This window comes from Pan paniscus, chromosome 11 (assembly GCF_029289425.2).
Source record: "Pan paniscus chromosome 11, NHGRI_mPanPan1-v2.0_pri, whole genome shotgun sequence".
In the NCBI taxonomy this organism is placed as follows: domain Eukaryota; kingdom Metazoa; phylum Chordata; class Mammalia; order Primates; family Hominidae; genus Pan; species Pan paniscus.
In genome coordinates this window covers 3,290,411-3,424,360 of record NC_073260.2, presented here as the reverse complement: position 1 = coordinate 3,424,360, position 133,950 = coordinate 3,290,411, and the positions used below count along the sequence as shown (strand labels likewise).

At 56.5% G+C, this 133,950-nt stretch overlaps 1 protein-coding gene and 1 long non-coding RNA gene across 6 annotated transcripts; one reads left to right on the top strand and one right to left on the bottom strand.

The window, feature by feature from the left end:
- Positions 1-27,188: 27,188 nt before the first annotated feature.
- Positions 27,189-29,603, top strand: LOC117974439 (uncharacterized). The gene is made up of 3 exons (XR_004664470.2): positions 27,189-27,449; positions 27,889-28,006; positions 29,327-29,603. It is a non-coding gene; the product is annotated as an uncharacterized LOC117974439 (long non-coding RNA).
- Positions 29,604-44,354: 14,751 nt separating this feature from the next.
- On the bottom strand, positions 44,355-133,563 carry NACC2 (NACC family member 2). 5 transcript variants are annotated; one of them, XM_034929501.3, is made up of 7 exons: positions 89,620-90,109; positions 88,045-88,469; positions 87,525-87,681; positions 53,942-54,106; positions 51,555-51,660; positions 50,903-51,000; positions 44,355-49,725 (listed from the first exon to the last, which is right to left on the bottom strand). In XM_034929501.3, the coding sequence occupies exons 2-7, from the start codon at positions 88,408-88,410 to the stop codon at positions 49,217-49,219; spliced, it is 1,401 nt and encodes a 466-aa protein (XP_034785392.1). In that variant the 5' UTR covers positions 88,411-88,469; positions 89,620-90,109; the 3' UTR covers positions 44,355-49,216. The 5 variants fall into 5 exon arrangements, with proteins under 5 accessions (XP_034785392.1, XP_034785390.2, XP_003816997.3 ...); XM_034929499.3 differs by lacking the exon at positions 89,620-90,109 and adding an exon at positions 133,409-133,563 and having other exon boundaries at positions 87,525-88,469; XM_003816949.6 differs by having other exon boundaries at positions 87,525-88,469; positions 89,620-90,113.
- Positions 133,564-133,950: the final 387 nt, after the last annotated feature.

The following is a 133,950-nucleotide window of genomic DNA, read 5'->3' as shown; positions in this document are numbered from 1 at the left end:
CTGTGAGAGCCACTAACGGTGTGACCAGGTGGCAGAATGAATGGTGGTGACTGTGGAGGGGACAGGGAAGAGGGCAGGGCATCCTTGCGGGGGAGCAATGCGGAGGGAGAGGAAGAGGAGAAGGGGGCTTCCAGTGGCCTGTGGGAGGGGAGGCCAGCAGGATTGGAGGGTGTGGGCCCAAGAGTGAAATCAAGGATGACTTGAAGACTTCCAGTGTGGGTGGCAGAGTGCAGGGCAGTGCCACCTTTTGAAGTAGGAGGCAGGAGGAGGAGCCATTGGCCAGGAAGGTGTTGGGTAGTTTTGGACACGGGGACCTGGATGTGCTGGGGGCATTCACACGGAGGTGGCCTGGAGGCAGCTGGACCTACAGGACTGAAGTTGAGGAGAGAGGCCTGGGCTGGAGACAAACACTGGGCAGTCAGCCTGGGCCACGTAGCAAGACCCTCTACAAAAAATAAAAAAAATTAATGAGCTGGGCGTGGTGGTGCACACCTGTGGTCCCAGCTACTCAGAAGGCTGAGGTGGGAGGATCACCTGAGCCCAGGAGGTCCAGGCTGCAGTGAGCCGTGATGGCACCACTGCACTCCAGCCTGGGCAACACAGCAAGACCCCGTCCCAAAAAAACAAAACAAAACAAAAAAGTCAAACCAGTCATGAGCACGCCAGCGGCAGCTGGAACTAAGAGGATGCCCACCCCCCTTCCCATGCAGAGGTGCTCATGAAGAAAACAGAGGAGTATGGTACTAGGAAAGTTCCAAGAGTGTGGCTCCATGAAACACAAGGCAGAGAAGATATTGAGGAGAAAATGGGGCCTGTAAGAGAAGAACCAGAAATATCACGTCATCTCAGGGAGCGTCTCCAGGGACCGGAAGGGGACTGGGGCCCAAGCCTGCCTGGCTGCAGATCTGGTATCTGCAGCCACAGTGATGCTGCATAACAAAACCGTCCTAAAACTCAGCGGTTAAAACAACCAACAGCTCTCCATCACTTCTCACAAGTCCACGGCTGGCTGGGTGGTGCTGCTGACCAGGCCAGGCTGGCAGGTGGGCTGGGCGGGATCCCTAGGCCCTCAGCCTCGGTCTCATGTTCCCCAGTGAGTTCCCACGGGAGTGTCTGGGATCCACCGCAGCAGGTTTTTCAGCCTTTGCTTGAGCCATGTTTGTTGATGTCCTCTGGACCAAAGTCAAAGAGGGAGGGGACAAAGTGACAGGGAAAGGATGGGGCCATGGGAAAGCCACCAAGAGGCCACAGATGCACCTGTTCCACCTTCCAAGAAGGCTGGGGGAACAGAGAGAGGAGGGCACCAGCCACGGGGTGCCCAGCAGCATGTTTACATTAGAGAGGCTGGGCGCGTTTCTGGGCTGAGCGTGAGAGCGGGCAGAGGGGAGGCTGGGGCTGGAGGAAGGAGGAGGGATGGGGTGGCTGGGGAGGGGGCTGAAGCTGTGGCCTCAGGGCATCCCGCTTGCTTCTGACAGGAAACATCTGAACCGCCCATCCTGGCATCAAACCTTCCCAGTCTCCCTGCTTCCTCCTGGCCACGGGCTTTACAGTGGGGGGACAGTGCCATCACCAGGACCCTGCAAGGGTCCACAGAGGCCACGCTAGCAAAGACTCAAGCCAAAGCTGACCTGAGTCCTGGAGGAACGCCTGTGCCCTCCCGTGGAAGGATAGGAGGTTCGTGGTACTCTGAGACCACTCCAGCCCCCACCCCCCTTCACCCACGAGGCTGTCAATTGATGGGTTCTCATTGTCTCCCCTCCTCTCATGGGTCTGAGGCTGTTTCCTATAACAAATTGCCACAAACTGGGGCTGGGGGGTGGTGCTTAAAACAATAGAAATGTATTTTCGCCCAGTTCTGAAGGCCGGAAGTCTGAAATCCAGGTGTTCATGGGCCATGCTCCCTCTGGAGCCACAGGGGAGGGTCCTTCCTGCCTCCTCCAGCTCCTGGGGACTCCGGGGTTCCTTGGCCTGTGGCCACATGGCTGTAGCCTCTGCCTCCATCTTCATGCAGCCTCTCCTCTTCCCATGGCTGTCCTCTGTGTGCCTCCCATGAGGACACTTGTCGTTGGATTTGGGGCCACCCTAATCTAGGATGATCTTACCTGGAGATCCTGAACTTAATTACATCTGCAAAAACCCTTCTCCCCAAATAAGTTCCCACTACAGTTCCAGGGTTGGGACACCGATGTGTGTTTATCAGGGCCACCAACCAGCCACCAGAGAGGCTTCGGGCCCAACCCCTGGGTACAGCGGGAGCCCAGCAGGGGCTCCTCAGTGGCAGGCAGTTTCCACCCTGCTGGAGTCATCGGCCTCTGCCGTTCTGATGCTGTCCTTTTTGGACAAGGGCTTATGCTCCTCCTCCCTCATTGTCTGTGTCAGAAGTGTTTTCTTGTGTCTCGTGCAGCCAAAGCACTCAGGCTGGCCTGGCCTGGCCTGGCCTGGCCCCTCACCCTGCATCCTGAGTCTCAGTGAAGCCCCTCCCTCCCTCACCCCTGGGTTGCTCCCGGCCATACCAGCACTCCTGCTTCTCTCCCTACCTCGAAGCCTGTGCCAACCCAGCCCATTCCTCAGGCTCAGGGCCTCCTCCTCCAGGAAGCCCGCCCTGGCTGCACCTCCTCTGGGACACTACTTGGCACACCAAGTGTGTCAGCAAGGAGCCTGGAAGTTGCTGGAAGCCACCTCCCTGTTGGTGGCAGCTCTGCCTCAGGCTGAGGTCAGCTGGCAGTACCTCCCCCCAGCCCCTGAACGTAGGAGAGGAACAGCAATGCCAGAGAGGTCTGGGGGGAGTCCCTCTCCAGTGGCCAGGCTGTCCTGAGGCCTCCCAGGCCCCACTCTCTGGGACTCCCTGGGGTGAGGGGCCAGCATGAAGGGAAGATCCGAGAGTCAAATGGCCCAGTCTGGCATCCACACTGTCTCTTCCCAGTCAAGAGGCCTGGGCAGGTTCTTTTCTTTCTGTCTTTTTTTTTTTTTTTTTTTTTTTTTTGGCAGAGTTTTGCTCTGTCACCAAGGCTGGAGTGCAGTGGCGCGATCTCAGCTCATTACAAACTCTGCCTCCTGGGTTCAAGTGATTCTCACGTCTAGGCCTTCTGAGTAGCTACGATGACAGGCGCCACCCCCACACCCTGCTAGTTTTTGTATTTTTAGCAGAGACGGGTTTTCGCCATGTTGGCCAGGTTGGTCTCGAACTCCTGACCTCAGGTGATCCACCCGCCTTGGCCTCCCAAAGTGCTGGGATTACAGGCATGAGCCACTGTGCCTGGCCGGTTCTTTTCTTTCTGACCCTCCGTTTCCCTTTCTAGGAGGGTTAGGCTTTGGTGTGGACATGGAGACACGACCCAGAGCCCCCTCTGAAAGAGGACCTGCTGCCCCCATCCCTCAGCCTCAGCCTCAGCCTCGGAGGCCACCTTTGAGGTCACACCCCTCCCTGCATGGCAGAGCTGAGTGGGGTGGCAAGACCCAGCCATTTCAGAGGGTCTCCCGGCAGGGAGCCCTCCCCCGAGCCCCCCGCCACCTGCCCCCTGCCCCCCGGCTGGCCAAGGCCTGCATGAAGGTTCAGCTTCTCCCTCTGCCCGACGCTGCCTCCCTGGGCTGATCCAGCAGGTGTGGTCCCCAGTGCACCCCAAACTCCATCTCAGCCTCTGCTTCCAGGGAACCCGCCAGGCAGGACCCCTTGGTGCATTGGTCCATTGTGTGTTTAGTGCCTACTGTGCACTAGGTGCTGCTTTAGGCCCGGGGGTGCAGCAGGAAGAAGATAGACAAGGCTTCCGGTCTGCTGGAGAGTGAGCCCTGTGCTCCTAGGGTGGGGGAGGGGCCGCTTCGGGGGCCTCTTTGTTGCAGCAACAGACCCCAGCTCTGACCAGTTCAGGCAGAAAAGGAATTCACGGAGGGGTTTCTGGGGCGCTCTTAGAACCTCCTGTGGCCAGGAGGACCAGGCTGGGCCCCAAGACCATGCTGCAGAGGGGCCTCTAGGAGAGCCCACCACCACGGCCACGCCGGGCACCCTACCCCAGCCCCAACCACAGCCACGCCGGGCACCCTACCCCAGCCCCAACCACAGCCACGCCGGGCACCCTACCCCAGCCCCAACCACAGCCACGCCGGGCACCCTACCCCAGCCCCAACCACAGCCACGCCGGGCACCCTACCCCAGCCCCAACCACAGCCACGCCGGGCACCCTACCCCAGCCCCAACCACAGCCACGCCGGGCACCCTACCCCAGTCCCAACCACAGCCACGCCGGGCACCCTACCCCAGCCCCAACCACAGCTACAGGAGCAGGCTCCGCGGCAGTGGCATCAGCCCTCGGAACTCCCTGCAGCTCTCAGGAAGGGGCAGGCCAGGTGCGTTGTCCTGGAGCTGCCTGCCAGCTCCCCCTGCCTCGTTTGGTCTGGGCGTAGCTGCCCAAGGCCCTGCAGGGAATCAGCGAGGGCCCAGGTGACAGATTCCCTGCATCTGCAGGGGCAGAGCCAGTCCTGGCCTGAGGCCTGGAGTGAGGCCGCCCCAGCCTGCCCTGGCTCTTGCCATGGCCCTGAGAGTTCCCTGGAGGAGCCCCAGCTGCCCTGGGTGGTGGCAGCTAAGGACAAGGCCATCCTGCCCACGGTCTCCCCGACCCCTGCCTCGACTTAGCTCCCTGGGCAGATGTGGCCAGAGCCCCCAGCCCCCGTATGGTGTCAGCACCTGGCTTGGCAGGCCAAGCAGGGTCTCCTGGCAAAGGGGGCTCCAAGTGTGACTGAGGTGGGGTGTGCCGCTCTCATCCACTGCACCCCCAGGTGGCCTGGACCCAACCCGAAACTCAACAAGCAGCAGCCTGGCCGTGGTGCCTCAAGCCAGCCACTAGAGGGTGCAGTTGAGCTGTCAGCCTGCCTGGAGGGGCAAGGTGGTGGGGGTGAGTGTGCAGGCGTGTGTGTGTGTGTGTGTGTGTGTGTGTGTGGGCGCGCGCGCGCGCGCCTGTGTGTGGGCGTGTTGTGTGCATGTGTGCATATGTGTGCACTGTGTATATGTGCCATGTGTATGCGTGCATGTGTCCGTGTGTGTATGTGTGTGCGTGTGCATGCGTGCCATGTATGCATATGTGTGCATGTTCATGTGTGCGGGGGGTGTGCACCTGTTGGTGGGCGTGTTGTGTGTATGTGTGCACCGTGCATATGTGCTGTGTGTGCATGCATATGTCTGTGCATGCATGTGTGTGTGCCATGTATGCATATGTGTGCATGTTTATGTGGGGGGGTGCATGTTGCTGTGCATGTATATATGGGTGCATGTGTGCCTGTGTGTGTGAATGACTCAGGGCCTCGGGGCCTGGGATTGCTGCTTCTGATCCACAAACCCTGCAGGGGGCCATGGGAGAGCCTGGGCTGGGAGCAGGAGCTGGCCTATAGGGGTGGGGGATGCATGGAGCTCTAAGGACCCAGATAGCTCAGGCCAGCACCTCCAGAGAGGGGCACTGGAAATGGGCCGTAAAGGATGACTAAGAGTTCTCTAGGCAGCAGGAGGAAGGAGGTTGGAGGGTGGCGCTGAGGCATTCTGACTCCCAGGCCCCTATGGGTGTGCTGGGAAACCCAGCTTGAAAAGCACAGCTCTGGTTCAACCCCCTGCAGCAGGAGACGCTCAGGTGCAGAGAGAGGAGTGCATGAGCATCTAGTCACTGGTCCTGCTCACTGAAAAAGCAGCATCAGGCCCCACACAGTCAGTCCCTGGGGACTCCAGGGTTCTCGGAACATGGTCCCCCACCCTGCCCACAAGGCCTCCCTCCGTTACTCTCCAGCAGCCCCGGAAAGGGACAGCCGCTGTAGGAGGGTCCTGGGGCTGCTGGAACAAGGCCCTGCAAACCAGGGTTCTTAAAACGATAGAAACGCATCCTCCCCTGTCTGGAGGCCAGAAACCCTAAGCCAAGGCCCTGGCTGGCTTGGCTGCTTTCAAGGCTCCGAAGGGGGGCTCTGTCCCAGCTCTCATGGCACTCCCTGGCCTGTGGTTGCATCACTCCAATCCCTGCCTCTGTCCTGCGTGGCCTCTTCTCTGTGTCCTCTTCTCTTCTTATACAGATGCCAGTCGTTGAATTCAGGGTCCACTCCAAATCCTGGATGATCTCATCTTGAGATTCTTAACTAATGATATTTGCAAAGAGTCTGCTTCCAAATAAAGCCACATTTGGAGGCTACAGGTAGACATGAGTTTTGGGGTCCCCTACTCTACTCACTGCACCCACGAGGGCAGGGCATGTCCTCGTCACCCTGCCCGGCCTCAACAGCCCCTCCCTGTCCTTGCCCAGGGCAGGCCAAACCCATCTTCACCACACAAGTTTCCCATGAGCTTTGGCCTCAGCCTCTCAGCCAAGGTCTCAGGCCTTGTGACCTCAGAGGGGGGTCAGTTCCGAGCGTCCCGGCATGCAGAATGGGAATGGGATCGGGGGCCAGGGGGCAGGAAGGTGGCTACACCCCCACCCTCTAGGAGCCAAGGCATTGGGAGCTTGTGAAATGTGAGTGATCCCAAGGTTAATTAATTATTACATTAAAAATGCGCCCGTTAAGGGGCCCCGCAAACAGGAAAGTATTAATCACCCATTTCCTCAGACTGACAAGTGCATTTCCCTAAATTCCTTGGCTGCTGACTTAACCAAATGATAATCTCCCTGCTGCTGCCATTTCCCATGAAGTCACAGCTCATGAATATTCTAGCATCGCAATTTGCTCTTTAAAAGGACGGACTTATTATTTCATTTTTAAGTTTGCTGTCATGAATAGTAATTTTCCAGCCCCTAAATAATGAAATGGCGGTGACCACTCTGGCCAGCCGGGACCCAGGAACTCAATGACACAACGGGGCTAGTCCCTGCCATGTGGGGGACGGGGGCTGCCAGGTCACCCTGCACCAGTTCCCAACTGCAGTCAGCCCATGGAAATAGCAGTTAATGGGTGGCCCTCCGCTTGGCACTTAACGGTTTATAAGCTGGTCCCCCTCCAGTTCCTATGTCTTTGCAGCCACTCTGTTCATTGGGCCACAGCAGTTTTGCCATAGGTAACTGAGGTTGGGAAGCATAGCCATGGAGTCAGACAGATGCCAAGTTCAAATCCTGACACTGCTGTTTGCCTGCTGTGTGATCTTGGGCAATCACTTAACTTCTCTGGGCCTTGATGTCCTCATCTGTACAATGGCATTGCAAACCAGGATTGGACCCCACACTCACCCAGTGCCAGGGCTGGTGTTTCTTCACCCTCTCTGCTGCCTCAGATCTAGAGAGACCAAGGACCAGGCCCCACTGGCCTGAAGTTTAGATCTTCTATTTTGATGGAACAGAAATGATGGCACCAAGGGCTGGACTGAGGAACAGCCACTACAGCTTCCCTGGGAGCAGCTTCCCAGGGTGGTTTCTATTACTTAATGCAATTCCAGGCTCTCCCAAGTGCCCAGGAAGCCGTGGCAGCTCACTGCACACATGTTTAAGTGGAAAATCCGATTTCACAACTCCTTTCCATAATTGTTCATGTGAGTAGGAGCTCCTCTTGATGCCCCCTTTCCAGAGATGGGTGGTGGCAAGTGGGAAGGGCCCTCCTCATGCCGTCCCTCTCTGGGACTTGGCACCATCACCATGGCTGGCCTCCTTGTGCCCCGGCTGTTGCCAGAGGGAGCTTCCCTCCTGAAACCCCAAAGGGTCCCACCATGTCAGCCTCTCAGGATGGGAGCACCACCCCAGCTGGCCCCCAAGAAGACCGGCTCCGGGCCGCTCTGGGCTTCCATGCTTTTTGCACCCACAAAGCTTCTCCCCAGGCATCTACAGCCCAGCCCCTTCAGCCTGGCCCTCTCCCCTTCCCCCATCACTTGGCAGGAAGCCCCCACCAGGCTGGAGTTAGGACCCCCATGTTGTGGTCCCCCACATGCAGGTCCTCTGGAATCAGCGCATTGAGCACCCCAGATCCCCTTGTCTACCTCTGCCCTTTCTTGCCCTTGACAGAACAAGTCCAGGTCTTACCATTTCCCACACTGCGCTTGCCTGGGTGCAGGTAACAGCTCTGTCTGCATTTGCGCTGGATTTCTCTGAGTGAGTGAATGAATGAATGAACTCCTATCAGAGGGGCCAGCGATGCAGATTTCCCCTGAAAATGATAACCTGTTTATGGAGGGTGAGCCACTCACAGATGGCTCTGTGAATTATATTTTAATTTGCATGGCCTCCATCACAACTCACTTTTCAGAGCAATGGTAAGAAATGTGACTTTGATGGTAGGGACCCACAGGGCGACTCCCAGCAACCAGGGTATTGTCATGCAGGTCCCGGGGTTGGAGTAAACCTCCAGCATGCAATTAGTTGACGGCACTGTGTGAAAGTAAAGCATCGGCAACCCTTGGGTGAACGCTGTTGACTCAGGACCAGGGTTTTACTGTAACCAGATGTCTTTACCATCCCCGGGAATCATGTCACAGCATCTGAGCGGGCCTACTTTCCGGAAGTCTGCGTGCTCTGGGCTGAAATGGCATTCATGGAACTTGCAGTAATTTGTCACAGGGGCCTGGTGGGTGGAGGATGCTGGGGGGCAGGGCTGTCTCACACGAGTGATGTTTGGCGTCCTAGTTCCCGGGCACTAAACGCCAATAGGGCAACTCCTTGCCTCCCTGTGACAAGAACAACAACAGACTCTCCTAGAGGGGAGGGGATGACATCACCCCAGCTGAGAATTTGGTACCAGGAGGTTGCAGGCCAGAGGCACTCAAGAAAAGAAAAGAAACCGGAGCTTCTGTCCTCCCTGTGCTGGCTTCACCTGGGCCCTTCCTGCTCTGGCTAGGCTGGGAAACCCTGGGCCCCAGAAAGCCCTCGTGGGGTGGGGTTAAGGGGCCCAGAGAGGGCAGGAGCTTTCTCAAGGCCATGGGGGTGGGCAGTGCAGAGAAGGGTGGGACCTGGGCCTCCGAAGCCCCTTCTGGGGCACTGTTGCCTGCTGGGACCTTTCACTGCATCCCTCCCTCTCTTCTGGGCCGGGGCACCCCTCAAGTGCACAGCCTCCACGAGGAACATCCGCCTGGCCAGGGGAGTGCTACGAGCATCAGGCCAGAGGGGCAGGGTTCTGGGAAGTCTCCCCAAGCACCTTCCCTGCTTCAGCCAGAGGAAAAGAGCAGGCAGGGAGCCCACAGAGGCTGCTAGGACCTCCTGCTCCTGCACCCAGGTCCAGAGGCGCCGCCCAGGCAATCCAGGTGTGGTGGTGTCCCTCTCCAAGGTGCTGAAACGCCCCTATGCACCCAGGTCCAGAGGCACCGCCCAGGCAATCCAGGTGTGGCTGTGTCCCTCTCCAAGGTGCTGAAACGCCCCTAGCCTGGCCACGCTCCAGGCTGGAGTCCTTTCAGCCACAGGCCGCTGTGAATTCCTGTCTCACCAACACTCCCCGGACACACCAGGGCCCTTCACCAACACTCCTCACCATCCACATCTTTTTATTTAAAAATTATAGTAAAATACGCATAACATAAAATTTACCATTTTAACCAGTTTTTAAGTGTGTAGTTCATTTATTTATTTACCTACTTTTTTTTTTTTTAGATGGAGTCTCACTCTGTAGCCCAGGCTGGAGTGCAGTGGTGGGATCTCGGCTCACTGCAACCTCTGCCTCCTGGGTTCAAGCGAAATTCTGTCCCCATTAACACTGACTCTCCATTCCTCCCAGCCCCTGGCACCCACCTTTCTACTTTCTGTCTGTATGCAATTGACTACTCTAGGGACCTTATATAAGTGGAAGCATATAGTGTTTGTTCTTTTGCAGCTGGTTCATGTCACTTAGCACAATGTCCTCAAGGTTCATCATCCACATTGTAGCCTGTGTCAGAATTTCCTTCTTTTTTTTTTTTTTTTTTTTTTTTTTTTGTTGGTGGAGTCTCACTTTGTCGCCCAGGCTGGAGTGCAGTGGCACGATCTCGGCTCACTGTAACTTCCGCCTCCCGGGTTCAAGTGATTCTCCTGCCTAGGCCTTCTGAGTAGCTGGGATTACAGGCGTGCGCCACCATGCCTAGCTAATTTTTGTATTTTCAGTAGAGACGGGGTTTCACCATGTTAGCCAGGCTGGTCTCAAACTCCTGACCTCGTGATCCACCTGCCTCAGCCTCCCAAAGTGCTGGGATTACAGGCATGAGCCACGCGCCCAGCCAATATCCTTCCCTTTTAAGGCTGAGTAATATTCCATTGTATGAGTGGACCACACTGGTTTATCCATTTATTTATTGATGGACACCTGGGTTGCTTCCATCTCTTGGCTATTGTGGCTGCTGCTATGAACATAAGTGTGCAAATATTTCTTCATGTCCCTGATTTCAGTTCTTTTGGGTGTAGACCCAGCAGTGGAGCTGCTGGACCGTACGGTAATTCTATCTTGAATTTTGTTGTTGTTGTTGTTGTTGTTACTTTCTGGTTTGGGTCGTGCACCGTCTTAACTGGTGCGTCATCACCTTCTTTTCTGACTGTGTTTTGCTTTGCTTCGCTTTGGGTTTTTGCAGAGGGAGCTGCTACAGGCAGGCAAGATGGTGGTGGAGAGCACAGTTTTGGAGCCAAATAGAGCTGGACCCAAAGCGTTGCCTCACTGCTCAGCCACACGTGACCTGAGACCGTCCTCAGAGGGAAGGAGGAAATGCATGTGGGGTGTGGAGCAGAGTGCAGAAGGAAACACAGGGCAGCTGTTTTCATCATCCTCGTGGCAGGCAGGACTTTGTGTTGAAGGGAGGACTTTAACACGGAGGGCTGTGCACACAGGTGACTGTCCCACCTGGCTCACTCAGGGGAGGCGGTGGCTGCTGCCTGCAGAGGCTCCTCTTTTCCTCACCCACTTGTCAGCTAAGCCGCAGGAGGCCCACCGTCTGCGGTGATGACCTAATGCTTCCAGTTCTGTGATAATGGCCTCTGAAGATGCACAAAATAGCTGATGTTTGGGCACCCCCGATGCAGGAAGCATTCGGCACCATTTCTGGGAACATGAGACATTTAAGTGACTTCCTTGCTGAATATTTCATGATTTACATTAATGGCTTTCTGGTGTTTTTCATAACAAAACTGTCCACATGATGATGGGTTAAAGTGTGGTTATTCCACCCACTCTCGCTGTAAAACACCATCCCCCAGCGCCAGTCCCTGCAGTCCCCCTGCTGGCCTTGTCTCCCTGAGGGCCCACCTCCTCCTCAACGAGGCTCCCTTCCTCTGGGACAGGTGTTACCCATGCATCCAGCAGGCACCTGCATGCAGTAGCGGCTCCGACATGGGGATGGAGGCATTTGTGACAGCTCCGTGCCACAAGGGAGGGCCAAGGCCAGGGACCTGCCACACCAGCCGGCCTGCAAAGTGGCCTGGGGTCTGGGGCTGGAGGGACCCTCCCAAGCCCTGGTCCAGATGTCCCAGTTTTTGAAGCGCATGACTTGCACATATCATGACCTTGATGGGTTTGTTTGTGTTTGTTTGTTTGCTTGTTGGTTTGTTTGCGTTTGTTTGTTTGCTTGTTTGTTTGCTTTTTGAGATGGAGTCTCGCTCTGTCGCCAGGCTGGAGTGCAATGGTGCCATCTAGCTCACTGCAAACTCTGCCTCCCAGGTTAAAGCAATTCTCCTGCCTCGGCCTCCCAAGTAGCTGGGATTACAGGCGCACATCACCATGCCTGGCTAATTTTTGTATTTTTAGTAGAGACAAGGTTTCGTCATGTTGGCCATGATGGTCTCGAACTCCTGACCTCAGGTGATCTGCCCTCCCGTCCTTTGCTTCCCAAAGTGCTGGGATTACAGGCGTGAGCCTGGCCTAATGTTTGTATTTTTAGTAGAGACGCGGTTTCACCATGTTGGCCAGGCTGGTCTCAAACTCCTGACCTCAGGTGATCCGCCCACTTTGGCCTCCCAAAGTGCTGGGATTACAGGTGTGAGCCACCGCACCCGGCCAACCGTGACGATTTTGAGAATTGCCGCTCGGGTGTTTGTCGGGCGTCCATCAGTTGGGCTCTGTCTTTGGTGTTCCTCATGGTTGGACTGGGTGATGGGTTTGGACTGGGTGATGGATGTGTCATGGAGGTGACACACCCTTCCACCACACCGCATCAGGGGACACTGCCAGCACGGCCTTCACTACCAATGTTGACCTCGGTCACCTGGCCAAGGAGGGTTTGCTGGTATTTGCTCTGTCATCAGTGACCCCCTGCCCCGCAATACTGTCGTCTCTGGAAGATGCCACTAAGAACAGGCCACACTTCAGGGGTGGGGACTCAGGTCCATCTCCTTCGGGGGTATCTACATACATTATTTGGAATTCTGCATGAGAGACGCATCCATTATCTCCCACTACTTGCTAATTTAATCTTTAATTTACAGCAGAACGGACGCATGTGTCCTTGTTACACGGTGGGTTGTGACCTGGGGTTATGCTATTTTGTCACTCAAGTTGTCCCAGCATTGGCCACTGGGAGCTCTTTCAGGTTGGCTCCCGGGTCCCGTTGACATATCCCCATCTGTTTTTCCCTCCAAGAAATTTTTAAATACACATTTCTAAAATTTTTAATTGTGGTGAAGAGCACATAACATGAAATTTACCATTTTTTTTTGAGGTGCAGTCTCACTCTGTTGCTCATGCTGGAGTGCAGTGGTGTGATCTCAGCTCACCGCAACCTCCACCTCCCGGGTTCAAGCGATTCTCCTGCCTCAGCCTCCTGAGTAGCTGGGATTACAGGCGCCTGCCACCATGCCCAGCTAATTTTTGTATTCTTAGCAGAGATGGGGTTTCACCAGGTTGGCCAAGCTGGTCTCGAACTCCTGACCTCAGGTGATCTGCCCGCCTCAGCCTCCTGAGTAGCTGGGATTACAGGCCCCTGCCACCATGCCCAGCTAATTTTTGTATTCTTAGTAGAGATGGGGTTTCACCAGGTTGGCCAAGCTGGTCTCGAACTCCTGACCTCAGGTGATCTGCCCGCCTCAGCCTCCTGAGTAGCTGGGATTACAGGCGCCTGCCACCATGCCCAGCTAATTTTTGTATTCTTAGTAGAGATGGGGTTTCACCAGGTTGGCCAAGCTGGTCTCGAACTCCTGACCTCAGGTGATCTGCCCGCCTCGGCCTCCCAAAGCGCTGGGTTTACAGGCATGAGCCACCGCACTCAGCCCATCTTCACCGTTCTCAGGCACACACTTCAGCGGCATTAAGCACACTCACACTGCTGTGCAAGCATCCCCATCATCCATCTCCAGAACTTCCCATCTTGCAAAATGAAAACTCTGTCCCCATTAAACACTAACTCCCTGTTCCCACTTCCTGGCCCCTGGCACCCAGCATTCTGCTTTCTGTCGCTAGGGACTTGATGACCCTAGGGACCTCAAATACAGTATTTGTCCTCTTGAGAGGCTCCTTTCCCTTAGCGTAATGTCTTCCAGGTTCATCCATGGACCTCGGAGTATTGTGTAGGCTGGAGTGTGTGCCAGAATTTCCTACCTTTTTAAAGCTGAATGCCCCCACGAATTCTTAAATAGCGTGATAAGAAGAAATATCTATTCCATCTTTGTCCAGGATTCCTGGCACAGACTCCTAAAACCCTTGGAATCCCTGAGTGACAAGCTTGCCTTTGGGATGCCGATGAGATGGCTGGTGGCTGGGAGCCCCTAGACAGCTTCAGGGTGGGGGTGGTATCCTGAAGGACCAACCACTGGTTAGAGAGTTGGAATCTTCAACCCCACCCCCTGACCCTGGGGAGGGGGAAGGGGCTTGAGGTTGAGTCAGTGCCTAGTGGTTGATGGTTTGATCGGTCATGCCTATTTAATAGAACCCCCATAAAGGCCCCTAAATGATGGGGTCCAGGGAGCTTCCGAACTGATGAGCACATCCGGGTGCTAGGAGCATGTGCCCAGAGAGGACCCGGAGGCCCTGGCCACCCCACACCTCACCCTGGACATCTCTTCCCTCTGGCTGTTCTGGAGCTGATCCTCTGTAATAAACTGGTAGCAGTAAGTAAACTGTTTCCTGAGTTTTGTGAGTCATTCTAGCAAATGAGGAGGAGGTTGTGGGAACCCTCGACTTATAGCCGGTCGGTCAGAAGCAGCGGTGGCCCCAATGGGGGATTGGCAGCTGAGGTGGGGGCAGTCCTGTGGGACTGAGCCTGCCTTTGGGGTCTGCGCAAACTCTGGGTAGTTGGTGTCGGCATTGAACTGAGTTGTTGAACACCCCGTTTGTGTCTACAGAGGCCTGGAGAATTGGTTGGTGTGGAAAATCCACACGTTTGGTGTCAGGGTGTGGTGGTGTACAAACACCCCTGAAGCCCTTTTATGGAGCACCGCAGAGCCTGCTAGTTCCCGGGAAGTCACCACTAGAGAGGCAGAGGGAGGCAGAGGGAGGCAGATGGTGGCAGATGCAGGCACAGGGGCTTCCTACCCAACCCCCGCTCCCCTCTGCAGCCAGCTGGGCCGGGAGGGCGAAGTCCTCCTTGGCTGGAGCATTTCTCTGCACACAGCTGTCGTCAGTTCAGTACGACATCACTGAGAGCTGGGAGAACCTGGGCCCCGGGAGGAGAAGGGGTCACAGAGAGATCTTGCACCTTCTCCCTGGTGCAGGGTGGGGTGGTGGGCAAAGGTGGGACACAGCGGTGGGGAAACCACCCAGCCAGGGCCCAGGTCACAGGCTCTGGGGCCTCCGTCCCAGCCTCGGGCCCCTCTCACTCTGCAGTGGGTTGGCATCCAGCCCCCATGGTGCCTTAGAGCCTCTGAATATTCCATAAGTCAAGTTGTAAAATCATAAAAACTAGAACTATCCGTGCAGTGCAGGCTGGACTCGAAGAACACAAAATTCACCCTTTCATGGAACACATAGCCTTTCTGCAGAGTCCTCACATGTGCCAGCTGCTGGCCCTTCTCAGAAAGCATTTGCTAACTACCTGAGAGGAGCCCTGGGACACCCCCATCCCCCTAGGGACCCCCCCAGACCTCCACCCCCAGCAGCCCTGGGACACCCCCAGACCCCCCCACCAGCAGCCCTGGGACACCCCCAGACCCCCCCACCAGCAGCCCTGGGACACCCCCAGACCCCCCCACCAGCAGCCCTGGGACACCCCCATTCCCCCTCAGCAGCCCTGGGACACCCCCCTAGACCTCCACCTTCAGCAGCTCTGGGACACCCTGCCTGGCACACGCCCCCCAGAACCCCTCAGCAGCCCTGGGACACCCCCCATCCCCCTCTCAGCAGCCCTAGGACACCCCCCACCCACCCTCCTCAGCAGCCCTGGGACACCCTCCATCCCCCTCTCAGCAGCCCTGGACACCCCCATCCCCCATCTCAGCAGCCCTGGACACCCTCCATCCCCTCTTCAGCAGCCCTGCCTGGCAATACCCCCCAGAACCTTCAGCAGCCCTAGGACACTCCCCATCCCCCCCCATCCCCCCTGCAGCAGCCCTGGATACCCCCATCCCCCCCCAGCAGCCCTGGGACAGCCCCCATCCCCCCCACAGCAGCCCTGGACACCCCCCATCCCCTCCTCAGCAGCCCTGGGACACCCTCCATCTCCCCCTCAGCAGCCCTGGGACACCCTCAATCCCCACCAGCAGCCCTGTGACAGCCCCCACCCACCCTCCTCAGCAGCCCTGGGACACCCTCCATCCCCCCCTCAGCAGCCCTGGGACACCCTCCATCTCCCCTTCAGCAGCCCTGGGACAGCCTCTATCCCCTCCTCAGCAGCCCTGAGGCAGCCCCCAATCCCCCGCTCAGTAGCCCTGGGACAGCCCCCATCCCCCCACCTCAGTAGCCCTGGGACATCCTCCATCCCCCTCTCAGCAGCCCTGGACACCCCTCCTCCCCTGCCTCAGCAGCCCTGGACACCCCCATCCCCCATCTCAGCAGCCCTGGACACCCCCCATCCCCTCCTCAGCAGCCCTGGACACCCCCATCCCCCATCTCAGCAGCCCTGGACACCCCCCATCCCCTCCTCAGCAGCCCTGGGACACCCTCCATCCCCCCCAGCAGCCCTGGGACAGCCCCCACCCACCCCCCTCAGCAGCCCTGGGACAGCCTCTATCCCCTCCTCAGCAGCCCTGAGGCAGCCCCCACCTCCCTCAGCAGCCCTGAGGCAGCCCCCAATCCCCTGCTCAGTAGCCCTGGGACAGCCCCCATCCCCCCCCCCCTCAGTAGCCCTGGACACCCTATTAGGGCCCCAGCTTCTCTACCTCCCCAGGGGCTCTCCTCTCAGACCCCAGCGACCCCAGGAGGGCCTGGGGGTAAGTCCAGGTGTTGGGCCTCCCCGGTGTCTACCTCACTCTCTGTGCTTCTCCAGGCATCAGCCCCTCTGCAGGGACAGGGGACAGGAACCAGCGGAGGCGGAACCCCGGGCCGGGAGTCAGTTCCCCATCCCAATGCGCTGGGCTCTGGGGGCAAACTGCTGTCTCCACCTGGACTCCATCTCCTGTCTGTCAACCAGGACTAGCACTTTGCGGGCTTCCAACTCCAGACTGGCACCGGCTTGCAGTTGTCAGGACAGACATCTCCGAGCCTGAGGGCAGAGGCTCCGGGTGGCTCTGGGTGGGGCGTGACCAGCAGCTCTGACAGCAGAGGTGCATGGGGCAGGGTGTGGCAGCTGGGGTACCTGCCACATGTCACTAAACTCTACCAGAGGGAGGCCAGGAAGCCCAGACACCAGAACCACCACAGAGCCCTTTGAAGGCATGACAATCGGGGAGGAAAATGAGTCCCCAGACACAGGGGCAGAGCCGAGCTGCCGGGAACCAGCAACAGCAGCATGGCCAGGGAGGCTGCCAGCCAAGCCCAGGAAACAGGACCGTGTTGGGGCAGCAGCCAGGCAGAGAGCATGGGCCCCTCCCAGGGCCCTCACCCGACTGCCCCGGGGGACGTGGCTGCAGGGAGGAGGAGAGGGGGTGGCCTTCCTTCCTCAGCCAGACCCTGCCAGAGCCTCCCCCACCCCCTTCCCCTGGACCCCGTCCCCTCCTCTCTCCCACCAGAAGGCTGGCCTGGCACAAGGACACCATTTAATTGTTGGAAACGGGAGCGTGGAATATGAACCACGAGGACACTGGATTTCAATCTGGCTTCAGGATCCAGGCACACAGCGTTTTGAGCCCGGTCCCCATCTGTGGCATGGGCCTCCTGCTAGGGCGTCTGGGAGAACCTAGACCCTGGGGGCCAGCAGGGACTCAGCTGCAGGCGGTGGTGGCCTGTCCCAACCTTGGGCTATGTGGAGGGCAGTCCTGGGTCTGCAGACCACCCCAGGCAGGGGTAGACATACCTGCCCTTCCTCCAGGGACACCCAGGGAGGCCTGGCACCCAGGGAACACCCATGGCTGAACCAGCACAGCCGGAGCCTCCCAGCAGGCAATGCAGGACCACGGCCCTCACTGCCTCCTCCTCTGGCCCCAAAGCCCAGCTAGTGATGGGGGTCATCCCCATCTCCATCTCCACGGCCGGCCCCCGTGCTGAGTTCACAGCCAGCCCCCGTGCAAGGGCCATGCAGGTCCCTGTGCTGAGTCCACGGCCGGCCCCTGTCCTGAGGCCGCCCAGGCCTGGCCCAGGAGGGTGGACATTTCCTTTGTGTTTTTTTGAGACGGAGTCTTGTTCTGTTGCCCAGGCTGGAGTGCAGTGGCGCGATCCCTCACTGCAACCTCTGCCTCCCGGGTTCAAGCGATTCTCCTGCCTCAGCCTCCAGAGTAGCTGGGATTACAGTCGCCCGCCACCACACCTGGCTAATATTTTTTGTGTTTTTAGTAGAGATGGGGTTTCGCTGTTGGCCAGGCTGGCCTCCAACTCCTGGCCTCAAGTGATCTGCCTGCCCAGGCTCCCAAAGTGCTGGGATTATAGGGATGAGCCCCCGTGTCAGGCCAGGGTGGGTGTTTCCATCTACGTTTGTGGGTGAGGACTGTCCCGGTCACACAGTCCCTGTGTCATGGAGGCAGGACACGCACCTGGGTCCCGCACCCCTCTTTAGACAGCATATGGGGCAACCGAGCAAGGCTGGGAAGGGGAGTGGGCTGCAGACTCGGGGAGGGTGCTGGGGGGCGTTCCCTAGAGCTGTGGGTGACCTCACTCCCACAGTGGCTGCAGCACCCGCCCACCTGGCTGTGCCGGCCACTGGGACCCCACCTCTGGCTGGCAGCACAAGCTCTAGGTAGTCACCACTCCTGCTAAGAGATGGGGAAACTGAGGCACAGAGAAGGCTGGTGGCTGGCTGCGCTGGGTGGTTCCTGGAAATTAATCGGCTCCCTCCTCCCACCTCTACCCCTATCCCCATCCCTCCAGCAAGACCAGAACTTCCCGGAGGAGCAGGGTCTGAGAGGTGCCCCCTCAGTCAGCTGACTTTGCTGTGCAGGGCCCCCAGCACAGTTTTGGGGCTCAGGTTGGGGGTGGTCCCTGAGCCTAGTGCCTCACTCCCATTCCTCCTCTGGCCTCTCCCCTCCCCCCATGGCCAGGCTGGCATCAGCGGCCTGGGCACCATGGCTAGGCCTGGACACACGAGCTGCATTCAGATCTGGTCCCTGACGAGGAGGCGGCGGGAACACAGCGTTCTCTTGGTGCCTGGCCAGACAGCCTGGCCCCTACCCTCCTCCGCTCAGGCACTTTCAGCGGTGGCAGCGGAGTCTCAGGCCCTGCCCACTCCCAGACACACACTGTCTGCAGCCCAGGGCCCGTGGGTGCCCCCTGCCAGGCTGAGGGACAGTGACACAGGTGAGGGAGGTAATGGGGGAGCCCTGCTGCCCTGGGAGAGGGGACGAGGACCCCACAGGGGCCAGGCCTGGCCACCACTCGCCCCAGGCTGGAAAACCAGGACATGACCCTCCCCCACCCTGCTCGCAGGTTGTCGCAGGACACGTGTTCGTGTCCAGGTGCGCTGGGAAGGGTCCTGGCGGTGCTCCTCTCTGCGCAGGTCCCGAGGAGCTACAGGCACGACGCTGCCTTGAGAACTCCCCCCAGCCTGCTCCTTCCCAGCCTTGGCTCGTGAGGCTCCTCCGAGGACCACGGGCCTTCCACGGCGTAGCCCTGCCACGAAGCCTCCCCATGTCTTGCCTCCAGCATCACCTGGCCGAGACGGACCTAGAGCGTCCTTCTCCAGCATCACCTGGCCGAGACAGACCTAGGGCGTCCTTCTCCAGCATCACCTGGCCGAGACGGACCTAGGGCGTCCTTCTCCAGCATCACCTGGCCGAGACGGACCTAGGGCGTCCTTCTCCAGCATCACCTGGCCGAGACGGACCTAGGGCGTCCTTCTCCAGCATCACCTGGCCGAGACGGACCTAGGGCGTCCTTCTCCAGCATCACCTGGCCGAGACGGACCTAGGGCGTCCTTCTCCAGCATCACCTGGCCGAGGCGGACCTAGGGCGTCCTTCTCCAGCATCACCTGGCCGAGGCGGACCTAGGGCGTCCTTCTCCAGCATCACCTGGCCGAGGCGGACCTAGGGCGTCCTTCTCCAGCATCACCTGGCCGAGGCGGACCTAGGGCGTCCTTCTCCAGCATCACCTGGCTGAGATGGGCCTAGGGCGTCCTTCTAGGGCCAAGGTCATGGCCACATAGCCCCCAGCCAGGAGAGATGACGCCCCCTCCCAGAGGCCAGCAAGGTGGACATGGAGACCCCACTCTTTGGAGGAGAAAACAGCGGTGGCTGAGGGGCAGAGCTCGTCCAGGGTCACCAAACCTAGGACGCCAGAGTCAGGATCTGACCTGACTCTCCAGCGGGTGCCTGACCATGGTTTCAGCTGTCCCACCTCTGTGAGGATTCAGGGAGCAGGAGGAGAGAGCCCCTGAAGTGAGGAAACAGTGGGGCCTTGTCATTGAAAGGGCAGGCGGGTGGTGAGAGCCAGAGATGGGAGCATGGCCTGGACTGGCCAGGAAGCGATAGGCCAGGGGAGTGGAGGTAACAGGGCCCACAGATAACAGGGCATCTTCTCCAGGGCCTCATTCAGTCTCAGACCAAGTTTATATGTCATTTCTCCTATTAACAATTGATCAGCCACCCAGGGATGCCTCAGGGCCACTAACGCGGATGGCCATCAGCCAGGAGGAGTGGTCCCGGGCAGGGCCACCAGCACGGATGGCCATCAGCCGGGAGGAGCTGGGGGTCCTGGGGGTCCACACTATTGTGCTGTCATCTCAGAGCCGGAGCAGCCAGGGAAGGGAAAGGAAAGATATTTGGGGGCACAGCTGGCTGCCACTGCCACCACCTGCTAAGGTGGGTCTACGGCCGGGGCAGGAAAGAGAATGTTCCAGCAAGAAGCAGAACCCCACTGATGGTCGCAGCCTGCCCCCTCACCCACCTGTCCCCCATCTCGGTGAGGATAGCAGGCGTGTTCTGCCACCTTGTTCCTGCCTCCGTCCCGGCTGACCCTCCCCCCTGCTGTAGGCTGGCCCAACGTCACACCTGGTAGCCTCTTGCTGCTCCGTGGCCTCTGAGGCCCCAGGCACACGCTGGGTCCTGTCCAGCCCTCCCCTCTCCTGCACTCCAGGGGACCCCTCCAGGGGACCCCTCCTTGCCCAGCAGCTGAGGGGGCTGCGTTTCCCAGCTTGTGCCCAAGAGTGGCGCCCGCGTAGTAATTCCTAATTAAATAGAGCACAAAACAGGGGATTGTCTAGCGATTAGCCAAACCGATTGGATTTTGAAGAACAAATATCCCGTTAGCACTACTTCTGCCGAGTCCACATGGCCATGAAGCAGAGACATACGGGAGCTTGGTAATGAATATGGAAACCTTCTTTTCTGGTATTGCTCACTCATAAATGAAGCTGCTTTATGGAGCAGGAGCAGAGGGAAAATGACTGCGCCCAGCCTGATTTATCTGCTCAGACGCTTTGTAGTGCTTCAGATTAATAAAAATATTTAATAAAGAATCAAGATGGTTTATCTGTAATGCAAAGAGAATCACATTGCCTATATTTTTATTACAGAAAAATTGGAAGCAGGAAGAAATAATGATATAAGCTACTGTATAAATGACAAAAATACCCATTCTGGTTATGTGCTTTGCGCTACAATCCCGCGCCGCCCTATAAACATAATCTATTCGCGTGCCTCTTTCAGCTGATTCCAGAGCCTGCTCTGCACTGTGGAGTTTAATATCACCCTGTTCTCAACTGCACAGGGAAGTGATTAAATAAGAAATAAATTCGGCTGTCATTGCATTTAAAATCAAATCAAGGATCATTTGTTACTCCAAATGAAGCAGTTCTCCTTCCCTGCCCATAAGTAGGCTGCTGTTCGCTGAACCATTTAGGAATGTATATATAGTAAACTCGCCGCATAATGGCTTGTACTCTGATATGATCTTTATGGGGCCGCTCTGAGCGCCGGGAGCGCCCATAAGCAGCACATGGCTTTTTTAATTTGAAGTTACAGGTACGAGACTTCGCAGTCCATCCAAGTCTTATTGGAGGGGGCCCATGTGAGATGTGGGGGCCACTGCCCAGGACCCCTCCCCTTGCACCCCTGCTCAGCTACAACCAGCCCTCCTGTCCTCGGAGGAGGACAGGGGAGGGGAAGGAGCTAAGTCAGGTCCTCAGTGATGCACCCCTAACCCCAACCCTACCCTAAAGGGCAGGAGGGGCTGGGAAGCCGCTCAGAGGCAGGAACTGGAGGAGAGGGCTCTGCTGGGCTCCGTAGTGGGTGGGGAGTGCCGGGCGATGGGATGGCACAACGGGCCCCATCCTGTGCATCCTCCTCACCTAGAGTTACCGTCTCCAGGCTCAAGCGCCCCCCCATGCCTGGCAGTGGCCGAGAAACACAGAGGGGCTGGAGGGGACAAGGAAGCGGAGCAAGTCGACTTGGGGAAACGCCTGGAGGGCACCGTGGGCAGCTGTATGAGGGGCCAGCCCAGTTGCTGGGCTAGCTCGAGGGCGGCAAGCAGCTGTCCTGTCATGCCCGTGTCCCCATCCTGTGGCTGCGGCATGAAAGCCCACAGCCTGGAGGGCTTAACTCAAAAGACGCTTGTCCTCTCATTCTAGAGGCCGGATGCCCAAAATCAGGAACAGCCAGGCTCCTTCTGAGGCCCCTTCGGCCCTCCTGGTGCCGCCCACCCTCGGGTCCCGGGGCCTGTGGCTGCAGGTCTCTGCCCTGAGTGCCTGCGTCTCTAACTCCCCTTCCTGTAAGGACGGTTTGTGGGGGCACACTGGATGAGGGGCCCCCGGCTCCAAGATGGGCTCATCTAAACCAATCGCTTCTGCAATGACTCCATTCCCAAATAAGGTCCCCTGCGGAGGTTCTGGGGGTTGGGACTTGGACGTGTCTTTTTGGGAGGACACAGTTCAGCCTGTGGCAGTCACCCTCACACGGGTCTTATCTGTTCTTATCCGGCATCCACGGGTTGGAGAGAGGCGGAGTGACGGATTAGTGCATTTCCTGAAACTTTAAACCTTTAAATGCTAAAGCCAGCTGGGCGCGGGGCTCAAGGCTGTAATCCCAGCACTTTGGGAGGCTGAGGCGGGCAGATCACATGATGTAAGGAGTTCGAGACCAGCCTGACCAGCATGTTGAAACCCCCTTTCTACTAAAAATACAAAAATTAGTCGAGCCTAGTGGCATGTGCCTGTAATCCCAGCTACTCAGGAGGCTGAGTCAGGAGAATCGCTTGAACCTGGGAGGCAGAAGTTGTAGTGAGCCAGGATTGTGCCACTGCACTCCAGCCTGGGTGACAGAGTGAGACTCCTTGTCTCAATAATAATAAAAAATAAATAAATAAATAAATAAATAAATAAATAAATAAATGCTAAAGCCTATTAGGCTATTTTTTGTTGGAAAGTCTCCTAAAATTCACCTCCCAGTGTCCTGCCTTATCTGGGAGAGCCTGGGAATCAGGCGGGGAGAGCTTCCTGGAGGTGGTGTCCGCCTCCTCTCCCTGCCTTTTTCCCCCTTCTACCAGAAGGAAGGCCATAAGCCGCCACCCGCCACTGGGCCCTGGCCTGGCCCTTCTGGCCAGGGCTCCCATACCCGCCATTGTGTCCTGGGCGTGCGGCCTTGCTGATGCTGTCTCCTCCCCCAGCTGCTGAACACGGGTGGGTCAGTCTCCAAGCTTCAAGCTTCTTGACCCCTGTGAAGCGCTCTGCTCACGTGTTGGTTGGGACTCGGGTGAACACGAGGCAGCTGAGGCAATCAGAAAGGACGCGCTGAGAGCTGCGCTTACCCCCATCTCTCTTTCCCTGGGGTAGGCCCCTTCCTCCTGCTCCTCCTGAATGCTGGCACCTGCGCAGCCCTCTGCCATGACTCCAGAGCCAACCCATGCTCACAACCTCCACGTGCTGCCCCCAGCTGGCCTGGGCACTCGGCCTCCCCCTCTCCCAGGTCCAGAGAACGGGTCTGAAAGCCTGTGGGGGCCAACAGCAGCGGCCTGTCCCCCAACCTGCACCTCCAGCCCAGGCTGTCCTCCTCATCCTGCGTTCCCAGGCCTGGTGTGGAGCTGGACATGGCCCGAATGTCCCTGTGTCCCTGCGCAGGCATCAGGTCTGAAATGCCATGGGTGCTTCAGGCTCTCGTGTCCGCGTGGCCGGCAGGATGCTTCTTCTGAAGTGGACCAAGAGCCGTTCACTCGTGCCAAGGGGTGTTTGAGAACGGAGCCAAGTGCAGGGCCTGCAGGGGCGGTGCTGGGGCGTGAGGGGCGCCAACAGCTGTGGCCGGGCCCCTGCAGCCTCCCTGTCTGCCCTGGGGCCCCCTCAGCTTAGTCCCCTGCCACAGCCAGTGCCAGCAGCAGGTGAGACTGGAGGGGGCCTAGAGGGCCCTGGCCTGCCCCACTCCCAGGTGGGGAGGTTGAGGCCCAGGGAGGGGAAGGAGATCTGGCTTCAGGGTGAGATGGGCAGGGCAGGAATGCTGGCCCTGCCCGGCGTGAGCTTGAGCAAAACACCCCACCCTGAACCTTTGCTTCCTTCCACAGAAAATGAGGGTGTCCACGGCACCCGCCTCGAGGGGTTCCTGGGAGGAAGCACCCAGGGCCAGCCTGGGGGGCATGCGGTGGGGGGTTGGTGCACACACAGGCCCTTGGCTCTGACAGGCCTGGAGCAGTGCAGGGGTGCCATGCCGGGTCCTCAGCACCGGCTCCCAGGCAGCCAGGGACTTCCCAGAGCCCCCTGGTCACCAACCCAGGCTTGATGGAGGCCCCGGCTTCATCTCTGACCCCTGACCCCTGACCCCAGCCTGCATCAAGCCCCACATCTGACTGGAATTTCACCTGCATATTTGGCCATGTACTCACAGGAGGGTCCGAGCAGCCCACCCTTTCGGACAAGCTGGCCGGGGCCTCTGGTGGTCCAGCCCTCCACTGCCATTCCCGGGGGGCGTGGGCCCCTGCCCCTCCCCTGGCTGGAGACCTGGGGGTGGAGCCCCTCTGTCCAGGCCCAGCAAGCTGGGATCCCATCCGGCCAGCGTCCACACTGCCTCTGCCAAGTACATTACGGTTAATGTCATCGCCGTGTACACAGCCCGCTGTGTTACAGTGTGTAAAATAAACTCAAAAATTAATTTTCTCACCTTCAAAAGCGTCTTTAACTGCTCCTGAAAGGAAATATAGCTAAAACCATAATTTTAACGTCAATTCTTATTAGAAGGTCACGTTTGACCAAATTCTTTCGTTAGCTCATGACTTTGCATTTTCTCCTCCTTACAAAAAAAATCTCCTTTATCTGCTTTAGCCCTGATTTTAAAAATGCCCAAAGGGGCTGGGTGCGGTGGCTCATGCCTGTAATCCCAGCATTTTGAGAGGCCGAGGTAGGTGGATCACCTGAGGTCAGGAGTTCAGGACCAGCCCGGCTAAAATGACAAAACCTCATCTCTACTAAAAATACAAAAATTAGCTGGGTATGGTGGCATGCACCTGTAATCCCAGCTACTCGGGAAGCTGAGGCAGGAGAATCACTTGAACCTGGGAGGTAGAGGTTGCAGTGAGCTGATATTGTGCCACTGCACTCCAGCGTGAGCAACAGAGCGAGACTCCATCTCAAAAAATAATAATAATAAAATAAATAAACAAACAAATAAATAAATAAATAAATATGCCCAAAGGAAAATTAAACAGTCCTATCCCTGCCCAGTCTTATGTCTGCAGGTGGCAAGCGTGGTTGCAGGATGACCTTGGGTCACTCTGGGATGTAAGGGTTTTCCAGACTCCACGCCGGGTTCCGGCACTGGCCCCCGTGAGCTCAGGCCCGTGTGGTCACAGGCCAGTTGTCAGAGGATCCTTGGTCCCAAGGGAAACTGTGTGGCGTTGCAGAAGGGGGTGCCCCTCTTTCTGCTGTTGGGGACCACAAGCCAGAGTGGATCCCCTCCTCCAGTATGGGTCCCCCTGGGAGCCCACAGGATCCTGAGGCATGACCCCTAGGTGATCTCTGCCATGAGCAGCCCCCGTCCTTGGCCCCCGCCCATCCTCTGGCCTCTGGGGCCGGGTGGAGCACGGGGCGTTGGTGCAGGAGGGCTGGGGTTGCACATCCTCCAGGACCTGAGCATCTGCTGGATTTTTCTCAAATGATGAGCACGCCCCTCCCTGGGTGGGGAGTCTCCCTGGGTTGGGAGTGTGTGGCCAGCTTTGGGATTCCCAGAGTCCCTCAGAGCCTCAGGGGCTGCTCCCCGGGGACCCGACTCACAAGCCAGGTGTCACAGGAGGCGACTCCAGGGCACTGCTCGCTGGAAGCAGGTAGGGCCCAGACAGTCAAGAGGTGATGCAGGGACCAGCGAGGTGGCCCCACCCTCATAGTGCCCCGCCTGATGGGGCCCGCTTGGGCTGGGGGCTCCCGGAGACAGACTGGCAGGCCTCTGGCTCTACCACCGTTCAGCAGAACCTCATGCGTAAGAAGTAGGGGAAAGCATGGGATCATCATCCCCTCCTGATAGAGAAGCTGAGCCGCAAGTGGGACTCCTAAGAGGAGACGCCTGGAGATGCCTTTAGTCTTAATATGTTCCCGTGTGTGCATATGTGCACGTGTGTGTGTCTGTGCGTGCAGGCGCGTTGGGGTACAAGAGTGAACACGGCACCCGGGAGCATTCCGCATCTGCTCACAGTCTCAGCCTGAGGCAGCCGGGCCAGGCTTGCTGGAAAACAAGCCCCGGGGTCGGACCAAGCAGCTGCCCCTCCTCGCACTCTGCCTGGCAGCCCCCAAGGCAATGGGAGAGTCCCAGAGCCACCTCCAAGCCCCCAGAGTGTTTGGTAAGTAAGTGGAGGCCGAGGGTCCCCAGCCTGAGGCGTGGAGCTGGGCCCCTTCCTCTGGGCCCCTGGGGGAGGTGGGTGCACCGTGTTCCCCGGGCAGCTCTGTCCCGGAGGCTCGCAGGCCCCTCCCTTCAGCAGGTTGATTTTCAGTGCCCAGAGAACAATAAATCACTCTCTGACAATAATGGGGATGAACAGACACTTAATTATGAGGCCACGAGACAGCGCGATTATTAATTTTAAATTGTGCAACCCAGTCCTGAAGGCTGAGCCTGGAGTCCTATCCCAGGGGCTCACGGGAGCCTGGGAGCCTCAGGGCTGGCCGGGGCTCAGAGACTCGGCTGGGCACTGGACTTGGGGGACACAGGGCCCTGAGGCTAGGGGACTCCTGGGTGGCCCTGACCTCCCCCTCCCCACAGCAGAAGGCCCAGGGAGATGGCTCTGCAGAGCCTGGCGTGGTCTGGGTTGCAGGCTACCTCCACAGGTTGATGGGGGTGTGGGTGGGGCCAGGACTCTGGCCCCCCCCAAGAGGCTGCTCTGCCAGCGTGCTCCAGGGCTGATGAGGGTGTGACTGCGCCAGCTCCTCACATGCACTGGGGGCCAATTCTGGCAGAGTGGGCCCACGCGGGGGTGGCCGAACCCTTCCCAAAGCAGTGGCGGGGGGCTTTACTCTCTGCCTGGCTGAGGCCTAGGCCTACGACCACTCTTCTAGCCAGAGTAGGTGTCGATGCTCAGTGTCTGCTGGGCAAGGAGGGCACCTCAGAGGAGATGCAGGGATCCTTGGAGGGAATCCCAAAGGCAGATAAGATCCCAGGTCCCTGGAGAGCCACGACCAGACACGCAGCATCAGCTCCCGTATAGAAGCTCAAGGTGGAAACCTTGGGTGCCGGTGCAGGGCTGACCTTGAAAGGTGATAGGGTGGCCAGTCCCCAAGGCTTGGTGACACTCATGTTCCTTTCTAGGGCTCCTCAACTCTTCCCAAATTTGCCATCTCCTAAAGTTCTTTAATCTCTAGCCACGGGGGTTCCGGATTTCCTCCGGGTCTACGGGGACTCAGGGGCTGCAGAGGCAGCTGTGGGGGGTGGCACGGAGGACACAGCCCTGGACAGAATGGGGACACAACAGGGCCTGGAGCCCTGGGGGAGGCCGCAAGGCTGAGCGCATCCGGGGACAGACTCCCGGCTGGCTCCTGTGGGAGGCCGGCGAGCAGCCCAGTGCCAGGCCAGGCAGCTTGTGCGACCGACTGCGCAGCAAGCTGTCGGTGCTGGTGGCACTTGGCAGGCGGCGGCGGGAAGGGGATGTTTGCAGACTGCAGGCGACAGCTTCCCGGCTGAAACCTCCCCGGTTAGACTACGCAGAAGTGAGCAGTGCCCGCGGGCGGGTCTTGGAGGAGCGAGAGGCAGCAGAGGGGCTGCTGGGGCTGTTGGGCCCTTCTGGGGCCTCCCACCGGGCCTGCCCCCCCGCCCCCCGCTGTGGGCCTGGCCTGGGGCCTGGATCCAAGCCAGCACCCCCACACCCTGCAGGCTCCTGGATTCCGGTCTCTGGGGCAGTCGTGATGGGCACCGGGGGAGAATTTGAGGGAGGGCTCAGTGGGGAGGGGGCCTCGGACCCCTGTGATGGGAGGCCCCTTCTCTGTCTGTTATCCCAGGTGCGCTGCAGGGCTGAGGTGGGCAGAACCCGCCCTGTCCGTTTTGGGTAAATTCCTTCCCCAGGAGCTGTGGGAGCATCTGCAGGCAGAGACGGGGCAGGCTTGCTGTGGTGGCGTTGCCATTTGTCACTGTTACTGTTTTTTAATTCAGGAAGCACATGCACAAAGCATACATGGAGCTGCTTCGTGGAGCAGACGGCGCCCCCCGGGCACCTCGGAGGGTCGCACAGGGAGCAGAGAGCCAGCCTTGAGGCCTCTGGCCTCTGCAGGTGCAGCAGCTCCCCGACCTGCCCTCCCCACGCCCTCCCCTCTCCACGCCCCCCTTTAACCCCTCCCCTCCCGCCCTTTCCCTCCCCTCTCCACGCCCCTCTTTAACCCTTCCCCTCCCACCCTTTCCCTCCCCTCTCCACGCCCCTCTTTAACCCCTCCCCTCCCACCCTTTCCCTCCCCTCTCCACGCCCCTCTGTAACCCCTCCCCTCCTGCCCTTTCCCTCCCCTCTCCACGCCCCTCCTTAACCCCTCCCCTCCCGCTCTTTCCCTCCCCTCTCCACGCCCCTCTTTAACCCCTCACTTCCCACCCTTTCCTTCCCCTCTCTCCCCATCTCTCCTCTCCTCTCCCCTGTCTTGAAGTCAGACAGTCACATCACAGCCCCATCCTGTTTGATATCCCCAAGAACCCAGAGATGCCGTGTGCAGACCCCTACCCTCCTCCCTCGTCCTGCCATTTTCAGGGTGCCCCTATATGTGGGGCCCTCTCTGCCATGTGCATCTAGCTGGAGGCAGAGGCCCCAGCAGCTTCCCCAGGCTCCCCGTGGCAGGGCACAGACCTCAGTCCTGGGATCTACCTGGGGTAGAGGCAGGGCCACTGGCACCTCCCAGGGCTTGGGCCCAGCCTCCCTGGTGGCCTGCGCCCGTGAGTCTGGTGGGGTCTGGCCATGCAGGTCCCTCTGTTCTGGGCGTTCTGGGCCTCCTTCTCCTGTCTCTCCTGTGATTCCATGGGCTGCCCACCGTTCCCTGAGAAAAGCAGGCAGAGGTGGCCCCTGCCACTGTCACCAGAAGCCAAGTTTTCAGGCCAGCACTGCCCTCCCCCTTTAGGAACCAGGAAATGGAGGCTCTGAGAGCCAGTGGCATCCAGCCCTTGGGCTGTGATGGGCAGGGGAGCAGGGGCAGCCTGATGCCCAACCCAGGGGGACGGCAGGGCAGACACAGTCCTGAGCCCCTGTGTGCAAAGCAAGTGGGGGACACCGATCTAAACATACGAGTTCAGGCCATGGTGGCTCACGCCTGTAATCCCAGCGCTTTGGGAGGCCGAGGTGGGCAGATCGCTTGAGCTCAGGAGTTCGAGACCAGCCCGGGAAACATAGTGAGACCCCCATCTCTACCAAAAATTAAAAAAAAAAATTGGCCAGGTGTGGTGGTGCACACTTGTGGTCCCAGCTACTTAGGAGGCTGAGGTGGGAGAATCGCTTGAGTCCCGGAGATGGAGATTGCAGTGAGCTGCACTGCACAAGCCACTGCACTCCAGCCTGGCGACAGAGTAAGACCGGCCTGGAAAAATAAAATGCAAACGCGGGTTCTTGGAAAACCAGGACGAGGGCTGTGAACAAGGACGTTGCTGGAGTTGTGAGTGCGCCGTCACGTGAACAAGAGGCACCACTCGCCCTGTCCGAAGAGGCTCCCTGCTGGGGCGGCCACGACAAAAGGGAAGGTGTTCTCGGCACAGGGGTCGGGGTGGCCAAGGCCACATGGCAGAGACCCGGCAGAGGACCAGACAGGATGGAGCGGGGTCTGGCGGGGAACAGAGCTGGGGGTCTTGAGCAAGGGGAGACCCCATGGGGTAAGGGAAGCTCACCAGAAAAGAACAGAACACCCACCTAAGTTTCTATTTTAAATAAACAATGAATTTTTAAAATAGAAATATGCCCCCAAATTGGATGGGTCATACACTAGAGATTGATTTGTTGTTAGTATGAAATGAGAATTTCACTGGGTGTTAAGTATTCTTATGTATTCCCTCTGGTCACCCTACCCAGAGGGTGAAGGACAGACCCTTGGAGCTCAACTGGCCACAGGGAAGACCCCTGCCACGGCTCACCCCTGCCCTGGGGGTCCTGATGTTCCCACCTAGGGCAGCCGCCTCCCTCTGGGATCTCCCGGCTCTTTCATCCCAAGGTCCTTTCTTGGAGGTGACAAAGAGGGGCAGAGGAAAGCGCTGAGCCTGGCCCCACGCCAGGGCCCCCTTCCTGGAGGAAGGCAGGGCTTTACCTTGGTTGGCCCGGCTCCCAGGTGGCAGGTGGCAGGTGGCCCCTGGCTAGACGCTCTGAAGGCCCCTGACACTTCCAGCACCCAGTCTCCTGCCCAGGCTAGGGGTGCTCCTGCCTTGCTGGGCACCTGCAGGACCTTGGGCTAGGCACAGAGAGGCCATGCGGCTCCCGGGGCAGCCCAGCCCTCGGCCAGGCCACCCGCCTGCACTGAGGCCTCTCTGCTCCCCGGAGCGGATGATAAATGTCTGCCAAGCAGTGATTACAAACAGCGCAGCTGCCGGTTACAGGAACTGTGGCCGGGCGGGCGTGGCTCTGCCGGCAGTTGCGAGGGCTCAGGCTTCCTCCGGTCTGGAGACTTGACTGCCCCCCTTCTTTTTCTGGAGGGACAAAAAGACCAGATTTATCGTGGCCATAAGAAATCGTCCGAGCACTTAGCAGCTTCCAGCCCCTGGTTTGAGGGGAAGTTGGGGCGGTGGGGGCTGAGATGGGCTGGCCTGCGGCGAGTGGGGGCTGGCCAGCTCCCGGAATCCCCCTTCCCGAGGCTGCTCCACCCACCAGGAGCACAGGGAGGCTGCTGCTGGGGGAGGGGCTGTGGCCGGGAAGTGCCCCCGCCCCCTTTCCCCACTGCCCTCGCTCAGTGAGGCTTTTCTCCTGGGAGAGACGGAAGAAGCCCCGACCAGCCAGGACAGGCTGGGGATTTAGGCCTCAAGGTTGTCCTTGAGGCCCGGGATGTCCAGCGGCAGCAGGCTCCCCTCCCGGGCCAGCCTCTGCCCTGCAGATGGGTGTCCCCTCTCCCAGCCCGGTCCTGTAAGAGTGGCCTGGGCCACATGGCTTCTCCCCTCTGAGCCTTGGTTTCCTTTCCTGCAAAATGGACAAAACGGGTGGATTCCAGGGCATCTGCCAGGCCGCCGAGGACAGCTCCCGGCCGTGGGGGGCTCACCCCGCAGGAGCCACTGTGATGTCCTGTCCCTCACTGGCCTCCTGGGCCCTGAGGAAGGAACGGAGGGGCAGGCTCTGGAGCTTGAGGGTGTGGGCCTCGGGGGCTTTGGGTAGACAAGCTGCCACTTCCCCCACGCCTTCAGTGGAAATCCCAGCCATCGGAGCTGTAGGTGATCAGACTCCAATATTCAAAATAATCGGAGGGCCTGAATTTCCATACAATAACTGTCTTATTAAATCTAAATTTAATGTGTATTTGGAATCCTTCATTTAAAGTGTTACTGCACCCACCATCTGCTCCACTCTCTAAATACAAAAGCAGCCAGCACGTAACTCAGCGCGGCAGCGGAAAAGCGCGGTCCCGGGAGCGGCGCGCGCCACTACTGCTGCTGCGGGTCTGCCTGGCCTGGCCGGCTCTCCGAGGGCAGCAGTGACCCAGGCACTGCAGAGCCAGGCGGGAGAGGTGTCTGCTCCTGACCCAGCCTTCAAGGCTGCAGGAGCTCTGTGGCTGCCTGGCCCTCCTCCCCTCCCGGTGGGGCTCCGGTAGGCCTGGGCTCTGAGCGTCGCGCCTGGGTTCAGGCCATGCCGCTGCCTGCCCGCCCTTCCCTCTTGTGTCCTGGACACCCTGCAGAGCCTGCTCCTGGCCATCTCCAGCACGAAGACTTCCCCTGCTGCCCTGACCACTGCCCTCTGCCTCCTCCCTGATGTGACGGGAGCCGGGCCGCTAGGTGACCCCCTGGGGTTCCTTTCCTGTGAACTCACTGGTACCTATGGCTGTCTCTGCAGAGGCCACCCACCCTGGACCCTGGACTCTGAGCCGCCAGCCCTGGCCAAAACCACCCCTGGCTTGGAAGGGAGGGCAGGCGGCCCTGCCTGGGGCCAGAGTACCCAGGGACAGCCCCTCCTCCACCAGGGAGCCCCTGGCCTTGGGCCAGCCCCTGTCACCCCGGCTCCTCCCTGTGACCAATAACGTCCCGTGGGTGGGACTCCCAGTCCAGGCCAACCCCTCACCATGCCATCCTCTGCAGGATGAAGTCAGAGCCCTTGGAGGGGCCAGTGTTGCCCCCAGAGCCTCTTCACCACAGAGGCAAATGGACTGGGGGCAGAGCCACATCTCCACCTCTCATCCCTGTGCCCCGGCTGCTGGGGACGCAACTGTGCAAGGAGCCACCACCCACCTGCCCACGTGCAAGCCCAGCTGACCCCCCCAGACCCCACTCATGGCCAGCCCTGTGAGGGCACCCGGCCCGGCTGAGCCCCCCAGACCCCACTCACGGCCAGCCCTGTGAGGGCACCCAGCCCGGCCGAGCCCCCCACAACACCAGGTCCTCACACAGGACAGTGGCGGGAGGGCACAGGTGCACGACCTGATTCAGATTCCCATCTCAGCTCCACCACTCACTAGCTGTGAGGTGGTTGTTTTTTTTAGCTTTTTAAAAATTGTGGTAAAATACACAAAACACGTGACCATTTTAACCAGTGCAAAGTGTACAGTTCAGTGGCATTAAGTACATTCATAACACTATTGTGCAACTAACACCGTTATCTAGTTCCAGAACCTTCTCCCACAAAGGAAACCCCGACCCCATTCAGCAGCCACCCCCACACCTCCCTGGCCACCACCCCCAGGTCCTGGCCACCCCCCTCCACCGTCTGTCTCCACAGAGCTGCCTGCTCGGGGCCTTTCATATCGATGGAGTTGGGTAACACGCGCCTTCCCTCACTTAGCAGAGTCTTTTTTTCTTTTTTTTCTTTCCTTTTCTTTTTTATTATTATTATACTTGAAGTTCTAGCGTACATGGGCACAACGTGCAGGTTTGTTACGTATATATACGTGTTCCATGTTGGTGTGCTGCACTCTTAGCAGAGTCTTTCCAAGGGTCATCCGCGCTCGTGGCTGTGAACATTCGTGCACACGTTGTGCCAGGAGAGAGCGGCCGGGTCACGTGGTGATTCTGTGTTTAACTTTTTTTTTTTTTTTTGAGACGGAGTCTCACTCTGTCGCCCACGCTGGAGTTCAGCAGCACCATCTCCGCTCACCGCAAGCTCCGCCTCCCGGGTTCACGCCATTCTCCTGCCTCAGCCTCCCGAGTAGGTGGGACTACAGGCGCCCGCCACCACGCCCAGCTAATTTTTTGTATTTTTAGTAGAGACGGGGTTTCACCCTGTTAGCCAGGATGGTCTCGATCTCCTGACCTCGTGATCCGCCCGCCTCGGCCTCCCAAAGTGCTAGGATTACAGGTGTGAGCCACCGCGTCCTGTGTTTAACTTTTTAAGACCCGTTTCTGCTGGGTGTGACTGGGCCATTTGACCTCCTCTCTGACCATGAGATTGTGAGACTCTGGAAGCCACGATGTTCCCGTCTGCTAATGGGAATCATCATCTCTCGGCAGCACGAGGAAGCCAGAGGGAGAGGATGGGGTCGGCTTTGCCGAGGGTGCGCACCACAGCTCTGTCGCCATGGTGACCCACGAGCCTGGCCTTTGGAGGAAGCCCCAGGCCTGTTCCGCCATCTGTACGTGCTGACGCCAGGTGAGCTGTGGAACTGAACAGAACCAAAGGGACTCCAATGGAACGGCTGAGGGCACTTCCGGCCCTGAGGCTCTGCTGAGCCGTCGCAAGCCCATGCTGGGCTGTCTCATCGTTGCAGCAGCTGGTCTGGCCTGATGCTCCAGGTGGACGCTTCGTTCTTGGCTCGGCCCGTGGAAACCATGAAAAGTGGAGGTCCTGTGTGGCGCGTCTGCAGCACACCAGCCACGGAGCTCGGGGCTCACAGTAGCTTCTCAGTAAATACTGAATGGACGCCTGGTTTCCAGTCTCCATGACACATCGGTAAGATGGCAATCGTTACCCTATTTTACAAAATCTTAGACAAGTTAAGTGACTCTGAAAGTCCCCCGGCCAGGACATGGAGCTGGGACCTGGTCTCAGGCTCACCTGGCTCCCGACTGCTAGGCCGCTGTGCACGTGTGTGCAGGTTGCTACTGCACATGGGCACTCAGCTGAAGGGGAGAAAGGGGCGAATCTCCAGTCCCCATCCTTTCTCCCTCCCCGCTATCACGTGCCAGGCACTGCCTTTGCCCAGGGGCTCCTTGTTGTGATCGTAACAGAAGGCCGAGTGGCCTGGTGGGTCCGGGGCCCATTCTGTGCTGCTGGCTCACCTTCCACACAGCAACACCACGGGCACCGTTTCCACGGGCACCATTTCCACGGGCACCGTTTCCACGGGCACCATTTCCACGGGCACCATTTGCTTCTGTTGCATGACAAGGGTTGGGCCGGAGAGAGGCCTGCATCCCTGACCAGAGCCCATGAGGGAGGAAGCGGCACAGAACAGCACCAGCCTCTGTGTGGGGCTCAGGCCCTCCATGTTCTGGCTTCCAGCGCAGGAGGAACGGAATGGGATCCTGCTGTGGTCGGTCCTCCCTTGCCAACCGGGGAGGTGGTCATCGTCCCATACAGAGAAGGAGACTGAGGCTCCGGGTGGCCAGGACGTAAGCCCAGGCCCCTTGCCCTTCACGGTCCTCTCCACTCGACCCGCCCATCTTGGGTAATTGTGGTGTTTGGATCCAGCTCTTTCTCAGTTTTTGGCACAGAATCCCCCAGCGAAACCCTTCAGGGGGCCTAGCATGTGTGTCGGGCAGCTGAGCTTCCGCCTGTCCTGAGCAAAGCCCGCCTGACCAGGCGTTTCCCGGGGTGTCCTACACACAGGCACTGCCGCGTGCTTTGTAAAAATGGCCACTTTGCGCCCCCATACCTTGCTGGTGGGCACCGGCATTATCCCATTTTACAGAGGTGAACACTGAGGCCGAGAGGAGCTGAGCTACACCCCAAGGCCTAATGGGGAGCACCCCAGGGAACCCCACAACTCCCAGCCCGAGGCCCGGGCCAGCACCTCCCTGGGCACAGCCGTGCAGCCTCCCCGCCCCCTCAGGCTCCTCTCTGCAGCATTTCCCCAGGAAGTTGTACATATTTTTACGGAGCTGGTTCTCCGCCCGGATCACAGCCTCGGTCCTAGCAGTAATTGACTGCTCTCTAATCAAATTGATTTCCATTCCAATGAGTCCCGCCGTCCTCTCCATTCCGGGAACGCTGTTTTAGCAGGCAGAGCTCGGTACAAACGCACCATCAAACTGCACAACGCAGAGCGCACTGCGGTCCTCTCTGCCACCCAGTGACAGCTAAATGGCCTGAGGGCTTAGGCCTGGCCACTCATTGATGCATTCCCACTCAGGAGGGGCACACACCCTGGGCTCATCTGCATCTGATGGGAGGGCTTGGTGCGTATTCGGAGTGGGTCAGAGTGATGGGATTTATTTCCCATCGAGTCCCACCGGAGCCTCACCTGTCCCCACTCTGCTGGGGCTGGCCCGGCCGTTGCCTTCTGTTCCCGTAGTCCCAGCTGCTCCTCTCGGCTGTGGCCCAGCATGGAGCTGGCTGGCTCTTCCTCCTGCACACTCCAGCCTGGGACTGAAGGCCCCTAGAGTTTCCACATGGGCTGACCCCAGAGTCGACTCCATCTAGGCTATTTCTAGTCTGCTTAGACCACTGCCTTGGGAGCACAAGAAGGCGGGGGGTGGTCCTGAGGCTGTGATCGCCCAGGGTCCTGTGGTTCCTGGCGCCTGTGTGGAGGGACAGACCCGAAGCCCATCAGGGCTGGCAGGGACATTCATACTCAGCCTACTTCAGGTGGGTGAGGAGAGGGGTGGCCTGCCCAAGGCCCCAGGCCCCCTGCCGCCCAGCTCCTGGCCCGGCCTCACCACCTGCACCCTCACGTGGTGCTCCCAGAAGCCGGAGCAACTTGGGGGGTGCCTCGTGCAGGTGGGGGACCTCCTGGGACTCTCCAGGCCTTCCTGGGTGACCACACCTGTGGGCGGAGTGATGGGGGTCTCCAGGTGTCTCCTTCTCTGTCCCATCAGAGGGAGCCTGAGTTTTAAAGCCAACGCAGCAGTCCCTCAAAGCTCCCTGACTGACCACAGTGGCTCCCAAGCCAGGGACTCCGACGGGAGGTGACCCCCATTCCTCCTCCCCTGGGTGCAAGGAGCTGGAGCCCGGTGGGGTGGGCACACAGAGAACCAGGAGGAGCCTCTGTGGGTTCCCCTGGCGCTGTCAGGAACCAAGGCTGCCAGCCCTGCCGCTCCAGGGAGGCACAGGCACCTCCAGGCCGGCTCCAGAATCCTGCCAGCCCCTCTGTGCTTGGGCCTGGGGGCTTCTTTCTGCCACAGCCACTGTTACGATGGAGGAGGGACGCTGTCATCAGCTTCCTGCCCCCTGGCCAGCACCTGGGCTAGGTTGGCACTGGAGGTGCACTCACACTCCAGGTGAGATGCCAGCCGGGAGCAGGGCTCCCCAGGCCTTGCTCACAAAAAGCGTGGGATGCCCCTGCCGGCCCTCAGCTGTGGCTGCCAGTTCTCACAGCCTCAAGACTCTGATTCCAGAAACTGAAGTCAGAACAGACAGGTGCTGCCCAGGGACCTGCCCCAGCCCTGGGACCTGTGTCATGGGCCCCGTGTCCCTTCTGATGCAGAATCCAGTCACCAAGCTCCAACTCTGTGGTCATGCCTGGCTGTTCTGGGGTGAGCAGACAGCTGGTGCCCCACAAGGCCTCTGCAGCGGCTGTTGGTGACTTGGCCTTTGGTGACACTGAGATGGGCCTAGAGCAGCCCCTCCCCCAGGCAGTGGGACCCTCTCTCTTCCCACCCCTCCACTGTGGGCAGCTCTGGGTGGATGGAAAATGGTTTTATTTTTATTTTTATATTTTTTTTTGACGGAGTCTTACTCTGTGGCCAAAGGCTAGAGTGCAGTGATGTGATCTTGGCTTACTATAGCCTCCTCCTCCCAGTTGCCTAACCATGCCCGGCTAATTTTGTATTTTTGGTCGAGATGGGGTTTCACCATGGCTGGTCTCAAACTCCTGACCTCAAGTGATCCGCCCGCCTCGGCCTCCCAAAGTGCTGGGATTACAGGCGTGAGCCACCGGCCGGGAAATGGTTTTAGTGCAAATACCATAAGCAAGGCAGAGGCTGGGAGGCAGCGAGGCCCACACTGTCAGCAGCCAGGCAGGGGCGGCCCAGCCATGCCCCAGGGAGGGGTGTTCCCTAGAGGAAGGGCCCCAGGGTGCCTTGTCCTCCCCTGCTCAGCAATCCGAGCAGCCAAGGCTTCCAGAACCCCATTATCAGCAGACCCAGATCTCAGGCGCCAGCATCAAAGAGAAAAACGCAAGCGAGTATATCTGCCATCTCGGAGGAGGGTACAAGATGAGTGGATATAAAAACACCGAACTTTAGGCCGGGCACGGTGGCTCACGCCTGTAATCCCAGCACTTTGGGAGGCCGAGTGGGCAGATCATGAGGTCAGGAGTTCGAGACCATCTTGGACAACACAGTGAAACCCCGTCTCAACTAAAATACAAAAAATTAGCCGGGCGTGGTGGTGTGTGCCTGTAATCCCAGCTACTCGGGAGGCTGAGGTGGGAGAATCACTTGAACCTGGGAGGCGGAGGTTGCAATGAGCTGAAATCATGCCACTGCACTCCAGCCTGGGTGAAAGAGCAGAACTCTGTCTCAAAAAAAAAAAAAAAAAAAGGGCTGGGTGCAGTGTCTCACGCCTGTAATCCCAGCACTTTGGGAGGCCGAGGCAGGCAGATCACGATGTCAGGAGATCGAAACCATCCTGGCTAACATGGTGAAACCCCGTCTCTACTAAAAATACAAAAAGTTAGCCGGGCGTGGTGGCGGGCGCCTGTAGTCCCAGCTACTTGGGAGGCTGAGGCAGGAGAATGGCGTGAACCCAGGAGGCAGAGCTTGCAGTGAGCCAAGATCAAGCCACGGCACTCCAGCCTGGGTGACAGAGTGAGACTCTGTCTCAAAAATAAATAAATAAATAAATAAATAAATAAATAAATAAATAAATAAAAAGAGAAACTCAGAACTTCTCTTGGGCCAATGCCCACCCCACAGCAGTGTGACAACCACGGAGGCCCAGTGAGCTGGGAAGGCCTCCAGGCCCCAGTACAGGGCTCCGTGGTGAGCAAGGAGAAGCGTGCATGTGGCCGGGACAGGTACAGGATGGCTGCGGACGTGGGAGTGTGACCGCTGACTGAGATTTGCTACCATCCAGGTCAGAGGAAGTTTTTTTTAACACTCATCCATCTGGTACAAAGGGAAACCATTCGTAAGCCCCGGTGTTGGTAAGGGGGCAGCATGCAGGCGCATCTCCGGCGAGGACCGCGGATGCCTCTCGGGGGGGCCGTGAGGATACCTCCACCCCGGCGTTCCCATGAGCCCAGCAAAGGGAAGCTGAGCAAAGATGCACAGAGCACCCCAATCTGGACGAGGCCTACAGACCACAAAGCTGGATGCAGTGAGTGTGCAATTGTTGCACGAGGCTGTCCGCACCTGGGTCCGTGTAGTCTCTGCACACGAGTCTGTGCTGTATGAGGAAAAAGCCAGGTCTCTCCACCAGAGAGTGTGGGCCGTCCTCTCTGGGCAGGAGGGATGCCCTTATGGCCTCACTCTGTGTGGCCAGGATGTTGAATGCAGAGTCCAGGCCCATGCCAGACCCCCAGAGCCAGATCTGTGCACTAACAAGATGCCCAGGGCGGGGGGCGGGGGTTGGAGGCACAGTAAATGTGAGGAGCCTGATGGAGTTCATGCCCTTGGCTGAACATGTGGGGAAACTGAGGCACAGAACAAGGCAATCTCATGAAAAGGTGGCATCAGAGGGGTGTTCCAGTGTTGTTTGGGGGTGGTTTTTGCTGCATGGTGGTTTTTGCTCCCACAAAAAAGGGGGGCTGCTTGGTCAAAGCTTCAGCGCTGGGGAGGGAAAGGAGTGGGGTGGGCAGCAGTGAGGCCCCTGGGGGAAGGGGCAGCATTCTGAGGACATCAACAAGGCAGGGCTGGCATGGGAGACAGGTGCAGGCCCCTGCTGGGGAAGTGATGGGTTTCAGGGGGTGGGGGGCTCCCTGCCCTGGTGGGGGCGGCCTGGGGTCAACCCTTCCTCCAAGCTCGTCCGACCCAGGCTACCAGGGAAAGACTCATGGCAGAGGCCTCCAGAAAGAAAGGGGCTTGGGTCCTCCCTGAGCTACTTGTTTAGAGCAAGGAGCCTCCATCTCTCTCAGACTCACCCCCCAGCCCCCAGCCCTGGCCGGGTCACCTCGCCCGCCATCAGCAAGAACCTGGCTTCAGCTTCTAAAGCAGCCCTAAGGCTGACCGGCATGGCCCGTTCACGTTCACGGACACTGGCCCCTCCTGGGTGCGGGAGCTGCCTCAGGGTTGCAGTCAGGTTGGCTCGGCTAAGGGCGCCTCTGCTTAACCCTCTCCTCTCCTGCAGGCCCTGAGTGAACCCAAAACCACTGCTGGGAAACACAGAACGTGCCGGGAAAGGCCTCCCTCTGCAGCTGCTCCTGGCATCCCCGCACGGGGCCTGAGGCTTGTCATAGGCCACGAGCCGCACGCCCTGCCCCGCCTGGTCCTCTCAGCAGCCTTTCCCGGGGGATCAGTTTCTCTTCCCCACCCTGTCTTTAAATACATACACGTACTGTATATTTTTTTTGTTTTGTTTTGTTTTGTTTTGTTTTTGAGACGGAGTCTCACTCTGTCACCCAGGCTAGAGTGCAGTGGCATGATCTCGGCTTACTGCAAGCTCCGCCTCCTGGGTTCAAGTGATTCTCCTGCCTCAGCCTCCCGAGTAGCTGGGATTGCAGGTGCGTACCACCACGCCCAGCTAATTTTTGTATTTTTAGTAGAGATGGAGTTTCACCGTGTTAGCCAGGATGGTCTCGAACTACTGACCTCAGGTGATTCACCCGCCTCGGCCTCCCAAAGTGCTGGGATTACAGGCGTGAGTCACCACACCCGGCTATATACGTATGTTCTAAATCCACCATTTTGGCCATTTTTCAGTGCACGACTCAGTGGCACTGAGCACAGTCACCTTGTCCTGCAGCCATCACCCTCCGTCTGCAGAAGGCTTCATCTTCCCCAACTGAAGCTCCGCCCCCACGAAACACTGGATCCTGCACCCACAGCCTGGCCCCTCCATCCTACGTACCGTCTCTGTGATTTTGGTGACTGGGCACCTCACGAAGTGGACGTTTGCAGGAGGGAGTTGTCAGCCTGGCTCCTCTCACCGAGCCTCGTGCCCTTGGGGTGCATCCCTGTTTTAGGGCCCATTGTGCTGCACTTGGTGGGTGGACCTTGTCTGTGGGTTGTCGTCCGTTCATGGGCTCTGGGCGGCTGCACCTCTGGGCAGTGGGGAGGGGCGCTGCCGTGACCGTGGTGTCCTGCAGGGTCTTTGGGGCCACCCGAGTGCTTCTCCCCAGGGACCCCGATCCACCTGCCTGGCTGCAGCCAGGCTGGTCTGAGGGCGCCCCAGGGAGGATTCCTTGCCTTTGGGACGGCCAGGCTGAGCCCAATGCCCACCCCAGCTCTGGTGCTGACTCCCTCACAGGTGTCCTGAGCTTCAACTGGCCACTTGCAGGCTCTTGCCACTGCTACTGTCAACCTTCCCAAAGAGCCACCTCCATGTCACCCTGTTCCCTGAGGAACAGGGCCAAACAGCCCAATCCATCCCTCCTTGGAGGAGAGCCGAGGAAGCCTCTCGTGGTGCGGGTGGGGTGAGGTGAAGGGACAGGTGGCACCTCAATGTGTGGGTGTGGTAGGAAGGAGACCTCAACCCTGGGCTGGGATCCCAGTTCCAGGGCCACCCCTGGGCTGAGGCGCCTGGAAAGACACGTCCCCTCTCACCAGCTCCCAGGCCCCAAGCCCAACCTTGAACCGGGTCTTGTCTGTCCCAGAGCCCCTTCGTCACTGGGAAATGCCTGGTCTCCAGGAAGGGTCCTGGCCGACTGATGAGGGACATGGGACAGCTGGGGAACCAGGTCCAGTGGCCAGCCAGAGCTGCGGACATTCCTGGGCTGCTGGAGCCTCCCAGCTGGAGGGGAGGGAGGAGCGGGGGATGAAGACACGTGCCCAGGGCCTCGGAGGCTGTCCCTCTGTCCCTCTGCCTCCTGACTGTCCCGTGTGACCCTCCCTCCCTCTCTCCCGAGTGCAGCCCACAGCGGGGCCGCAGCTGCTTCCTTGAGAGGGAGCCTAGTTTTGCCCTCAGGAGGACTCCAGGAAGAGGGGCTGAGGGGAGTGAGGGGTGGGCACCGGGGAGCTGGCTCCTCAAGGGCTTGGCTTGGAAGGAGGAGGGGCACCCTGAAGCTCCCGTGCCAGGGAGAGCTGCCTCCTGGTGCCAGGGCAGGCACCCAGCGCTGGTGCTCAGGGAGCCCCATTCCAGAACGTGCCCGCCTACGGGGGCCAGAGGGACACATAGTGACCTCCCCAGGTGGCCTCATCTTACCTGCTGGAGCTGGGAGCCAGCCACACACCTCAGCCAGCCCTGGCCCCATCTCGAGGCCCTTGGCCCCACCTCAGGATGCCGGCTCTGCCCAGCCTGGGTCTCGAGCGCGGGTGGGAATGGTGTTTGGCAGAGACCCAGTTCCTTTGCTGGCTCAGCCTGGCTGGCTGTTTGCCCACTGAGGGGTCCGTGCACCCCACCCAAACTCCTCTCTCTCTGGGCCCCCAAGCCTGCCCCAGGCAGCTGAGCCCTGCCTGGGAGAGGGGCCCTGGAGAGGCTGGGTGTGGACTTCCAGTCATCGGGAACCTTCCCACCTCCAGGCCTGCTCAGCACCCTTGGCCCACCCAGAGTCACCTCCCTTAGCCTGGTGGGGTCCCAGGCAGCCAGGCAGCCCCTCCACAGCGGCTCCCCACTCCCTCTGGAAGCCCAGCCCTCAGCTCACTTCTGCTGCATTTCCAGTGGTGCTACCTGGAATTCCCCCAAACCCCACCCTAGGCCTCCTCTACCTGCTCCCAGCTCCAGCCCTCCAGGGTGGCCACAGTTCCCCAGGGAGCCCCAAGGGGAGGGTGTGGCCTTGGGCCCTCACCCTGAGGGTGGGGATCTAGTCCTCTCCAAGCCTCTCCACCCCACAACTCTGTTACAGCCCATGGAATCCTGTGGACACCCCACCACTCAATCTACCTCCTGCCCTCACCCCTGTGTGCTCAGATCTATGTGGGGCCCCCAGTGATCAAGAGGTCATGGGAGCTGGGTTCCTCTGGGCGGCCAGATGAGGCCCCATCCTCCCCCGACCCGCCCCACCCCCTTCCTGCCCCAGGGATCTTCTCCCAGCCTGAGATGTCCACCGCCAGACACCTTCCCGTCTTTGAGACCAGAGAGAGTCCTGGCCTGAGGGCCACAGTGCCCCACGGCAGGGTCAGCTGCTCCGGCTGTGCGGCTAGGGGCCCTCTGCCCCTAACCTGCTGCCCCCGCCCTCCTTCCTCTAACCAGTGAAAGTCCCCCCACCCCCACCATGGTTCCTCCCCAAGAGGCCTGTGTCCACCACCAAACAGAATGTCTGGCCAGCCTACCCCTCACGGGCCGCCTGGTGGGACAGGCACAGGGAAGGGCTGGACGTCCCCCAGCCCCTCTGTAACAGCAGAATCAGGCCGGGAGATGGGTGAAGGCAGGGGTGCTCTCACTGGCAGCACGAGGAGCCTTCATCTCCTCATCAGAGTGGGGTCTGTCCAGCCCACAGGTGCCAGAAGGCATGCGTGACCCAAAGCGGCTGAGCGAGGGTGGTCACAGGGCCCCAACCCAGCCCCTCGGGCTCCCCGCAGGCACCCTTCCCTCCCCAGACTCTGGGCTCAGCTCCCTCCCAGGCCCCTCCCCCACCCAGGACTCCTGACCCTTTTGTGCAGAAGCACAAAGGGCCGGGGACAAAGCCGTGGGTCCTGCTGACACAGCGCCCTCCTCCTGTCCAAACTGACAAAGGGGGTGGGAGGCCCATGCAAGGCTCCTGATGCCTCAGCCGGTTTCTGTCAGGGCTGCAAGGGTGAGGCGGCCGCGGGAAGGATGGGGGACGGGGAATGGGGGACAGGGGATGGGATGGGCAGCAGGTGCCTGGCTCCCCCTCCTCCTTGGAAAACCAGGGCCGACTTGGCGGAGAAGGACTGGGCTGGGTAGGCCCCCTCCCAGAGTGGCGGGATTCCTGGGCCAAGGTGGGGCATTCTCCACGACCCTCCCTCCCCTAACTGGGCCACCCAGACCTCAGCGGTCCTGGCTGCTGAGGGGGCCTGGGACCCACCTGGGTGGGGCATATGGGGTCTTGCAGGTGTGTGCATCCAAGCTGTCTGTCCTCACCAAGCTCCCCACCAGCCAGGCAGGTGCTGGCCCTGAGAGCTGGGGGCTCTGCTCCTTCTCCAGGAAGTTGAGTCGGACACACTTACCCTGGAGGCCTGGGGCTGGGCTTGGTGGTGGGATGGGGACTGGAACACTCCGTGTTCCCCGGCCCCCACTGGGGAACAGACCCCTTGGGCATTCCTGGTGGGAACAGTGTGGTGATGTGGCTCCTGTAGGAGGCAATGGCTCAGGGTGACCTCAAGCGCCATCCCCTTGCCACATGGGCCCTTCCATCCAGGAGGCCCATATGGAAACCACATCCATCCATTTAAGACATCAGGGGCTGCCCTATGCTGGCTCCAGAGGACCCTCTTCTGGGAACATGGCCATGAAGCCCTGCCCAATAAATCCACCACCTCCCTCCAGTACGGCGGGTGCCATGAACCCTGTGAAAGGGGAAGAGAGGCCAGGGAGGGGTGCCCATAAGGTGATCAGGGGTGGTCCACTGGACGAGACCCTCACAGGACCGCAGGAAGTGAGGAGCCTGCCAGGAAGGTATCCAGAGGAAAGTGCTTCCAGACGTAGGAGGCACCCATCAAGGGCCCGGCAGGACAGGTCTGGGGGACACATGATTGCAAAGCACTCAGCCTGTCCTTGTGGATACGCCAGAGGAGCAAAAGGGAATGGGGCTGGCCACGCAGCCTGAACCCCAGGACACCAGCCCCAGAGCTGGAGAGAAGGCCAACCCCGTGGGCCCAGCTCTGCCCACCTGCACTTGTCTCTCTGTTCACCTGGGGGCAGACGTGGCCCGGGAGGGGGTGGGGGAGGGGGAGGGAAAGAGGGAGCCACGCACCTTTTGGGTGGCAGGTGAGGCAGGTGACGGGGCTGCCCCACTTCTCAGACAATAAAACCAAGGTCCCGAAAAGGAGACCCCCCCGACCCTGGCAGGTTGCCTGCGGGTCCGGACAGGGCCCCCCTCTAGCAGGCACACTAGTACCTGCAGACATCCTACCCACCTGCCCCTTCCCTTGTAAAACACTGGGGAGAGCAGGAGATGGGTCAGGTGACCTTGAACCCCACAGCCAGATCCCTGCCCTGTTGTGTGGACAGCTGGCCTGGGAACGCCGCTAACAGGGGCGGGGTCCTGAGGCTGCCCCTGGGGGACCATTGGCCACCCCTGCCTTCAGTAGCCCAAGCTTGGCTTCTCTGTGTCTCCCCCAAACCCCACAGGGCCAAGCCAAGTCCAGGAAACTTAGGTTTGAACTGACTTTATTATTTTGTAAATGTGAATTTTACAAAGCGCTTTACAATTAATGATCACATCCTTTTGTTTGTCATGGATTTCCACTGTCTGAAACGGCTCTGAGCACGCTTGAAGCCCTCGGTTTCCCTGTTCGCTTTTGGATGTTTCAGTTTTAGTTATTGATACAATGTCAGCCATGGCTAAAAAGTAACAGTCTTGACTCTACCGAGTAACAGCACAAAAAGAGAGTGAGGGCTCAGGAAAACAAAACAAAGGCTTCCTCCTTAAAAAAAAGACAAAAAAAAAAAAAAAGCTAAGCATCTGTGGCTGAAATCTAACTCAGTGGTACTGTGAAACCTTCCTTTACAGCACAGGAAAATTTATTTTTTAACAGTCGTGAGTTACAGTACTTTAACCCCTAAACAGACTCTTTAAAACAACCGTCTCCTTTTTAAAAGTCTCTTTTCCAAACGTTCCATCCGAAGGATGGATGCTCTACTTGCACCCAGTGCCATCCAAATGTTCAAGTCAAAAATATTTATACATTTTATACTTAGTTCTTTTTTTTGTCTGCTAAAAATAGTATTGCAAGTTTTGGCTTCTTTTGACATAAAAATCACAATCGTGTACGATGCTAACAATGGAAGCGACTGATCGGAATACGAGCAGGTCGTCCAGTCTGAATGCTTGCGATTCTGCATGATTTTCCTTTCCTTTTCTTTTTCCAAAGAAACAAAACAAACAAACACGAAAAACCTTTGCCATTTTAGAAACATCTTGTACCAAACCCTAAATGCTCCGGTAGTGACGCGCACACGCGTGCACACATACACACACAGAGACACGCGCGTGCACACACAGACACGCACGTGCACACACACACAGACACGCACACACAGACGCACATACACACAGACACGCGCACACGCACACTCACCCACGGAGCTGGCTGGCTGACATGACAAATGTATGCAGCAGCAACATTCTGAAACAGTAGTTACAGCTGAGGACAGCTACGAGCTCTGGATTCTGCGCTTAGGACTCGCTGCTGGCAGAGGCAGACAGAGGCAGACAGAGGTTTCTTGGAGTTTTCAGTTGGTTCATGGGCCATAGATCTTTTTCCACTTGCTGCCAAGATGTTTCCGTAAAAATTTCCCTTTGAGGGGAGCCCAGGCAGTACACGGCTGGGTGGGGTGGGGGGACTGGGCCAGCGCTTACAGTTTCAGCTGTCGAATGAGGACAGGTCAGGGTCAGGCACTAGAGCCCCCTCAGAGGGGGACCAGCCCTCCCTCCCTACCTTCTGCCTTCCTCCTGGCTCTAAACACAAATGCCAAAGAATGACTCTTCCTGGAGGAGAAAGGAGGCCAGGCAGCCGGCTCCTATGTTCTAGGAGCCCCGACCCGCAGTCACCAACGCCGGCACCCCCAGGCGGGTCCTGCTGACCTCTTGCCCACAGCTTTGTCCACATTCAGGGGCAAAGTACAACAACCAAATCCAATGCAAAGTTAAGTGACGACAGAGAACTCGGGTGGACAGACACAATGCGGAAAACAAGACAGAATTCAAGTACCGAGGCACCCAGCCAGGCGCGGCCCGCCGGGCTCACAGTATCTGTCACACCTCCGGTCCCTCCTGGACCTCTCCATGCAACCCAGCTGCCTCCTGGGCCCATCCCCTTGGGGAAGAGGAAGGCAGGGCAGGAGAGGCGGCTAGATCCCAGGCCCACCACCTGCCAGGCGGCAGCTCCAACACGGTCCAGTCCCTTCTGTCCTCAAAAGGTGTGGAGATAACGTAGCTCTGTAATAGATTCTATATAGGATATGCGTATTGCTAATAGTCAGGCTTAGGGATAAAGGTGCAGACATCTCGTAAATACTGAGTGGCTCGTCTCTCTCTACAGGGTCTGGATGAGTCAGGGTCACACTCACAGGACAGGACAACCCCAGATTCTAGAATTAGTCATCTTGTAAACAAAGGAGGGAAGGGTCCAGCTTTCTTAATTGGTTTCCTTGGGAAAAATGATCAAAGGATGCTAAGGCACTCTGGAAGGCCCCTCTGAGCCCGGGCCGCCGCCCCCGCCCCACGGTACATTCAGGACGTGGAGGGAGCACACAGCAGGTCCGCTCAGCAGCCACGCACGTCCACAGACACTCCCGACTCACGCCCACCGTGGGACACATTAGTGCAAAATGCTCGGCCTGGCCCGCCCGGGGCGCAGGGAGAGCTCAGAACCCATTCACATTAAATTATTATTATTTAAGTTTTATCTATAGCTCTTGCCTTCCTTACCCAGAACAACAAAACAGACGGCGATTACAAACGAGTGAGGAAGGGGCACGGGACATTGTGCGGGCCTGAGCAGCAGTCAGGCGTCCTCTGTGCAGCCACCACCTCCGGCAGCAGCCAGCGGCTCCCTCCCTGTCCTGGCCAAGGGTGGGGGGGCACCCACTTTGGAGTGGAGGGCAGAGAGAGCCCTTCTGTCAGCAGCCAGGCCCCTAGGGATGGTCAAATTAAAGTGCAAATTTGGGTGTGGGGCAGATGAAGGAAACTCCAGAGGGAACTCAAGTGCAGCTCAACCTCACCTACCTGCCCCTGCTCCACCCTGTGGCTTCCTCCCATCTCCGAGGAAGGCTTGGTCCAGGTTCCCAGCGGGCCCCATGGGGGCTCCAACCCCACCTGTGCCCAAGACAGGGGAGGAAGAGGCAGAGAAAGGCTCCCTCTAGGCTGGGTGGTTCTTAGTTCAGCAGAAGGTCTGGATGCCTCTGCACCACTGAGCCACCTCCGGCCCTAGGAATGCAGGCCTTGGTCCCCCTGGACTTGGGCCCTGAGGAACGGGTGGAGGGGCCGAGGTTAGCGTCCACAGTGCCTGCCCATGGTCCCCCACCTCCTTCTGGAAAGCAACGTATTTTTCTGGAGGGCAGGCACGTGCTGGGCCTGGCTGGAGGCAGCCCAGGAGGCTGAGTGCTGTCTGTAGAGGCGGCCCCATGGGAGGTCTCCTAGGGCCTCGCCACAGGGGTGGGCTGCGGGGCAGAAAGGAGCCGCCCAGTGGGAATGCGTCTAACCCACACCCTGTAGGTCCCCAGGCCAGGGTGCAGCACGTGGTCCTCCCCTAGCGGGGGCGGCCTCCGCTTGATGGGTTGTGGAGGTTGGGGGAGTGGGGTGCGCTGGTCAGCCACCGCTCACTGGCCTGTGTGCACACGGGAGGGGGTGCTGATGGGCGCAGGGCTGCACTTGTTTTGCAAGTGAAGATGGGGAAGCTGAGTTCTGGAGGGACAGAGATGAGCAACAGACATTTCAAGTCTTGGGATGGGGGGTTCTTCTGGCCACACCTGGGAAGGAGGGCTGCCCCTGGACAAGGACACAGGCCCCCAAAACAAAAGGGAGGGACACCTGGGTAGGTGGCCACACCAGCACTTCACACAGGACTTCACACAGTCTGTGAGCCCTACCACTTAAAAAACAGTAAATTTCAAAGGAAGCACTCCAGCCTCAAACCAAACAGCCCCATCTTCCATGGGCCCTTCCTCCACTGTCCCTGGCCCCCCAACATGATCCCTAACCCTCTGTCCCCTACCAGTGGCCATACCTCCAACTGCCCCAGCCCAGGCCTGTCCCGGTCATCCCCTGCCTGCAGCCTCAGGCACCCTCCATCCATGCACACCCCTCAAGGCAGACGGGGAGCCCAGCACCGGGAGGACCGACTCTCGCCCTGGCCCAGCCCTGGCCGCTGCCTCCTGCCCGAGCGGAGTCCCCCGCTCCCCAGGTCCAGCCCTGAGCTCGGCTTCACACATACTAGTCGCCCACCCGCGACCCCCTTTTTCCCCCAGTGGGAGACGAGTGGTCCCTGGCCCTGGGCGGGGGGCAAGGGGACGCACCCTAACGGCCACAGATGACCCACCCCAAGCCATGGTGGGCTGGGGACAGGGACACCCATCCCACCCAAAGTTTTTGTTCTATTGAGTCTGGAAGTTTCCAAACCATATATGAAATAGATCTAAATTACAACAAAACCTAAAAAAAACAAGACAAGCATAATCCCAAAGTGGCTGAGGCAGCAGAGGGCGGCGTGTGCTACATCAGCTGTGCACGTCCCACAGTGGGCCCGGGCGGGACAGTGGGAGGCCAGGCGGGGTCAGCGGTGCCCTGGGGGTCGGGGGACTGAGGGGCTGCAGAGCCGAGACGGATCGGGCAGAACAAGGACAGGGTGTGGGGGCAGAGTAAAGTACCCTTTTCTCCACCCCGAGGGGTGGGCCACAGCCATCACTGCCCCCTCACCACACCCCTGCACACACACGCACACACACACACTCGTGCACACACCCCACACAGGTGGAAGGCCCGGTGGGCCTGGCCCCGAGTCTCCGAAAGAAGGAAAAACGAGGAGTTAGGCCCTGGAGCCTGAGCCCTGCCCCGTCACCCCAGAGAGGTTCCACGGGGAAGGAAGGAAGGGTCAGTGACGCACAGCCCAGCCCCCTCACCACAGACCACCGCCGGCCCCTGCTTCGTCTTCCGGGCAGAAGGAGCAGGAAGGGCAGGGAGGAAGGGGCAGGGCTGGGCACCAGGGGCCTGGCGGCCTCCCACCCTCCCCAAGAAGGGGGAGGGAAGCTACACTTGGGAGGCTGACCTTGTGAATATCAAAAGGGAGCCCTGGGAACTTCCTCGCAGGAGGCTGCCAGTGGCCTAATTGTTTACAGTATAATGAATGCATTTGTTTCCTTCATCAATTTTAAATACAAGCAGAATAAAAATCACATTTTTCTCAGGCAACAGTAGCAGTTCAGTAGGTAAGTGGCTTGATCACATTTGTTTGTATTAGTAACGCATGCAAGCAGCTCTAGTACTCGGTCCCTCGCGCAGCCACCCAGCTCCGCTTACAAGGTCCCTGCATAGGTGCCCTCCGGCCTCCGGGCCGCGGCCGCCGGCGTCTGGGGCCTGCTGGGGCCGCCCCCGCCCTGCTCAAAGGGCTGTGGGGGGCTCTGGCCATCGGCGGGCAGCGGCTCGGGGGCAGCCACCTCCTGGATGACCGAGCCAGCCCCGTCCACCTCCTCGCCGGCGTCGAAGGCGGGGTTGGCGGCGGCACTCAGGTCAACATTCACGGCGTCAGTTCTCAGAGCCACGATGGTGGCGGCGTCGCCCCGCCGCTCGGCGTAGATGCGTTGCTCGAACACCTGTGCCGCGGCGGGCGGGAACTCGGGGTCGAGGGGCACGCTGGCGGCGGAGGAGCCCATGACCGTGCGGTACATCTCCACGCCCTCCGGCAGCATGGACTTGATCTTGGGCAGCCAGCGCTTGCGAACGCGGCGGGCGTTGGTGCACATGTCCGCGGCGATCACGTTCATCTCGCTCTCCTTGAAGCTGGGGGCGAAGTTCTGACAGTACACTGTGAGGACGGGGCGGCGTGAGCTCAGCCACCTGCCTGCCGGGAGGCCCGCCCCTCCCCAAGGCCACAGAACCATGATGCCCCCATGATACCCTGGATGAGCCTCCCTGGCCGCTCCTGGGGCCCATGTGACCACCTGGGGCTCTCCCGGTCTCAGCCAGAAGACCAGAGGTCACGCTTCTCACTGCTCGGCCTGGGAGGCCTCCCCACCCCATTCCTCTGGAACAGTCTCTGGCCTGGTCAGGCCCAGCAGCCTTGGCCGTCCGCCAGCTGAGAGGCTCAGGCCTGTTTTTAATCTCTCCGGGCTTCCATAGCCCCAACGGCTAACGGGAACTGGTCAGAGGGTCCCCCTTTCGGGAATAACACACCCCTCCCCGTCCCAGTCCCAGCCTGGAGGAGGGGAGTGACAGAAGCCATCACTTCAGCAACACTCGCCTCCTTTCTCTGGCAGGAGCCCAGGCCAAGGCCGGGCCATTCCTCCCAACGGCATCAAACCCAGAGGCAGGTCCCAGGGGCCACGTCCACCTCGGTCCCTCCCAGAATCTTCCCAGAGCCTCGGCTGCCACCCCACACTTTGGGACTGTAATTCCTGGCTGCAAAGGCCCCTTTTTGCTCTAAAACAGAATTTGCCTCACAAGGTTTTTTTTTTTTTCTTTTTTTTAGGAAGAAAACAAGATAGTGCTTCTTGGGCCGAGGGCCACAGGAGGCTGTGCTCTTGGCCACCTGGTGCGAGCCGGCAGCAGTCAGCATCTTCCACATCTGGGGCGCGGGCCGGGGGCGGCGGTCTGCCCTGGAGATGGACCGGGCTCCGCCCCCACACGCCCAAGAGCGGGAGGCAGAAGCCGGCCGAACAGATGGCAAAGGCTCAAAATAACCGCAAAATGTAAATAAGGGGTTTTGTTCAAAAAGGAAAATTAGATCTATTTCACATATTAAAATAGTTTCGCAGCTGAATTCATCACACTTGGAAACCTACCAAGAACGTTAACACCTCGAGACCTGGCTTCTGAGAGCTGTTCTTTTCTCCTCATCTTCCCCTCAATCAGACCATGCTCGGCCCCCAGGGACGGAAGCTGCAGGTGGCCGGGAGCACCCCCGCGGCCCACCCAGTCCTCCTCAGGCTGGGATCCGAACCCAGCCCCGGCCCCACCCACCCAAGAGACCCCCAGGCTCTTACATTTCACAGCGTTCAGGACCCGGCTGTCCAGCGGCTTCCGGCTGGGGTCGCTGGTGGACGAGCGGATGCCAGTCCCACAGCTGTTGGCCAGCGTGTTCCTGGTGGAGGGACCGGAAAGGCAGGCAGGGTGAGGATGATGGGGAGGGTACCTGGAGGCGACCCGCCCGCACGAATGCCCTGCTGGGAGGCCACTTGGCCTCACCCTTGGCTGGTTTGCGTGTGTCCCAGTGGCAGGAGCCGGCCCAGCCACCCTCTAAGGGACAGGACAAAGGAAAAGCGTCTGGGCTGAGAAGATGACCAGGTGATGGGGCTGCAAGGTGACCCGAGCCTTGTCCTCAGGGACTCCGGGGACGTCTGCTGTGTCCTCGGGAAGGGTTCTGTCGGCCCATCAGCACAACAGAATAAGTGTGGCTCTTCATTTTTCTGTTGTGGGGGTTGCATCCACAAGCCCGTTTGAGCAAGGCCACGAAAGACAGCCCCTCCCTCCCTGGGAGCCTCTCCACCGTCCTGGGGCTGACCGGTCACGGCTGAAGTCAGGAATGCGAGAGGGCTTTCAATGCCACAACCCTGGACAATCAGATAGCTCATAGCTAAAGGAGCCAGAACCCTCCGCAGCTCCATTGTGCCCTCCAGCACTCCTGCCCCGACCTACCTGTCAAAGAAGGTGGCCAGGAGCCTCCGCAGCAAGACCTTATGCTTCACCCCTGCACACAGGTGGCAGTTCATCAGCTGGCCGCGTGTGATGTAGACCCCAGAGCCTGCAGCCACCAAACAGAAAAAGGCCTCGTGGCCTTCCCGGGCCATAGGGTCCGAAGAGGCGCACAGACGGGGGAGGGGGAGGGGGAGGGGGAGCTGGAAGCTTCTAGGACTTTTTTTGGGGAGGAGCAATTTGAGGTCCCACCTGCTGGTCACCAGGAGAGGCCATGGCCAAGGCCAGCCCCAGCAGGTCCCAAGTCACACATGGAACTAAGCAAGGGGTGGGGAAAGCAACAGCGCCCCCCACCCTCCCCAACGAGCCCCAAACTCCAAGCTTCCCGGCCATGCTACGGTCCCCGGCCTCAGCTCCCTCCCCGAGAACACACTTTGTTGTTGTTTAGAGACGGGGTCTTGCTCTGTTGCCCAGGCTGGAGAGCAGTGGTGCCATCATGGCTCACTGTAGCCTCGACCTCCCGGGCTCCAGTGATCCTCCCACCTCAGCCCCCTGAGTAGCCGGGACCACAGGCGCCACCACCATGCCCAGTTAATTTTGATGAAGTCTCCCTATGTTGCCCAGACTGGTCTTGAACACCTGGCCTCAAGCAATCTTCCCACTTCGGCCTCCCAAAGTGCTGGGATTACAGGAGGAGGGGCACTGCACCTGGCCTAGGGAACACACTCTGAAGGGCTGGCTATGGCCCTGGGTTTGGGAAACACTCATGTCTTTGCCTTTCTGCTCCGTCCCAGATACCAGAGAGCCTCAGGCAATGATGAGGGAGACGGAATCCCCTGGCTGGAGGGTATGGCTGGAGCTTTGCAGGGCCCAGTGCTGACCTCCTCTGGGTATGTGTGAAGAGGAAAACCAGCTAGGGCAGAGGCGTGGCCAGGGAGGTCCACGCTGTGCTGTTTACCCTCGGAAACTTGACCACACCCCAGGTGTCCCACCAGGGTCTGGGTGAGCGAGGGCATGGACAAGCAGCAGGACTGAACCCTCTGGGAACAACGGGGAGGGAATGCTTTCTGGGGACAGCCAGTCTCAATGACCATGAGACGTCATGTCCTGAAGGACACTAATGTCCAGGTGCGCCTGCTTCCAGGAGCCTGTGAGTGCCCATGACCTCTTCCTGCCATGGCCCGTCTCCTGCCCCACCACTCCCACAGGCCCTTCCTGCCAGGGTCTGGGCTGGAGGAACTCTCCTGAGGAGCTCATAAACTGAAGCACGTCTCCAATCCCATCAGCCCCACACCCCAAACAGAGGCCACAGCTGCTGGAGGCTGGGATGACCGAGAGCGTCTTCCCGGGACCACACCTATGTGAAGCACCAGGGCCCACGTGGGCACCTGAGCCCCAGAGCCCAACCCCAGGCGCCCACCCAGCCGCCCCGGCAGCCCAGCACTGCGCTCGCCATCCAGAAGCAGTGCCGGGGCAGGGTGGGAGCTCAGGCCACAGCAAGGTGGGCCCCTACCCCTCCTGGCCAGGGCAGCCCAACACCGCCAGGTGCAGCCCAGGAGGCCACTCTCCCATGAGGACCGAAGTCCCTGGCAGCTGGAAGGCGAGGCCAGCCCAGGCAACCCTCAGGCAGTGGCTCACACCTGAGGCACTCGTCCTGCTGGGAGGGAAGACCCCGAGACGCTGCCCAAGGTATGGCCTTTGGGGGTGGACAGGAACAGGACAGGGCTACGCAGAACTGCTCAGGCTGTGGCCAAGGAAAGCGCCTGAGGGCCCAAGCTTGGGGCTTCCTGGAAAACCGGGAAGAAATCGCCAGAAAATGGCCCAATAGTCACCAAAGAAGATGCCCATGGCGTGGGTCAGACTGGCTTCGGCCTGCCCCATCTTCTCCTTAACAGTCGTAAAAATCTACAAGGAGCTATGACGCCAAAGGAATCCAACACAAAAGGTAAATTCCTGAGCGAGGCCCGGCCCCCATGGGCTTCTGGACTCGGACGTGTTTGTTCTGCCAGAAGGATCCCACCTTGACTGCTGCTGCCACTTGGAACCTGGCCGTTACCCTCAAAGGCTGCAACTGGACCCTCGCGGGGCGGGGGGACTGGCAACCATACGTGACACGGTTTTATCTGTGACCTAAATTAAGACACATTGTGATTGCAGCCCCTGCCAATCAGGAATGCGACCAGCCCAGGGGATTCAATTAAAATGCTAAATTAATTCAATTGATTAACTTCTCTTAATGACACATTCTTCTAAAAGGAAATTAGAGGAAATTTAAGATTTTTTTTTTTGACTGATTGGTGATGAGTACATTGTTCAGAGCTCTCCAAAAAATAAATAAATAAATAAATGAGGACATTTGCATACAATAGATGGGTGGGAGGCAGCCTCACCTGCCACCAGCTCCAGCTTCTCCCCGGGGTCCCCTTCCGAGTAGAGCTTGGGATGGCAGCGGTATCCGATCTGGCTGATGAGGCTGGCAGGTAGGGCCACGAGGTCGCGGCGGATGAGGACGCAGGAGCGGCTCTCCAGCGGCACTGGCTCAGGCTTCTCTGGCACTGTGGGCCCAGAACCAACCTGGTCAGATGGGCATCTGGGGGGCCGGGCTGCTCTGTGCCTGCCCGCCTGCCCTCCATGCTCCCTGGGGCCTGTGTTAGACCCACTCTGCCCACCTGGGCCCAGGTGAGGCCACTCTGTGCCGCTCTCCTGCTGGCCTGGGTCAGACTGGCTTCAGCCTGCCCCATCCCTACTTGGTGCCCTCTTGCCCACCTAGTCCTGCCCTCACAGGGAAGCTCTTGTAAACGAGTGAGCAGAAGATGTGAGGTGAGAGATGCCCGCTCAGGCCCAGGGAATGAGCTGCTGAGGGCTGACTCCTGGGAGGGTGCTATGCAGAGCCTGCTTGCCGGGCAGGAGTGACAGCTCAGTGCTTGGGTCCCCAAGGGAGAGTACGGCGCAAGACAGGATGGAGGATGGAGGACGGCTTGGCGGGGCCAGCAGGGCAGCCACTTCTGGGGCCACAAAAACTGCTGGGTGGAGGAGAGGTGGGTAGCTGGACAGGGGTGACAGGTACTGTGGCCCCCAACTCTTCTCCCAGCAGCTCCCAGCAAGGGGCAGTGGGGCACGGCCACCCGACTCAGGGGCCAGGACACGGGGGACTCAGTGCATCCAAGAACACAGCCCTGGGACTGTGCTGGCCTGACGAGGAGCAGCTCCATAAACACTTGCCAATAGCCAGGCCGGCCGACGCGCCACCGCCACCGCCACCGCCACCAGGGGCAGCCCTCCTGCTGTCTGGGACTGTTCCCAACAAACCACTGCTGGGGCAGATGACGGCCAGGGGCCCTGCATCCTCAGGACCTGCAGCTGCGCAGCGCGACCCCGATGGCACCACGCGTCAGAGACGGGCCCCTCGGAGGCTCCTGGGCCACACAGCCCATGGTGCCACCCCGAGGTCCCTGGGCAGGACTCTCTGCTATCAGGGTCACAGAGCCCCTCTAGAGTGTTCATGGAGGGCCAGGGCTGAGACCCCTCATCTGACGACCACCTGCTGGACACCCAGCATGCACCAGGTGCGCGGGGCCAAGGAAACACAGCCCTGGCCCCAAATCCTGCCCAGCAATGCCTGGGGCTCCCACTTCCCCATGGGCCCCCACTTCCCTGTTGCCCCCCACCCCCGCCACCCCGAGTCCCAGGAAGCCTCATAGGGCTCACCCTCACACAGGGGTCCTCACAAGCCCAGCAGGGTTCCAGGGTGAAGATCAGCTCCCCTGAGCGGGCCCCCGGTGCTCACATGCCACTGTGGACACCAGTCCGGCACTCCTCACACCCCAGCCTGGTAGGCTGCCCGCACAGCCACCCTGCTCAGGAGAGGGCAGAGCACCGCCCTCCCTCATTCCTGTGTCCCAGCACAAAAGGCAAGGCCCTCAGAGGGCCACCTGCCCAGTCAGCTGCCTTCACTAGGGAATCCCACTGCCCTGGGCTCCTGCACACCCTACCGAGCGCAAGGCCTGCAGGGAAGGCCCCAAGGCCCAGCCTCCACCTGCCCGATTGCACGAGGGCAGCCTGCAGGTGGGAGAGGCCCTTGGGCCACCCGGGGCTGGACCTTGCTTGCCGAGGGCACGGCATGGTCCCCTCAGCAGCCTCAGTGTGATGGGAAGTCCCCCGGTGGGGGGCGGGGGGCAGCTTGCAGGACCTGCTGGTCTCAGCTGTGCAGAAGGAGGGGTGGGGTGGAACCTGCACGTCCAGCAGGCTCGGGGCAGGCAGCTCCATGCAGAGCCCACCTGCGGCCGCACCAGGATGCTGTCCCTGTTCCCCGTCCCTCCATGACCCCCACCTTGGAGAGTCACAGAAAAACTCTACAGGGGTGGCTGAGCCTCGGGGCGTGGGGGGGCTGCCAAGGGGGCTGCTGGGGAGCAGCCTGGGAGGGCAGGAGGCAGGGAGGGTCCCAGAGTCACCTTTGCACCCAGCGCCTGTCAGGGAGGGGCAGGCCACCCAGCCCTGGGGGGCTGAAACCTTGGTTTCTGAGGACCCCACATCCTGAATCCACAGCGGGCGCCCCACTGAAGGCAGCAGGTGTTCCGCTCCTGAGAACCATGCGGGGTCTGAAACCACCCACCCTGGAGTCACCCTGACACTCCCTCCCCAGGGACCCACTGGCCCAGGATGAGCATGGTGCGCACTGCACCTGTCAGTCCCAGGAGGGGGAGCTTCCCAAGGCCCAGGGACACCCAAGCAGAGGCTGCAGCAGAACAGAGGCCAGAAAGGGGGCCTCAAAGGTGGGTGCACAGCCCCTGCCCGGCCGCTACGGGGGTCAGGCAGCATTTCCCGGCGGGGCAGAGCATCACAGGATAAGCCCAGAATTACCCGAGTGCTCAGGGAACACAGCAAAACAACCCGGGTGGTATTTTAGAACATAATTACACACCCCCACCCCCGGTGCAGCCTGCTGTGATTACACACGCGGAGAAGCGGCACGGTGCGTGGCATTTACATAAAGAGTTCACCAACAGAAATAATTCCCCATCCACAACCACCCCGTCTCGAGATGTTTTTCTAAACAGCAGAAGTTGTTTGTGCTTGGAACACCCGCCCCTCCCCAGCCCCTGCCCAGCTCCCCAAGAGCCAGAGACTGTCAGCACCAGAGCGGCCAAAAAAGCCTCTTCTATTTCTGCCTTGCCGTGCACCGGGTGATGCTGCTGGCTAAAAACACCCCGCCCCGAGTGGAAGCTCATCCACAAAGGTGCCTCAATGTCTTCACGCAGCCTCCACCTCCCCGGCCCCCAGCTCACCCTCTGCAGGAGCTGAGCTTCAAGGTCCAGGTTACAACTGGGCTTTAATGGAGAACCCGCAGAGACTTGTTCACGGCAGAGACAGGACGGCTCGTCCCTCGTGGCCCCCGGAAGGGCCATTCAGAGGCCCCGTGAGTCGGGGCCAGAGCTGGGTTCCCAGGGTGGCAGGAGGCCCCTCGATGGGCTTGTGAGCAAGGAAGAGGCCCCTGCCGGTCACACTGAGGTCCCTCCTGAGCCTGGGTCTCGGGTACTGGGGGACCCGCGGCCTCCTGTCACCCCAGGACTGTCCGCTGTAGCAGAACTGCCACCTTGACCCTCGACAGCCCTGTGAAGAAACTCAGGTGCCAGGACGGTGCCCTCCAAACCTCTCGGCATGGTGACATCTGGGAACAGCTCATAAAGAGCAATGAGCTGACTGCATGGAGGTGAACAACCGCCCCCCCAACAGGGAAGGTGTGCCAGGGTCACAACGAGAGGGCCCGGAGCAGCAGCCTCCCAGGCAGCAGGGCCCAGCTACTGAGGGTGGGCAGGTGGGCAGCCTCCCTGGACCACACGGGGCGAAGCAAACACAAGGACAAACGTAGCCCGGGGCGCGGGGTTGGGGCCTTCAGGGACTCAGAAGGAGCCCCCGCCGTACCTTCCAGGCCCTTCTGCTCCCAGCCGGGCGACACCAGGGGAGCTTGCGAGAGGGCGGCTGAGCCTGGAGGACACCACACTCAGGAAGCAGCCAGACAGAGAAGGACACATCCCGGGGCTCCACTCGCAGGCGGCCCCCAGAGTCGTCAGGTCCACAGAGGCGGGAAACAGAGGGTGGGTGCCGGGGCTGGGTGGGGGAATGGGGAGGGACCGTTTCATGGGGATGAGAGGTTCATCTGGGGAAGATGGGAAGTTCTGGAGCCGATGGCAGTGATGCTCACACGACAGTGGGAATGCGCTTAGCATCGCCGAACCACGCACGTAGAAGTCACTGCAACGGCCCCTCTCACGTCCACTTTACCACGATAACAACGCTCAGAAAGAACGAACGAACGTCAGAAGGAGGGGGCCGTGCAGGTCTGGAGGGAAACCGGGTCTCATTGGCCTCACCCTGACTTTTCTCAACTCCCTGGGTTACTGACTGGGTTCTGAGGTGCTCCACATCCTCACCAGGCAAAACACCCCGAGATCCCTGCCCACGGGCCAACACCACGGCAGGATGTCCCAGATGGCGAGCCCTATTCCTGTCCCCAAGGCAGAGTGTGTCATCGGGGACTCGCCCAGGTGACACCATCAGAGACCACACAGGCAGCCCCACCAGGGGAGTCTGTGCGGATGTGGGCGGCAGTGGCGAGTGGTAGGGCCGCCTGGTGGAGCCCAGCAGAGCCTCGGCGGGGGTAGGAGGGAGACGGGGAGGCCTACTCCCTAAAAGTGTATACCATTTGTTAAAATGCACCACAAGAAAATGAGCCCCTAGTCCTTGATGATACAGAAATATACAACTTAAATGCAAATGGACAGAACAGTGCTGAATCAACTGATTTTAAGACTTCCTGTAAAGCTACAGTCATGAAGCCTGCGTGGTTCAGGGAAGTGGACAGACAGGTCAACGGCACAGAATAGGAGACCCACAGACAGACCCACATGGCCATGCTCGATTGGCTTTTGACAAAGGTGCACCAGCCGTTCAACGGAGGAGGCAGCGGCCTTCACAAATGGGGCTTGAGCAACTGGCCGTCCGCACACACACACGCCACCACAACCACCCTCCGTCTCAGCCTCGCACCCTACACAAAAACTGCAGAAGGTCTTTATGAGCTTAGGTTAAGCTAAAGTCTTAGACAAGACCCCCAAAGCACAATCCACAATGGAAATGATTGATGAGCTAGAATTCATCAGAATGAAAAACTTCTGATCTCTGAATGAAGATAAAAAAACAAGCTAGCCACAGACTGGAGGAAGATACTTGCAAATCACATATCTGACAAAGGACTTGTATCTAAAAAATATAAAGAAATCTCAATACTCAACAGTTAAAAACCAACAATCCAGTTTCAAGAATGGGCAAAAGATTTGAAGACTCTTCCCCAGGGGACTTACAGATGGAAATTAGCACATGAAAAGACACTCAAGCATCCTTAGCCATGGGAGAAATGCAAATCAAGCCACGTTGCGGTCCCACCTCCCAGTGCGGGAAACGTAAAAACACCGACACCAAGTGCCGGCGAGGATGCGGGGCAGCTGGGACGTCCTGACGATGTGGTCTCACCTCCCAGTGCGGCGAAACATAAAAACACTGACACCCCCAAGTGCTGGCAAGGACACGGGGCAGCTGGGACGTCCTGACCTCACTGGGGAGAGTGCAAAGTGGCACGGCCACTCTGGAAAACTGCTTGGTGGCTTCTTATCAAGTTCAACATACACTTATGACCCAGCAATTATACTTCTAGGTATTTGCCCAAGAAAAATGGGAGTTTATCTCCAAAGACAGCCTGCACAGGAATGCTTATCCCGTCTCTACTCTTGAATGCCCTAGGCTAGACGCAGCCCGGATGTCCTGCAATGGGCATGCAGACAAAGACACTGTGAACCATCCACATGACGTGTTACCGCTTGGCTGTGAAAAGGAACAAATGATTGGCACACAACCTGGATGGATCTCAAATCGTGCTGTTACACAGAAGACATAAAACGGTTACATACTGGTGATCCCATTTGTATGACATTGTCCAGGAAACAAAACTTGGGGGACACAGAATCATTTCCATTGTGGCCACCAGGGGCTGGGGTGTGGACAAGCCTCAAGGGCAGCATGGAGGGGTTTGGCAAGGGAGCCATTGTGAATGAGGAAAGGTCGGGCTACACACCTGTCCCCACGGGGGCAGCCTGCACGACTCTAGGTGGCCTCTGCTCATGGATCTGGAGGCTGACCTGGCACATGCCCTGCACTATCTCTGCAGCTGCCGGCTTGGCACAGACCAGCTCTGGCAACCTGTGAGGGACCCTTGTGAACTTGGTGGCATCAGGCGCAGAGCAGGTGCACAGGGACCCAGGTGGAAATGGTGAGGGGCAATGTGGGGGCACCACAGACGGGTGACCAGGCCCAGGTGATGAGGTAACGGGTGCCCCACATGCAGTGGGCCTCGGGGAGATGACCACACTCTCCACATGGGGCTGTGTCCCACCCCCGAAAGCACACAGGTGTGGACTCAACACCCTCCTGCCCAATGCCCAGCAAGGCTGGGACCACAACTTGCTTCCCAGCTCCCCGCCCAGGTGCCTCCTGATGGCCAGAGCCCAGGGCCGGCTGTGGGGCCAACTGGTGCAGACGTGGCATTTAGTGTGGTCACTGAAGCTCGGGGAGACCTGCCTTCCCTGCTGTTGCCCCTTCCACCCAGCTTTGGGGGTGGGTCCATGGTCCCAGCTGGCTGCCTCCTGGCCAGTGAGCCTGTTCTGGGTCCAGTGCTTCTGGCAGTGAGGGGGGCTCACCCTGCTGGTCAGTGTCCCCAGGGCCTGGCACACAGCATGCGCCTAACACACAGGGCCCATCAACTACCAGTGCTGGCTGGGGCAGTGCCTCTGTCATCCCCCAGAAAGACCAGAAATGACTTCCACGCTGTACTTGGTGGGAGCACAGAGGCCACAATTATAAGGCATGCCATTCTCTCATGTGCCACAGGGCAAAGGTGCCACCAATTTAATCACGCCATGCCATAACTGGGAAGGCAAAACCATCACCAATTACCATGCCATGCCACACCACACCGTGCCTGTAAGACACAGCCCGTTTCGTGGATGCTGACACATGGGGAAATGCAGAAAAGCCCAGCAGGGAAAGCCAGGAGGAAGAAAAATGAAGGCAGAGAGGGACATTCACGTCAGGAAGGAGGGAGGGAAGGAGGGAGGAAGGAGGGAAGAGGGAGGAAGGAGGGAGGGAAGGAGGGAAGAGGGAGGGAAGGAGGGAAGAGGAAGGGAGGGAAGGAGGGAAGAGGGAGGAAGGAGGGAGGGAAGAGGGAGGGAAGGAGGGAGGGAAGGAGGGAGGGAAGAGGGAGGGAAGGACGGAGGAGGGAGGGAGGAGGGAGGGAGGAGGGAGGGAGGAGGGAGGGAGGAGGGAGGGAGGAGGGAGGGAGGAGGGAGGGAGGAAGGACCTGTACGCATATCCTGGCCTCTCTGGGTCTCCTGGGAACCCGGATGGAAAGGGGCTCGCTGGTCTCTCGAGTCCCCATGCCCACGCTCATGGGTGCAGCTGCGGGGGAAGATGTGGGGGTCACTAAGTAGAATCCTCACTGGCACCCCCAGGAGCTTGCCCCCGACGCGAGGGGCCGGCATGACCCTGCAGCCCGCCAAGGCACCTGGGCCTGCTCAGCTCTCAGAGAACGTGGGATCCCCGAGTGAGTGGGACCCTCTGGGCTTCTCGACCAGCTCAACAGTCCCATCAAACCTGGCCCCTGCCCTGCCCCACCCACACTCCTGGCCAGTGCCCTCCTTAGAGCTGAGGCTTCCTCAAGGCCTGGCAGGTGCTGTCATTTTATCTCCTGCAAATCCCAGCACCCACTCCTAGCAGCACCAAGCCTGGTCCTGGAGACTCAAGAAGTCCCCAAGTGGTCCAGGCCTCCGACAGGGATCCCAGCCATGATTTTTATTGCTGATCTGATGGCATCCCTTTCCTGCTCTACATCCATCCACACGTTTCTCAGACTTGCCCAAGGACGTCCTCGAGAGAGCAGGTGGCCCGCCCTGCCTTTGCAAGAGCTTGTCCAGCCATGGGCACAGGTCGAATCAATCCCACCTACCATAGCACATAGCACGGGTCACTGTGAAGACACTAGCAGGGTCTGTGTGTGCTGAGAAGGACGACCAGGGCACTAAGGACAAACGAAGGACAATGCACGGGATGCCACCCACATAAGTGTGTACCCACCGCCATACACACGTGCATGCCCCCAACCACACAAATGCACAGCCCCCCCCCACACACACACGTGCACATGTGTCAGACATGGAGGAAGCTCCTGGGATGTGTGCCAGCTGTGAGTTCCTCTGGGAGACAGAGTGTGTGTGGGGACAGTGTGTGTGTGTGAGGCCAGAGTGTGTGTGTGTGAGGCCAGAGTGTGAGTGAGGGCCAGAGTGTGTGTGTGTGAGGAGTGTGTGTGTGTGTGTGTGTGTGTGGACAGAGGGTGCGTGTGAGGACAGTGTGTGTGTGGGGACAGAGTGTGTGTGAGGACAGAGTGTGTGTGTGTGAGGACAGAGTGTGTGTGTGTGAGGACAGAGTGTGCATGTGAGGACCAGCAGGGGAGAATGGCTTTCACTCTATGACCTTTTCCTAGTCTTTAAGACAGTGAACACACATTAGCTATGCAAAAATAAATATATTTAACTTTTAAAACGCCCCAGAGATTCCCACTGTGGATATGAGGGAGCAGCCAATATTAGACTAACTCCCTCATCAAAAACAACTACCAAAACTATCAAAAGACCAACTACAACCCTGAGGGGCTGAGATCCTGAGAACTGGGACCTGCCAGCCCTGGGGTGGAGCAGACCGAGGCGGCAGGGCCTAGAGGCGGCAGCGGCTGACGGAGCCGGGAGCCGGGAGCCTCGGGGGCCAGGATCCTGAGAGCCGGCCTCAGGGTGCAATTTCGGAACTGTCCCTTGGATATCTGCTGACTACTAAGTAGCCATGCATGCAGGCAGAGATGGAGCAAAATCAACTGCCAAGAAACAAAAAAAACAAGGAAATCTAGAATTTGGCATCTTGTGTATTGGAGAGATGAAAATGGACTGATTTCAAGGCCAGCCAAGAGGAGGGGTTCTGGGGAACACCAGGCTTTCAGCTGAGGCCCTGGAAGGGCTACAGGCTAGGGTGTGGGGCAAACCAGAAGCACACCAGCCTTGGAGAATGTGGGCACGGGCGCTGCTGGATGGCACAGATTTCCCCTCACTGCAGACCTTCACGCAACAGTCCCCAGACCCTTTGAGTAGTGCTGCTTACGACTCCTTACGTGTTTTCACACGATGTCCGGCCGTCCATAAGAAAGGGCCAGGAATCCCAGAAAACAGAACCAAATGATAGAAAACTATTTCACAAAGAGATGTTAGATGTGGACCCATAGACCAAATGATTAAAAAAAAAAAACAAAAAAACAAAACAAAACCAACAATTTACAGAAGGACATCAGATCAGACAATTAGCAGACACCGAATTTAAAATAACAATTCTTAATGTGTACAAGAAATACAGGCAACAAGATGGAAAATTTCACCAGAAAACTAGAATCAACAAAAAGGATTAAGTCCTATTAAAAAAAAAAAACAAAAAACAAAACAAAAAAAAAACACAGCCGGGCGCGGTGGCTCATGCCTGTAATCCCCGCACTCTGGGAGGCTGAGGTGGGCCAGTCACTTGAGGTTAGGAGTTCGAGACAGCCTGGCCAAAACGGCAAGACCTCGCCTCTATTAAAAATACAAAAAAAATAGCCAGGTGTGGTGGTATGCACTTGTAGTCCCGGCTACTCAGGAAGTGGAGGCAGGAGAATCGCTTGAACCCAGGAGGCGGAGGTTGCAGTGAGCTGAGATTGTGCCACTGCACTCCAGCCTGGGTGACAGAGCAAGATCATCTCAAAAACAAACAAAAAAAATCCAACAACTAACAATATGAACTCAAAAGAATTATTTAGGGGAAAATTAAATAGTGCAGATGAGATTTGTGAACTGGAAAATAATTTAATACAAAATATCCAGATTGATGCAGAATAAGAAAGAATAGGCCAGGTGCGGTGGCTCACATCTGTAACCCCAGCACTTTGGGAGGCCGAGGTGGGCAGATTACTTGAGGTTAGGAGTTCGAGACCAGCTTGGCTAACATGGCAAAACTCCGTCTCTACTAAAAATACAAAAAATTAGCCAGGTGTGGTGGTGTGCACCTGTAAACCCAGCTACTCTGGAGGCTGAGGCAGAAGAATTGCTTGAACCCAGCGGGGGTGGAGGTTGCAGTGAACCAAGATGGCACCACTGCACTCCAGCCTGGGCAACAAGAGCAGAACTCCATCTCAAAAAAAAAAAAAAAAAAAAAGATAAAAGAATAGAAAATACAGAAAACAGAATAAAAGACACATGGAACACATAGGACTTGGGGAAAGCCTAACATACATGTAACTGGAGTCCCAGAAGGAGAGGAGGAGAGGAGGCTGAGGCTCTGAGGAGACAGACTGAGGGGTCCCCAGACCGACCAAGGACACGGAGCCGCATGAAAAGGAAAGTGATCTCAGATAGGAGGGAGTGAGGTAACGCAGGAGACAGTGAAAAGCATGGGAAAAAATGTGCAGATAAATATAAACACAACGATGTAAAATGACAAAGGCAGGTCTAGTGGTGCTTACAACATACACAGAATTAACACACAGAACATTCTAACTCAGGATGAATGCTGAAATCCCTAACCTACAAGAACAGTATACAAACTTTTAACAGGCATATACAGGGAAAAATGGAATACCTGATTAATCAGAAAGCAGGGACAAGAAAGGAGAAGCAACAGGAGGTCAGAGGGGAAGAGCAGAGACCAATGGACAAGATGGTAGATTAACCCAGCAAAGTCAGTAACCACATGAAATGAAAGTCAAAACACTCCAGTAGAAAATAATGTTTGTTGGCCGGGTGCAGTAGCTCATGCCTGTAATCCCAGCACTCTGGGAGGCTGAAGCAGGGGGATCACCCGAGGTCAGGAGTTCAAGACCAGCCTGGCCAACATGGTGAAACCCAGTCTCTACTAAAAATACAAACAGCCGGTGTGGTGGCACATGCCTGTAGTCCCAACTACTCGGGAGGCTGAGGCACAAGAATCGCTAGAACCTGGGAGGCGGAGGTTGCAGTGAGCCGAGATAGCACCACTGCCCTCCAGCCTGGACGATGGAGCAAGACTCTGCCTCAAAACAAACAAACAAAATTAATGTTTGTGAAGAATGAATAAAACAAAACCCAAGAGAAAACCTTAAACAAGAGGACAAATGATAGAAAGAGATGTACCAGGTAAATATGAAACAAAAGGGAGCTGAGGTGGCTCTGCCAGTATCAGACCAAGCAGATACTAAAGCAAGACCTGTTGGTAGCACTGAAGAAGAAGACTTCATAATAATAAGGGCATCAACTCAACAGGAAGATAAAACACCTAAAATTAATATGCATTTAATAGAACTAGCAGGACTGAAAGGAGAAATGGTCAAAACTACAATCATGCTTAGAGATTTTAACACACCATGTCCGTGGCCAACACAAGAAGATAAAGACACACCTGAAAGAATATACATTTGCCTTCCTTATCAGCACCGTTTATGCTATTTCTTTTCAATGTATATGGAACATATACAGGGGCTCAGGGAAAGTCTCAACAAACTCCAGAGTAACAAACTAGGCTGAGTGCATTCTATGTCCACTGGAAATTTAATTCAGAATTCATAACAAAAAAGATGACCAGAAAATCCAAAAAGGTTTGTAAATTAAGCAGTACATTGCTACATAACATAAGGGCAAAAGGGGAAAAAAAAATCACAAATGACTAGAAAATACCTTTATCTGAATGATAATGAAAATCTGACATGAAAATGTGTTAGAATTAGGCAGTGCTGATCAGGAAATATAGAGCCCTAAGTGCTTTACTTTAAAAGGCTGAGGTATCAATGATCTACAGATCTCTCTCAAAAACTAGGAAAATAATAGCAAAGTAAACACAAAGAAAGTAGAGATAAACTGAAATAAAAAAATATATAAATACATACATAAGAGAAAAAATCCAGAAGTTGGTTCTTTGAAAAGACAAATATAATGGAAACTCTCTAGCAAGTCTGAACAAAGAGAAAAAGAGAAAAGACATAAATTAACATCGGCCTGGCACAGTGGCTCACACCTGTAATCCCAGCACTTTGGGAGGCCAAGGTGGGTGGATCACTTGAGGTCAGGAGATCGAGACCAGCCTGGCCAACATGGTGAAACCCCCATCTCTACTAAAAATACAAAAATTAACTGGGCATAATGGCAGGTGCCTGTAATCCCAGCTACTTGAGAGGCTGAGTGGCAGGAGCCACTCCAGCCTGAGTGACAGAGAGAAACTCCATCTCCAAAAAAAAATTGACACCATTAAGGAACACTCCATTACACAACAGGTTCTACAGAACAGGGTTGGCAAACTTCTGCTGGGAGGGCCAGAGAGTAAATACTTTAGGTAGGCTGACCACATGTACTTTCTGCCACTTGTCCTTCTTTACCTTTGCTTCTTTTTTTTTTTTTGAGACAGGGTCTCTCTCTGTCACCCATGCTGGAGTGCAGTGGTGCGATCTCAGCTTACTGCAACTCTGCCTCCCGGGTTCAAGCAATTTTTCTGCCTCAGCCTCCTGAGTAACTGTGACTACAGGTGATGGCAGCGGTGGCCCGTCTGGACCAGCCACTGCCATGATGCCAGCTGTAGTGGGTGAGGCGTGGCCAGGGCTGCACGCTCCATGGAGCTGGCAGGAGCCGGGAACAGGTAGAAACCTTGCCCGCTTCCAAGTTGGAGGGGTGGGAGTTCCACCCTCCCAGGCGCAGCTGCAGTGGCCCAGCTGTGGCTGCAGACCTGAGCATCTCTGCACTCTTGGGGGCCTGGGAAGCCCCCCTGCCTGCACAGGCTCAGAAGTGCCTGCTCCTGCTGCCTGGCCCTCTCCTCACTCCCAGGACCTGCTCCGATTTTGGAGCAAAGTTGTGGCTGAACCTGGGCACTGTCATGACCTGGCCAGGTGTATGTGCGCTCAGGGCAGTGCTGACACGCCAGGCCCCTGCCGCCTTGGCCCCCTCTGGATGTTGGGCACCATCAAGCACAACAGGGAGGCCGAGGTGGGGCTAACAGCCTGGGTGTGTGTGGCCACCATAAGCAGGTTAACAGTGGCAGGAGGCAGACAGGCTCCTGGATGGAAAGGGGTGGGTCCTGGTAAGCCCTACCTTCAAGCCAGGGATGGCCTGAAGCCCAGGGCCCAGGCTGTCAGTTCCGCAGACTAGAGTGAGAACTTATGTTGCCTTTTCCGGGCCCACTCATGGCTGCCCATGGACAAATCAGCATGCACATCCTGCCCTCTGAAGGCCATAAAAACCCCAGACTCAGCCAGACTTGGGCAGACAACAGGATGGCCTACCTGAGGAGGGGAGCTACCCACTGTGGGTCTCCTCTCAGCTGAGAGCTGAGCAGATGTCGAGGAGACCTGCCTGCAGAGGGGAGCTACCCACTCCAGGGTCTCCTCTCAGCTGAGAGCTGAGCAGATGTCGAGGAGACCTGCCTGCAGAGGGGAGCTACCCACTCCAGGGTCTCCTTGAGAGCTGTACTGTCCCTCAATAAAGCATTTCTTCACTTTACTTGCCCTCCAGTTGTCTGCGTACCTCATTTTCCTGGATGCGGAACAAGAACTCGGGACCTGCCAAATGGCAGGATTAAAAGAGATGAAGGAGCTGTAACGCAAACAGGGCTGAAACATGCCCCTTGCTCACCACGTTGTGGGCAATGAGGAGAGAAGAGCTGCAGCCCTTCAGGGATCCCAGACCCAGGAGGTCTGCGAGCCGGGGCTGTGACACCCTCTTTGGGGCTCTGCAGTTCCTGGCATCTCCAACCTTTCAGGTGCCACCATGTTTCCCAGTGTCAGCAGAAGCTGCTTGAGGTATGCCTGGTACAGCTGCAGCCCTGCAAGGAGCTGGCGCCTGTGCCAGTGCCTGGAGCTGCCCACCCCACTGCAGCCAGTGTGCCTGGCTGTGCACAGCGGCTGGGCCTGGAGCTTGCTCGCTCACACACCCCTTGCTGCTCCATGCCTGGCTCGCCCTCAGAGGTGTGGGATCCGGGCCGGTAGTGCAAGCCTGGCACAGCCTGCCGGGCCGAACGGGTGGAATGAGCCCAGCAAGCACGAGCAAAACTTGGGTAAAGGCACCACCGGCCACAGAGGTTTCTGGCTGGTGAAGCGACACCCCAGGGATCCTGTGACACACACTGCACCTGCTTAATTTTCGTAATTTTAGTAGTGATGGAGTTTCACCATGATAGCCAGGCTGGTCTTGAACTCCTGACCTCAAGTGAGCCACCCGCCTCAGCTTCCCAAAGTGCTGGGATTACAGGCGTCAGACACCGCACCCGGCCCTTCCTTGCTTTTTCAAAGGAATCCTTTAGAAATATACACCCTATCCTTAGTTTGCAGGCTGTACAAAAACAGGACACGGGACAGATCTGCCATAGTCAGAGGAGGCTCATCCCTGTTGTAGACATTCAGAAGATCTTAAAGAGGGTACTGGAGGCCGGGCGCGGTGGCGCACACCTGTAATCCCAGCACTTTGCGAGGCCGAGGCAGGCAGATCACGAGGTCAGGAGATCGAGACCATCCTGGCGAACACAGTGAAACCCCGTCTCTACTAAAAATACAAAAAAATTAGCCAGGCATGGTGGCGGGCGCCTGTAGTCCCAGCTACTTGGGAGGCTGAGGCAGGAGAATGGCGTGAACCCAGGAGGCGGAGCTTGCAGTGAGCCGAGATTGCGCCACTGCACTCCAGCCTGGGCTACAGAGCGAGACTCCGTCTCAAAAAAAAAAATAAAAAGAGGGTACTGGAACAATTTCATGTCAATACATCTGAACTTTAACACTTATTTTGAGATGGGAGTCTCGCTCTGTCACCCAGGCTGGAGTGCAGTGGTGTCATCTCAGCTCACTACAACCTGCGCCTCCCAGGTTCAAGTGATCCTCCCATCTCAGCCTCCCGAGTAGCTGGGACCTCAGGCACACACCTCCATGCCTGGCTAACTTTTTGTATTTTTGGTAGAGATGGGGTTTTGCCATGTTGCCCAGGCTGGCCTTAAACTCCCAAGTTCAAGTGATCTGCCCACCTCAGCCTCGCAAAGTGCTGGGATTACAGGAGTGAGCCACCGTGCCCGGCCAATACATCTCAACTTTAGACGGAGCCGATGAACTTCCAGATATACACAACTTACCAAACCTGACACAAGAGGAAATAGATTATGTGAACTATTCCTGCAGCTACTCGAGAAAATGAAGCTAAATAAATATCTCCCTACAAAGAACTCCAGACCGAAATGACTTTGCCTATGACATTTTTTCAAACGTTTAAGAATGAAATAGCACAGCATTATACAAACTGTTCCAGGTCATTAAAGACAAGGAAATAATTCTCAATTCATTTAATGAGGCCAGATAATCTTGATATCAAAACATTGGGAAGGTAAAGAGATGAGAACGTCGGTATCAATGTTAGTGCCCTTCCCTCTCCTTTACTCCACAGCCTCATTTCTTCATTCATTCATTCATTCATTCATTCTGAGATGAGTCTCGCTCCATCACCCAGGCTGGGGTGCAGTGGCACAATCTCGGCTCACTGCAAACTCTGCCTCCCGGGTTCGAGCGATTCTCGTGCTTCAGCCTCCCGAGCAGCTGGGATTACAGGTGTGCGCCACCACACCAGGTTAATTTTTGTATTTTTAGTAGAGATGGGGTTTCACTGTGTTGGCCAGGCTGGTCTCGAACTCCTGAGCTCAAGTGATCCACCCGCCTCGGCCTCCCAAAGTGCTAGGATTACAGGTGTCCACTGTGCCCGGCCCATGGCCCCATTTTAAAACAAAGAAAAAAGAACAAGAAAACACAGAACTTTTCCTTAAAGGAAAATTAGAGGGCAATCTCTCTTGTGAACATGGCAACACAAATCCTAAAGAAGTTCTAAAGAAAATATTAGCAAATAAGGTATGTATGATCTCATCCCATACAGCTAGTGGCCACTCATGGAACCGATTTAACCCACATGGCTTTTACTGCCGCCTCCAGGCCCTGGCTCTGCATTCCCACCTCCTCTAACTGTGAGGTTTTGGCATCTGCACCAACACCCACAGCTGATGTGTATGGGCAGCTGTTAACAGCTTTCCCGATGTTAGGGCCTGGTGCTCTACATAAATGAACGGGGGGCAAGGGGCGTCCTCTGCAGCACCCTGGGCGCCCATGGTAAACGAATGGGGGGCAAGGGGCGTCCTCTGCAGCACCCCTGGTGATCACTGCCCAGGTTTGACCACAGAAGGGATGATTTCCCTCCCGCCAGACTCCTGGGATCCCACTGGCCTTTTCTGTCTCAGTCTCTGTCCAGGACTTTAACAGAGGAGAATCCACGGCTCTGGAGAGCCGTCCAAAAGGAGGGGAAGGAATATCAGCAAGCTGCATCCAGAGGAATGTGTAACAGAAGGCTGCCACAGCACAACTCAGCTGAATTTATTCCAGGAATACGAAGTTACTTCAATATTTGGAAAAGCAGTCAATGCAACTAAGCACATTAGCAGGGCAGCAGAGGAAAACCACAGGACTGTTACAATGCTTAGAGAAAGCTTTTGTTACAATGCAACACTTACGAGGAAAAAAAACCCTCTTAACCTAGGAAATGAAATAAATTTCCTTAATCTGATAAAATGTATCACAGTAAGGCCTAGAGCAAACATCCTACTTAAAGAGGAACAGTGGAAGCTGTTCCTGAGTTTAGAAATGAGACAGGGATATGTAAGAAGTTCTGGCCAGTTCAATGAGGCAAGAAAGAAGAAACAAAGAAATTGTGGTTATGAGCAGATGACATGTCTGTATCCAGAACAGGCCAGGCCTGGTGGCTCACGTAGGTAATCCCAGCAGTTTGGGAAGCCAAGGCAGGCGGATCACTTGAGATCAGGAGTTCGAGACCAGCCCGTCCAACATGGTGAAACCCCATCTCTACTAAAAATACAAAAATTAGTCTGGGCATGGTGGCTCATGCCTGTAATCCACCACTTTGGGAGGCTGAGGTGGGTGGATCACGAGACTAGCCTGGCCAACATGGTGAAACCCCGTCTCTATTAAAAATACAAAAAAATTACCCAGACATGGTGGCAGGTGCCTGTAATCCCAGCTACTTGGGAGGCTGAGGCAGGAGAATCACTAGAACTCTGGAGGCAGAGGTTGCAGTGAGCCGAGATCACACCGCTGAACTCCAGCCTGGGCAACAGAGCAAGACTCCATCTCAAAAAAAATAAGTTGGGCATGGTGGCACACACCTGTAATTCCAGCTACTTGGGAGGCTGAGGTAGGAGAATCACTTGAGCCCAGGAGGTGGAGACTGCAGTGAGCCAAGATCATGCCATTGCACTCCAGCCGGGGCGACAGAGTGAGACCCTGTCTCAAAAATAAAATAAAATAAAATAAAATAAAATTCAAAATAATCTGCAGGTAGACTCTCAGAGTAAATCAGTGAGTTAGCAAGGTAAGCAGACTTCAAAGATAATCCAATTTGTTTCTATATATTAGTAACAGACATGAAAAAAAGAAAGTTAAGTACTATGTAATTCAAATTAAAAAATGAACTTCTGGCCGGGCACGGTGGCTCACGCCTGTAATCCCAGCACTTTGGGAGGCTGATGTGGGCGGATCATCTGAGGTCAGGAGTTCAAGACCAGCCCAGCCAACATGGTGAAACCCCTACTAAACCTCTACTAAAAATACAAAAATTAGCCAGGTGTGGTGGCGGGTGCCTGTAATCCCAGCTACTCAGGAGGCTGAAGCAGGAGAATCGCTTGAATTCGGGAGTTGGAGGTTGGAGTGAGCCGAGATCTGCCACTGCACTCCAGCCCGGGGGACAGAGCAAGACTCTGTCTCAAAAAAAAAAAAAAAAAAAGAACTTCTAGGAATAAATCTTTTTAAAAAAAGATGTGCAGAGAACTAAAAAATATTCCTAAGAAAAAATTATTGCTTTGGAGAGTATCAGTATGAACCCACAATTCTTAATATATAAACAGAAGGATGCACCACGCCCATGGATTGGAAGACCCAATATGGTAAAAATGTCAGGTCACCCCACATCAATCAACAGAATCAATGCAATCCCAATCAAATTCCAGCAGGTGTGTGTGTGTGTGTGTGTGTGTGTGTGTGTGTGAGAGATATTTGGCAATCTACTTCTGAAAAGCATATGAAAATGCAAAAAATAGCCAACGCAAGGCAAATCATAAGGAACTCAAACCTGAAAGAGTTAGAGAAAATATTTAGAAAGATACAGAAAAAATTTTTAAAAACATGTACTGCTATAGGGAAAAACAGAGAGATCAAGGGCATAGAACAGAGTTCAATTACAAACACATATAATTTACAGACTCCTGATACACAGCAAAGGGCCCCGCAGGCCAGCGGCGGAAAAGACCTTCTCGGGGAGAACGTAGGTCCACTGGAAAGTAAAACGGGAACAAGTGAATTTTGAGCCCTGGATCGCAGCACACACAAAAATCCATGCCAGACGTACTACAGATCTGAAAGTCTTTAATAATAAATCGTAAGAGAGTCCGAATCTTGACTATTAGGAAAGAAAAATAGGAAGAGAAAAAGAAAAAAGGAAGGGAGGAAGGTCAGGAAGAACCCTAGAGTGTTGATTGCTTTGGAGAGTATCAGTATGAACCCACAATTCTTAAATATGTAAATTCCTAGGTCTGATTGCTAAAAGGCTATAAAAACAAAAATACTTAGTGGCAATGAACAAATCTAGCACCAAGATCCTGGTTTCTAAATTCCCCACTACAGGAGAAATAACTGATTCTAGGGCTAGGAACCAGAAAGTCTAAGATGCGCCTGGAATGTTTTGCTGAACAAGACAGCAAGAAAATGCTTTAAAAAAAAAAAAAAAGTCTACACTGATAGTAAATAAATAGTAACAATAAATGAAGGAATAAAACCAATGAGTGGGGGATATAGGGGAAGCTCTTTCCTATAAGACTGCTAACTAGTAAATACGGGAGTTGTGGAGTTAGAAATAATCATAATTGGGGGCCAGGCACAGTGGCTCATGCCTGTAATCCCAGCATTTCAGAAGGCACTGGCGGGCGGATCACCTGAGGTCAGGAGTTTAGGATCAGCCTGGCCAACATGCTGAAACCCCATCTCTACAAAAAATACAAAAATTAGCCGGGCATGGTGGTGGGTGCCTGTAATCCCAGGTACTTGGGAGGCTGAGGCAGGAGAATCACTTGAACCCAGGAGGCAGAGGTTGCAGTGAGCTCATATCACGCCACTGCACTCCAGCCTGGGTGACAGAGCGAGACTCCATCTCAAAAACAAAACAAAAACCAATCCTATTTGCACCCATCAGAGAGCAGTACCTGATTCAGGCAGGAATCATCAATAAATACTAGAATTAATGGATGGAAAGCTGAGGACACGCAGGATATTTACACAGCCTCTTCTCACAAAGGGGAGAACAGTGACCACCTGGCAGAGACCACCTGCACCAAACCATCAAAGGAACATCACCAATATTGAGCCAAAGTGGTGTCACGTGACTCCTGTGACGCACCGAGAAGGTTCCGCTGCTGTGAATTGCAGCCGAAATGCACAACCTGACCCCAGTCCTGAGACGAAACCTGACAAACCTAAAGAGAGGGACATTCTACAAAATAATGAACTGCGCTTTTCAAAGGATCAGTGTCAAAAAAGATAGAGGCTGAGAAACTATTCTAGAATAAAGAGATGAAAGAGAAGAACCACAAAATGCAATGTGTGATTCTGGATTAAATACCACATCAGGGAAAAAACCACTGCTCTGAAGAACAATATTGAGACAGCTGGAAAAAGGTACAGTCTGTAGTTACATGAGGATGATGGATTCAGATAACACTTCTTGAATTTTGCACAGCGTACTGTGGTTATATAAGAGAATGTCCTTGTTTGTTTAAAAAAAAAAAAAGTTCAGCCTTTTGATGTAAAGGGCATAATATCTGCAACTTACTTTCAAATGGTTTAGTGAAAAACCTCTATGTGTAAAAAGAATGATAGAGCAGATGTGGTAAATTCCTACCAATTGTGAAGGGGATACAGAAGTTCTCCGTACTTATCTTACAACTTTTCTGCAAGTTGAAAATGATTTCAAAACAATGTGTGTTTTTTGTTTTTTTACAAACATAGAACATCATTATGATCCTGAGGGGGGAAGAAATTTCTTTAAATAGGATATAAAAACTGCTATTGTACAAAAAGTTTGATAAAACTTCACTATAAAAAATTATATTAACAAAACGGAAAGTTGCACAGTGGGAGAAGCTACTTACGTGTCTGACAAAGGATGCCAATTCACAGTGTAGAACGTGCAAAGTGGCAAGAAAAGGACAGATAACTCACTCTGCGAAGAAGTGGGGCAAAATATTTAAATAGGCACTTCACAAAGGAGGATGTCCAAGTGGCTGATAAGCCTATGAGAATGTGCCCAACGTCATGACTCATTATTGAAATTCTACCTAATACCACTGTGAGAGAATCAAGGACGGCAACTTGGAGATGCTCAACAATGTAACAATTACAACGTCCAGCATCTATTAAAAAAAACAAACAAGTGAAAAACCACAGAAAGGTCACCTTAAGGAGAAGAAAAATCAGTAAACAGAAACAGACCAAGAAATGACAAAATGCTAGCATTAGCTGATACAGATTATTTTATATATACATACACACACACATAAATACATATACATACATACACATACATCTATATAAATACACACATATACATATACATATATATACACACATATATTAGCTGACAACTGGCTATTATAAACATGATCAGAGCATTATAAAACAAAACAGGAATGAGGGGAGAAATGGAAAGTATAAAAAAGAACAAAACAGAACTTTAGAAAAGAAAGCCCTTGAGCATGAAGAAACCACAGCAGAGATTACTCGGCTGAAAGCCTATAGAAGAACAAGTCTAAATAATAATCAGAACCTCAGTGACAAAAACATACATTTAGTTTAACTTCTAGAGGGTAAGGGGCAGAAGAATATTTGAAGAAACAATAATTTTTAAAATCCCAAATTTGATTTTTTAAAAAAGTAAAAATGCACGTGTTCAGAAAGCTCAACAAATCCTAAGCAGAATAAATACAAAGCAACACAAAGGCATCTAATAGTCAAATTACTGCAAACGTGAGATAAAAGCAGCCTGAGAAGAAGACACAATAAACACGAAGAACATAGATAAGGATGACTGTGATTTCCTGGGCAATCCAGAAGACAAAGAATATGACAACACCCTTCAAGTACTGAAAGCAAAAAAGAACCGTCAACCTAGAATTCTATATGCAGCAAAAGCTTCCTTGAAAGATGAAGGTGACAATAAATTACACAAGGAAAGCTGATGCCTTTTATTGTATGCAAGGTTTACCTCACTTAGGCAGATATTTTTATATAAAGTTTTTTCTTTTTTTGAGATGGAATCTCACTCTTGCCCAGGCTGGAATGCAGTGGTGTGATCTCGGCTCATTGCAACCTCTGCCTCCCGGGGTCAAGCGATTCTCCTGCCTCAGCCTCCCGAGTAGCTGGAACTACAGGCACACACCACACCTGGTTAATTTTTGTATTCCATTGTATGGCCATACCACAGTTTGCATACTCATTACTAATTACTCATTAGTAATTACGAACTAAGCTGCCATGAACATGTGCATATGTGATTTTGTATGCACTTAAATTTTCATTTTTTTTTTTTTGAGACAGAGTCTAGCTCTGTCACTCAGGCTGGAGTACAGTGGTGCAATCTCATCTCATTGCAACCTCTGCCTCCTAGGTTCAAGCGATTCTCCTGTCTCAGCCTCTCAAGTAGCTGGGATTACAGGCACCTGCCACCACATCTGGCTAATTTTTTGTATTTTTAGTAGAGATGGGGTTTCACCATGTTGGCCAGGCTGGTCTCGATCTCCTGACCTCAGGTGATCCTCCCACCTCGGCTTCCCAAAGTGCTAGGATTACAGGCATGAACTACTGTGCTTGGCCAAGTTTTCATTTCTATTGGGTCAATTAACCTAAGAGTAGGTTATATGGTTAAAAAAAAAATGAAAACTTAAGTGCATACAAAATCCAGTACACACATGTTTATGGCAGCTTAGTTCATAATTATTAAAAACCTAATGTCCTTTAACCGGTGAATGCATACACAAATTGTGGTGTGGCCATACAATGGAATACTACTTACTCAGCAACAAAAAAGAATCAATGCTAATACAACATGAATGAATCTCAAAATGTATTCAGATCCAAGAGGCCACATACTGTATACAACACCATCTATAAGCCAGGAAACAGATTAGCGGTGGCCGGGAGTCAGGGGAAGGGGGGAGAAATGACCACAAAGGGGCAGGATGAGTTTAGAGTGATGAAATTGTTCTATATCTTGACTGGGGAGGTGACTACATGACTATACGTATTTTTTTTAAACGCCAGGTTGGGCGTGGTGGCTCATGCCTATAATCCCAGCACCTTGGGAGGCCAAGGCAGGTGGATTGCTTGAGCCCAGGCGTTCCAGACCAGCCTGGGCAATGTGCTGAAATCCTGTCTCTACAAAAAAAATCCACAAAAATTAGCTGGGTGTGGTGGCGTGTGCTTGTAGTCTCAGCTACTCAAGAGGCTGAGATGGGAAGATGGCTTGAGCCTGGGAGGCAGAGGGTATAGTGAGTTGAGATCGTGCCACTGCATTCCAGCCTGGGTGACAGAGTGAGATTATGTCTCAAAAAGTAATAATAATATAAATTTTTTTAAACTTCCAAATTGTACATCAAAGAGTAAATGTTATAATATGTAAAATTTAAAAGTTATTAAAAATGGAAAAAGATGACTTTATGGTAAAAATTACTTCTTCATATGCTATAAGCCTGATGTTAAGTGCAGGACAACATTAGCACAAAGGACTGGAGAAGGAACATGAGAATATACCGTTTTAAGGGTCTTAAGTTATGCACGAGGGGCATTGCACAATTGAGGAGGTGGGCTGAGGGAAGTGAGAGATGCTACCATGCGGTCTAGAGCAATTGTTAAACAACTGAGGCAGAAGCAGGAATAGCTAGTAAGCAATCGTGGAGCTAAAAACGATCATATTCAACAGAGAAACATGCAGGGAAGGAGAAAAGGTAAATGAACAAATAGCAAGATGGTAGACGTACACCTAAAGCCACTGAAAGTAACAGCAAATGTAAATGGTCTAAAGATTCCAAATAAAAGGCAGATTGTTAGACTGCATAAAAATGCAAATCCCAACCATATGCCGTCTCTAAAAAATACACTTTAAGACACAGGTAAGTTCAAAGCAATAGGACAAAAAGAGCCAAAACCACACAAATACTAAATATAAGAAAGCTGAAGTGCTATGGTGATATCAAAGTGACTTCAGAGATGGATAAATGACATGAAAGACCATTACCATGACTAGAACAAGATGAAAGAGAAAATCCTAATAGTTCTATGTCTAAAGTAATATTGGTAATTAAAGTCAATTGTAATTGGTAAGAATGCTGCTAATTACAGTAAATTGGCAATTAAAAGCCTTTCCACAATTAACAACAGCAACAAACCCCAGGCCCAAGTGGCTTCGCTGGTAAGACAAGTTTATCAAACACTTCAACAACATCAAGCTTATATCAACTCTTCGAAAAAACAAAGGAGAAGGGAACATAAAGCCAGCATAATGCGGATACCAAAACCAGACAAAGACATTAGAGGAAAATTACAGATCAATAACCTTCATGAACATAAATGCAAAATTCCTTGAGAAAATATCAGGAAGTTGAATCTAGCAATATATGTAAACACTGTAATACAAAATGACCAAGTGAGGTTTCTCCCAGGAATGCAAGGGTGGTTCAATACTGGAACACTAACTGATGCAATACACCATATGAACAAAACTAAGAACACCCACAAAATCACTTGCATAGACAGAAACTTCTACAAACTGGTCAAATGCAGCCATGCAAAACCTACAGGTGACATCACACGTAACAAAGAAAGGCTGATATGTTCCCCCCGAGAGAGAGCATGGCAAAGAGATGTTTGCTTTCACCACTTCCACTCAATCTGGAGTGGAGATCCAGAAATACAAGGTGTGCAAACTGCAGTAAAACTGTCTTTATTCACAAACAGGATGATGGCCTATGTAGGAAATGCCAAGGAATTTACGGAAAGCTATTAGAACTAATCACTAAAGGTAGCAAGGTTGTAGAATACAAGGTCAACATACAAAAAAACCAACTTTATTCCGGCTGGGCACAGGGGCTCACTCCTGTAATCCCAGCACTTTGGGAGGCTGAGGCAGGTGGATTACAAGGTCAGGGGATTGAGACCATCCTGGCTAACATGGTGAAACCCTGTCTCTACTAAAAATACAAAAAATTAGCCGGGCGTGGTGGCGGGCACCTGTATTCCCAGCTACTCGGGAGGCTGAGGCAGGAGAATGGCGTGAACCCAGGAGGCAGAGGTTGCAGTGAGCCAAGATCACACCACTGCACTCCAGCCTGGGCGACAGAGCAAGACTCCGTCTCAAAAAAAAAAAATCAACTTTATTCCTATGTACTGAAAATAAACAATTGGAAAATGAAATTATAAACAATATAATTCACAAACACATCAAATTAAAATAAAATAGGAGAACGGAGAAATACATGCAAAAAATATGTAACATCAGCAATTCTACTCCTAGGTATGTAGGCAAACATGCAAAACACATGTCTGTAAAGACTTGTACCTAAATGCTCACAGCCGCATTATTCAAAATAGCCAACAAGCGGAAACATTCCAAAAGTCCATCCACTACTGAACTGATAAATAAAATGTGGCATTATCCACACAATGGAATTTGACTTCACAAGAAAAATGGCCAGGCGCAGTGGCTCACGCCTATAATCCCAGCACTTTGGGAAGCCAAGGCAGGTAGATGGCTTGAGCCCAGGAGTTCAAGACCAGCTTGGGCAACATGGTGAAACCCTGTCTCTACAAAAACGCAAAAAAATTAGCCGGGTGTGGTGGAGCACGCCTGTAGTTCCAGCTACTCTGGGGGCTGAGGCTAGAGGACTTCTTGAGTCTGGGAGGCAGAGGCTGCAATGAGTAGAGATTGTGCCATTGCACTCCAGCCCAGGCGACAGAGTGAGAGTGAGACCCTGGAAAGAAAGAAAGAAAGAAAAGGAAGGAAAGGAAGGAAAGGAAGGAAGGAAGGAAAGGAAAGAAGGAAAGAAAGGAAGGAAGGAAGGAAAGGAAGGAAAGAAAGGAAGGAAGGAAAGGAAGGAAGGAAGGAAGGAAAGGAAGGAAGGAAGGAAGGAAAGGAAGGAAGGAAAGGAAGGAAGCAAGCAAGCATTCTTGGCTGGGCACAGTGGCTCATGCCTGTAATCCCAGCACTTTGGAAGGCCAAGACAGGCAGATCACTTGAGGTCAGGAGTTCGAGACCAGGCTGGCCAATGTGGTGAAACCTCGTCTCTACTAAAAATACAAAAAATCAGCTGCCATGGTGGCGGGTTCCTGTAATCCCAGTTACTCAGGAGGCTGAGGCAGAAACTGCCTGAACCCAGGAGGCGGAGGCTGCAGTGAGCCGAGATCGCACCACTGCACTCCAGCCTGGGTAAGAGTGAGACATGATCTGAGAAAAAAAAAAAAAAAAAGAAATAAAGAAAAAAATGAAGCATTGACCTATTCTTCAACATGGGTGATTCCTGATGCCAAAAGAAAAAAGCCAGTCACAGTATATCATACGATTCCATTGAACCGAAGTGCCCAGAATAGGAATCTACACAGAGAGTTGACTAGTGCTTGTCTAGGGCCGAAGGGAATACGGGGAAATAGAAATGTCTGCCAAATGGCAAGGGGTTTCTTTGGGGGATGACAGAAATATTCCAAAATTGATTGTAGTGATGGCCACACAGCTCTGAATATACAAAAAAACCACTGGATTATTACTTTAAACAGATGAACAGTATGGCGTGTGAATTATGTCTCAATAAAGCTATTACATCTATGAATGACATCCATATATTAAAAGCTGGGGGAAATTACAGTGGCAAGAAACTGAGAGATGTACTTTCTTCATGGATTAGAAGCCTCAATATTGTTAAGAGGTCAGTTCTTCTCAAACTGATTTACAGAATCAGTGCAACATCGATCAACATTTTAGTAATCTTTTAGTTAGAGATCAGCAAACAGCAAAGGACTAAGATAATCCTTCAAAACAATTTCTTTTCTTTTTTTTGAGACAGAGTCTCACTCTGTGGCCCAGGCTGGAGTGCACGATCTTGGCTCACTGTAACCTCCGCCTCCTGGGTTCAAGGGATTCTCTCGCCTCAGCCTCCTCAGCAGCTAGGACTACAGGCGCATGCCACCACACTGGCTAATTTTTGTATTTTTAGTAGAGATGGGGTTTCACCATGTTGGCAAGGCTGGTCTCGAGCTCCTGACCTCAGGTGATCCACCCACCTCGGCCTCCCAAAGTGCTGGGATTACAGGTGTGAGCCATCTTGTCCGGCCCAAAACAATTTTCAATAAGAAAATGAAGTTGAAGACCTACACCACCTGACTTCAAGACTTAAAGCTACAGTAATCCTGACGGGGAATATCTGGCATAAGCACAGACACACAGATCAATGGAACCGAACAGAATCCAGAAATAGGCCTGCAGGTACGTATTCGACTGATTCTTGTCAAAGGTGTGAAGGGAATTCAGTGGAGACCTGGTGCTGCAATGACTGGACGTCCACAGGGGAAGGAAATGAACCTTCCCACCTGACCCCTTCTGCAAAAACGAGCCCAACATGAACCATCCACTAGAACATCAGAGCAAAACTGTTAAGACTTTCGCAAGAAAACACACAGACACACACACAGACTCACAGACACACACACACAGAAACACACACACAGACACACAGACATACACACACAGACACAGAGACACACACACAGACACACACAGACACAGAGACAGAGACACACACACACAGACACACACACAGAGACACACAGACACACACACACGTAGACACAGTGTTGCCCCATCCTGGATAGGCAGGAATTCACACACAGACACATACAGACACACACAGAGACACAGAGACAAACAGACACACACACAGACACATACAGACACACACAGAGACACAGAGACAAACAGACACACACAGACACACAGAGACAAACAGACACACACAGACACACACACATAGACGCAGACACACAGACACAGTGTTGCCCTATCCTGGATAGGCAGGAATTCACACACAGACACACACACACAGAACACAGAATTTTAGGTAGACAAGGATTTCTCGAACAGGCTACAAAAAGCACTAGCCGTAAAATACAACTTTAATAAATTGATCTTCATCAAAATTTAAAACTTCTGGTCTCTGAGAGTCACCATTACAATAATGAAAAGGCAGGTCAGACTAGGAGAGAATGCCCGCAATACCCATATGTGAACTTACTTGCAAATTATATAGGAAACTCTTAAAATCCAATTTTTAAAAAATGGACAAAAGATCTGAAGAAATACGTCACAATAAAAGTTATAAAGTATGGCTTATTCAACCTGTGAAACGTGCTCAGCGTTATTGACCATCAGGGAAATGCAAATAGAAACTACAATGGGATGTCACTGATATTCCACCCACTAGGAAGGGCTGAAACGTCAAGGCTGACAGAGAACCCCGGCTGCCGTAAGGCCGTGGGGCGCCTGCTGCTCTCACGGGCTGCTGGTGGGAGTGCGGCCTCATGCAGCCCCTTGGCCTCATGCATTCAACCACATGACGAACAGAAACCATGACACACGGAAATATACAGGATCTACGGCTGCACGGTCTCACGCACGGGGATCCTATGAGAAGCAAAAGGGCAGTAGGAGGCAGCAGGGTGGTGGTCCCGTGGGGCCAGGATGGGGTAGACGACTCTGTGCAAAGAACCCCAGGGTAACATTCTACAGGAGGGAACTGTTCTGTATGTTGATTGCAACATTGCACTTGATTGCACAGTGAACTCACTGATGGCACACTTTGTAAAGGATACAAATACTTTTGGTTTTTGTTTTTTGGTTGGGGACAGGGTCTCGCTCTGTCACCAGGCTGGAGTGCAGTGGCGCAATCTCAGCTCACTGCAGCCTCTGCCTCCTTGTTCAAGTGATCCTCCTGCCTCAGCCTCCAGAGTAGCTGGGACTACAAGCGTGCATCACCACACCCGGCTAATTTTTGTATTTTCAGTAGAGATGGGGTTTCGCCATGTTGGCCAGGCAGCTCTCAAATTCCTGACCTTAAGAGATCTGCCCACCTCAGCCTCCCAAAGTGCTGGGATTACAGGGGTGAGCCACCACGCCTGGCCAATACAAATACTTTAGCAAGCAAAAAAGGCGGGGAGGAGAGAACGATGGCCTAGACGGGCCACACCACAGATGAACCACATCTACAGGATGCTGATGAAAGCAGACAGATGGTCCAGTGCGGTGCTCCCACCTGTAATCGCAGCATTTTGGGAGGCTGAGGCGGGAGGATTTCTTGAGCCCAGGAATTTGAGGCCACCTGGACAATATAGCGAGACCCTGTCTCTATAAATAATTACAAAATTAGCTGGGCATAGCGGCACACGACTGCGGTCTCGGCTCCTCGGAAGGCCTGAGTTGCAGGGGTGTTGGCCCTTCAAAGCAGAAGGAACCCTTCACCCCCCACCCCTGCAGCCAACGGCACTCCCCGGTCTGGCCATCTCTGCTTGGGGCCTCCTCTTGGGCCCCACCCTATCCAGGCCAGAGATGAAGGCACCCTCTGCTCCCTGGGTGGTGGTGGGGGGGCTCTAACAGTGCGGACGCCCCCATCCCAGGCCACAAGGCAGCAGAGTGGGGACGACGGTGCGATTTGCATACTCAGCAACCCCAAGTTCAGCCCCTCTTCTTGCTTCTCTCTGGGAACCCCAAACAACAGTCCTGAGTTTTGAGCTGCTGGTGGGAGCGGCCTCGGACATACAGCCCTGCTCCCCGACTGGGCACGTGTACCTTCTGGATGGGTAATGGTGGGGGGTGAGTGGCTGCAACGGAGACCACCCTAGCCAGCAGCCCTGGCCACCTGGGTTCTGTGGCCCAGGGCCGGGAGCACCCCACCCAAGCCTGGGTGTTCAGCCGGGGGATGGACGGGGCCAGTGCTGACCTTGCAGGTCACCCTGAAAAGGGCGGGGGCCGCAGCAGGCCTCTCCTGATGGGCAGAGCCAGGACAGATGTGCTGGTGTGTGCCACGACCCACACCCAGTGGCATCTGTCCAGGGTCCACGATGTGGGCAGCTGGTCTGAGGCTGGATGGGAGGGTCTCCTGGACCCTGAGCAGTTCCAACTTTGCCTGTTTTGCCTGAGCTCAGACCGCCCCACGGAAGTGGGTACCCAGCTTAGGGATGGGTGCCTGACCCCCATGCCCTGCAGAGAGGCACACAGGGGACACCGGGTGGACCCCAGAGAGGTGGGGGTGGAGGGAGCCAGAAGGGAAGGGGAAGCGGACATGCACAGGGCCACCCACTCATGGGACCACAGGCCCTGTGGCCAGAGCTGTTCCCTGCTGGGAAAGGGTTATTGTCACGGGCCCACGGGCCCTGTGGCCAGAGCTGTCCCCTGCTGGGAAAGGGTTACCGTGGAAGTGTGCAGCTGGTGTCGATACCCAGGCGTGGCTTTATCTCTGCCAGCCACACAGAGTGACATCTGCCAGCTGCAATTAAACATCTGCCCGCCCGAAGCCACTGCTGAGGGCATGAAAAGGACGGCCGGGCGAGCCCCGTCAGGCACAGGAGGGGGTGTGGGCGCAGGTCCGGGCAGCCCCCTCCCCTTCAGAGGACAGGAGAGAAGCCCCAGCATGGCACTACCCCTTCCCTCTGCGAGCTCCATTTCCCTGTCCCTCGACCTCAGCGGTCTGCCATGCCACAGGTGCCCGTCCTCAGCTTGGGTGACAACGGCCACCCCCACTCAATGAAATAACCGTCAGGGCCCCGTGCTGTCATCTGCCCTGGGGTGAAAGCAGCTGCCATGACTGTCTCGGCTGTTGCAGGGACCTGTGGATCCAGATGTGCCCAGGAGACCACGGGAACAGACCCCTGAGCGCAGCTGGGGAGCCCCCACCCCAAGCCCAGCCCCAGCTGGCGCTGCCCACCCGGCCGGCTGCCTTGCCGGGGAAGCCCCGGCTCCCGGTGTCCCTGCTGGACGTTCAGATGTCCCCGAGCCCTGAGCCCCAGCGGGAACGCAGCCGCACCCTGGGGGAATGAAGGCGGGTACGCGAGGAAGAGGGCCCGAAGAAGACAGGGGCTGCCGCTCAGGCCACGGCACCACCGAGTCCCGAGGCACAGGCTCCCTCTGCCCGGCCCACCTCCTGCTCTCTGGAGGGGCTGGCCCCTGACTCACCCCCGTGGTGGGGCGGGAAGGAACGGGGGTGCAGGGGAGGCGGAGGCAGGCATTTCGCAATCTCTAGCTCAGATGCAAGGCCCCTGACAACGCCAGGCAGGGATGCCTGCGCCTCACCCTCTGGGAGGTTTCCCCATCAGCCGGAGGGGAACTGCACTGGGCGTTTCCCTTCCGGTGGATACGATGTTTCTCTTTCACCCCTGGGTGCACCCCACCCCCAGCTCATCTTGCTCCGGGGTCTCCCGTGGCTGCCGGCCACAGGGCCAGGAGGAAGGTCCCTGCCTGCCGCAGGGGTGATGGCTTAAGGCCCAGGAGGGCGCCCCGAAGTGACTGCTGCAGAGATGGGGGCTGGTGGGTGGGAAGCACTGAGCGTCCCGAGCCAGCGTCCACCTGATGGGGACCGAGACGGGGCCTGCCTCGCTGGGGGTGGGGGGGCTCGAACTCGGCCCCATCAACCTCACACACCCATGCATGGCGCCTTCTCGCAGCTTTGCTCCTGACTGCAACAAACTGAAAACAACCTGAATGTCCTTTGATAAGGCACTGGAGAAATCAAACGTGGCGGCTCCTTCTGACGGGTGGTGACGCGGGACCTGGAGGGAGGGGGGAGAGGCACGAGACAGACACCGCATGGAGACCCTTGCCGTGAGGCCACACAGACCATGGGGCGGGGCTGTGCCGGGGACAAAAGGCAATTAACTTTATCTGTAATATTTTGACTTATTTCAAAAACAGGAGAACAGCCCTACAGGACAAACTGTCCATGGTTCTTAACGCGAGAGAGGGTGGAACAGGCACACGCATTACCACACGCCAAGGTGCAGCTCCGGGACCCTCGGCAATCGCTCAGGCCCGCCTCTCACTCAACAGGTGGGGAGACTGAGGCCAGAGAGGAGGAGGAGCCCAGCCTGCAGGGACCTTAGAACACGCTAGTCCTACCAGCCCAGAGAGACAGCTGCCTGGCTCCACTCCTGCACGGCCTGGCGAGGGCAGCAGCCAGCCTCCTGCGTGGGTGTGAGGACGTTCCCCGGACAAGCCCGGGACACGGAGGGCACGGGGAGCTAGCACCCAGGGGCAGCTCCAGGTCAGGCGACGGCCCCTCCCTCTACCTGCTCCCCCCATGGCACCGCCAACCCAGCACACCCAGTGACGCCAGCAACGTCACAGCCAGTAACCTAGATTTTAACCAAGAAATCACACACCCCCTTTCTCTGCCCCACTTATGGGCTTGCCGAACAGAAAAACCATGACAAGAAACCCAGACTGTGGCATCCAGAGCCAAACTGTATGGTAGGTGGGCGGGAGCAGGCCTGGCCTCCCAGCCGCCCACTTTCCACCTCGCTGGCGTCAGCGACACCCGTGCAAAGGCAGAGACTGCCGCGCAGCACCTGCGGCCTGGACAAAGCCCTGCAGGAACATGGCCTTGAGGGTGTCCCCACCCCTCAGCCCCAATGGGACTGTACCTCGTGTGGTCTGAGTACGGGGGAGTTGGAGGGAAGGACTCACCAGAGCAGCTGCCTCCCGTCCCCACCCAACACACATCCGGGACTCCACAGAGCCGCTTCCTGGCTGCGGTCCTGCCGGCTCCCCAAAAACCCATCAAGGCGTGAGGGCTTCTAGCTCACGAAGTCCAGGTGATGTGAGGGCTTAAGGCTGACCCAGCACCCAGGGGCAGATGCATGGGACAGGTCACGAGGCTTCACCGTGCTCCCAGCAAACCCGACACCCAGCCTTGGCTCCCATCACCCCAAACACACCAAGGCCCAAGGTCACATTGGAGCAGCAGGGGGCTGTGCAGGGAGGACCCTGGGAAGATGTTTGGATACGATGGGTCTGTTTCCATCTCCATGGTGCAGCTCCCTGACCCGTCGGCAACCCGTCGGCAGGGCCCTGTCTGGCTGCCATTGTCGGCAGGGCACTGTCTGGCTGCCATCAATGGGGGATGTCCTCAGGGACTGTAGGGGTGCCCAGCCTGTCTGGGGTTCTGCCCTGGGACTGGAGCCCATGGACAGAGCTCCTTCCCAACAGGGGCCCTGGGTGGGCCTTGGGAGCCTTCCCCAGCAGCCTCTGGCTGGTCCCCTGCCTTCCCTGGGGTGGCTGTCAGCAGGGGCAGAGGGAAAGCGCACATGGGGCGGATTCCCCGGAGGCCTCAGCCAGCCGGGTCCACAAGCACTGACATCCTGTACGGCCTCTGTGGTGAGCCGGAGCCCGGTGTGCTCTGCCCTCAGGAAGGGCCAATTCCGTAGCTAGCAAAGCTCCCAGTCTCAGGAAAAATCAAGCCCTACCCCCTACCACTAAAAGAAAACAAAAGCTGTGAAGCCCAGATCGAGGTGGCCTGTGAGCTGGCATTCTGTGGGATTCATGCAAACACAGCAATATACATTTAAACCAAGTGCGGAGTTCTCAGGAAGACACCACGGAGCCCAGAGCACCTGCTGGCAAGGCAGTGGCTTCTCCTGCAGGCGGAGAGGGAGCCAGGTTGGCCAAAGCAGTGGTTACCCTGCTGTCCCGGCTGTGGTGGCAGACGCTGCACAGGGACCCAGCTGGCCTAGGGGTCCAAGCTGGTGGGTGGTCCTGGCCCCCTCTGCCCCCAACTAGCACTGCAGGAGGGGAAGGGCAGGGGGGCGTCCCATCAGGGCACAAGGATATGCGTGGTGGGGTGGAGAGAGTCCCCACACTGCCCCTCGGGGTCCACCACCTGCCCGCGGCTGGCATTATGCGCCTGCACCCAGGCCCAGGCCGCTGCACCCAGGCCCAGGCCGCTGCACCCAGGCCCTGCATGCAGACCAGCCAGGTGGCCAGCACAGACACACAGTCAGGTTGCGGGGACACCCGATCCTGGGCACCAACTGTGGGACTCTGCCCAGCAAAGCCTGAACAGTCTCCAGAGGCTGTAACCAGGAATCTCCAATTAGGGCAACCTGGGTTTGTGGGGCCCAGGATGGGGAGCAGCCCTCCTTGAAAGAAAGGAACGGAGAGGAGGGGGAGCGACTGCTCACTCGGCTCAGCACACCGGGCGCTTCCTGGCCCATCCCTGGCGCGGGGCCTGGAGAGGTGGTGGCAAAGGGGCTGGGTTCAGGGGACTCTCTGGACCTCGCCGGGTGAGGCGCAGACTGAGGTTAAAGGGGAAGTAGGCGGGTCCTCCCGTACACCGCTTGGCGCCAGGCCCTTCACAGACGGGGAACGTGAACCCTCGGGCGGGTCCCTGGGCCACGGGACACCTGCGTTTCCTCATCTATCCAGTGGAGACAAGACCCTTCCTACGGGCTGGCAGAGTCTCCCAGGAGTTCTTGTCTCATCCAAGACCAAGTCTGAACCCCATGGTGAACAGAGCTCTGCCACCTCCTCCAGGCTTGGTGGGGGGCTCCCCTGTGGCCCCGCAGGCCTCCGGCCCAGTGGCCTCCTGAGCCGCCCGGGTCCCAGGCAGGCCCCGCTTCCCAGGCAGGCCCCGCTTCCCAGCCAGGTGGTGTGGGGCTCCCCCCCGCCGCGTTACCTGCATAGCTGCCGGAGGCCTTGATGTACATCTGGCCGTACTGCTCCTCCACCATGGTGTCGTAGGCCTCGTCGTCCTCCTCGTCCTCCTCGTTGTGGTACGAGGTGGGGCTGTCGGTGGTGGGCAGGCTGCTGGCGCCCGGACTGGTCCGCTCCCCCTGGGGGTAGGGCATCTGCTGGATGCCGGGGATGAGGGTGGCCAGGCTGGGCACCCCGTAGTAGGAGACGCGGGGCAGTTTGAGAGGGGCTGTGCCCGCCGCCACCGCAGCCCCTGCGGCCACCGCCACGCCGTCCCGGGGCCCCGTCTCCAGCGGGCGCTTGGGGGCCAGGCCTGGGCCGGCCGGCGGCAGCTCCATGGCTTCATGCTTTACTCGGGTCAGCAGCGGGATGGGCACCGAGGGGGACACGACGTAGGGGGCGGCGGCGGCGGCGGCCGGCTGCAGCTGGTTGCAGGGGCTCTGGGGCTCGGAGCCGGCGTCCTCGATCACAGCGGTCTGCGAGTCGCAGTGGGGCGAGCTCACCTTGAACATGAGGTCGGTGCCGCGCTCCACGATGTGCTGGATCTGCAGGAAGCCGGCCGTGTACATGACCACGAGCTGCTCGCTGGCCGTCATGGTGAGCCTGCCCGTGTAGCAGAAGGACAGGATCTGCTGGAAGCAGGCGGGCGGCACGGAGCCGGGCAGCTCGAAGGCGCTCTTGCTGTTGCCGCTGAACAGGTCGCGGAAGTAGAGGCTGCTGGCGGCCAGCACCGCCCGGTGGGCCTTGAAGGCCTGGCCCTTGACCACGATGGACACATCGCAGTAGAGGCCCAGCAGGCGCTGCTCGTTCAGGCAGCCCAGCACTGTGTTCCCGAAGTTGGGGATCTCGATGTGCAGCATCTGAGACATGGCGGGCGGGCAGCGGCGGGGCTGGGCTCTCAGCGCGGGGCGGCCCTAGCGGGGCTCATCTGTGGGGGCAGGAGGCACGTGGTCAGTTCCTCCAGGTCAAAGGCTCCCCGCTCAAGGGGCCATTCCCACCCCCTCCTCCCCCGCCGGGGGCTTACACAGAGCGAGCCTTCCGCACGCGCCCTCCCCCACCCCTCCTGGCTGGGACACTCCAGAGAAGGGACACGGGGTCTCCCAGACCCCCTGGCAGAAGGGCAAGAGGGCCCGGCCAGCACTGCTGCAGATCCCCGGGGTGCTGCCCGGCAGGAGTGCGCCCACACCACTCCCAGGGGGCTGCTCTTAGCGACTCGGTCTCAGCAGGCGAGGAGGAGCGCAGGCCTGAACCTGCCCCGGGACAGGAGGTGGGGGCCGCCGGGGGAGCCTCTGGGCAAGCCTGCAGCCACTCTCCTCCCCTCAAAAAAGTTCCAGCCCGCACAGGAGCTCCCGGGAGGGGCCGCGCTGGAGCAGTGGGGAAGGAGGGAGGGAGGGGGGTCTCTGGAGCTGTGCAGTTTGCGGTTTGCTTTCCCTCTCCTCCCTCCGAGCAGCCTCGCAGAGGGCCCCTGCGGGGAAGGCGGGCCAGCGTCCCCTAGTCCCCCTGAGCCTCCCGGGCAGGTAGGGAATGGCTGGGGGTGCCGGGAAGTCCGCTGAAGCCGCGTCCACTCCTCCCTCGCGCAGAGAGACCACCCTGGGCGCGCCCGCTCCGTTCTCCCGTGCTCTCCCGGCTCGGACCAGACCCAGGTTCCCAAGCCGCCGCCAGGGCAGGAGTTGGGAAGCCTGTCGCAGCCCCACTCGCGGACGCCCCCCACCCCGCTCGCCTCGCTCCCCACGCGGGCCAATCCCGACGGCCCAGCCCCAACCCAGGTGACTACAGGGGTCCCAGCCCTCGCTGGGCTGCCCGGACCCCGGGGCTGGGAGCTGGGGAGGGCGCCGCTGTTTATCTGGTGCGGACTCCGGAGGGGGCGGGGGCGGCCCAGAAGGCGCCAGCCCAACTCCGCAGGGCCGCACAAAGGCCGCTGTGTCCCACGGGAGGAAAGTGCGGGCGGCCGCAGAGGCGCCGGGTGGCGGGAGGAGGGCGGAGCCACCGCGCCGGGAGCTGGGCAGGTGGACGCGCGCCGGGGGCGGCCCGCAGTGCCCCCGCTGCGGAGAAGTTGCCGGCCGGTCGGGAAGACCTACCTTCCGCCGCTGTGGCCGCCGGCCGGCACTGCCCGCTCCGCCTGGCAGGACAGGCTCCCCGCACGCAGCCCGCCTGCCCAGCTGCTCCGCGAATGCAGCAAACGGAGCGGGAGCCCTGGGGCGGGGAGGGCGCAGGGAGCCGGCAAGGGGGAGGAGGAGGAGGAGGAGGAGATGGTGGTGGAGGAGGAGGAGGAGGAGGAGGAGGAGGAGGAGGAGGAGGAGGAGGAGGAGGAGGAGGAGGAGGGCAGAGCGCCTGGGCGCTGGGCTCGCGGCCGCAGCTCAGCTGCACCCAGGCCGGCCCTCCCGGGCAGCGCACCGCATCTCAATGAAGGGGCCGGATGCAGACGAACGTTCCGGCGGCTCGGGAATGAATAGCCGCCTTTGATTTGGGAGCCGAAGTAAATGCCAGCTCCCAGCCCCGGCTTTAAAAACAGTGGAGTGTTGGTGCCAGAGGAATGCGCGGCCCCGGGTGCTGGTACGAGACAGACTTTTGATGACTCACTGCAATGCAAACAAAGATGGCAGAAATACTGTACAGTAGTGGAGAAATGCTTCCCGGTGCCACGGCAACTGAGACAGCCTGGAAATTTATGGTGCAGTTTTGCATATGAATTACCCAGTAAACTGCCTCCCGGCCTTCCAGGACAGCCCCAGTGTCAAAGCATTTAAACTATTCCAAACAGTCTGCAGAGCTGGCAGAGCTGAACTCCTCCAGCGAGGGTGGGGAATGGGCAGAGGCGCCGGGGGGAGGGGGTGAGGGGGTCAGGACAGCTAGGGGAGCCAGGGAAGGGGAGGGGAGGTACAGCAGGGGGTGAAGAGAGGCACAAAAACGGCAGGCAGTGGGTGGGCGAGGCGGCACCCCAGGTCCTGGGGGCCTTAGAGCTGTGTCCTCTGCCCAGGCGGCAGGCCCGGGAGTCCAGCCCCAGCACCCCTCCCCATCCCACTCCCAGCGCCCTCCTGGCACTTTAAGAAAAGAGCGACTTTGTGGCCGGGCAACCAGGAGCCGGAAGGGGCAGCCCCGCCTGAGAGGTCCCAGCAGAGGGCAAGGCGGCCGCCTCGCTCCTCCCGCACACTCCTGGCTGCGGCCACACAGGCTGCACCTCCTGCCCAAGGGGGTCTGCAGCGTCTGGCCGTTATTGAGCCTTTTCCTGGGAAGGGGCTGTTGTGCAGGACTTGTGGTGGCCCCGGGACCCCTCCAGAGAATGTGTACTTCATCCTGGGCTCATACCACCCTCTCTGCGTGGGGCCCTGAGGCTGACCTCTGGACTGCCCAGCCTGTTTCCCTGCCACCGGCTGTGACCCCCAGGAAGAGCACATTCCACCCAGAAGAAGGGGCAGGGTCCAGGCTCAAGGCCTTGAGGTGAGCCCCCTCCTGCTTGGCCAGCTGCCTCCACCACCCTCGGGGTAACCCTGGCAGCAGGATGCGGAGGAGGCCCAAACAGGCCTGGTGGGAGTCAAGGCGACACCGCCCTGCCCCTCACTCCCGGCGCCCCTCTGAGGCATCCGGAGACCAGAGAGAGGGCCATCTGGCTCCTCCCTAGTCACACACCATGGGCTCAGCTTCTCCAGACCAGACAAAAAGCCACTGAATGGGGACGGGAAGAGATCCAGGTGCGGGGAAGCTGCCGGCAAAGGCCCGTGGAGGTGGCTTCGTGCCTAGTGTTTTCTGCCTCCTACAAGGGGCTGGTGACAACTCAGGGAGACTGGGATGGGGGCGTTTACAGAAACATCCCCACTCGGCCATGCTGATGAGCTGGGCTCCACCGGGCCAGGAGACACAGGGCCCAGCTGTCACCCTCCCCGCCACACCCTCCACCCTCAGGTCCCCACTTAGTTTCTGCCTCATCCAGGAAGTCTGCCAAGTGCCCTCATAAGCTCGGCAAGGGCTGAATGCTGGACACAGCCCGGGCAGGGGGGTACAAGAGAGGGGCCTGTGCAACACAGCACAGAGGGCAGAGGCCCCTAAACAGCTCCCTTCACAGCCCCACTGCGCCCACCACCAGGAGCCTCCCAGAGAGCCCGTGGCTTCTGTTGTGGGCAACTTCGCCCCAAGGACAGGGGGGTAGGGATGTCTGAGTCATACAGGGGCTTTTGTACCAAAAGAGGGGACAGGCAGAGGCCAGCACGGCGCACCGGTTCCTGGGGGTCCCAAGTGCCTGGGCTGGGCAGGGCAGCAGCCAGGGCTGACACAGACAGCAAGGGACAATGTAGGCTCTCAGCCTGTCCCTTCCAGCAGCAAGAGGGTCCTGGCCTGTTGGCAAGGCTGAAATCCTAGGTCCCGTGGGCACCAGCCACTTCCTGTAAGGACACCGCAGCCTCAGACGCTGAGCTGTGAACTGGGGTTATAATTTACCCTCAGATGGTTCCTGGGGGTGAATGGAACAATGTTTGTGAAGCCGGCGGCTGAAGCCTCACACACAGAAAGCCGGTGATGCCTGCAACCTGCTGTGACCTGGGCAGGAGAGCAGCTCTCAGCTGGGCATCCAGGTGGGCGTCTTAGCGCCCAGCCCAGTTCGGCCTGCGTCCGCACCTCAGGAGCTGGAGCCCCAGGGCTGGGGGACAGACCAGCTCTCCCAGAGAAGGGACCATTATTCCCTTTGAAGGTGATGGGGCCGTGTGGTCCCTGGGGATCGAGGACAACTGGAGCTTTTGCTGGCTTGTCCTCAGGCCACCTGCACCGGTGAGGCTGCAGCCCCACGCCCCAGCCTGCTGAGAGCCGGACAGGAGCTGGTTTTAGGTTGCTTTCTTGGAAGGCTCAAGAACAAAGCTGAACTTTAGGAGAAAAGAATAAAATAAAGGCTTGGCTCACGCCCCCAGGGCCAGGAAAGCAGACACGCGGGGGCTGACCCTCCTGCTACACCCAGAGAGGAGGGGGCCGAGGGCCCAGGTGGGCCCAGGTACGTGAGCAGGGCTGTCTGCTGAGGAGGCCAGGGGCCAAGCCTGGTTCTCAGGCATCAGGGCATCCCCACCCTCCCCTGCACATTCTCCGGTGACTCAGTTTCCCCACCACTTTGCTTCCCAAGCAACACTTCCTATTGTTTCCCCTTCTCGGTGAGATTCAACACACTCATTCACTTATGGAAAGTTCTGCAGAGCCAGGCAAAAAATCAGAGGTCGCCAACTTTGCTTACCCCAGCCATCCTCAGGGTTGTGGCACCAACGACTCTTGCTCTCAAAACGCCCTTCAGAACGGAACCCACTTTGGAGAACCTCTGCAGGTGACCCAAGGCCCGAGTCCACTCCCTGCAGCTGTGCCAGCCTTCGGTGCCCCACCCCACACAGACACACAGAGGAGGCTGGGTTCCTCTGAGCCCACAAGCCACCCTCAGGAATAAGAAAATACAGGTGGCTGCGGTGTCGGAGTGGGGGGTCTCTTCTCTGCAGAGCCTCACTTGAGGAAGGCTGAGATCCAGGCCTGCCCTGCCCTGGGGTTAGGGGTTGCCGACCATGATGAGCCCCATACCCAGCAACCTGCTGGTGGGTGAGAGGAGCCCACCGGGAGGACAGGGGCTCACTGGAACTGCAGCCGGACGCGCACACAGGGGTTGGGGCAGCGTCTCCAGAACGACCCCCCTGCCTGAGTGTCGTCCCGGCAGGATTCACACAAGGACACAGGTTACAAGGTTGGTGCCAGGCCAGGGCACCTGGGTCCTGGCATCAAGTACCCAGGAGCAGAGGCTCTGGCAGGTACAAGACCCCTGAAAGCATCCCCCAGGCCAGAGGACTGGGACAGGGACCAGTCAGGCAGCCCAACAGGAGGAGCCCTTTTCCTGGGGCCCAGCCAGGCAGCTCCATGGTCTGAGGGCCTCGCCCAGAGTCCCCAGAAACCCTGCCCCCTCCACCCCTAGATTGTAAAGCACTTTCTAAGCCCAGCACAGCAAACCAGAGGAATGCGGCACTGAATTTCTGCAGGATCACCACCAGCAAGGGGAAGGGAGGCGAGAAAAATTAAATTAAATTAAATTATCTTGCAGGATTTAATTTCACCAATCTAATAAGAGGTTCTGGACCTCAGCAAAGGCACAGCCATTAAACACGTGGTAGGGGAAGGAGAGAGGCGGGGCACAGGAAACGTTCTGCGGAGGGGAGAGTCCCTCTACCCCCAGCCCCGGCCCCTGGTGGAGACTGCCTGGCAGTTAGTTAAGTGAGGACATCTCCTGAAAGGTCAATCGAAGGCGCTCCTGGAGCGTGAGAAGGTGTGGGGATGGGGCAGGCCTGCTGTGCCAGGTGCTCTGGAGTCAGCAGGAGCACAAGGGGTGTTAGGAATACGGTCTGGGGGCTGCTTCCCCGTGGACCTTGCCCACCTCCGCGCAACGCCTTCCCTTTCCCATACGGTGCAGGCTCCAGGAGGATTTGCTTTGACCCTATACCTTCAGAAGAGAGGCCCTAGGGAGGACAAGGGGGCGGCAGGGGGCCCGGAGGTTAACCCTGGGGGGTAGAGGCTGCCCAGCTCCGGATGTGCCAGGGCCTCAGGGAGCTGGGCGTGGCACCAGCTTAGCCCTCAGGTTTGCATTAAACTTTTAAAATGCCAGAAAGCAGAGCTGGGCTGCCTGGAGGCCTGGCTGCTAATGGAACCACCAGCTCCATGCAGATGAGATGCAGGAGCTCTGGGCCAGGGCCCTCGGCGGCCAGAACCCCCCTCAACCCTGAGGCCCCCACAAATGCCAGGATGGCGTGTGCCGTGTGCTCACCTCCCCGCTACTGGACATACAGATGAGGAAACTGAGACCTCACAGTCGGGAGGCAGCAGGGCCAGGCCCCTAGCCATCATCCTTCCTGGGTGGTCTCTGGTCATCAAGTCACAAGAGCCAGAGGGGATGCCTGGCCCCGCCCAACAGACCCCGGGTAGCTACGACCCTGACCTGCCAGGGCCCTAAGGACTCTGTGGCAGAGAGGAGAGTTCCATCCAGGAAAGGGGCGCAAAGGTCCCCAGCTTCAGGGTCACAGAGGTACGGAGGGTCTCTGGGATGACGGACCCCCTTGGACTGTCACTGTCGCCCCAGCCTGGGAGGCGGAGGAGAGCCATGCAGGGCTGGGTCCAGGCCGGGCTCTCTCCGTTCAGCCAGGTCCCTAGGCGGCTTCTACCCCAGACCACAAGCCAGGGCCAGCATCAGCCGTGAGAGCCGGCGGTAACTGCGCTAAGGAACATCTGCCTGGAAGCTTTCTTCCCAGATGGAGAAGGGCAGTACTCCAGGACCTGCAAATCCACAATGCCGTGTATCAGCCCTTCCTCTCGGCCACCCGTGGGCAGGCCCACAGATAGAGGGGATGAAGCCAGGGACACGGCAGGCGGCCTCTGGACAGCACAGCCCCCAGCCCCCACCTCCAGGGTGGGCCTCCAGCAGCCAGTACCTCGAGGGAGGGCTGGGAGGACGCTCCATCCACGGCAGCAGCAGGCTCTGCATCCAATAGGCCCATGGCGTTGGCTCTGCCGGGGCTCTGGTCCAGGGGCCTGTGTGACTGAGCCCAGCCCTGCGCTTATGGGGGATGACCCAAGCAGCCACGGCTCACCTGAGGCATGGCCCCTGGCCACCAACACACTCATCTCTAACCTTCACTTGCAGAATATTCTGACTTTCTTATGGGTAAGGACTTGGGGGACAAACACAGCACAGACCGGCAACAGGGATGGCTCAGAGGAAGAGAATGACTCTAAGGGTGGGGAGGGACAGCTGGGGCTGGGGTGGCTCCTGTTGAGCCCCAGATCCGCCCCATGGCCCCACCCCAGCCAGCAGACCCACTGGGTCCACACACTGTGGGATGCTCCCTCACACCACAAAACATTCTAGAAGGTTTCCAAAGAATTAAGCTGTGTTTCGAAAAGAGCCGACAATCTCCCCCACTCATATTTGTAATTTAAATAACGTAAGCTTGAAGAGCGTCTCCCTCGGGCATAGTTTAATAACTTAAAAAGCCAGCGCCAGCTCCAGCGCAGGGCCCCCTCCTCCCCCAGGGCTGCAGTAGGGTCTCCCCTGCACTGGCTCGGCCGGGTGGAAGCTGAGATTGGGGCTGCCCAGGCGGAGCGGCCGGGAGGGGAAGCACCCTCCTCGCTCGCTCACCCCCTCTCTTGATGGCCTGGAGCAGCTGTGGCCTGATCATCACCACTGGGGCCGGGGGTTGTGGAAGCGGTCGGATCCCAGGCACCGACGGTCAGAGGTGGGCAATGGGAGGCGGTCTGGAGCGTGCTGGGCCCCGCCGCTGGTCACCCAGCCCATTAGGGACGGCGACTTCACGGCACACTCTCATGGTTAATATTCATAGCTCTCCTCATCTGCATATCATGCCATAAATAGTCGAGGCGAGGTAAGACACAAAGCTCCCCTGCATTTCTAATTATGCTTAAAACTCTCATGTAAATCAGAGCGACACAGAAACACTACATCAGCCGCTGGGGACGGGGGGGCCCAATGACGCCCGGAGCCACACGCCTCTGGGCCCTGGCAAGGGGGCTGCTGGCGCCACCTCCGCCTGGAGTTGGGCAGCAGGGAACCCAGGCTATGTCCTTGGGGTCACCAACCTCGCCCTGCCTTTGCCCCAAAGGGCGAACTACAGGGCAGACACCCGCAGCACCTCATGGCCACCTCCATCCCTGCCCCACCCCATCCTGCCCGGTCCCCACGGCTCCCAGTGCCTGGCCCAGGCCCTTCCCAGCCAGGGACCCGGGATCCCATCCTCAGGGGTGTCCGGCGGAAGCAGCAGGCACCTGCTCAGGAGGGGGCTCCGGAGGCTCCCCAGGGCCCTGGCCATCCATATTTTACCCTCTGGACATTCCTGTCTGGGACCTGGGCTTTCTCAGCTCTTCAGAAAGATGGGACATTGGATACACACGGACATAAACATGGGAATGACAGACTCTAGAACAACAGGATGAGGGAGGGAAGAGGGCAAAGGCTGAAAACCAACCCACCGGGTACCATGCTCACCACCCGAGTGACGAGCTCAATCGCAACCCACCTCAGCATCGCACCATGCACCCAGGTGACAAACCTGTACACGTATCTCTGAATCTAAAATAAAAGTTGAAAAAAGGAAAAGATTCAACTCACACAGCAGCGGAGATTCGGAATAGCCCCCACCTGCACACTTCGGGCAATGCCTCACGCTGGGGCATGGGATTGGACAAAGGTCCTTGGCAGAGCCCAAGCCATGGAGGGGACGCAGGGGCCGGGGCAGGATGGTCTCCTGACCGCCACCCCACCCCAGTGGATAGCGCTGCCCCTGGATGGGTAGCAGAGGCCCAGGTGTGGGAGGCGTGGCTCTGGCCCCTGGGCCCCACCCTCCTGTCTGCAGGGAGAGGCAGTGTGGGGGCTGTAGAGGGAAGGTGCTGGGTCAGGGGCAGGGGAGAAGCGTGATCTGGAACCCACATCAGAGCCTGAGACGGTCCCAACCCCTGCAAGCAGCACAGAAACAATCACAGGGTCCCTGGAGGTGAAGCTTTAGCTGGGACATCTGGGGGCAAAACTGCCACCCAGTGAGCCCAGGAGCAGGGCCATTCCCCGGGACTAGGGACACCCTCAGGGCTAAGGCCAAAGGTGCCCAGGCCAGAGCCACACGCACAGGGGCCCGCAGAGCTAAGCAAGGGGCACAGCCATGCTTGGTGTCCAGATGCATGCACCAGCCCATCCGGAGCAGGGCCCTAGGACGTGCCAGCTCAGCACCTCCAGAGAGAAGCCGGCACGGGGGCTGCGCGAGAGGCCCCAGAGCCCAGACCTGGCGCTCCTGAGAAAGTGGACAGGGGAGTGACCTGAACCCTGGCTGGGAAACCCCACCCGGGCCGCCTCCTTGGGTGTGTGGTCCACTCAGGAAGCACGGGGGTTGCCGAAGTCCGCTAGACGTTAAACAAAAGGCAAGTCCCTCCTCCAGCAACGCGTCCAGGTCAGCAGGCCCAGCAAGGAACCTGAGCAGGCCGCAGGGCCGGGACTTCCAGCCAGCCACGGGGACACCCTGCATACGGCTGGCCTTGGTCCTCTCCACCATGACAAGGACGGGACAGCCTGCCTTGGGCAGGGCTGCTGGCTACATGGGGACTGTTGGGCCTGTGTGTGTATCCGTGTGGCCCATGAGCATGTCACCCGGCTTCCCCAGCCCTCTACTCGGCCTGGCCTCCGTCAGAGTCCCTACCTCGCCGTCAAAAGGACCCCAACCCCTCCACCCTAACTCAATTGCAGCCAAGACCCACCCCGATGTCCTGACCAGAAGAGAGGGGCCGCACCCTGTCCCCTCCTCAGGGCGCATGGGGAGCCGCCTCGGGGGACCTGCAGGAGGCACAGGGCCGAGGGACACAGGGTGACCCCACTCTGCCATGAGACAGGGATGCAGAGATGCCGGCTGCCCGCATCTGCCCTGGCGGCATGCCCAGACCTATTTTTAAGCCCATTTACTAGAAATCCCACAAATTAAAGGAAATACGGATAATGTAGTAAGAATCCTAGGGGCCAAATAAAAGCTGCACATAATTGTCCTCGTGCTCCAGTGTGAGAATCTTAACCACAAAACCCAAATCTCCCAAAGCTCTTTTGCAACACCGAAGAATCTTGTGTAAAAGAGGGAAAAACGGCGGAAGGTGGGGAGGCCTGCACTTGGCTCTGGGATCACGAAGAGGCCCTGGAGCCGGCTGGGCTGCCTTTAAGCCGGGGCCATAAAAGGTAATTACCGATATGAAAAATAAAGACCATAAATACAAACACCCAACTTCTACAGCTCGGGAATGGCAACTGTGAAACTGTGGCAGCAGGCGCTTCTTTCCAGAAGACAGGGCCAGGCCCAGGCCCCATCCCTCTCCCCTCCCTGAGGGTCAGCTCCACACTGGGGCCGGGTGGGGGGTGCCACTCTGCCTTGACTCATCTGGTTCAGTCCCTGGCCCGAGAAGGCCAAGCCCTGCTTGATCCTCCCTGGCCAAGGCCACACCCCAGCACCACATGCTTAGCCCCGTCGGATCTCAAAGGTGCCAGTTGGGGCCGCAGGACGCTCCCAGGTGAAGAGCGTGAGAAACATAGCCGGTGAGCACGGAGCCATCAGGGGGACCCTCAGAGCCCTGGGCACGTCCCCACCAGCCTGCCGGTCTCCAGGCTTCAGCCCTCCCCTGCTCATCCCTCCCGCCAGACATGGCTATCCAGGGATCTGCCAGCCGACTAGAGCCTTCTCCTCTGCATCCAGAAAGACCCCCAACACAGCCAGTCCCTGAGAGACTGGGTACAGGGGTCCGGGGGAAGGTGAAAGGGGGAGGGGAGGGTGTCACCCCAGGATGCCCTGGCCTGAGGCCATGGTTTGTTCTGCACCATCACAGGGTGGGGACAAGGGGCCCCTGGTTCTGTCACATACTAGAACGGACGGACGCCCCCTCAGTGGCTAGGGGAGGAGGAACAATGCCAGGTAAGGGGCTCCTCTTCTGCCTCCTCCCCTTGAATGCCCCTAAACCCCATCAGGGTCTGCACAGCCCCCACCATGAGCTCAGATTGTGCCGGCTACCGGTGTCTCCCACTGCCTGGTCGGGAGGGACAGGCCAGGACTCCTGACACCCCAGCTGGAGTGGTCACCAAACCCAGGCTGCCCCAGCCTCCAGCCACTGGGACCCACAGCAGGCTCTGCCCATGGCGGCAGCTCCGTTTCCCGGGCACTCACCACACAGAGGCACAGCCCTCAGATAGAGGGGTCCCCTCCCTCCAGGCCCAGATGCTGGAGGTCACCAGGCCCAGCTCCCAGGCCGCCCCCTCACCCAGGAACCCTGACCATTGAGGGGTCCATGGCATTTGGCCACAAGAAGGGGCTGGAGACAGAGAGAAGGCAGCTGGGGTGGGAGAAGGCGGATGGATGGGCCGTGCTGATTGTACCCAAAAGGATGCGTGTACACGTTTGGGGGCTAAGACCCTGTGCAGCTCACACCTGGACCCAGCAGGTCTACCCCAGCCCCCAGCCTCAGCCCTCACACGGCCAGGTGGCAACATCCTCCTGGTCAGAAAGAGGCAGATCAGAGGTCTAGCAGGCTCAGGAACCAGCGAGAAGCCAGGTGGGTGGGCGGGGACAAGCACATGAAGCAGATACAGATACAGAGTACAGAGGCCCAGGTACAATGGCCCAGGTACAGAGCAGGCCATTACGAAAAGTTGGTGGCCGGGCGCGGTGGCTCACACCTGTAATTCCAGCACTTTGGGAGGCCAAGGTGGGCAGATCACCTGAGGTCAGGAGTTCGAGACTAGCCTGGCCAGCATGCGAAATCCCATCCCTACTAAAAATACAAAAATTAACTGAGCGTGGTGGTGTGCACCTGTAATCCCAGCTACTCAGGAGGCTGAGGCAGGAGAATCGCTTGAACCGAGGAGGTGGAGGTTGCAATGAGCCGAGATTGCACCACTGTACCTGTACTCCAGCCTGGGCAATAGAGCGGGACGGGACAGGACAGGACAGGACAGGACAGGAAAGGACAGGACAGGACAGGAAAGGAAAGGAAAGAGAGAGAAAAGAAAGAAAGAAAAGTTAGCAAGAAATTAGCAACTAAGCAACATGATGACTGCAAATACTTCCCCCCAACGCCAAGGGACCACCCAGCAGTCACTCGCTTACCTAGGAGGATGCACCTTTGACCTGCCATCTACCCGGACCCTGGAAAGTTACAGGTATACATGTCAGCTTTTGTCCAGGAAACATGCAAAGATTTCTCTCTATAGAAAAGACAGTCCCAAAGACAGTGAGGTTTTGGCCCGTGGGGCATTAACCAGTTTAAACCTTGTCTAGCAAGATCTGGTAGCACTTCGTCTTCAGTGCCTAGGCCCAGAGGCTCCTCTGGCCCTCTCCCAGCCAGTGACCATCCTACCTGCTCCTTCATCGATGAGTTAAATACATAATACCTGTTCTCTGTACGTTCACACCAGCCTCATTTATCACTCTAAAAATTATACAGGCTGGGCACAGTGGCTCATGCCTGTAATCCCAACATTTTGGGAGGTCAGCGGGGGTGGACTGCTTGAGCCCAGCAGTTCAAGACTAGCCTGGGCAACATGGCGAAACCCCATCTCTACAAAAAAATACAAAGAATTAGCCAAGTGTGGTGGTGTGTGACTGTAGTCCCAGCTGCTTGGGAGGCTGAGGTGGGAGGATCACCTAAGCCTGGGAGGCCAAGGCCGCAGTGTGCCATGATCGTGCCACTGCACTCCAGTCTGGGCAACAGGGCAAGACCCTGTCTCTAAATAAGTAAATAAATAAAATTATACGTTCACAGGACATCCCAGAAACATGAGGTACATGGCCTGTGCTCAACCCCATGCCTGTCTTCTTGTGTCTCCCCAAGAGAAGAACCCAGACTTTGCCATCACTGTTTTCTTCTGATTTTTGTTCTTGTTGTTGTTGAACCCTTTTACCCCGGGACTGTTTCTGTGTCTGGTTGTGGGCCAAGTCTGTCGATCTATCTCTATCCTGTCAAACGTGTGGTTTGAGCTGCATTCCCATTACGTGGCGGGGACCAGGGATGAGCAGCTCCCGGGACCCCTGGGCTGGTCTCGGCCATGCTGTGCAGAGCACCTGGGAGCAACGCACCAGCGAGGGGGCCCTGGAGGCTGGGGTCTGACTCTGTGGGCTGATCCTGTGGAGATGCCTGCAGGGCCAATGAGGGGCTCGAGTCCTGTGCCTATTGGTCATCTTTGTTCTTCAATCCAGGAAAGAGGTCATGTACATTGCAGAAGCAAACTCTTCCCTCCGAGATAAGAAGAGGGGCCATTTTCCAGATTTACGTTTGACCTGTGGCCGAGCCTGCAAGTTCTCTGCATGTCCATCACCAGGACCAGGACGAGCCTTTCCCTCCCATAAAGTATAGAGTTTTTCCTACCTGGGAAGGGTATGCACAAACAAGATTACGAAATCTCTTAAAGAGGCCGAGCAAGGTGGCTCATGCCTGTAATCCCAGCACTTGGGAGGCCAAGGCGGGTGGATCACCTGAGGCCAGGAGTTCTAGACCAGCCTGGCCAACAAAGTGAAATCCCATCTCTACTAAAAATAGAAAAATTAGCCAGGTGTGGTGGTGGGCGCCTATTATCCCAGCTACTCAGGAGGCTGAGGTAGGAGAATCACTTGAACCCGAGAGGTGGAGGTTGCAGTGAGCCGAGATCATACCACCTGCACCCCAGCCTGGGCAACAGAGCGAGACTCCAACTCAAAAAAAAAAAAAAAAATCACTTAAACAGCTGTGCCCTCATCGGCTAGAAGATACTGTGCAACTTTACAAATCTAACACTGTTAGAGCCCCCAGAATATAATGAAACTGTAGGCCAGGTATGGTAACTCAGGCCTATAATCCCAGCACTTTGGGAGGTCAAGGCTGGAAGATCACTTGAGTCCAGGAGTTTGAGACAAGCCTGGACAGCACGGCAAGACCTCATCTCTACAAAAAATTCAAACATGAGCTGGGCGTTGTGTTGTGTACCTGTAGTCCCAGCTACTCAGGAGGCTGAGGGGGGAGAATCACTTGAGCCCAGGCGATCGAGGCTGCAGTGAACTATGACTGCACTACTGCACTCCAGCCTGGGTGACAGAGTGAGGCCCTGTCTCAAAAAAAAGACAAAAGTAAATCCTAATCCTTAAAAACTACTGGAAGAATGAACAAGCACAGCAAGATTGCAAAATATAAACTCAGTATACAAAAATCACAAGTATTTCTCTACACTTGCAATGAACAACCTAAAAATAAAATCAAGTAAACAATTCCATTTACAACAGCATCAAAAAGCATAAAATACATAGGAATACATTTAACAAAAGTAGTGTAAAACTCATACTTTGAAAGCTTCAAAATTTTGTTGAAAGAAATGAAAGATCTAAATAAGTAAAACATCCATATTCATGGGATGGGAAGACCTAACATTATTAAAGTCTTCCTTAATAATGTTAATTAAGGAATACGTCCCGAATTGATCTACAGATTCAATGCAATCTCTATCAAAATTCCGGTTAATTTCTTTGCCAACATTGACGAGCTGATGCTAAAAATTCATATGGAAACGCAAGGGACCCAGGAGAGCCAAAACAATATTAAAAAAGAGGAGCGCAGTTAGAGCAGTCATACTTCCCAATTTCTGCTATAAAGCTACTGTAATCAATATAGTATGGTGCTGATCTAAGGACAGACTTAGATCAATGGAACAGATGAGTCTACAAATGTATTCATGTGTCTGCAGCCAATTAATTTAACAAGGGTGCCAAGACCATTCAATGGGGAAAGAACAGTCTTTTCAAAATGTGGTGCTGGGACGACTGGATAGCCACATGCAAAAGAATGAGGCAGGACCCTTCCCTCACACCATATACAAAAATTAACTTAAAATATTTCAAAGACCTAAATGTAAGAGTTAAACTATAAAATTCTTACAAGAAAAGACTGGATAAATCTTTGTGGTCTTGGGTTAAACAACGGATTCTTAGATATGACACCAAAGAGCAAAGCAACAAAAGGAAAGAACAAACCAGACCAGGTGAGGTGGCTCACGCCTGTAATCCAACACTTTGGGAGGCTGAGGCAGGAGTATCGCTTGAGCCCAGGAGTTCAAGACCAGCCTCGGCAACATAGTGAGACCTCGTATCTACAAAAAATAAATAATTAGGCTGGGCGTGGTGGCTCATGCCTATAATCCCAGCACTTTGGGAGGCTGAGGCGGGCAGATCACTTGAGGTCAGAAGTTCAAGACCAGCCTGGCCAACATGGTAAGATCCTGTCTCTACTAAAAATACAAAAGTCAGCCAGATGTGGTGGCGCACACCAGTAGTCCCAGCTACTCAGGTGGTTGAGGCAGGATAATTGCTTGAACCTGAGAAGCAGAGGTTGTGGTGAGCCAAGATTGCGCCACTGCACTCCAGCCTGGGTGACAAAGCGAGACGCGGTTTCAGATACATAAATAAGTAAATAAACAAATAATAAAAAATTAGCCAGGACTGGTGGCACATGCCTGTAGTCCCAGCTACTCAGGACGCTGAGGTGTGAGAATCACTTTAACCTAGGAGGTTGAGGCTGTAGGAAGGGGCTGGAGCCATGATCACGCCACTGTCCTCCAGCCTGGGTGACAGAGACCCTGTCTCCAAAAAAAAAAAAAGAAAAGGAAAGAAAACCCAGATAAATTAGACTTCCTCAAAATTTAAAAATCTTGTGCTTCAAAGAATACCATAAAGAAAGTAAAAAGAGGCCGGGCATGGTGGCTCACGCTTGTAATCCTAACACTTTGGGAGGCCAAGGCAGGTGGATAACCTGAGGTCAGGAGTTTGAGACCAGCCTGGCCAACATGGTGAAAACCCATCTCTACTAAAAATACAAAACTAGCCGGGTGTGGTGGTGGGTGCCTGTAACCCCAGCTACTCGGGAGGCTGAAACAGGAGAATCACCTGAGCCCAGGAGGCAGAGGTTGCAATGAGCCACAAACGTGCCACTGCACTCTAGCCTGGGCAATAGAGTGAAACCCCATCTCAAAAAAAAAAAAAAAAAGAAAGAAAAAGAAACCAAAGAATAGAAGGGAATACCTGCCAACCATACAAGAGACTTCTATCTAGAATGTATAAATAATTCTGACAACTCAACAATAAAAAGACAAATAACCCAATTTAAAAATAGGCAAGGCATCTGAAAAGGTATTTCTCCAAATACTATACACAAATGTCCAATATACACACGCAAAAATACTCAGCATCATTAGCCGTCAGGGAAATCCAAATCAAAACCACAAAGAGATACCACTTCATACCCACTAGGATGGCTATAATCAAAAAGACGGAAAACAAAGGTTGGTGGAAATGTAAAGAGATGTAGCGATCAGGAATGCAAAATGTTAAGGCCACTTATGGAAAACAGTCTGGAATTTCCTCAAAAGGTCAAATAGAATTCCTACATGACCCAGCAATTCCAACCCTAGGTATGCAGCCAAGAGAAAGGAAAGCATGCATCCACACGCAAACTTGTTTGGAGTGTTCCTAGCAGTATCATTTGCAATAGCCAAGAAGTGGAAATACACAAATGTCTATCACGGGCTGAATGGGTAAGTAAAATGTGGAATATCCATACAATGTCATTCAGCAATGATAGGAATGAAGTACTAGGAGAGCACGGATGAGCGCTACGCTAAGCGAAACATTACGCTAAGTGTGAAAAAAAATGCTGGTCACAAGAGGGCACACATTATGAGATTCCATTTATATAAAATGTCCAGAACAGATCATTTAAAAAGATTAAAAAAAAAAAAAAAAAGATTTAGCTGGACTCAGTGGCTCAAGCCTGGAATCCCAGCACTTTGGGAGGTCAAGGCGGGCGGATCACCTGAGGTCGGGAGTTCGAGACCAGCCTCGGCAAGCAACATGTCGAAACCCCGTCTCTACTAAAAATACAAAATTAGCCAGGCGTGGTGGTTCATGCCTGTAATCCCAGCTACTCGGGAGGCTGAGGCAGGAGAATCGCTTGAACCCGGGAGGCGGACGTTGCGGTGAGCCAAGATCGCACCAAGATTGCACACAGCCAAGAGCTAGCCTAAGCAACAAGAGGGAAACTCTGTCTCAAAAAAAAAAAAAAAAAATTTGTTGTTGCCTAGAGCCGGGAGCAGTGGGGGTGGGGGAGGGATGGGGAAATGAGAATGACTACTAAAGGGTGTGGTTTTTGGAGTGATGAAGATGTTCTAAAATTCACGATGGTAATGGTTGCATAACTCTGAATACAGACGTGTTGATTAACGATGGGGATATATCCTGAGAAATGCATCATTAGGTGATTTTGTTGTTCTCTGAACACCGCAGGTGATTTTGTCGTTCTGTGAACACCACAGAATGCACTTAAACGATGCTCGATGGGCCGGGCGCGGTGTCTCACGCCTGTAATCCCAGCACTTTGGGAAGCCAAGGCGGGCAGATCACGAGGTCAAGAGATCGAGACCATCTGGCCAACATGGTGAAACCCTGTCTCTACTGAAAATACAAAAATTAGCCGAGCGTGGTGGCGGGCACCTGTAGTCCCAGCTACGTGGAAGGCTGAGGCAGGAGAATCACTTGAACCCGGGAGGCGGAGGTTGCGGTGAGCCGAGATCGCGGCACTGCCTCCAGTCTGGCAACAGGGCGAGACGCCATCTCAAAAACACAGAAACAAAACCAAAGCCAGGTGGTACAGCCTACTGCACAGTTAGGCTATATGGCATAGCCTAGTGCTCCTGGGCTATAAACCTATAGAGCATGTTACTGTACTGAATAGCATAGGCAACTGTAACACAATGGGAAGCATTTGTGTATCGAAACATAGTAAAGGTTCAGTAAAAATATAGGATAAAAGATTAAAAATGGTACAACTGTATAGGACACTTATCATGAATGGAACTTGCGGGACTGGGCATTGCTCTGGGTGAGTGAGTAGTGAGAGAATGTGAAGGACTGGGATATTACTATACGCTACTAAAGACTGTATAAACACCGAACATTTAGGCTACACTACATTTATCTTTTTTAAAAAAGTAATTGTGTGGCTGGGCGCAGTAGCTCATGCCTGTAACCCCAGCACTTTGGGAGGCCAAGGAGGGCAGATCACCTGAGGTCAGGAGTTCAAGACCAGCCTGGTCAACATGGCAAAACCCTGTCTCTACCAAAAAATACAAAAATTAGTTGGGCATAGTGGTGTGTGCCTGTAATCCCAGCTACTCAAGAGGCTGAGGCAAGAGGATCGCTTGAACCCAGGAGGCAGAGGTTGCAGTGAGCCGAGATCACACCATTGCACTCCGGCCTGGGCAACAAGAGTGAAACTCTGTCTCAAAAAAAAAAAAAAAAAAAAGTAATTGTGCAATGACATTATGATGGCTACATTGTCACTAGGCAATAGAATTTTTCAGCTCTATTATAATCTCATGAGAGCAACACTGTATACGCTGTCCCCTGAACTGCTGTTATGCAGCGTGTGACTATATACTAAAAACCACTAAATTATACAGTGTATGAGTGAATTGTATGGCATGTAAACTGTCTCAATAAAGATGTTATTTCAAAAATAAAAACACAGATAAACCAAAATGAAATTTTAAAAATCGAGTGGCTCACAGGAAGGCAGGAAAAAGAAACAAAAGACAGAACAGAATCAAAAACTAAAATAGGAGACAAGGCCTCAGCACATCAATAATTCCATTAAATGTAAATGATCTAAATACACCCATTAAAAGACAGAGATTGAAAGAATATATATTTTTTTTAAGATGGAGTTTTACTCTTGTTGCCCAGGCTGGAGTTTAATGGCACAATCTCGGCTCACTGAGACCTCTGCCTCCCAGGTTCAAGCAATTCTCCTGCCTCAGCCTCCCAAGTAGCCAGGATTAAAGGCATGTGCCACCACACCCAACTAATTTTTTGTATTTTTAGTAGAGACGGGGTTTCACCATGTTGGCCAGGCTGGTCTCAAACTCCTGATCCTGTGATCTGCCCGCCTCGGCCTCTCAAAGTGCTGGGATCATAGGCGTGAACTGCCATGCCCAGCCTGAGGTGAGTTTATTTTAGATAGCATATAGCTGAGTCATATTTTAAAATCTATTCTATTGACCAGGCGCGGTGGCTCACACCTGTAATCCCAGCACTGTGGGAGGCTGAGCCAGGTGGATCTCACCTGAGGTCAGGAGGTCGAGACCAGCCTGGCCAACATGGTGAAACCCCTTCTCTACTAAAAATACAAAAATTAGCCGGGCATGGTGGCAGGCACCTGTAATCTCAGCTACTCGGGAGGCTGAGGCAGGAGAATTGCTTGAAACCAGAAGGCGGAGTTTGCAGTGAGCCAAGACTATGCCACTGCATTCCAGCCTGGGTGAAAGAGTGAAACTCTGTCAAAAAAAAAAAAAAAAAAAAAAAAAACCTTGCTTCAAATATAATGATATAGGTAGGTTAAAATAAAAAGAATAGAAAAAGATAAATTATGCAAACATAAAAGAAAGCAAGGGTTGTTTTACTTCAAATAAAGCATATTTCAGAGCAAATAAAATTATCAGAGATAGAGTAGGACGTGACATAATAATTAAAGCATCAATCCACTAAGACACAGCAATCCTAAATGTCCATGTACCAGACAACAGAACTACAAAATACATGAAGCACAAACCAATAGAACTAAAGACAAACCCACAATTCTAGTAGAGACTTCAACAGCCTTCTCTAAACAAGGATAGAACTAGATAGAAAATCAGCAGAGATAGAGTGAGTTAAATAACATCAGCAGGATCTAATTGACATTACAGAACTCTCCACTCAACAACAGCAGAACATATGTTCTTTTCACGTGCCTGTGGAAAATATGCCAAGACAGACAATATTATGGGCCAGAAAGAAAACTTCAAGAACTTTACAAGACTTAAAATTACACAGTGTGTTCTCTAACCACAGTAGAATCAAACTAGAAATCGTAACAAAGGTAACAGGGAAATCTAGAAATGGAAATAACATATATCTACTAAGTAATCCATATGTCAAAGAAGAAGTCTCAAGAAAATCAAATACGGGCCGGGCGTGGTGGCTCATGCCTGTAATCCTAGCATTTTGGGAGGCTGGGGCGGGTGGATCACAAGGTCAGGAGTTCAAGACCAGCCTGGCCAAGATGGTGAAACTCCGTCTCTACTAAAAATGCAAAAAAATTAGCCGGGCGTGGTCGTGGGCGCCTATAATCCCAGCCACTGGGGAGGCTGAGGCAGAGAACTACTTGAACCCGGGAAGCGGAGGTTGCAGTGAGCCGAGATCGCGCCACTGCACTCCAGCCTGGGTGACAGAGCGAGACTCGTCTCAAAAAAAAAAAAAAAAAAAAGAAAATCAAATACAATGAAAAGAAAAATACAACATACCAAAGTTTGTGGGACACCACTTAGGTGGGGCTGAGAGGAAAATTTATAGCATTAATGGATGTATTAGAAAAAAGGAAAAGTCTCAAATCAATTATATAAGCTCTCATCTCAAGGAATCAGATAAAAAAAACAAAAACCAAAAACTTGAAGCAAGCAGAAGAAAAGAAATGATAAAAATAAGAACATAAATCAATAAAATTGAAAACAAGAACAACAGAGGAGGAAAAAAAATCAATGAAACAGCTGGGTTTTTGAAAAGATCAATAAAGTTGACAAACATCTAGCAAGACTGACAAAGAAAAAAGAGTAGATACAAATTAATTTTAGTATCAGAAATGAAACAGGAGACATAATTACAGACCCTGCAGATAGCAAAAGGATAACGTGGAAACAATAAGAACAATTTGACTGCTGGGTGCAGTGGCTCACACCTGTAATCCCAGCACTTTGGGAGGCTGAGGCGGGCGGATCTCTTGAGGTCAGGAGTTCAAGACCAGTCTGGCCAACACAGTGAAACCCATCTCTACTAAAAAAAAACTAAAAAAATTCGCCAGACATGGTGGCTCATGCCTGTAATCCCAGCAACTCGGGAGGTTGAGGCAGGAGAATCGCTTGAACCTGGGAGGCAGAGGTTGCAGTGAGCCAAGATCATGCCACTACACTCCATCCAGCCTGGGAGACAGAGCAAGACTCCGTCTCAAAAAAATAAAATAAAATTTAAAAAGGCTGGGCACGGTGGCTCACGCCTATAATCTCAGCACTTTGGGAGGTCAAGGCGGGCAGATCACGAGGTCAGGAGTTTGAGACCAGCCTGGCCAACATGGTGAAACCCCGTCTCTACTAAAGATAAGAAAATTAGCTGAGCGTGGAGGCAGGTGCCTGTAATCCCAGCTATTCAGGAGGCTGAAGCAGGAGAATCACTTGAACCTGGGAGGTGGAGGTTGTACTGAGCTGAAACCATGCCAATGCACTCCAGCCTGGATGATAGTGAGACTCCATCTCAAAAAAAAAAAAAAAAAAAAAAAAAAAATACCAGCAAGACCTTTTGTAAATATAGATGAGCTCATTCTTAAATATATATGAAAAGGCAAAGGAATGAAAATAGCTAAGACAATTCTGAGAGAGAATTAAGTGGGAGAAATCAGGCTACCTGATTTCAAGGCTTATTATAAACTATAGTGATCAAGACTGTGTGGTATGGACAGAGGGACAGACATATGGATCAATGGAACAGAATTTAAAAAACCCAAAATAGACCCACAAAAAATTTGCCCAACTGATTTTTTTAAAAAAGAGGCAAAAGCAATTCAGGGGAGAAGAACCGGCCTTTGAAGCCAATGCAGCTGGGGCAACTAAACGTCCAGACGCAAATGTGCTGAACTCCACCCAAGCCTCACACCCCATTCAAAATTACCCAAAGGCCAGGCACGGTGGCTCGAGTCCGTAATCCCAGCACTTCGGGAGGCCCAGGTGGGTGGATCACCTGAGGTCAGGAGTTTGAGACCAGCCTGGCCAACATGGTGAAACCCCATCTGTACTAGAAATATAAAAATTAGCTGGACATGGTGATGTGCGCCTATAATCCCAACCACTCGGGAGGCTGAGGCAGGAGAATTACTTGAAACCGGGAGGCGGAGGTTGCAGTTAGCCGAGATCGTGCCATTGCACTCTAGCCTGGGCAACAAGAGTGAAACTCTGTCTCAAAAAGAAAAAAAAAATACCCAAAGGCAGGGCATGGTGGCTCATGTCTGTAATCCCAGCACATTGGGAGGCCACGGTGGGCAGATCACTTGAGGCCAGGAGTTTGAGATCAGAATGGCCAACACAGTGAAACCCTGTCGCTACTGAAAATACAAAATTAGCCGGGCGTGCTGGTGTACACCTATAATCCCAGCTACTTGGGAGGCTGAGGCACAAGAATTGCTTGAACCCAGAAGGCAGAGATTGCAGTGAGCCGAGATCACATCACTGCACTCCAGCCTGCACAACAGGGCAAGACTCTGTCTCAAAAAAGAAAAGAAAAAAAGAAAAGAAAAGAAAAGAAAGGCTGGGTGTGGTGGCTTATGCCTGTTAATCCCAGCACTTTGGGATGCCGAGGCAGGCGGATCACCTGAGGTCAGGAGTTCAAGACCATCCTGACCAACATGGAGAAACCCTGTTTCTACTAAAAATACAAAAAATTAGCTGAATGTGGTACATGCCTATAATCCCAGCTACTTGGGAGGCTGAGGCAGGAGAACCACTTGAACTCAGGAGGCGGAGGTTGTGGTGAGCCTAGATCACGCCGTTGCACTCCAGCCTGGGCAACAAGAGTGAAACTCCATCTCAAATAAATAAATAAATAAATAACCCCAAAATGAATTGGAGACTTAAACATAAAACTAGAAGGGAAAGAAAAAAACACACAAGAGAATAAAATATCTGCAGAATCTGGGGCTAGGCAGAGAGTTCTTCCATAAAAGAAAAAAACTGATAAACTGGACTTTATCAAAATTTAAAAACTTTTGCTCAGCACAAGACACGGGTAATGGGATCAAAAGACAAGACACAGGCTGGTAGAAAAAACACGCCAGGGACACATTTAACAAAGGACTAATATCTAGGCTACATAAAGAATTAATTGGCCGGGTATGGTGGCACGTGCTTGTAGTCTCAGCTACACGGGAGGCTGGGGTGGGAGGATCACTTGAGCCCAAGAGTCCAAAACCAGCCTAGGCAACATAGGGAGACTCTGTCTGTACAAAAAATAAAAATAAACTAGCTGGGCATGGTGGAGCGCACCTGTGGTCCCAGCTACTTGGGAGACTGAGGTGGGAGGATCACTTGAGCCTAGGAGGTGAAGGCCGCAGTGAGCTGTGGCCTCGCCGCTGCACTCCAGCCTGGGTGACAGAGCAAGACTGTCTCAAAAATTTTAATAAAAAATAAAAAATGAGGACCCCAGTAGGAGCTGCAGTGGACAGGGGGTGTGAGCGTGGATCCAGCTGTATCAGAGTATAGTCCTGCCCATCAGGGGAGAAGAGGCGCTTGTCTCAAAGTGAAATGCACAATTGGTCTTGAATGCCAAAGAGAATAGGAAAAGACAGAAGACTCCAGTGGATGTATGGACAACCCAAGAATGTTTGCAGAAAGTCGACTTGATTTCCCTCGGTTCATAATACCTGGAAATAAGGAGTATGAAAAGCAGCCGTGTGTGTGCTACAATTTTGGCACAATTTGCTCAGTTTCGATGGGTCTATTCCTAGTTGTTTTAAAGGTGCTTATGCATCCTCCACTGCCAAGTACTGCATTTGCGTCCAAGCAGGATTTGGTGTTCTGTCTGCTAAAATGCTGCCTGGTCTTGGAGTATCTGGTCTGCCCAGAAACAGGGTCAGCAGTAAGCGGTGATCCTTCCCTCTGCCCTGAAAGCAGACCCCGGCTCTCACCGAAGTAACCAACAGGGCTTTGCACAGACTCCGTCACGTCCTTGACTATTTTTTTAAAAAAATTAAGATCTTGGCCGGGCACAGTGGCTCATGCCTGGAATCCCAGCACTTTGGGAGGCTGAAGCAGAAGGATCACTTGAGTCCAGCAGTGAGAGACCAGGAGAGATGCTAAGATTATAGTCTCCACAAATAATTTGTTAAAAAATTAGCCAGGCATGGCCAGGCGCGGTGCCTCACGCCTGTAATCCCAGCACTTTGGGAGGCCGAGGAGGGCAGATCACGAGGTCAGGAGATCCAGACCATCCTGGCTAACACGGTGAAACCCCGTCTCTACTAACAAAATACAAAAAAATTAGCCGGGCATGGTGGTGGGCGCCTGTAGTCCCAGCTACTCGGGAGGCTGAGGCAGGAGAATGGAGTGAACCTGGGAGGCGGAGCTTGCAATGAGCCGAGGTTGTGCCACTGTACTCCAGCCCGGGCGACAGAGCAAGACTCCGTCTCAAAAAAAAAAAAAAAATTAGCCAGGCATGGTGGGACACACCTGTCATTCCAGCTACTCAGGAGGCTGAGGGAGGAGGATCCCTTGAGCCCAGGAATTCGAGGCTGCAGTGAGCTATGATCCCACCACCACACTCTAGCCTGGGGCCACAAAGCAAGACCCTGTCTCAAAAAAAAGAAAAGAAAAGAAAAGAAAACAGTCCGGGCACAGTGGCTCACGCCTGTAATCCCAGCACTTTGGAAGGCCAAGGCGGGTGGATCATGAGGTCAGGAGATCAAGACCATCCTGGCTAACATGGTGAAACCCCGTCTCTACTAAAAATACAAAAAATTAGCTGGGCGTGGTGGCGGGCGCCTGTAGTCCCAGCTACTCAGGAGGCTGAGGCAGGAGAATGGCGTGAACCCAGGAGGCAGAGCTTGCAGTGAGCCGAGACCGAGCCACAGCACTCCAGCCTGGGCGACAGAGCGAGACTCCGTCTCAAAAAAAAAGAAAAAAGAAAAAAGAAAAAAAGAAAACAAAGTTCTTCATTCCAGAAACATTAAGGTTCCTTAAAAGATGTTAATAATTTCTGAGGTTATTTAAAATTATGTATCATCCCTTCAATTAACACAGACGGGCAGGTCAAAACCATTCCTCGTTCTGTCACAGCAAGGCTGTCTGCCTTCCTCAAGGAACCTATCTCTGCTTCAACATTGACTCAATACTGACTGTGCCTCCCCCAAGTCAGACCCTAAACTGCACTGACAGATGAAGCTGGACCTTCTGAACGACCATCCCCTGTGACTCCCAGAGGGCCCATGTCGGTGGTCACATTCTGTTCCCAGCTCACCTGCGGGGCTCGGGGATGTATCCCTCAGCCTCAGCGTCTACACCTCACACAGAGCGGCAGGAAGCGCGGCCTTCCCAGCCGAGGCGGAGTCGGCAGGGCCGGGGGATGCTGGCGGGAATGGGTTCTCGCATGGTCTCCTTCTGGGAGCCCGGGAGCTCTGTCCCCCACTCACTGTCGCGTATGGGGCTGGGGGAACAGCAATCGGATCCTCACGAAACAGTGACGTGAGGCCCAGTAGAGGACGTGACCTCCTCCAGGCCGACGCTCTTGGTTCTGCGTGAAATGAACCGATTCCACCTTGTCCTCAATGGCGGCTTCTGCTCCCTCAAAGCGGCAGGCCAGGAAGTGGGGAGCCCCAGGTGTGGGTGCAGCAGGCTGCAATGCCCCACACACACTGACTTGGCCTCAGACAGCTGTCACATGGCACCAGGGAGGTGGCCAGGACTCCAGGACACATTCTGGTCCAGTCCGGCACTGACTGGGATGAGGGAGACCTGGCTGCGGCCGCCTGGCTGGGATACTTGGGGGGAAAGCCCTCCCTAGCTCCCCCGAGGCTGGCTGCTGCGAAGTGACTGAAGCGCTCATTACAGGGTGTCCACTCTCCCCGGGCTTGGAACTCGGAAGCCAATGTCTCCCCGAGCCTGTGTCCCTTTCGTAGCCGTCGGCAGCGGCTCCGTGTGAACCTGCCGTCTCCTACATCGCGGTAGTTTCTCAAACAGATCGCGCAGCTGGGGCCAAGCCCAGGCTGTCGTGCTTGAGGACGCATCTTCTTTCATCGGGCATAGGCCCACATTCAGGGTTCAGGGTCGCAGGTCCTGTGGGAGCAGAGCCTGCAGGGCCCCCTCAGGAAACCTGTGCTGATGCTGTCCTGAGCTCCCTGTGCCCGGCCTTCCACACGCGGGGAGGACACCCCCGTGCAGACTGCGCCCAGGGGAGGAGACTCACCCAACACCCACAGGCCCTGTCGGTGAAACCTCAGAGACAGGGGTCTTGGGTTTGGGCTCTGAGGCTCGGGACACAAGATTCAAGAAGAGCAAAGTCATCTCCTCTGGAGTGAGAGGCTGCTGAAAACGGAACCCAGGCTTTCCTACAAAGCGCCCAGGAGCAGCCCCGCAGCCCTCCATGTGCTCAGTGCCTGTGGCCCTGGTGCTGCTGCCCACTCCTCTGCCGCCTCTGTGACAAAACTCCGAGACACCCACTTCTCAAAGCCCTACATGAAGGTTATTTGTGGTCACGAAGAGATCCTGCAAAGAACAGTCATCGAAAACTTGGAAATAAAGTAAACAGGCACCCTTCGCGACCTCTGCCTCATTTGCAACTCAGTAGTGATGACACCCCGTACCCTGTGACATCCTAAGTCTCCTATATGCAACCAAAAGAGAAGTAAATGATTTCCATCCAGTAGCAAAGAGAACCCCAAGGGGCAGCGTTTCCCGGCCCTGCGGAACTCGAAGAAGTGCTGTAACTAACCGAACAATCTGTCCAGCCTCCTCTCCTCAGTGACTCTAAACACCCAGTTCCTCAAATGTTCTCTGAGCCAGGTTTCCTGTCCATACCATGACAACAATGAAATGAAATTCTGATGCACCCCCCAGCCCGGTAAACCTCAAAGACACGATGCCGAGTGAAAGCCACCAGGCACACAGAGACAACGCCACGGGGTTCCACTCACACGCGGGCACAGAGCAGGACAGTTCAGAGACAGGAAGCAGAACGGAGGTTTCCAGGGGCTGGGGGACCGCGGAGGGGAGTTGGTGTTCAATGGGTGCAGTTTCGGTCAGGGATGATGAAAAAGTTCTGCAAACAGAGGTGAGGGGTTGACAGCCATGGGAATGTTCTTACTGCCACTGAACTGTGCGCTTAAAAAATGGTTAAAATGGTGAATTTCATGTTGTGTATATTTGACTACAATTTTTAAAAAATGTATTGGCCTGGTGGTGGCTCACGCCTGTAATCTCAGCACTTTGGGAGGCTGAGGTGGGTGGATCATGAGGTCAGGAGATCGAGACCATCCTGGCTAACACGGTGAAACCCCTTCTCTACTAAAAATACAAAAAAATTAGCCAGGCCTGGTGGTGGGCGCCTGTAGTCCCAGCTACTTGGGACTAGGCGGAGAATGGCGTGAACCCAGGAGGCAGAGCCTGCAGTGAGCCGAGATCGTGCCACTGCACTCCAGCCTGGGCGACAGAGCGAGACTCCGTCTCAAAAATAAATATAAATAAAATAGCCCGGTGTGGTGGCGGGCGCCTGTAGTCGCAGCCACTTGGGAGGCTGAGGCCGGAGAATCGCTTGAACCCGGAGGTGGAGGTTGCAGTGAGCCAAGATTGCGCCATTGCACTCCAGCCTGGGCGACAGAGCAAGACTCCGTCTCAAAAAACAAAACAAAACAAAAAAAGCAGAAGAGAAACATGGCCTTTGGCAAAACAAACAAACAAACAACAAAAACCCTAACAGGGCACAAAGGACATTGTTGATAAATCGTGCTTCATTAAAATATTGAAAAATAAAGACCAACACTAAGAGAAAAAAACAAGCCGAGAAGGACAGACCTTTGCAACATGTGTATCTTCAGCAAAGGGCGTGTGGTCAGAGTATGGAAAGAATTCTACAAATTCTACAAATCCATCAAGAAAAGGGAAACGCACAGAGGAGGGAGGGGCAAGAGCCCAGAACAGGCCCTTCACAGAGGAGAAAGTCCCCAGGCGGTGACACCTGAGCAGGAGGCAGCTGTGTGGTCACCCGGGAAATGCGAGGGGGACCCCAAGGACTCTGGCCACACCCACACCGGGGAGCAGGCAAGGGGCCAACAAAATTGTGCTTAAAATTATTTATAAAGTAATAAAAGGTAGTCAAAGGTAGTTTGAAAACTGAATAAGGAATCAGTGATGAATACTGACTTGTGCTTTATACACAAAGGTGTGCCTTTAGGAGTGAAAACCACGTAAATAATATCAGTCCAATCATAGTTTTGTTTTGGTTTTTTTTGTACTTCTTTTTAGTAGAGACGGGGTTTTCACCATGTTAGCCAGGCTGGTCTCAAACTCCTGACCTCGTGATCCACCCGCCTCGGCCTCCCAAAGTGCTGGGATTATAGGCGTGAGCCACCGCGTCCGGCCCAATCATACTTTTATAATCACGAGGTTTGCCGTACTATCTTTAAACAATCCATGCACGAGTTTACAGACACAGTGGTAGAGAGTGGGATGGACCAGGCACCCACTCAAACCCTCATCCCCAAGGCCGGGTGCATACCCACCACCTGGCAGGGGTCCCCAGGACCCCCACCCCCTGCAACCTTGTGGCCAGCCCCACTCGCCTGCAGGCCAGAAGACGCCAGAATTCCATGAAGCTCAGTCCCTCGGAATGCAGAATTCATGAGGGGTACAGGCACATCTGGGGGCAGGTTCTCCAAATAATTCCGGCTCTCTCATTTCAGTAAGTAAAGGCCCAGGCTTTTCCATTTAATCTTTAAATGGCAATCCTTAATACAGGTTTTTCCATTTAATCCTTAAAGTAAGCGCAGGAGAAATACCATTACCCTACTGTACAGATGAGAAAACTGAGGCCTGGAGGTGGGACGTGGCCTGCTCACTGGCCCTGGAACCGTACCTGGATGCATAGGCGGGGAATGTACTCCTAGGCCATAAACCTGTGCGAGGCAAGAGGGGCCAGCCCAACCCTGAGATCGGGACAGAAAGGGGCGTGGGAATGGCTGGGGGACAGGTCAGGCGCCTGAGTCTCAGCCACATCAGAGCTGAGCAAAGCGAGCCCCTCAGGCAGGGCTGTCATCACGAGTGTGGCACCACAGCCACCGCCGCGTCCTGGTCCCCAGTAAGCACCCCCAGCATGGTCCCCTCCAGGAACTGAGGCTCTCAGGGCAGGGCCTCTCGCCCCTTGTCCAGGCGACCCTGTGGGTAAGCAGGGGAAGCCAAGGCAAACTCAGGAGCACACACCCATCCCCGCGGGGAGCAGATGCCCTTGGCACCGTCGCCGGCATGATGCCGCGCCGCCGCCGCCCCTCTCCGATTCCCTAACGGTTCCCGAGGGAGCACTGAAGGTAAATATGTTAATTTGACTTCAATCATAGCTTCTTCTTTTTTTTTTTTTAAGTGCACGCGGTATTAGTTTAGGGCACGTAACCTGAAAACTACTCACGTATGTCTGTGCGTCCCGTCCTTAACAAGAGAAAGCTTGAGCTCTTGCCAAGAGGGCTAAGGGCTGAAGAGGCCGCAAGGTGCAGACATACTCCCAGGGTGGGAACTGCACTCTCTGAGCTGAGGGGGAGACCAGGGAGAGGCAGGGCACTTGCCCAGAGTCCCACACCCAGGAAGGGCTGCCTGGCACCCAGCCACCTTCAGGCCTGATGGAACGGGGTGCCATCCTCTGGCTTCCAGGCAGGAGACACTCCTACAAGCACAGGATGTCAACTGCAGAAGCCAATGCGTGGACTCTGGGGGCCCTGCAGGTGCAGCCAAGGAACCAGGATCTCCAGACAGGCCCCAGGCTGTACAGGCTGGACGCCAGCAGGTGGGGCAGCAAGCCCCTCCTCACCCGCAGGCATGGGCACCCCATGGCCTGCTGAGAATGACACGAAGGAACAGGCTGACTGAGTGGAAAGGCCACTTGGCCCTCAACCGAGGGCAGAAGAGAGGCCAGAGGCCCCCCAGAGCTCCTTCCTGGGGCCCTGCCGTGGCCAGCACTCCCCGAATGCACTCCAGGGTCACCCGAGCCCTGGAGCGTGGCTGCAGAAGCCAGATGGGTCTCAGGCCTCCCACTACCCATTCTGCGACTAGGAATAGCAAAGTTACGAAATCTTGAAGCCTGTAAGATTTCAGGCCACCAGGACAGGCAGCAGCCGGGGAAGTCTCAACTTTCCAGGACCCCAAGGCCCCAGGGGCCAGGCCACAGCCGGGCTGTGGAAGAAGCCGCTAGCCCTGCCACCTGTTCCCCAGGGAAAGCTTTTGGAGCTGTTCCCCAGGGAGAGACGGCCCTCCTGGAGAGCTACAGATGGGCTCTGCTGGCCATGGGGCTGCCTGGGCCAGGCCTGGGGCTGACCTGATAGCCCACGCCCTTGGCCACCCACTGTAGTCATGGCCCAGCTGGCAGAGACACACAGTCCCTACCCCGGGCGTGGCTGCCAGCCAAAGCCCATGCCACTGTGCCCCACAAAAGCCAACGGTTTGACCACAAGGGCCTCCTAGCAGGGCCCTGTAGCCACGCCACACCAGGGATGGTGCCAGAGCGGTACTGCACCCCCAGCCTGTACAGCCTCATCCCAGCAGGGCCCCCGCACCCATCTCTGTGCTCTTCTTCTCTGAGCCCAGGCCCCTTCGCTGCCCCTACATGGGATGCCACCTCTCAGGGCATCCAAAACCCAACCCAGGTTCTAGGAAAATCCGCCCAGCAGCCCACTGCAGTGGGGTATTAAAAACGTCTCTATTAAAAACACAAAATTAGCTGGGCGTGGTGGCGCACGCCTGCAATCCCAGCTACTCCGGAGGCTGAGACAGGAGAATTGCTTCAACCTGGGAGGCAGAGGTTGTGTGCTGAGATCGTGCCACTGCACTGCAGCCTGGGTAACAACAGCGAAACTCCATCTCCCCACTACCCCGCTCCAAAAAAAAAAAACTCCAACGCTACTGCCAGCACACCATCCCCCACCCCACAGACTGCACAGAATCAGCCCAGGAAGGACACTCCACGGAGCTCTTGCTTATCTCATTTGGAGGTCGTGGAGTGTGGGTTAGCTGGGGGTCTCCTCCTCTCCAGACACGTGGAGACGGGGGGCCGTGACACACACCCAGACCCCAGCGGAGTCACTGCAGAGGATGCAGGGAGAGCAGACGGCAGACGACCACAGGCCGGCCTGTGCCCGGCGCAAACTCCAGCCAGCTGCATCAGGCCCCCAGCAGAGCCGCCCCTGCGTGCTAGGGTGCCAAGCCCCAGCCGCTCGAGTAGGTCGGGGGGACACAGGCCTGGGACAGGCCCAAGGTGGCAGCCCCTCCCACTGTCTCCCACCCCAAGCACATTCCGATTAACAGAGGTGATGGAGGAGGAAGTTTTCATCCCAGAACCCCACGGGCCCAGGGTCACGGATCACAAACGGCTGTGGGGAGAAGAAACGCGCGTTTCCCATATTCTCGTAACACAGGAAACCATTCCCAGAGGAGGAAGCCCAGACCAAAGGGACCCTCAGTGGCCACTCGGGGACTCTCCAGCCGCCCAGGCCGCTGGAAACCCAGGGGAAGGAGCCAGGTGGACTCAGGCCCGACGGGCACTGGGGGCTCCGCAGGACAGGGCAGGGGTCAGCATGCCTGGGCTTGAACTGTAGAGTAACCGGAACGACCTGCACACCACACTCCCCCAACCAAGATGAAGCCGGCCACCCGCTGGGCTCCCCATGGCCCAGCCCCGCCCGCTCACAGCCATGGTTCCCATCCTCCGCGCGTCCTCCCAGCCGGGAACTCAGCACTCAGACCTGCTCTCTGAGCGCGGGGTGCCCAGGAAGGCGGTGCCGGGCGTCCGCTTCCACCTCGGGCTGTAACAGAATTCCCTCGTGACGTTTCTTGGAAATCAGTGGCTGTAATCACAGCTGCCGAATCTCTGCAAAGGCCTCTCAGCTGCTGGGTTTTGGTGTAATTATTACGAAAGCACACTTAAAGTGAGGATGAGCCGAAGCCTCTGGGAAAACCCAAGGGCCCAGGGAGGGCAGCTGCGGCCCCCAGGCCAGGAACACACACAGCCCCTCCTGGCTTGGGCCCCGGGGCACCATCCCCACCAAGTGGCGGCAGCAGCTGGCCCCTGACCAAGCTCCCTCTACCTGGATGGCACCTGGCCCAGGTAACCAGGCAACACCAGGCTGAGGGCAAGGCGGGGAGGGCAGCCAGCCCCCACCCCCGCCCACCGGACCCCTGCTGTCTTTGCACCGCTTCTCGCAGTCCAGCCCACCTACAGCAGCACCCCGAAACCCCAGGGCTCCTGCAGAACTCAGAGATCAGGGTGGAGCTGACGCGAGAGCCAGGCTGCAGCAAAGGCCGATCTGCCCTGGCCAGGGCCTCCAACCTCCCTGGGCCCATTTCTCCTTTCACAAAATGGGGGCACCAGCCATTCTCCAAAGACTCTCCACCTGAACACGACCTGCCGGGGCCCTGGGTCAGCTCATCACTGAAGCAGGTGACCGCCCAGGACTCCCAGCAGAAGGGAGAGGTGGGGCTGAGGGATGCCCCCTCTGCCCGTCTCCCCAGGGTCTTCACCCTCAGGACCATCGGTGTGGCCACGCCACGGCCTGACGGAAGGGGGCGGGGAGCCTCAGGTCCCACACAGGCTTGGGAAGCAGAGGCCACCCCAAGGCCAAGTCCGGGCTCTGCCCCGCCTGTGCCACGTGCTGAGCCGGCGGATGGGCCTCCGGGATGCTCAAGTTCACCTGCCTCCCCACCATGCCTGTGAGAGGTCTGGGCAGGTGTGCACAGGGCCGAGCTGATGGTGGCCCTCACCTGTGAGAGGTCTGGGCAGGTGTGTGCAGGGCGGAGCTGACAGTGGCCCTCATCTCAACGGGGTCACCATCCATGAAGCACTGGGTCTGGCCCTCGGAGCCCGACAAACAAAACCAGGTAGAGCCGACGCGTCTTAGCAGGTGCTGCTGAGCTGATGGAGACCCTCCACCCGCCAGGCCCGCGCTGCCTCCACGGACCTGCCTCCCAAGAAGCACCCCTCCTGCCAGCACCCAACCCCAACAGGGGCGCAGCCCTCAATCCAGCGTGTGCACCATCAGATCACGGCCCCCTCCCCCCGGCGGGTGGGGCTGGCTCTTGGCCAGCGGATCCCACGGACGCCCCGTTCTCTGGGTGTTGACTGCCCTCCTTCTCCCCAGAAGGAAAGACAGACGCCATCTTCCATAAGCAGCTGAGTGTATTTCTGCTCATTTCCCACCGTGCATGGCCCTCTCTACGCCTAGGATTTTGTGCTGCCTGCCTCACTCCTGCCAGATATCAGGGCGAGGGGGAAGATGCCGTGTTTTACGGCTGTCATAACTTCTGCCCCATTAGACATCTACACTCACATGAAAGCGACCAGATTGATCTCCTGACGACCGAGCACTTCACACGGCAGAACCTTTCTGGCACTGCAACAGAAACCTGAGGGCCCTCTTCCTCGATGCCAGAAACGGGGCCACCCTGCTGGAGCGGAGGCTGTGGGCATCACACGCTCCCAGCAGAAGAGCCAGTGGCCACAGGGCTCAGGGGAGCTGGTGGGGGTCAGAGCCCCTGGGGAGCTGCTCTCCTGAGTCCAGCCATGGTCAACGCTTCACCCCAACCTGAGCCTAGGCACGCGGACGTCATCTTCTTGCTCAGGGAGGCAGCACCGCCCTCCCTTCCTTCCCAGGCTGGGTTGCAGGGGAGGCAGCCACAGAGAAGAGGGAGTGGGGCAGGTGGGCACTTTGGCCTTCACCCCTGTACTAGGAATAGCATCTCTCCAAAATCCACATGCACCCCAAACTCGAATGTGACTGTATTTGGAACTAGGGTCTTTGCAGATGTAAGATCAAGTTCACATGAGAGCTTCCCAGATTTAGGGCAGGTCCAGAGGTGTCTTCTGAGAAGGGAAAACGCGGACACCTGTGAAGAGCGCCGTGCAGAGGCCAGGCTGAGACTGGCACAAGACGAGCATGAGCCCAGGGCACCACAGGCGGCCGGCACCACGCTGCGGAGGCAGGCGGGGGCCCCGAGACACTGTGGCCTGGGGCTTCTGGCCTCCACCGCTGTGCAAGAAGAAATTCCTGCTGTTTCAGGCCTCCCCACCCCTCCACCTGTTAGTGGTGCCACGTTCCGGCCGCCCACGACATTCACCTCGACCGCTGCTGAGGGGACCCCCGGCCTGGCTGGGTTGAGGGCAGATCTTCTCAGACAGATGATGTCCACCAAGAACCTGGCTGGCCCAGGCAGCTCTGGGGCCCAGAGACAGATGCAGTCAAAGCTGAGAAAGCCTCTCCGCCTCACCCCAACTTCTCCCGCATCACTGGGTAGGGAGACCCAAGACCTGGCCACAACCCCATCTCCTAGTTCCTCTACAGCCCCACAGCCTGAGGAAGAGCGGGGAGGTGGGGAAGGTGGTGCTCGCTGAGGGTGTCCCTCACTCAGTGGCTCCAGGGACAACTGAGGGACATGGATCCAGCCAGGAGGGGACCCCTCTTTCCAGGAGCAGTGGGTTCCGATGAGACCCTCAACACCCACTCACTAACCTGCAGCCTCCCCGCTCCCAGGTCAAAGACCTCCACACCCAGACCTGGTCCTGGGTAGCCAACCCCTCCCCTGCTGCATGCCCCAGCCCCTCCTGTGTCCAGCCCTGTCCCCATGCACACCTGGGGCCTTCACCAAAGGCGGGTTGCTGGAGGGTTGCTTCCGAGACTCATCCATCACACAGACACTTCCTACGCAATGTCCGGTCTCCAGCTGGTGGGGCAACGTCCAAGAAGGCGGTATCTCTGACGTCCCTGCCCAAGACGCCAATCACCAGGAGGCCACCAACAAACCCACCTCGAGGGTCCATCTATCAAATCTGTCAAACTGGCCCAGACCCCGGAGTCAGGGTCACGAAGGCCATGGAAAGGCCACAGAATACACCAGGCTGGAAGAGCCTAGAGACACAGCAAGACTCAAACAGACGCGCACGCCACGTCCACAGCGGCAGCACCAGACAGCCAAGAGGCAAGTGGCCCCAGGGTCCGCCAATGGGTGACAGTCAAAGGAAATGGCGGCGGGCGCACACACACACATACATCACGCAGCCTGGAGAAGGGACGGGCTCCGCCACTCCCTGCAACCCGGAGGAGCCGTGGGGACAGGGTGCGGAGCAAATGAGCCAGTCACACGAGGACACCCCCTGTGGGACTCCACTCACATGCAGTCCCGGAAGCAGGCCCACAGAGACAGGAAGTAGAAAGGTGCCTGCCAGGGGCTGGGGCAAGGATGGGGAGTTTGTGTCTAATGGGGAAAGGGGTTCAGTTTGGGCAGATAAAACAGTTCTAGAGATGGTGCTGAGGGCAGCACAAAAATGTGCATGCTTCATTCCACTGAAAAAGCTAAAACGGTAAATTTTATGTATAATTAATCAGAAAGTTTTTAAAATTTGAATTTATAGCCTGGGCAACATAGGAAGACTCCATTTCTACAATTTTTTTTTTTTTTTTTGCGAGACTGAGTTTCGCTCTTGTCGCCCAGGCTGGAGTGCAGTGGTGCCATCTCAGCTCACTGCAACCTCCGCCTCCAGGGTTCAAGTGATTCTTGTGCCTCAGCCTCCTATGTAGCTGGGATTACAGGTGTGAACCACTGTGCCCGACCCAAAAAAATTTTTTTAATTAGCCAGATGTGGTGGTGCACAAAATTTTTTTTAAATCAGCCATGTGTGGGGATCCACACCTATAGTCCCAGCTACTCCAGAGGCTGAGGTGGGGAGATCACCTGAGCCCGAGTTTGAGGCTGCGATCGCACCACCGCACTCCAGCCTGGGCGACAGAGCAAGACTCTCAAAAAAAAAAAAAAAGTTTTTAATTAAATTTAAAGAGACTCAACAAGTAACTGTACTGAGGGGTCTGCACTGGATCTGCTGGTGTAAGGCCAGGAGGGGCCTGGGAGGCGGCTGCCAGGGGGTGGGTACAGGCGGGTGGCGGGCAGCCCTCTGCCCACACTGGAACAAGACACACAGGTATGCAGGGGAGGTTTACTCTCAAATCATTCGGGAAAATGTTCTTTGTATAATACTTGACATTTTTCTGTAGGTTTAATTACTTTATCTTTTACCTTTTTTCTTAAACATCTGAAGCAAAGTCCCCACCTGCCAATGCTGGGTAGCCAGGTGGGGTAGGTCCCTCCACAATCCTGAACTCACTGTGGAAACAAGGGGTTGGCAGAGCCCAGAGGCCGGGCGCCGTGCAGGGCAGCTCCAATGGGAGGGGCTGGCAGAGCCCGGAGGCTGGGCACTGCACAGAACGGCTCTGATGGGAGGGGTTGGCAGAGCCCAGAGACTGGGCACCGCGCAGGGCAGCTCCGATGGGAGGGGTTGGCAGAGCCCGGAGTCCGGGCGCCACGCAGGGCAGCTCCGACGGGCAGGAGCCGCCTCCAGGCCCTTCACCTCAGGCTGGAGAAAACCAAGTCACCCCTGGGGACCCTTGTTGGACATTCTAAAAACCTTCCGAAGCCACTCCCTGAATGTGGCCAGGACCCTCCATGGGCCTTCAGAGCAGCAAAGCGCAGTGCCTGCCTTCCTGTGAGAGAACCCCCACACCGTGCAGCTGGGGACAGGATGAAGGGCACATGCCCCCCGAAGCCTCCCACTCAGAGCTGGGAGGGGTTTGGGGGGTGGGGGTGCCTCTGTTTTCCTGCATCATCAGGAGCCTGGTGAGGCCTAGGGCTGAGCCCTGGGGCAGCTGCTGGTCTGGATGGCACCGGGCCTGGCTCTTGAGGTCCCAGGTCTGCGAGCGGCTGGGCTTCCCTGAGGTCTGGCTTGGTGTGGGCCCCAGGGACGTCGCATGCCCCCAACTTCCCGACAGCCGTCTGCCTGCCAGCACCCAGCCACGGTCCCACCCCGGGCTCCACTGTGACCCACACGCTGTCATTTCCAGGCCACTTCCTATGACATGGACTCACCGCCTAAACTGGGTTACAATAATTAACACGAATCCTGTTCCCAAACTTACATAACCGCAGATGACAACGCCGACTCCTAGGAAAACCCTCCCCGACCAGTGGCCCCGTTTCCCTCCCACGACCCCCGCTCAGCTTGGGCCTGGAGCTGGCCAGCTGCACTGGTTTCATGCCGGTCCAGGTGCCATCCCAGCAGCGGCTGCTGTCTGTGCCTGGCTCCTCCCACTGTCCTGGGCAAGTGCAGAGCCAGCTCCCCAGTGCCCTCTACGCACTAAAGGCTTTCTGCCCCTCCCACACCACACCGGGGGTTCACATCTACCTGACCCTTTGAACGCGGCCTTATTTGGAAACAGAGTCTTTACAGATATCATTAGTGAAAGGTAAGATGAGATATCCCGGATTTAGGGTGGACCCTAACACGCATCCTTACAGAAGGGAGAAGTTTGGACACAGATGCACAGAAGGAAGGTGGCCGTGTGAGGACAGAGGCAGAGACTGGGCCCATGATCCCACATGCCAAGAAAGGCCCAGGACAGTGGCAGCCTTGGGAGCTGGAGGGCGGCGTGTGACAAAGTCTCCCTCAAAGCCTCTGGAGGAACCAGCCCTGAAGATGCACAGAGTGTCAACTCCAGGCCTGCAGAACTGGGACAGGAGCACTCTCTGAGGCTTCCTGCCACCAAACCTGTGGGCTGTGTCGTGGTGGCCCCAGGAGATGGATACCCTGCCCCCCTCCAACACACCCCAGGGTGCTGGAAAAGCCCCTTCCCTCCTCCTGGCCTGTCACCTGCACAGCTGCAAATAGACACCCTGCCCTCCTGGAGCTGGCAGACTCCCACGGGGACCCCCAGAGCGGCATTCGCAGGGGTCGGGCCAGCCCCACTGGAAGGGAGGGCGACAGAGCCAGTCCTCGCAGGGCCCGGCTGGGGAAGGGCCCCGCAGCTTCTGGGGCCGCCTGGGAGCCCTCTCTGGGTCTGCCTTGGGCTGGCCCTAGACCTTCCTGGTGACCAGAAAGCAGGGTACAGTACCCCATTCGGAGCTCACAGCGGGAAAACTGAGACCCAGGGAGGCCATGGTGTTTGCCCAGCTTCCACCGCAGCACGGGGGGAAATGAGGCTCGAATCCCAAGAGAACACTTGCTCTCCAACCCTGGAAGTGGCTGCTCAGCTGAGGACAGCCCAGGATGGCACCGGCAAGATCCCCAACGAGGCCCCAAGCGCCCTGTCCTCCCCAGTCTGAGCTGCTCGAGGGAGGGCAAGCCCTCCCCGTCCCTCGTCTGCTGCCCAAGGCCGGCCATGGCCCAGGCAGGCCCAGTTTCCCACCCCGGGGACTCTGCTGGGAAGTTCCGGGAGGTGACCTGGGGACTCTGCTGGGAAGTTCCGGGAGGTGACCTGGGGACTCTGCTGAGAAGTTCCAGAGGTGACCTGGAAGATGGGCACCCCCAGTGGCTGTCATCTCATGCACGGAGGTCAGCAGTATTCGGGGACTGTCGGGCTTGTACGGTCTCCAGGTGGACACTGGTTCAGAGAGAGCATCAGCAGCCCCTTGGCTGTGCAGGGTCAGCGGAATTTTGCTCTAAACGTGCTCTGTCCGACTCCCTTCCAGTGGGACGGAGCCTCTGGGGAGAATCTTCAATCTGGGAACTGTACCACTGCCCACCTCAGGCCCAGATGGAAGGGATGACGGGGGCAGGGGACACACTGTACTCAGCAGGGTGGGAGGGACCCTCAGACCCCACTCCCTGCCTCTCTCCCCTAGGGCACAAGTTTGAGTCCACACAGCAATGCTGGATCCAAGCCACCGTCCACATCTTTCCCGGTAGCTGCCCCTGAGCCCCTGGAAGCTGCAAAGCCACAGTGGTCAGTCGGCAGGACGAGCCACTGCGCATGGAGATGGCCCAGTCCGTGGCCAGGGACTCTTTCTCGGGGGCACTTGGGGCTCGTGAGGACCCAGGTCCGGTGACCACCGCAGTCAGCCATGGTTAACCATCAGCAGGGGCTTCACTGCCATCCCAACCACGATGGCCTCGTTGAGGCCCCCACCCAGCCGGCCAGGAGGCATCGTGGTCTGGGGTCACTGAGACACAGGGAGGCAAAGGACTTGGTCTTTCCTGACCCACTGCTTCATGCCTCCTAGGGTCCCCTCGCCACAGATGAGGGCTCAGGCCTGGGCGTGGAGGGCGGGATGGGCAGAAAGGACAAGGGCTGGGCTGTCCCACAAAGGGACCTACCCCAAGCCCCGAGGGGAGCCAGCCCAGCCCCCGGCATCCTGGGGGAAGGTTTCCCGGAGGAGACAGCAGGCAATTTGCATAATATTCTTTGCAAGTTAATATCAGCCTCTGATAATGATCTCGGCATCGCGTGGAGCGGCTGAGGCGGCTGTTACAACACTAAGTAATCATATTTTAAATTATGTTTCCCTTTATAGAAAGGTGTTGCAAAAACACACAGACACGAAATCTGTCTGTTGCAGCCCCGCTGCCAACCACCTGACCAGCTTTCGGTTACGCGGTTACGTTTGCAGCACTGCAGCCCGGGAGAACCAGCGGGGCGGCAGCCACAGGCTACCCCCGGGCCCCCACCCAGAGCCTCCCCCTGCCAGGGGACCCTCCCAGCTGGGGACCCCACCCAGATCTGAGCCAGGCTCTGGCCAGGGCCCAGGGCCTCAAAGGAGGACCCACGGGCCACGTCTTCCTGAGGTCCCCACGGCCCTAGGAGGGAGACAAGGGGGCTCCCCCTCCCCATAGCCACCCCCCTTGCTAGAAATCTAGCACCCGCGAAGGCCTGACTTCCAGGCGAAGGGTAGGGGGTACAGACTTCAGTGAACTCAAGGCCCTTCAGGTTCTGCTCTGCCTGAGCCTCCATGTCACCCCCCACAACCCCACCTGGTGGGGGGCTCCTGTTAGCCCCTCCCCCAGCGCTGGGGGCCTCTCCCCAAGAAGGTGAACCCAGCCTCGGGGTGCCCTCCCTCCTCTGAGGCTCCCCCAACTCATGTACCTCTACACCACTTGGCACATCCACAGTTGGGGGAGGCCCTGGGTGACCCCTGTCCCCATTCAGAACGGGGGACCCCAGCCCCAACAGAGCGAGTCATGTTCTTCTACTTTCCCTCTTCATTTAGGAGCCACGGCCGACCACTCAACCTCTATTTTCTTAAAAGCTTTTTTTTTTTCCTTTTTTATTAAAAAAAAAATCCAATTATAGCACAAATCTCTCAGCAGGGGTCAGTGTGGAATAAGAATAGCCAAAGTTAATGGACATGACACAGGCAAGATTAATGCCTAAAGGGTTTCAAAAGTTGTGTGATACGGATTTCATTAACATTTTAATTGTAATGTATCTTTTTAATCTTCTCTCACCCTAATGGCTTTATATCCAAAAAAAAAAAAAAACAAGAATAAACTGCTGACAACAACAAAAAGTATCAATATACAACATTTAACACAGGCGCTTAGCTGTGCAATGGAAATGAAATTAAATGAGCAAAACTCTGTTAAAGCTGATTTTTTAACAGCACAAAAGTCAAGAATTCAGCAAAGATGGTACTTCCCCTTTCTTGGCACAGACACCAACTGGGTGGTAGAAGGGAGACAGGCACAGCCCCCGAGGCAGATGCCCAGGGCCTGGGTGGGGGCCCTGGCCAGAGGGGATGCCTCAGGGGTCCCTAGGAGGAGGAAGATGTGGGACAACTTCCTTCTGCTCCGATCCAAAGGCAGGGCCAACGCTGACTCCCTCCAAGACCGCCCCAGAAGAACCAAGGAAGGCCCACAGCTGCCCCCTGACTCCAGGCAGTGCCCAGGAGTGAGAAGGTAACTCCTCCAGAAAACACCAGCACACTGGGAGGAGGCCCCAGGACAGTAGGGGTGGGGAGGGAGCATCTAAAGTGTCACTGTAAACAGGGGGGCACTAGCATTTTGTGGGGTGGGGGCTGGGTTGCTAGCAAGTCTCCTCTCAGCAGGCACCCAGCTCCCAATGCCCTCCGTGAGGGACCCCAGGCAGCTCTGGCCAACAGCACAGCCCGGATTCCAGCCTCCAGATTCCAACATCAGCTCCTGAAATGTCCTCAAGCCTGACTATGGAGGGCTGGGGGGATTTTTATTTTCAATCAACAAACATTTCTTGAGGCCTGACTATGCGGAGGCTGATGCTCTACCCCTTCACAGACTACCAGGGAGGCCACCCCCAGCCCAGGGCCGGGCTGCCCTTGGGGCCCCGGTGGCTGAGCTGGGGCCGGCCAGCCCTGGGCTTGGGAGACATCCCTGCAGCATGGCTTGCCGTTCACCCCAGTGACTATATATGGGCACTTTCAGGCCCCTTTGTTCCCCGCCCCCAGCCCTGCCTGCTTCCCAGGCACAGGGGCAGGAGCTGGGCGGGCCCAGGAGCTCGCGGCCATCCATGGCCCTGTGCCCTCCTGGATGCCAGGGCCCCGCACTGGGGGAGGGGAGATTCCTTTAGAGAGACCCGGAGCCAGCCTCTCCTCCCTGTGGGTCCCTGCAAACAACGTCTGGAGAAAAGCCTGCCTCTCGTTCTCCCGGGAGACTCCATGGCGGCCTCCTCTTAAAGGGTAATGAGCCTCACATGGGATTCAGCGGCTTCAGTGGCCCAACAGCCCCCAGGCCAGCCCCAGCCGGCATGAAGGCGGAAAGGCCGGGCTGCCCACATTCAGCCTCCAGCTCCTCGGAGGAGGCAGAGGATGCTACTCTGTAGCAGGATGGCCTCAGGGAGGACGGGTTCCTCACTCAAGGTCACACAGCCTGGGCTGGGCGTTCTCCCAGGAGACCTGAGCCCAGGGTTCTGGCTGCCAAGTGCTCCAGTGAGGACCCAGGCCCAGCAAGCAGACACTGGGGATGTGGTGGGGCCCCAGGAGCCCTGGGTCAGGGTCCCAAATGCCCTCCCCTACTCAGACTAGCTCCCAGCCTGATCCCCTGTGTGGACAGGGGTGAGTGCCGGTCCCGGAGTTCATGTCCCCAAATGACAAGCAACCAATACTTCCAGACAGATGCCTTCACACCCGCCCACTGCGCTCTGCTGAGACCCTATACAAGGGTGTGTGCTTCCAAAACCCAAACCGTAAACAGCAAACGCAGGAAGGCCACAGCTGAGGGAGCTGGGGCTCCCAGCAAATGGGCAGCTGCAGGTGACACAGTAAGGAGCCCCAGCCAGCCAGGAAGCATATTTTACAAATGATCTCATCTCACCAAGAGCCAGGACTGGTGAGAGCAAGGATTTGCTTAAAAAAAAAAAAAAAAACAACAAAAAACAAAAAAACAGAGGTCACCAGGATCCCTGCCCTGTGAGAGAGGCGGGGGCAGGCGTGGAGCAGCAGCCCCTGGCCTGGGTAACCTCGCTCCCCGGCCCCCACAGCCAAGGCCCAAACAACCTTCCAGTCACATCTCCTCTGTGACTCTGGACAGGCTGAAAGGGAAACGAGATCCACCTGGGGATTAGGGGGCGCCTCAGGGAGGCCGGTGTGGGGGCCACACACAGCTCTGAACTGGGGCCCAGTGGGGAGACAAGAGTAGAGAAACGCTGGCCAAGCTCCCCCACCCAAAGCCCGACTGCCCACCTCTGGGAGGACCAAGGGCGTGCCCAGAGAGGGTGCCAGGAAAGGAACGAAATGCTGGGGAGAGGGCACTTTGGGGAAGGCCCAGGACCCAGGGAGCTGGGTCTGCAGACACTCACCGCCGCGGAGCCTGACCGGAGATGGGCTGAGAGGCCCCAGTGAGCCAGCTCTACACAGGTTCCCAAGACCCCTCATCAGCCCCCAGTGAGACCAGACCCAGTCAGACCTCATAAACTCCCGCACCTGCCCACATGCATCAGACGGCGGCTCAGGTCCAACGTCCAGACGGGCTAGCGCTACTTCTCTCCTGCCTTGGAGGGCGCTCCACGGCCTCACACCACAGGGCTTTGCTTCTCCTTCGAGCCACGCCTGGAAGCCCAGCCCCAGGTTTCCTCAGCCTAGGCCAGAAATGTCACCCTGAAGTGGAAGGTGGCCTACCTTGTCCTCAGAACCACAATGGGAGGCTGGTCAGCCTGGGCCACTGAGGCAGGGACATGTGCTACCAAGGTGAAGGTGGACTGGGCCGGAGGAGCAGCAGAATCAGGGGGCCCCATAGTGAAGTTCCCAAATGTGTTCGTTACACTGGGGTCTGTAGAAGGCCTTGGTTCTCCGGAGAAACATGCTGGTGTATCCTGGGGTAAGGGGTGCCACCTGCTGCCCCCCTGTGGACTCGGACCCTCATCCCACCGGCCACAGTCCAACTGCATCTCGGAACCCACTGCGTGACCCTGCAAAGGGGATGGAGTGACCCCAAGGGGCTGTGAGATGCAGAGAGGCAGCCTGGGGACAGTGTGTGGAGGTGGCTAGGACAGGGCTGGCTGAGGAAGGAACATGGGCTCTGCCCCACTGACAGTGGCTGGGGCCACTGGGCACTCGGTGCCCTGTGCGTTCCAGGGACACAGGTCAGAGGCACAGACCTCAGAGGAAGGGGCACAGGGTGGAACCCTGGGAACTCAACATCCCGGAAAGGACAACACCTTGGTTCCCCATTCCATCCCTCGGGCCTGGGAGACCACACTGCCCACAAACCAGGAAAGCAGGACTCCGGAGGCAGAGGCCAAGAGGAGCGCAGGCCTGGAAGAACCGCTCAGCACCAAGATCGTCACTGTTGTTTCATGAATAATGCAGCCTCATGCTTTAATTGGAAAACAAAGGGAGGATTGAAGAATTTTTTAAAAGTCACCACTAGCCCCCTGCCCAGGGCAGAGAAGCCCTGCGCACCCTTCCAGCAGCCGGTGGTAAAGAACAGAGCCTGTTCTCGCAGCCTGTAGCAGCCCAGCTCCCACTGCTCCCAGCATGAGATCTCCCGGGTGGCTCCCCGGCCGCAGCGGCCGCCTTCCCGCCAGGCCAGGGCCAGCACCATCGAGCCCTGGGTGTGACCACTGCGAAAGGATCCCTGGCCACTAAGAAGTGACAAGTGATATCTTGTTCCACTTTCTGTGCCCATTCCAAGTGGCTTTGCCGAAAGGACAGGGGGCCACCACCTTGGGTGGCAGCTCCTTTTATTTCCTCCCCTTGGACTCTGGCCCAGCTACCACCCAACAGTGACCCCAGGGGAAAATGCCAAGAGGCCTCTTGAAGGGAGGGGCTGGGAAAGGCCCCACAGAGGACCAGAGGGGTGCTCCAACGGTGGCCGGGAGAAGAAGGGGTGGGTGGCTGAGAGGTGGCGGGTGGGGCGGGGGCTGCCTGAACCTTGACCTAACTCTAGGCGCCCCTGCTGGGGGGTGCTACAGGCTAAAACACCCTGCAGAATGCTGAGCTGAGTGTCCCACTGGAGAACAGGAGGGAAGGAGGTCAGGAGCCTGCCAGACGAAAAGAGGGGTGGGTGAGAAGGGGCGCCCTGGAGGGCCACGGACTCTGGCAGGAGAGTGCGGCCGCGCTGGCGGGGGGGAACACCAAGGTGCACGCGCTCCCGGAGGCAGCTCCACGGGATGGGAGTCCGGGCTGCCTTGGGCACCCCCGGGTCAGCACCCCCGCCACACACAGGAAGGAACGCGCAGCAGAGAACACAGCTCAGGGCACCCAGCGGCCCAGGGAGACGGGCCCACCAGCACGTGGGTGAAACACCTCCAATCCGGAGGCCCCGCGCGGGGGTTGGGGGAGGGAGTGGAACGGCCTGGGAGGCCAACTCCAGGGACCGGGCCTCGCGGCCTTCAGACCCACAGGTTTAAGCGGCTCCACGACGAGAGTCCAAGACCAAACTTCCCCCAGAGCCTGGCAGAGGGGCTGGGAGGTGACCTCTGACCTCCGACCCCACACGATCCCAGCAAGAGAAGCAGGAAACTCCGTCGGAAGGCCTCGGTCCGCCCTGGCCGTGCGGGGTGCGCGGCGGGCCCCGGGCTCCGCTGAGTTTCTTAGAGAAGGGGCTGGGGCCCCCGACCTCAGCTCCGCAGAGGCACAGAAGCTGGCAAGAGGCAGAGCCCCCTCCCCCTGCGGCCGGACCCCAGTTTCTCCCCAGGCTGGGGCCCGCGTGGGGGAGGAGCGGGAGGCGGTGACGACCCACGAACGGGCCCACCTGGACCGGGAGGGCGAGGCGCGGGCCCGGCAGGGCCAGGCAGCTGCGCAGATGCGCCGGGAGGGGTGGGTCCCTCCGCCCTGGCCCCGGGCCAGTCCTGCCCGGGCTTCCCCACCCGGAGGGCTGGATCGGCCAGTCGGGTCCCTGGGGAGGCCGCGCGGGTCCCCAGAAATCCAGGGAAACCCAGCAGGCGGCGGGGAGCGCCCCGGGACGCCCGGAGCCGGGGTCTCCCCGAACGCGCGGCGCGGCGTCCCGGCCCGGGGTCGCGGGCGCCTCCGCCGGGACCCCCCGTCCCCGCCCGGCTCCCCTCCGCGGGCTCCCGAGGCCGGTTCCCGCGCGCACGCCCGGGCCGGCGCGGAACTCGGCCGCACCCGCCCCGCGCGGCCGGCACTGCGGCAGGGGGCCCGCGCCAAGTTAGGCGGCCGCGGAGTTTGCGGGAAGTGCGGGCCCGGCCCGCGGGACGACCCCGCCCGGCGGCGTAACCCGGGGGCGGCCGCGCGCGCCAAGTTGGCGGTACCTGCGGGCGCCCGGCCCGGTCCGGCCTGGGCAGCTGCGGCGCGCCGCCCGCGGCAGGAAGTGCTTGGCGTCCCGGCGCTCCGGCTCCCATGGACTTTCTCCGACCTCGCCCAGCACCGGCGGCCGCACCGCGGCGGGGGCGGGGCGGCGGCGGGGGAGGCGCCCGCGGGCCGTTAAAGGGACAGCGCGCCGGCCGCGCGCGCGCGCACTGGCAGCCAGGTGGGCTCCCGGGGTCGGGGCTGGGGTCCGGGGTCCGGGAGGGTCCCCAGTGGGGGCCGGCGGGGCGTGGGGAACCCCGAGCGCGGGGGAGGGGAGGCGGCAGCTCCTCGCCCCTCGCGCGTCGTCCTTCCGGAGCTGCCGGCGGTCTACCCTGCGCGGGACACCCGGCGGGAGCCGGACGCCGCGGCGCAGAGGACGGGGATCGGTGGCCGGGCCGGGAAAAGACCTGGAGCGCCGCCCTCCGCCCTCCCCGGGCCCCGGCCTCGGCCGGACTCGCTAAGCCCGGGAGAGCCCCCGGGCCCCCATACCCCGCCCCCGGGCCTC

Bases quoted from the DNA above. Each gene is read 5' to 3' on its own strand.
- NACC2 (XM_034929499.3), bottom strand. From the start codon at position 88,410: ATGTCTCAGATGCTGCACATCGAGATCCCCAACTTCGGGAACACAGTG. The intron at 51,001-51,554 runs GTAGGTCGGGGC...TCCCTCCACCAG, and splicing joins CTGGCCACCTTCTTTGACAG to GAACACGCTGGCCAACAGCT. The intron at 49,726-50,902 runs GTAAGAGCCTGG...CCGTCCTCACAG, and splicing joins GGTCCTGAACGCTGTGAAAT to TGTACTGTCAGAACTTCGCC.